The sequence below is a fragment of the Somniosus microcephalus genome, chromosome 23 (genome assembly GCF_052327205.1).
Source record: "Somniosus microcephalus isolate GS21.2 chromosome 23, FLI_Smic_1.0, whole genome shotgun sequence".
NCBI classification, from domain to species: Eukaryota; Metazoa; Chordata; class Chondrichthyes; order Squaliformes; family Somniosidae; genus Somniosus; species Somniosus microcephalus.
Window position 1 is genome coordinate 65,649,244 of NC_141009.1, and position 143,813 is coordinate 65,793,056.

The window sequence follows — 143,813 nt, forward strand, 5'->3', positions numbered from 1 at the left end:
GTTAAATTTCATCTGCCACGTGTCCGCCCATTTCACCTGCCTGTCTATGTCTTCCTGACTTCTATCACTCTCCTCCTCACTGTTTGCTATACTTCCAAGTTTAGTCTCATCTGCATATTTTGAAATTGTGCTCTGTACACCCATGTCCAAGTCATTAATATGTATCAAGAAAAGCAGTGGTCCTAGAACTGACCCCTTAGGATCACCACTGTATACCTTCCTCCAGTCCAAAAAATAACCGTTCACCACTACTCTCTGTTTCCTGTCACTCAGCCAATTCTGTATCCATGTCCACTGTCCCTTTTATACCATGGGCTTCAACTTTGCTGGCAAGCCTATTATGTGGCACTTTGTCGAACGCCTTTTTGAAATCCATGTTCACTATGTCAACTGTATTACCCTCATCAATCCTCCCTGTTGCCTCATCAAAGAACTCGTGAAGTTAGTTAAACACGATTTGCCTTTAACAAATCCGTGCTGGCTTTCCTTAATTAAACCACACTTGTCCAAGTGACTGTTAATTTTGTCCCTGATTACTGTTTCTCAAAGCTTCCCCACAACCGAGGTCAAACTGAATGGCCTGCAGTTGCTGGGTTTATCTTTACACACTTTTTTGAACAAGAGAATAAAATTTGCAGTTCTCCAGTCCTCTGGCACCACCCCCGTATCGAAGGAGGATTGGAAGATTATGGCCAGTACCACCGCGATTTCCTCCCTAAATTCCCGCAGCATCCTAGAATGCATCCCATCCACTCCTGGTGATTTATCTACTTTAAATACAGCCAGCCTTTCTAATACCTCTTTTTTATGAATTTTTATCCTATCAACTATCTCCACTACCTCCTCCTTTACTATGCCTGATGTAAGAAAAGGAGACTTACCATCAAGTAACTTTAAATTAAGCTTTAAGTAACTTATAAACACACTATATACAGAGAGAGGTCTTTACCATGCCTCTGGTAGAAGCCTCTTACAATACTGAACAGACTAGTATTTATACCAGTCCAACAGGAAGTGACATGACAGGAAGTGAGGTATGTACACAGTTCATAGTTCACAGTTCACAGTTCACAGTTCACAGTAAGTGATGACATAACTTCCCGGAAGTTATTATTTTTATCACATTCTTCCCTCCTGCAGAATTCGGAGGCTGTGGTCTACCTTTTGGTCCGCAGCCGCCGAACAAGGAAGAGTCGCACCCGTTTGGATTCCCGTCGTAGAGGGTCGCTGGTCCGCTTACATGCGGTTGGCCATTGGTCAGAGTCTGGATTGCCCTGTGAAGGGTCGGGGAGATCATGGCTTCGAGTACGAGCCCCAATAGGTTCAAAGTCGAACTGCCTCTGTTCAGAGGGAGGTGCAGAGCTGGTCTGTGGTAGATCAGTACTTTCATGCGCGGTACTGGGAGGGTCGCAACCTTGAGCACGAGGTTCTACCGGCACCAAGCTAGTTGGTGTCCGATCAGGATCCTGGAGAGGGGTACCCGATAGGTCCCAAGAGTTTCCTGGTGAAATGCCATCACCCGATGTCCCACTAGGTCCTGGTGGGCAGGGAGCCAGATCCCGTAATGATACGGTAGATTCTCGGCCGTCGGAATATCGTATGTTTGCATAGGTGGTGTTGGCATCGGTTAGTTCGACCTCGTCTACAAGGGTGTCATTTTTAGACGTCCGAACGTATCTTCGGAGTAATACAGGTCCAGGAGTAGGTAGCCATGACGGGAGTGATGTCCCATGAGATGAGCGATGCTGGAATCCAAAGAACCGCTCATGAGGTGTAGTATTTGTGGCTGTAGAAAGCAGGGACCGTATAGAGTGCAATGCATCCGGAAGCACTGTTTCCCATTGCTGGTCTGGTAGGCCCCGAGATCTTAAAGCGAGACGTACGGAATTCCAGATGATACCGTTATACCTCTCTACCTGCCCGTTTCCGATGGGATGGTATGGTGTTGTTTTGCTTGTAGCAATTCCCCGTTCTGAGAGGTAGTCCTTGAGTTCTCTTGACATAAAGGATGGACCCCGATCTGAGTGAATATAAGCCGGCATGCCACAGAGAGAAAATACCTGCTCAAGGCAGCAGATTACTGTGGACGCCAGCATATTGGAGCAGGGGAAGGCAAACGGAAAACGTGAATATTCGTCGATCATGGTGAGCAAATATGTGTTCCGAGTTGAAGAGGGCACTGGGCCCTTAAAATCGATGCCAAGTCGTTGCATCGGTTGGGTTGCATGTATGAGTATACCATCTGAGGGGCGGAAGAACTGAGGTTTTAATTCCGCACAAAGCCGGCATTCTGAGCATATTTTCTTTACATCTCCAGTGGAAAAAGGGAGATTCCGTGATCGTACGAAATGTAGCATGCGCGTAACGCCAGGATGACACAATCCATTGTGGACATCCATGAGAGTAGAGGATGACATAGTGGAGCAGAATGCCCGTGTGAGGGTGTCCGGGGCCACATTCTCCTTGCCAGGCCGATAGAGAATGGTATAACCAAAAGAGGCCAGTTCCATCCTCCAAAGTTGTATTTTATTATTCTTAATTTTGGTTCGTTTTCGATTATCGAGCTCATGATCGTTGGTCCGTGATCAATGTAAAGTGCTGGTGAGCTAGAAAATGGTTCCACTTCCGTACTGCCTCTATGATGGCTGTGGCTTCTTTCTCAACCGGAGGATAATGTAGCTCTGCACCTTGTAAGGTCCTGGACATAAATGCTACAGGACGACCTTCCTGATTCAGAGTAGCCGAGATCGCCACCTCCGAGGCATCACATTCAACCGTGAAAGGGAGATTCTCATCAATGGAGTGAAGAGCCGCTTTCTCCAACTGTTTTTTGAGAAGGTTAAAGGCTGCAACAGCCGCTTTTCCCAGTGGAAATGATCTAGCATGCAGCAAGGGTCGGATTTTGTCCGAAAAATGAGGAATCCATTTAGCGTAATATGCAAACAGACCGAGAGCCCGACGTAAAGAAGTCGGATTCTTAGGTGACGGGAGCTCTTGGAGCGGGCGAAGTCTTTCTGGGTCTGGTTTAATGATACCATTGCCTACGCAGTAGCCAAGGATGTTGATGGTCGGTTGCGACTCAACAGATTTGGATTCATTCAGGGTCAAATTACGGCGATGGAGGGCATCCCGAAATTTTTGGAGGTTGGCGTCGTGTTCCTGTTGATCGTGACCTGCAATGGTAATGTTATCAAGATAGGGAAAGGTGTCCCTTAGGTTTTCCTGCTTAACCAGGCCTTCCATTGCCCGTTGGAAGACAGCCACTCCATTAGTAACCCCGAATGGGAGGCGACGAAATTGGTACAGCCGTCCATTAGCCTCAAAGGCCGTGTACTGCTTATCTGAGACCTTCAAGGGTAACTGATGATAGGCACTTTTTAAATCGTAAGTTGAGAACACTTTGTATTCGGCCAGTTTATTAACCATATCATCAATGCGTGGCAATGGGTAGGCGTCCAAGTCGGTTTATTGATTGATGGTTTGCGAATAATCGATGCATAGTCGCCGTTTGTGAGGTTTTAGAGGGTTCTTGACAATGACGACTTGAGCCCGCCAGGGCGACGAACATGGTTCGATGATATCCTCTGCTAGAAGTCGAGAGATTTCAGCCGCAATAAAAGATTGGTCTTCCTGATTAAAGCGCCGCGATTTCGTTATTATTGGTTTGCATTGAGGTGGAATACTGGCAAATAATGAGGGTTCATCAAGTGAAGCTGCTGATAATGCACAAAATGGTAATTTAGACGGTATATTAGAAATAGTAAGTCCGGGTTTGGATCCACCAAACTCAATGGTGAGTTTCTTATGCTGTTTTTGGAAGTCCAGCCCTAAGAGGAGATCACTACATAAGTCCTTGAGCACCGAAAGTCGGGTGGAGGGATACATACGACCATGAAGTGTCATATCAACAACACAAAAGCCGGAGATTCTGGTATTAAGTGATGACTGGGCCATCGCAATTGCCTGGTCCGATGGGAAGACATGTAGTTTCAATTTCGCAACAATCTGTTCCTTAATGAAACTATCAGTACTTCCTGAGTCAATTAAGGCATCTAAGGTATGCCCTTTAATTGAAATCTTTGTGGCTGCATGAGACAGGTTCTGTGGGCAAGCAGCTGTAATTGGTGTCGTTGCACAGAGAGAGGCTAAAACTCTCGGTGTGCTTCTTCGGGAGAGAGCTCGAGAGGAAGCTTGATAGGTCCTAGCTGGAGCATCTTGATAGGCCCTAATTGGGGCAGTTCGGTAGGCCTTAGCTGGATTGGCCCTCGTAGAGGCCCTTGATAGGCAAACTTTAGCAAAGTGTCCTTTTTTCCCGCAATAACTGCAGATTGCATTGCGAGCAGGGCAGGTTTTCCTAGGGTGAAAAGCATCTCCACAAAAGAAGCATTCCTTCCTAGATTGCCAAGAGGCTGCTAAAGTGGGATCATCCTCGTCTTCTTCATCGGAATTATCAGAATTAGATTCCCCCATGATAGGGTTCACCTGAGACCGCTTGAATTGTCTGGTTGCAGCTACAGCAGCAGATCGAGATCTGGGCAGCTGATAGAGGTCTGCATTTCTCTTTGCCAAATCCAGAGAACAAGCTAGGTCAAAAGCTTTTTGTAGCTCAAGTGTTTTACTTTCTAGTAGACGCTGGCGTATAAATGGAGAGGCAATCCCACAGATGAAAGCATCACGAATCATTTCTTGGCGGTACAGCTCAGCTGAGGCTGCCTGAAAGTTACAATCTACGCTGAGCCTGCGAAGTTCTTGCAGGAATTCGTCAATTGATTCCCCTGGCCCTTGTCGGGTTGTGGCCAGTAGATGTCTAGCGTAGACCTCATTTGGGGACTTCGCATACAGTTTCTTAAGTGCCCGAATCACCTCTTCGTAATTATCCCATTCATCAACATATTCGAATACTTTTGGGGTCACATAATTGAAAAGTATCTTCAATTTAGCAGGAGCATCTGCTTTACATTCATCCAGAAAATTCTCAAAAGTACGATACCAATGCTTCCATACCCTGCCAGCTGCTGGTGTATTCGGGTCCAAGTCCAGACGAATAGGTCTAAGGATTTTCTCCATGATGGGTGGTTCCCTGGATCCTTAACTTCCGAGTTTGTCTGAAGGTCGAGTATTTGTCAGTGTAAATACTAAGTTACTTAAATTGATGTAAGAAAAGGAGACTTACCATCAAGTAACTTTAAATTAAGCTTTAAGTAACTTATAAACACACTATATACAGAGAGAGGTCTTTACCATGCCTCTGGTAGAAGCCTCTTACAATACTGAACAGACTAGTATTTATACCAGTCCAACAGGAAGTGACATGACAGGAAGTGAGGTATGTACACAGTTCATAGTTCACAGTTCACAGTTCACAGGAAGTGATGACATAACTTCCCGGAAGTTATTATTTTTATCACAATGCCTATGGCAGCATCATCTTCCTTGGTGAAGACAGATGCAAAGTATTCATTTAGTACCTCAGCCATAACCTCTGCCTCCATGAATAGGTCTCCTTTTTGGTCCTTAATCAGCCCCATCCCTCCTCTTACTACCTTTTACTATTTATATGGCCATAGAAGACTTTTGGATTACCTTTCATGTTGGCTGCAATTCTATTCTCATACCCTCTCTTTGCCCCTCATTTGATTTTTCACTTCTCCTCTGAACTTTCTATATATAGCCTGATTTTCAGATGCATTTGCAACTTGACATCTGTCATACTCGCTCTTTTTCTGCTTCATCATATTCTCTATCTCTTTCATCATCCAGCGAGCCCTGACTTTAGTTGTCCTGCCTTCCCCCCTCGTTGGAAAGTACCTCAACTGCACCTGAACTATTTCCTCTTTAAAGGCAGCCTATTGTTCATTACAGTTTTTCCTGCCAATCTTTGATTCCAGTTTACCCGGGCCAGATCCGTTCTCATCCCACTGAAGTTGCATTTCCCCCTGTTAAACATTTTTACTCTAGATTGCTCTCTGTCCTTTTTCATAGCTAACCAAAACATTATGATACTATGATCACTGTTCCCTAAATGTTCACCTATTGAAACTTGCTCCACCTGACCAACCTCATTCCCCAGTCTGGAGTGCAGTTACGTTGAAAGACTGAAGAAGCTGGTGTTGTTCTCCTTGGAGCAGAGAGAATTGAGAGGAGATTTGATAGAGGTGTTCAAATCCATGAGGGGTGTGGACAGAGTAGATAGAGAGAAACTGTTCCCATTGGCAGAAGGGTGGAGAACCGGAGGGCACAGATTTAAGGTGATTGGCAAAAGAACCAAAGGCCACGTAAGAAAGACTTTTTTACGCAGCGAGTGGTTAGGATTTGGAATGTTCTCCCTGAAAGGGCGGTGGAGGCAGATTCAATCACAGCTTTCAAAAGGGAGTTGGATAAGTATCTGAAGGGAAGAAATGTGCAGTGTACGGGGAAAGGGCGGGGGAGTGGGACTGGCTGAAGTGCTCTTGCAGAGAGCCGGCACGGGCTCGACGGGCCGAATGGCCTCCTTCCCCGCTGTAAACATTCTATGATTCGATGGTTCTATGACCATGTGCTGTAAATTTAAAAAAGGTTAAAAGGAAATTGAACAAATTAAATTAAAGTACTGTTCCTTATGGTGATGCAGCACTCCAGTCCCTGCGGTGCCCACCGGTCGCAGAATGCCTCGAGCGTGCTGGCAGACACCGCGTGCTCCATCTCCAGGGCCAGCCAGGGGTGAATGTGGCCGCGGAAGAGAAGCAGGCAGTCGGGCGGAACAACCCCCTGGACCGCCCGCTGCCTGGACCAGTAAATGGCCACTTTGGCCAGGCCCAGGAGCAGTCCCACGAGGAGGTCCCCCGACCTGCCCGCTCCCTTCCGCACCGGGTGACCGAATATCAGGAGCGTGGGACTGAAGTGCAGCCAAAAATCGAGGAGCAGCCCCTTCAAATTCGCTCCCCAGGATGAAGGTCGGCATCCTATTGGGTGAGCGTGAGGCCTGTCTGGACGGATGAACGAACGCACGCATGCACGCAGGGAGACAAATGACATGCACGCACGCAGACATTCACAATGGAATTTACACTTGAGCGAACGAACAGAGGAATGAATGACTGAATGATTGAGCGATGTCAGTAGGACTGGCGAATACGGGTTCTTTCTTTTCTTGGTTTATTAAACAGTGGCAGCTTGTACTGTAAACATTATTGATTTACCTGTAAAAATGAATTATTGTATTTATATTGTTGACCATTAAGCTGTTTTTGAGGCTTTATCCTTTTTATTGTGGTCAATGAATGTAATGGATTTACTATGTAATTGATGAGTTGTATAAGTAATGTTGTACATGAATATTAAAATTTAAAAAAAGGACAGCAGGTAATACCAAGCAAAAATGAAGAGTTACTAGATTGCCAATAGGACTGGTGTAAAATTGTTTTTCACTATGGGTACCTGTACTGTTAATATTGTTGATTTGTCTGTAAAATTTACCACTGCATTTGGACTGTTAGTCCTAAAGCTGTTTTTAAGGCTTTGTTTTATTGTGGTTAATGAATGTAATGGGTTTATTATGTAATTGATGAGTTGTGACAAGTACTGCCATATTTAAATAAATATGTTCCTCACAAAAAAAGAAAAAAATAAGTTTAAACAAGGCCCCAATCTCTCCGTGTGCCCCGTGGGAATGCGGGTTCACATTGGGAGCCCGTGGGCCAATCAGACCATTCATTTACTGCGGGTTAAACAAGGGGATAAAAAGGGGGAGTCGGCTCTACAGCCTCACTTACCTGGGAGCCTCGCTTGTTAGAATGGAGGGGCTGCGGGTTCTGGGCTTGTTCTTTCTTACAATCTGTTCATCTCAGCCGCCCTCTCTCCTTCTCCCCGCCGATCAATGTTGGCTGGATCCCGAATTCCGCCAAGACTGCGGCTTTGGGGGAATTGAAGGCAGTGAGTGTGTGCGGAAAGGCTGCTGCTTTGATGCCGGGAGCCGGGATGTGCTGCCGTGTTTCTATTCACTCCACAATCTGCCAGGTGGGTGTATTCTCGGCTCGCCTATATTCTGGGCCAGGGCTTCCCAGGACCAGCCGCAATCCAACTGCACTGGGGATTCCCTGGACAGTATCCTCTCTCCTCCTGTCCTGAAACATCAGCTGTGTTTAGTTCTACAGTTTGAAAGTCTGATCATTGAGATCCTGACCCAAGATCTCTCCTTCCTTCTCTATGCGACTTGGGACTTCTGATGGTTGAATTGCGCCCCAGGATAGGAGGGCAGAGTAAAGATCAGTCCCTGGCTGGCACTGACCGGACAGGGTGTGGATTTGATGCAGGTCTTGTGTAACCAGTCCAGTAACTTGCAGCACTCCATTCTCTTAGATCCAACCCTGACATTGTCATTAAACCCGCTGACAAGGGTGGTGCTGTTGTTTGGCGTACTGACCTCTACCTAGCGGAAGCTGAACGCCAACTCTCCGACACCTCCTCCTACCTCCACCTGGACCATGACCCCACTACCGAACATCAAACCACCATTTCCAAGACTGTCACTGACCTCATCTCCTCTGGAGATCTTCCCCCCGCTGCCACCAACCTCATAGTTCCCCAACCCCGCACAGCCCGCTTCTACCTCCTTCCCAAGATCCACAAACAGGACTGCCCTGGTAGATCCATCGTTTCAGCCTGTTCTTGCCCCACGGAACTTATCTCTTCCTATCTTGACTCTATCTTTTCTCCCCTTGTCCAGTCTCTTCCCACCTACATCCGCGACTCTTCGGACGCCCTCCGCCACTTTAACAGTTTCCAGTTTCCTGGCCCCAACCGCTTCCTTTTCACCATGGACGTACAATCCCTCTACACCTCCATCCCCCACCCGGATGGCCTGAGGGCGCTCCGCTTCTTCCTTGAACAGAGGCCCGACCAGTCCCCATCCACCACGACCCTCCTCCGCCTGGCTGAACTTGTTCTCACATTGAATAACTTCTCCTTTAACTCCACTCATTTCCTCCAAATCAAAGGTGTTGCCATGGGTACCCGCATGGGTCCTAGCTATGCCTGCCTTTTCGTGGGCTATGTGGAACAATCTTTGTTCCAGTCCTACTCTGGTCCCCTCCCTCACCTCTTTTGACTGTATCGGTGCCGTTTCCTGCTCTCGCCCCGAACTTGACAATTTCATTCACTTTGCCTCCAATTTCCACCCTTCCCTCACCTTCACATGGTCCATCTCGGACTCTTCCCTTCCCTTCCTCGACTTCTCCGTCTCCATCTCCGGGGATAGGTTATCGACCAATATCTACTACAAGCCCACTGACTCCCACAGCTACCTGGACTACACTTCCTCCCACCCCGCTTCCTGTAAGGACTCTATTCCATTCTCCCAGTTTCTCCGCCTCCGCCGTATCTGCTCCGACGATGCCACCTTCCACACCAGTGCTTCAGACATGTCTTCCTTTTTCCACAACCGAGGATTCCCCTCCACTGTGGTTGACACTGCCCTCGACCGTGTCAGTTCCATCTCCCGCACTTCTGCCCTCACCCCTGCCCCTCCCTCCCGGAACCACGATAGGGTTCCCCTTGTCCTCACCTTTCACCCCACCAGCCTCCACATTCAACGGATCATCCTCCGGCATTTCTGCTACCTCCAAAGTGATCCCACCACCAAACGTATCTTCCCCTCCCCTCCCCTTTCAGCATTCCGCAGGGACCGCTCCCTCCGAGACACCCTAGTCCACTCCTCTATCACCCCTAACAGCCCTTCCCCTTCGCCTGGCACCTTCCCGTGCAAGCGGAGGAGATGTTACACCTGCCCCTATACCTCCCCCCTTCCCACTGTCCAGGGCCCCAAACACCCCTTCCAGGTTAAACAGCGATTTACTTGTACTTCTCGCAATCTAGTATACTGTATTCGCTGCTCACGATGCGGTCTCCTCTACATTGGGGAGACCAAACGCAGATTGGGTGACCGCTTTGCGGAACACCTCCGTTCAGTCCGTAAGGGTGACCCCGAGCTTCCGGTCGCCTGTCATTTTAATTCACCGCTCCATTCCCTATCGGACCTCACCGTCCTTGGCCTCTTGTATTGTTCCACGGAAACTCAACGTAAACTCGAGGAACAGCACCTCACCTTCCGATTAGGCAGTCTGCAGCCTTCCGGACTCAATATCGAGTTCAACAATTTCAGATCATAAGCTCGGCCCCCATTTCATTTTCTCTTGCATTTGTTCCACTCTTTTCCTCCCCCCCCCCCGCTTTCCTTTTGTTTCTCTCCCACACCTGGTAGCTATCTCTTGCCCTGCCAGTACACTTTACACCTAATCCTAGCCCATTACCATCTCGTCCAGCTTCTAATCTCTTTTACTTCTTTTGTTTCTTTTATTCTTTTGTCTGATCGCAGCCCTGCCTTCGATCTAGATTCTTTTCTTTCCAGTTTTGAAAAAGGGTTCAACTCGAAACGTCAACTCAAATTTCTCTCCACGGATGTTGCCTGACTTGCTGAGTTTTTCCAGCATTTTCTGTTGTTATTTCGGATTTCCAACATCTGCAGTATTTTGCTATCGTCCCAGTAGGGATGGAGTTGGTGAACCGTCTCCAGTAGATGGAGAATTGGGGAGTGGACGGGGAGAGAAAGAAACTAGAAGCTGGTGCTGAGCTGGGCGGAGTTTCTCCCCCTCCCGGTAATGGTTCCCTTGCCATTCCCCGTGCAGCAACTAACCGCCTTTCATTGACTCTCTTGCAGTGTGCACCAAGGATGGGCGGGTCCTGATCGCCATCTCCAAGGATTTGACGCTGCCTCCTGTAGACCTGACAACGGTCCATCTGAAGGATGGACACGGAGCGGAGTGCAGTCCGACCGTGGCCTCTGCAGACACTGTGCTCTTTCAGTTCGCAGTCACTGAGTGTGGCACTACTCAGCGGGTAGGTATTGTGGGCTGGGAGCCCCATCAATGGCTGTCAGTCGGGTGGGAAAGAGGGGGTTTAAAGGGCAATGGGGGCCCTGAAAGACACTACATGTGATAAGGCAATGGCAGACTTGCTCAATTTCCCTGCAATCGGTCTACTCCTGGTCCTCTGTAATGATGGTCTTCTGTCTCTTGTAGCTGGACGGGGTGAACGCCGTCTATGAAACGGATGTGTTGGGTCAGTTTGAGATCTTGGATGGAGATTTGGGATCGGTGACCCGGGACAGCCCCTTCAGGTGAGACTGGGAGCACATGAAGCGGGTAGAGAAGGTGAGGAGCTGAATTCTCAAGCCGTGTCCGTTCTCTTGCAGGCTACATGTCCAGTGCAGTTACAAGGGGAGCCAGGAGTCTGAACTGCAGGTGAAGCCCCGAGTTTACAGCCTTTCTCTGCCACTGAGGCCGGGATCCTGGTTCTCGAGCTGAGAATAGCGAGAGGTAGCGAGTGCTGCTGATGGTTAGTGTCCAACTTCAGGCTCTCTCTCCAAATAGTGGCCGTCCTTCATCTTTCTCTTTGCAGATGGTGGCTACCGGAGCTGGTACGTGGCCAGTGACTACCCGATCCTGAGTGTGCTCCGGGACCCCGTGTTTGTGGAGGTTCGAGTCCTGAACCGGAACGATCCGTCCCTTGTGCTGGTGCTCAATGACTGCTGGGCGACCCCCACCCCCGAGCCGCATTCGGGGCTCCGATGGGACCTCCTGGTGGGCAGGTAAGGCAGCGAGTGAGGGACCTTGGGGCAGGCTGGTGATTGGGGAGGGGGGCGACATGGACTGGGTGAAAGAACGGCCAATAATCAAACCAATCTGAGCTCCAGGTTGACGATTGGTGACTTGAATGGACTGGTTTCTTTATCTAGTCTAATCTCGGGACTTTGCTTTGATGTGCCGCTGTAACTCTGCAGTTGAGAGTTCCAGGTGCCCTCTCCATATAACCCGCTCTTTCTCTGTTCCAGGTGCACCTTTACTGGAGACAATTACAAAACCCGCCTCCTCCCGGCAGACGCCGCTTCCCATTCGCCATTCCCAACTCACCAGAATCGGTTTGTAGTCAGCACTTTCGCTTTCTGGGACCGAGTTTCGGGCCGGGCTCTGAGCGGGGAGGTGAGTTTCCTTCAGTCTTTCTCTCTGGCTCTCTTGGTTGAACTTGTTCCCTGGGTCTTGCTCACAGTGAGGAGGCCCCTGTTGACCCTTTGACTGTAGAAGCATGAATCTCTTGACTGGGAGCTGTGGCACTGACCAGACCGCACTGTCTTTCCAGGTTCACTTCCACTGCAGTGCTGAGGTTTGCTTCCCTTCCACCCGAGAGAACTGCACGGCTCCCTGCAGCCCCAGTAAGTAGCTGGGATCTGACTAGAAACTGAACCTTGATGGGGAGGGGTGGGTGTGGGGCATCTGGAGACTGGGCTCACTCAGCAAGGGCCCAACACTGGGCACAGGAGCAGTGTCCTCAATCTGCCCGCTCAACTCTATCCCAGTTCGTCTACAGCAGAATAGCAATCTGGCACCGGGGCTCTGAGCACATCTTGCACTGGTTCTGAATGGAATCCACCTCTGGCCTTGAACATTGATCAGCATCCTGCTGTCACCAGGAGTTCCAGGGTGGAACTGAACCGATATCTGGGGGCGGGGAGACCTGGGCAATGTGTGTATGTCCAGTGTAACCGCTCGTCAAACTAGTGCTTAAAACGGGTCTCTTTCCCCAGGAGACCAGCCTGGCCATTGGACCCGTCAACGACTGCAAACTTTGCTGGGTTGATGCGGGTCCTTCTGAGAATCAGGAGTGAATCTTAGTCTGACAGTGAGGGAACAGTGTTTAACAGCAGTCCAATCTCTCCGGTACTCACTGCCCGAGGGTTTTTGCATTGGGCCATCGGATTGTACACCTGATTCAGGGCTTCAGACAGCTGCACATTGAATTGCCTACCTTGAACTCTTGTCTCTTGTCTCCCCCAGAGAGGCGAAGAAGTGCCGATGACCGGGCTGGGTCCTTGGTGACCTCTGATGGAGCCATCAATTTCCTGGAAGATGAGAGAGTGGGTGCTGGGATCCACCAGGAAGAGAAAGGTAAAGGAGGCCCCTGCTACTGTCTAGTGATGGAGTAACTGGTGCCTATCTAACCCTCCCTTCTCCCCACAGATGCTGCTGCTGATTCCCCCTCCCGTGTTCTTCCTGGAGCAGCGGTTGGGGTAGCTCTGCTCTCCGTGGCCCTGTTGGTCGGGACTGTTGCCATGTGGAAAATGGACCATCGCCGCAGGGTGGGCTCCGAGTGCAGCTCCATGGAAATGTAGCTGTGTCTGTTGGACAATAAACTCCTGTTATACATGAACCCTGGTCTTGTATTCAGAGAATCAGAGAATGGCCTCCTGTGCTGTCACCCTTGAGCCCGTGCCTGCTGTTTGCAAGAGCACTTCAGCTAGTCCCACTCCTCGGCCCTTTCCCTGTAGCCCTGCAATTTTTTTTATTTGTTGCTTATCCAGTTCCCTTTTGAAAGCCACGATTTAATCCGCCTCCACCAACCTTTCGGGCAGTGCATTCCAGTTATTAACCACTCCGAGTAAAAAAACAAAATGGTTTTTCTTCATGTCCCCTTTTGGTTCTTTTACAACTAACCTTCAATCTGTGTCCTCTGGTTCTGGCCCGTTCTGCCAATGACCGCAGTTCCCCTCTATCTACTGCCTAGACACCTCATGCTTTTGAAAACCTCTCAAATCTGCTCTCTGAAACTTCTCTGCACTAAGAACCCCAGCTTATCTAGTCATCCATGTAACTGACACCCCTCATCCCTGGAATCATTCTTCCATGCACCCTCTCCTAGGGCCGTCACATCATTCCTAAAGAGCGGTGCCCAGAATTGACACAATACTCCAGTTGAGGCCAACCGATGTTTTATAAAGGTTCATCATAACTTCCTTGATTTTGTACTCCATGCCACTGCTTGTAAAGCCCAGTATCCCATATGCTTTTTTAATTTGTGCACACGTACTCCCAGGTCTCTCTGTTCACTTTAGGATTGTACCCTTTAGTTTATATTGCCTGTCCTCGTTCTTCCCACTAAATGTTTCACTTTGCACGTTTGTTAAATTTCATCTGTCTGCCCATTGCACCAGCCTGGCTGTCTTGATCTATCACACACCTTTCCCTGCCCCTGTACTTGCTTAAACTTTGTTACATCACTAACTTTTACCCATTCCCATGAAGGGTCATCGACTTGAAACATTAACTCTGTTTCTCTCCACAGAGGCTGCCTGACCTGAGTATTTCCAGCATTTCCTGCTTTTATTAAACCACTAGTTGGGTTGTTTTGGGCCTCGCTAGACCAGTAGTGGCAAGCTCACTCCTGGTGTTCAACAGCTGCTGTGAACAACCTTCCAGCATCGGTTTGGAATCCAGTTCCAGTATCGATCAAAACTCCAGTCAATTCAATAAAGCAGTAGGGGGAGTATTAGCACATCAATTGAGGGTGGAGACGTCGTGGCCTATCTTATCCTTACTGATCTGGAACTGTAGGAAGCGCTAATCCAGTCACCCCACTCAATGTGGGGTGTGATGGCCACAGTGCGGAGTGGAACTCCTGCACAAGAGGCTTTCCTCAGAATCACTGGTGTCTGAAGGAACTTTTATTGTGGGGACAACCTCTACAGGAAGTCTGGGATTGAGGGAATAAATAGGATAAGGTAGGTCATTATCAATTGGCTAGTCTAGTTTCAGTTGCTGAGAAACTAGTTTAGACAATACAGGATACTTTGAGTTTGACTTTGGAGAATTCTTTGACTTTGGAGAATCCAGAGTTAACAATGATCAGTCAGCAGAGATTTCCCAAAGCCAGGTGGTGCTTGAGCTGCTGCACAGAACTCTGACAGGAGTATTGATGAAAGAAATGCTCTGCTTTTCATTGATCTAGTTTCAAGATGTGACCTGAATTATGGGAAAGATGATGGTTACGGAACCAAAGCCACTGTGGCCCATGGTTAGTGGTAATGGGGCAGGGCCCATGTTTCACCCACTGACAGGTGCTGGTAGATCCATAGTGGGGACTGTGGGGCTTCTGCAAGACCCACGGCAATGATGCAGATTGAAAAATTGCAATCCAAGCCCCCCAAACTGGGACTGTGGGTAGTGTGTTCTGGGCCATGGATTGTCCAGGATCATGGGTCAGTGGCACATTGGGTTCAATGTAGGGAAAGGTGACGCATTGCATCTTCAATACATGGAAGGAGTGGAGAGCAGCTCCATGGGTCAGTAAATATGGTCGAGCAAGAATCCTGTTAGTGTCAAATACAAAGTTAGAATGTAATTCAGCTGCCTTGGTCCTTGGTCCCTCTTCATTGAACTCAACATGCCCCTTAGAAAATAACAGGATTGTGCAGAGTCAACAGATTAGCGAAAGGGAAATCGTGTTTGACAAATCTGTTGGAGATTTGTGAGTTTGTAACTAGCAGCACAGTTAAGGGGGAATCTGTGGATGTGGTGCATTTGGTTTTTCAGCAGACATTTGATAAAGTGCCACACAAGGTTATTAAACATAATTAGGGTCCTTGGGATTGGGGGTAGTATACTAGCATGGATTGAGGATTGGTTAACACAAAACAGTAGGACTAAATGTGTCATTCTTGGGCTGGCAGGCTATAACTAGTGGGGTACCGCAGGGATCAGTGCTTGGGCCTCAGCCATTCACAATCTACATCAATGATTTGGATGAGGCGACCAAGTTTGCAATATATCCAAGTTTGCAGATCTAAAGCTCGGTGGGAATTGAAGTTGAGGGGATATAGACAGGTTAAGTGAGTGGGTGAGATCATGGCAAATGGAATATAATGTAGAGAAATGTGAAGTTAACCACTTTGGTTGGGGAAAAATAGAAAAGCAGAGCATTTTTTAAATGGTGAGAGATTGGGGAAATGTTGGTGTTCAGAGGGACCTGGGTGTCCTTTTAAACAAATCACTGAAAGTTAACATGCAGGAACAGCAAGCAATTAGGAAAGCAAATGGTATGTTGGCCTTTATTACAAAAGGATTTGAATAGAAGAGTAAAGATGGCTTACTGCAATTATATAGGGCCCTGGTGAGACCACAGCTAGAGTATTGTGGACAGTTTTGGTCTCCTTTCCTAAGGAAGGATATACTTGCTATAGAGGGAGTGCAACGAAGGTTCACCGGACTGGTTCCTGGGCTGGGGGTTGGTCATATGAGGAGATTGAGTAGACTGGGACTATATTCCCTAGAGTTTAGAAGAATGAGGTGATCTCATTGAAACATATGAAATTCTTAGATTGACAGGCTAGATGCAGGCAGGAGGTTTCCCCTGGCTGGGGAGTCTAGAACCAGTGGTCACAGTCTCAGAATAAGGGGTTGGCTATTTAGGACAGAGGAGGAGAAATGTCTTCACTCAGAGGGCGGTGAATCTTTGGCATTCTCCACCACAGTGGCCTGTTGAGGCTCAGTCGGTGAGTGTATTCAAAACGAGATAGCTGGATTTTTGACGAAGGGATATGGGGATAGTGCTGGAAAGTGGAGATGAGGTAGAAGATCAGCCATGATCTTATTGAATGGCAGAGCAGGCTCGATGGGCCAAATGGCCTGCTCCTGCTACTATTATGTTCTGTTTTAAGAAAGGAAAATCGTGTTTGACAAATGTATAAGAATTCTTTGAGTATGTAACGAGCAGGCTGGATCAAGGGGATCCAGTAGATGTAGTGTATTTGGATTTCCAAAAGTCATTCAATAAGGTGCCACATAAAAGGTTACTGCACAAGATAAGAGCTCAGTGTTGAGGGTAATACTTTAGTATGGATAGAGGATTGGCTAACAGAAAAGGGTCAGGATAAATGGGTCATTTGCCAATTGGCAAACTAACTAGTGGGGTGCCACACCATGAACGTGCTTTGCAAGGATAGTGGGCGGTGCAGGGCGCCATTGACTGCACGCATGTGGCACTGCGGGCACCGCAGAAGAATGCAGAGGTTTTCTGAAACCGCAATGGGTTCTACTGCTTAATGTCCAGTTGGTGTGTGTGACTACAGACAGCTGATACTTGCTGTCAATGACTGCTATCCTGGCAGCCACGATGCTTCTATCCTGCACCAGAGTGGTGTGCCAGAGCTTTTCCAGGCAGTGCAACAGCAAGGTGGTTGGCTCTGCGGAGACCAGGATTATCCACTCTGCACCTGCCTCATGACATCGCTCCATTACCCCAACACCCGTATTGAGCTGTGGTACAATGAGAGCCATCTCGCCACCAGGAACATCATTGAGCAGACGATCGGCGTCCTCAAGCAACGGTTCTGCTGTCTGGACAACTCGGGAGGAGCCCTGCAGTACTCGCCTGAGTGAGTCTCCCTCTTCATAGTTGTTTGCTGCATTCTTCATAACCTGGCAATCCTCAGGACCCAGCCAATGCCACCAGGGATTGGTGCACCACCGGAAGAGGAGGATGATCAGCAACAATGTTGAAACTGCAAGGGCCGTCCATCAACGGCTGATAACAAGACGCCGCTAGGCCCCTACTCAGGAAATGGTTTCTGGCATAGAGAACAACATGATCAAAAGCAACCCGCAATCCCTATAGCTGCCCAAGGCAGCAATGATTCCAAAGGCCAAACATGTACATTTTGAATACAACAACTTTTTGTTTTACAAACTGTGTCATTTATTCATGACAAACTAATAGAAACAAACACAACACATCATTAATTAACATAACTGGTTCTCACAACCTGGAGGTAATGGCCAAAACACTAAACAAAAGTAATTACATGAACCTCGGCCTTTAATAAAAACATTACTAACAATTTGTCAGGCCTCCTACTGTTTGCCCTTCGAGGGTGATCTCCTTCCCTTGGCCACTTGCCCCCTTCCCACCCTACTGCTCCTCCAGAATGGGGCCCCAGTGGCTGCAGCACGCTGGTGGAAGGCTGCTGCTTGTCAGACCCTGAGACTTCAGATGCCCTTGAAGGACGGCCTCGACCAGCTCTGGGCCTGGGGGGCTCGGCTGCAGACTGCACCAACTCTGCATAGGCAGCAGCAGTCTGGGCTACAGCTGGTGGCAAGTGCAATGGGGAAGTGCCAGTGGTGGGAGCAGGAATGCTGTCATCCTGAGCGAGGACAGCACCTCCCTGCTTGACCAACACACTGGCACTCCCATGGGGCAGCACTTCAGCATCCGGAGCAATCTGCTGGAGCACAGAATGCTGGCCTGCTGCGGTACCGTGAGAGCCCCGTGTCAATGTGTCCGAACCAGCGATGATGGCAGCAGTCAGTGCTTGCGTGGCCTCAATCTGAGACTGCAGGAGAGCAGTCCGAGATTGGATCACGGCAGCCAGTGACTGAATTACAGCACTAAGCAGAACTTGTGTCTGCCTGTGCTGTAGCAGAGTGCTCCACACTCCTCGCTAGTGCATCAATGCTTTGGGTCACCCTTCCCACTGCACCCATGAGCTGAGTGTGCCTGTCCACCGCCTGGGGGTTCATTTCAATGATGAGCCGCTCCTCCTCTGCGTCCAGTGCAGCAGGACTCGCTGGCCTACACTCCCTCTGGGGAGAAGGACACGGAGCTTCCCTACCCCCATTGCATTGTTGCAGCCTGCTGGGTCCCAGAGCTTCACCTTCATCAGACACTTCACCCCTGCTCCCCTCCAGGGAAGATGTGGTCCCAGTGTGGACATGGGCTTCCTTGGGAGAGGGTGGCGCTGAGGCTCCGGCTTCCTCTTCTTCCTCGCCTATGGCTTCACTCCCACTAGCAGCTTGAGGGCCCGTCTCCTCAGCTGGTGAATCACCATCTGAAAACAGAGAGGTACAAGAGTGGCTTTAGCGTCAGGTTAGGGGGGCAGTAAGGGAGGAAGGAGTGCAGCGATTTACTAAGTTGGATTGAAAGTGTCAAAGGCTGGTGTTGAGGGACAAGTGGAATGAGAGAGGAGAGAAAGCTGATGACCTTACCATTGCTGTCCCGAACGGGGTCAACCTCTCCATGGGTGATGGGACTGATCACCTGGATTGCCACAATCCCGTGGACGCACACCTCAAGATCGCTGAGTGGTTCCAGCTTAGTTGGCCCTCCACCTGTCTGATGCTGCTGTGGCCTGTTAGGACATAGCTTGGCCTGCAAGAAAAATTACGGTGTCTGAGTAAATGTGCAGCCATGGTCTTGCCTGTTGTGCTTCCCATAGTTGAATAGCCCTCAATGTGTGCAAGGTGTGGAATGTGCGTGTGTGTTTTATGAAATGGCCATAGGTCTTGGTTGAGTGTTGGACATTGGGGTTTTAAGACCCTCTGGCCATAGAGTGAGGTTGAGATGGAGGGATGGAGAGGTATTGAACAACAGCCACTCACCCTGAACACCCGAGTGAGGTTGTTGAACTTTTTTGATCTGTAGAGAGAGAAACAGAGTTAACATTCCAGGGACTGTGACCCATCGTCAGAACTGGAATAAGTTAGAGATGTAAGAGATGCTTAAGCAAGTGTCGGGGCAGGGAAAGGGATGAGGGAAGGAAAGAACAAAAGGGAAGGTCAGAGACAGAAACATAGAAGATAGGAGCAGGAGTAGGCCATTCGGCCCCTCGAGCCTGTTCCACCATTCAATGCGATCATGGCTGTTCATCCAAATTCAGTACCCTGTCCCTGCTTTCTCCCCATATCCCTTGATCCCTTTAGCCTTAAGAAATATATCTAACTCCTTCTTGATTATATTTAATGAATTGGCCTCAACTGCCTTGTGTGGTAGAGAATTCCACAGGTTCACCACTCTCTGGGTGAAGAAATTCCTCCTCATCTCAGTCTTAAATGGCTCACCCCTTATCTTAGACTGTGACACCTGGTTCTGGACTCCCGGGCCATCGAGAACATCCTTCCTGCAGCTCGTCTGCCTAGACCTGTTAGAATTTTATAAGTTTCAATGAGATCCCCTCTCATTCTTCTAAACTCCAGCGAGTATAAGCCCAATCGCTCTTCATACGTCATTCCTGCCATCCCAGGTATCAGTCTGGTGAATCTTCATGTTGGATAAGTGTTGGGCATTGGGTTTTTCAGACCCTGTGGCCATAGAGTGAGGTTGAGATGGAGGGATGGAGAGGTATTGAACAACAGCCACTCACCCTGACCACCCGAGTGAGGTCGTTGAACTTTTTGCGACATTGGATGTGGGTCCTGGGCACCATGCTCCTGGAGTAGACGTGATGAGGCTCCTCCCTCCAGACTCTTCTGTAGTCACGGTGCCAGTGCGTCTGTGTTCCATTGCTAGCTGACATCACCTGCGCTTCACCCGCGCTCTGAGTTAGCGCCTCGCTCCTCGGCCTTTGCACCTTAAGACAGGTGTGTAGCGCCTGATTTAGCGCTCCAATCACCTCCAGGGGTGATAAACACCAAGTTTCCAGTCGGAGGCGATAATTAGCGCCAGGCGCTAAACATTGGGCCCGGCCGATAATTGAGCCCCAAACGGGGCGACATCGAATTTCTCCCCCTAAATCTACCAGGTGACAATGTGTACCCTTATCTCACCCCAACTGTTGATCCAAACCATTCCGCTAGTTCCCTGTCCACTCCAGCGCACACAGGGACTTCTGGGAGATGTTCTCTCGCAGTCTGACAAGTTTCTCAGGAACACCGAACATCCACAAGGCATGCCAGAGACCTTCTCGCCACACACGGTCAAAGGCCTGCTGTGTGATAACTTTGGGAAGGGCCTTGGGACGTGTTGCTGCGTTAAGGCGCTATATAAATGCAAGTTGTTGTTGTAAAGTGGATGTTGTGTTCTGTAAGTTTCTCCGAACCATGTCTCTTGTACAGTGGACATCACTCACAATCTACGGACACAAATGACTGTAAACCGTATAATAGGTGATTGGGAGGTGGCAGTAAACCCAGGGGCCCCGCCGTGCTCTGTTACATTTTCCGAGGTCTACAAGTTTCAGTCCTACATTTCAGAATGAACATTGCATCAACCAGATTCTGGCCACGGCTGGAATTCCATTCAGCCACGGGCCAGGGCTTGCACCATGGCAGGTGTTGCTGACATTGTCATTTCCATTTGGACTAGTGATGCACCCTCTGATTCTCAGAGCCTTTAACAGGAGGAGTTTGGACAGGGATCTGTCCACTACAGGGATCACACCGAGACCATTCCAGGAGATGGGATCTCTGGGGGAGTTTGAAAAGATATCCTTCCACTACACTGGGGTTATAAGGAGACAGCAGGATTAAAGGGGCAGTGGCAGCTTGGAAACTAAATTGGCTATGAGACAGAAAGCAGAGATGAGAGGGGAGGAAGGGAGGCGGAAGAGGGAGCGACAGACAGAGAGTGTGCAAGACAAAGGGCTGCTGAATTCTTTTGGGTTTTTTGTCATTTAAGTGTAGAAAAAGCTACACTTCAAGTTCTAAAAGTTAAATTTAACGTTAGTCAAACTTAGCTCAGTTTAGTTGAGTTTAAATTTAAGTTTAGTTTAGTTTAGTTTAAGTTTAGTTTAAATACCAAAGCATCTAAGGAAAAGACCACCAAAAAGAGCGCCAAAGAAAAGACAGCGAGATAGAGTAAAATAAACCGGGGGAAAAAATGGAACATCGAGGCACCAAAGCAGAGCCCGAGCAGCAAGCCACAGCACGGAGCCTGACCGAGACCGAGGCCCAGAGACCGCGGCTCCCAGACCAATACCGGGAGGAGCGGCCCGAACCAGGACAACAAGTAAGAGGCCTGGGGAGGGCGAACCCGAGACGCGGGGCCCAGAGACCGCGGGATCGGAGACCGGGAGGAGCGGCTAGAACCAGGACAGCAAGCAAGAGGCCTGGGGAGGGTGAACCCGAGACCGCAAGGCCCAGAGACCGCGAGGTCAGAGAACGGGAGGAGCGACCCGAACCAGGAAAACGAGTAAGAGGCCTGGGGAGGGCGAACCCGAGACTGCGAGGTCGGAGAACGGGAGGAGCGGCCCGAACCAGGACAGAACTGAGTCCCAGAGACCGCGAGCAGGGAACTCAGTCCCAGAGACCACGAGCAGGGAACTGAGTCCCAGAGACCGCGAGCAGGGAATTGAGTCCCAGAGACCGCGAGCAGGGAACCACGGGAACCGAGGCCCAGAGACCGCGAGCAGTGAACTGAGTCCCAGAGACTGCGAGCAGGGAACTGAGTCCCAGAGACCGCGAGCAGGGAACCACGGGAACCGAGGCCCAGAGACCGCGAGCAGGGAACTGAGTCCCAGAGACCGCGAGCAGGGAATTGAGTCCCAGAGACCGCGAGCAGGGAACCACGGGAACCGAGGCCCAGAGACCGCGAGCAGGGAACTGAGTCCCAGAGACTGCGAGCAGGGAACTGAGTCCCAGAGACCGCGAGCAGGGAACCACGGGAACCGAGGCCCAGAGACCGCGAGCAGGGAACTGAGTCCCAGAGACCGCGAGCAGGGAACTGAGTCCCAGAGACCGCGAGCAGGGAACTGATTCCCAGAGACCGCGAGCAGGGAACTGATTCCCAGAGACCGCGAGAAGGGAACTGAGTCCCAGAGACCGCGAGCAGGGAATTGAGTCCCAGAGACTGCGAGCAGGGAATTGAGTCCCAGAGACCGCGAGCAGGGAACCACGGGAACCGAGGCCCAGAGACCGCGAGCAGGGAACTGAGTCCCAGAGACCGCGAGCAGGGAACTGAGTCCCAGAGACCGCGAGCAGGGAACTGAGTCCCAGAGACCGCGAGCAGGGAACTGAGTCCCAGAGACCGTGAGCAGGGAATTGAGTCCCAGAGACCGCGAGCAGGGAACTGAGTCCCAGAGACCGAGAGATCAAAAACACCCGGGGGCCTGAGACCGACGTGAGGAGCGTGAAGAGAGAATCAAGCCCAGGACAAGGAGAGAGAGTGAGCCCGAGACACTGAGAGCGAGTGAGAGAGTTAGAGAAAAAGGAATAGAAACCCGAGAGAAAAGACAAACTACACGAACCAAGAGCCTGCGAGAGAAAGAGAAACAGAAACTTCTAAGAGCAACTATATCAAAGATGAACCCCTGAAAAACTTTCAATTTTGGACCTAAAAGTGGGATAAAGTGGAACACGGAAAAAAGAGAAAAAAAAAAAAAGGGTATATATCTAAGAAAAAAACAAACGACTAAAATGAGCTGGGAAATGACATATCCTGAGCAATGCAAAAAAAAGAGTACAAAGGAAAAACACAAGGACAAAACACTCAAAAATAACCCAGAGACCCTCTACGTTGACTACACCTCACACAAAGGGATTAGGATGAAGAACAACCTCCTATTCTACACCGATTCCATTACCTCATGGAAGGAGACCTTACAAAAACACTACACATACGTCGCCAGTGAAGGTAATGGCAACGGAGGCAGACTGAAAATAGGTAAAGATAAAAACCTAGATAAAGATGACCCCCTGTTAACCATAAGCTACTACACCACAGGAAAGATCATGATACAGGGGAATGTAGAAAATCTGAACTCCTTCGAAAATGATTACCCCCAGTTGAAAACTAAGGCAGCCACAAAGAAGACAAATGAACAGGAGACAATAGAGATTCGACCAGAGGATGAGGAGAGACAAGCGGAAGAAGAAGAAGAGAGACAAGCAGAGGCAATCACCTCCCTGCCCATCTCCCCCCCCCCCCCACACCTCTCAACGCAAACACAATGCTGAAGGAGAATCTGTCCGCACTAGAACTCGAGTTCACCGAATACAGAGAAACACATGCCAAGAATTGGAAGGAGGAACTCAAGCAGATGAAAACGGAAAACGAGTCCACCATCCACAAGATGAGAAATGAGATCACAGAACTCCGTACTCGGCTGAACCAAACGATGGAGGCCTTGGAAAGGCTCAGTAAGCAACTCAAAACTCTTAAGGTCCAAAAACTTGATGACACAAAAGCAACACACACAAGGACACAGAACCCGACGGAGACCACCCCACACAAGAACACATCGAAAGCCACAAACCCCGCCCCTGCCACACAGCATACCTCAGAAACCCAACCAACAACCAGCCGCCAGTCGAGTCATGCCCAGACTACGGCTACCCAGTCCTCACGCACAGGAACACCAAAACCGACAGATACACCCCCAAAAGAGGACACATCAAAAGCCCCAAACCCCGCTCCTACCACACAGCATACCCCAGAAACCCAACCAACAACCAGCCCTCAGCCGAGTCATGCCAAGACTATGGCTACCCAGTCCTCACGCACAGGAACACTAAAAACATCAGACACACCCCTAAACGGGGACACACCGAAAGCCCCAAACCCTACTCCTGCCACACTACATACCCCAGAATCCCAGCCAACAACCAGACATCAGCCGAGTCCTACCCAGACTACTGTTACTGTTACCCAGTCTGAAAAACCAGCCTATCAGGCAGTTGTGCTGACCGACTCCAACGGAAAGTTCCTAGACCCCCAGAGACTGTCCCCAGGCCATCAAGTCCTGAAAAAATGGTGCACCAACACAGACCAAGCAATAAAGATCCTGAACAAAGAATCCCTTGGAAGCCCCAAATGGATTGTGATCCACACAGGCACGAACGACCTATACACCCTACGGCAAGATACTGCTATGGCAATGAGCAAGATGGCAGGAGAGGCCAGCAAGGAATTCCCCGTGACACGGATCGTGATCTCCACACTACTGCCCAGAAAGGACACCGCAGCCCATATAATCCACAACACCAACAGGGAGATAGACGAGAGATGTTCTGTATTCCCCAACGTCTACCTGGCCCATCATCCAAACATCAACACAAGGGACCTCTATGACAAAATACATCTACTCAAACAGCGGATGTGGGTCTTCGCAAAAAACCTCATAAACACTGCCAAAAACCGCAACCATCCCACCCCCCCTACCATTGGGAGCCGTAACCCAAACAGGACCACCAATGCCCACCCCCCCATACAAAACCAACAACAGAACCGTAGTTTTGTTACGGACCCCAGACCCCCCTCTAGACCACAGACTTTTGACCAAGAACTGGAAAATATCATGAAGATGATGAACATCCTGATAGAAAGCCGAAGAGGAATGCACTAAATTATCAATACTGCTAAGTTATCATTATCATTATTGTTATTTTATCATTACCAATAATAGTATTAGATAGATATATGTGCATGCCTCATACTAAACCGTAATTAAGCATTATAGAAAATAGTGTTTCCACACTCATCCCACAAAATAGGTCCATTTTATTTTATTTTATTTTATTCTATTTTGTTTTTAAACTATATAAATGCGCTCTTTCCACATAAGCTGCTGGAATATCCAGGGTCTCCGCTCCTCAACTTTTGGGATGAAGAGTACAGACCCTGAATTCCTAAAAGCCATAAAAGACATTGATATAATTGTGTTAACAGAAACATGGTACCAAAAGGACGTGCCGACCCACTGCCCACCAATGTACCACAAAATCACTGTGCCCTCAGTAAAGAACACTAAGACACGCAAAGGCAGAACCTCCGGGGGAATATTGGTGTGGTATAAAGGAGAACTGGACAAACATATCTCACCGGTAAAACAGGGAAAATCACACGTATGGCTAAAACTAGATAAAAATATAGGAATAGCAAAAAAAGATGTTTACTTATGTGCGATATACATACCCCCAATAGAATCTCCATATTTCGAAGAGGAGCTATTTGATACTCTCCACACCGAAATCAGCCATTTCCAGGCCCAAGGAAAGGTGATAATATGTGGGGACCTAAATGCAAGGACCGGCTGTGAACCTGACTCCATAGACCCACAGGGAAACAACCATGTGTTTGGCCAGACCCCCTTAGATATCACACCAGCCATCGCAAATCGGAACAACCTTGATCGGGAAATAAATAAAAGCAGTAGGGAGGTATTGCAACTCTGCCGAGCCTTGGGCCTGTACATAGTTAACGGTAGATTCAGAGGGGACTCCTTAGGGAGACTCACATATTCCTCAACTCTTGGGTCCAGTGTGGTGGACTATACAATCACTGACCTGGACCCCTGCGATATCAACTCATTCACTGTCAGGCAGCAATCCCCCCTCTCAGGCCATAACCAAATAAATGTGTATCTTAAACTTTCTGCCCAAACCACAGACACAAAAAAGGAACCCAGTAAGCTCCATAAAATAAACCAGACATACAGATGGGCCCCAGACAGTGGAGAAAAATTCATCACAGCACTAAATTCACCTGATCTCACAAGTAAAATAGCAATATTTAAAGAAAATCTATATGAGATCACCAGAGATGGTGTAAACATGGCCATAGAGGATATAAATATGATCTTCCATGAGGCAGCTGTAAAAGCCGACCTTGTGAAACAGAAGAGGAAACGTTACAAAAGACAAAATAAAAATAAGAAATGGTTTGACCAAGAATGCAAAAATGTCAGAAAAGACCTGAGAAAAATATCAAACCAAAAGCATCGCCAACCAAACAATCCGGACCTACGTATTAGATACAATGAAACCCTCAAAAGATATAAACACACCATTAGGAACAAAACACAAAACTATACCCACAAAATACTCGAAGAAATTGAAAACTCCACTAACCCAAAACAATTCTGGGGAATATGGAATGACCTAAGTACAACACAAACGCAAGCACTACCAATCCAAGATGGCGACATCTGGAGAACACATTTTGAAAACCTCTACAAAGACATCCCAATAAACGAAACAAACCCAAGTCAACATCATGTCACAGAAAAACTCCACACATTAGAAGCAACAATTAAAGACAACCAAAACCCTCTAGACTCCCCAATCACGTGGAAAGAACTGGCCACCAAAACAAAATCTCTCCACCTAAAGAAAGCATGTGGCCCAGACAACATCAAAAATGAAATGCTCAAGTTCAGCAATATAGAGATGCAGGGTGCGATACTCAAGCTATTCAACACTATATTGCGTTCAGGCTGTTTTCCCGATATCTGGTGCCAAGGACTAATCTCTCCCATATACAAAAGTGGAATCAAATCAGACCCAAATAAGTACCGCGGCATCTGTGTCAACAGCTGTCTAGGGAAGTTATTCTGCAGTATACTAAATAGTAGATTACTTGAATTTCTTAACGAACATAATATCCTCAGAAAAAACCAGATAGGCTTTCTTCCAAAACACCGCACCACCGACCATATCTATACCCTTCACACCCTCATTGGAAAACATATACACCAAACGAAAAATGGGAAAATATTCGCCTGTTTCATCGACTTCAAGAAAGCCTTTGACTCTATATGGCACGAAGGGCTCTATTATAAACTTCTTCAATGTGGAATAGGGGGAAAGGTCTACGACCTTATTAAATCAATGTATCTTAAAAATAAATGCGGGGTCAAAATTGGAGACAAACGCACCGACTTCTTCACCCAGAGAAGAGGCGTCCGGCAGGGCTGCAATTTGAGCCCGACCCTGTTCAACATATACATAAATGAATTAGCAGACATGCTGGATCAAAGCGAGTCACCAGGTCTCCGTCTCCTGGATGGAGAAGTGAAATCCCTGTTCTATGCGGACGACCTGGTTCTGCTGTCTCCCACTGAACAGGGATTACAGCAACAACTAGACCTACTCGACAAATACTGCCAAAATTGGGCTCTAACAGTAAATCTAAAGAAAACAAACATCATGATTTTTCAAAAAAGACCCAGATGTCAGGAAAACAAATACCAATTCACTCTCAGTGATACCACTATAGAACACACTATGAGCTACACCTACCTGGGTCTAACTATTACAGCGTCAGGGAGCTTCAACATAGCAGTGAATGCACTAAAAGAAAAAGCCCGAAGAGCCCTATATGCAATAAAAAGAAAATTCTACAACATCCAAATCCCAATCAAAATCTGGCTCAAAATATTTGACAGCATAATCCTGCCCATTGCACTGTACGGTAGCGAAGTATGGGGTCCACTAAATCACCAAAGCTACACTAAATGGGAAAAACACACAATAGAAGCCCTACATGCAGAATTCTGCCGAAGCATCCTTCGCATCCAAAGGAAAACGCCAACAAATGCATGCAGAGCCGAACTAGGCAGATACCCACTGATAATAAACATCCAAAAACAAGCACTAAACTTCATAAATCACCTCAAATCTAGCTCCCCAGACACCCTTCATTTCAAAGCCTTTCAGACCCAAGAGCTAAACCCAGAAAAGAGTCACCTGAGTCAGCTACTACTGAAACTAAGTACTCAGCCGGACCCTGACCAGCCTCAGACCAACACAGCCGTCCAAACACCAATCCGAGTAAACCAAATCATTAAAAAATGCAAAGAAACCTACCTGGAACATTGGAACAAAGTAACCGAAAGCCAAAGCAGATTAGAATGTTACCGGGCCCTAAAAAGAGAATATAAACTGGCAGACTACCTCTCGACCATCAGAGACACAAAACAGAGACAGACCCTCACCAGGTACAGACTAAGCGACCACCAACTAGAAATTGAAAAAGGCAGATACAAAAAAACCTGGCAGCCTAGAGAGAATAGAATTTGCGATCAATGTCTGTCAGGCGAGGTTGAAACAGAAATGCATTTCCTCCTAAAATGCGAAAAATTCACCACACCAAGAAACATATTACTCAACACGTTAAGCCAAACAACCCCAGAATTCAAGGAATTGGATGACGTGTCAAAACTAAGATTAGTCCTGGGAGAAGGAGACAGACCATACCTGGGGGCGAAATATGTAACAACATGTCACAACCTGAGAACTGTTTAAAGTTAAGAATGTTTAAAACTAATATTGAAAGTACCAAATGTAATACAAAGACTGTATAAAATTAATATTGTTTATAAGTAATATTGTATGTAACCAACAAATGTCAAAAGAATATTTAGAAAACTGTAACTTTTTACGATGTTAGCTTTGGCAATATGGTTCTCTGTAAACTTTCATGCCAATAAAGCATTTAAATTGGAAAAATTGGAAAAAATTGGAGTAGTGGTGAAGGGATATTTCTCAGACTGGAGGGAGGTTTACAGTGGTGTCCCCCAGGGGGCGGTATTGGGACCACTGCTCTTCTAGAGATCTATTACTGACCTGGACTTGGGTAAAGGAGGCATCATTTCAGAGTTTGCAGATGACACCAAACTCAGAAATGTAGTAAACAGTGAGGAGGATAGTAACAGATTTCAGGAGGACAGAGAGAGATTGGTGAAATGGGCACACACATGGCCGATGACATTTAATGCAGAGAAGTGTGAAGTGTTTCATTTTAGGAGGAAAAATGAGCAGAGGCAATATGGACTAAATGGTACCGTTTTAAACGAATGCAGGAACAGAGAGATCTGGGGGTGTACGTATCACGAATCTTTGAAGTTCATATGGCTCTTAAAAATCCTTTGCTTTATAAATAAAGGGACAAAGTAAAGGAAGTAATGGTAAAGCTTCAAAAATCACTGGTTAGGCCTTAGCTGTAGTATTGCATCCAGTAATGGGCACCGCACTTTAGGGAGGATGTCCAAGCCTTCGAGAGGGTGCAGAGGAGATTTACTGGAATGGTTCCAGGGATGAAAGTCTTCCGTTATGTGGAGAGACTGCAGAAACTGAGGGTTTTTCTCCTTAGAGCAGAGAAGGTTAATGGAAGATTTAATAGAGATGTTCAAAATTATGAGGGGTTTTCATAGAGATTATATGAAGAGACTGTTCCCACTGGCAGTAGGGTCAGCAACAAGAGGACGCTGATTTCAAACAATTGCCAAAGACCAGGGGGGAGATGAGGAGAATTTGTTTACACAGCGAGTTGTTGTGGTCTGGAATGCGCTGCCTGAAAGGATGACGGAAGCAGATTCAGAAATACCACTCCCAAGGTAATTGGATATGTGCTTGAACAGGAGCAATTAGCAGGGCCATGGGGAAAGAGCAGGGACTGGGATTTATTGGATAGCTCTTTCAAAGGCCGACACAAACACGATGGGCCGAACAGCATCCTTTGGTGCTGTATCACTCTGATTCCAGGAGATGGGGTCTCTGAGAGGGGTTAGGTGTGGTGCTGAATCAATGTTCCCCAATGTCCACGGGATGGAAGCTGCCTCGCTGCACCGCAAGGTACCGAGTCTCTCATTGACACAAACAACACGATTATCATTTAGAATTATAGGTTTCTCGAGTTAATGAGACTCGGTGTCTAAATTCTATTAGTGCTGCCTCCTTAAGAGGGACACTTGTGGAGCTGACTCTTCTCATTACCGGCAATTGCCAATTTAAAGTCAACTACAATTTCCACACTTTTGTACTCTATACCTCTATTTATGAAGCCCAGAATCCCGTAAGCCTTTTTAACTGCTTTCTCAACCTGTCCTTCCACCTTCAACGATTTGTGCACACATACCCCCAGGTCTCTCTGTTCCTGCACCCCCTTCAGGATTGTACTGATATGCCTATCAATTAGTCCAATAAAAGGCGACGAGTTAAGAACGTAACTGAAGGTTTTTATTGACTAAATAACAGAGCCCACCCTCGTGGGTGATCCGATCCAACAGGGAGGAATACTAGCCAGTCAGCTACCTTTATACCTGGGCAGGTAGGTGGAGCCATGGGCGGAGTCGGAGGTGGTCAGCCCAGGTATAACAGTGCGACAAGAGGCGACCTCGTGTGGTGATGTAACAGTGCGAACAGTGAGAACAATATACAGTGATAACTATAAAAGTGGTCTACCACATTCACCCCTTGTTTAGATTAGAGTCCGGCGGGGTGAAGTGTATTACCAGCTCTGGTATGTCAGTCTGTCCGGAGGCCTCGTTAGCCTCTCCGATCGTCGCAGCGGCGGTGTTGCATTATCCGGTGTTAAAGCTGGTGTCTGTGTCGTCGGCGAAGGCTCGTGGGGTTCCGGCATGCCGTCTACCTGGGCTGGACTCGGGGGGTTGGGAGGGGGGGTGAGGGTGCGAGGTCTCGTAAGGAGACAGTGTCCTCCCGCCCGTCTGGGTAAGCCACATAGGCGTACTATGGGTTGGCGTGCAGGAGGTTCACCTTCTCGACCAGGGGGTCCGTTTTATGGGCCCTCACGTGCTTTCGCAGCAAGACGGGCCCCGGAGAGGTCAGCCAGGTTGGTAGGGTGGTTCCCGTAGTCGACTTCCTGGGGAAGACAAACATTCGATCATGGGGGGTGGTGTTAATGGCAGTGCAAAGTAGTGACCGGATGGAGTGCAGCGCAATCGGGAGGACTTCTTGCCAGCGGGAGGTTGGGAGGCCCTTAGACTTTAAGGCTAAGAGGGTGGCCTTCCATACCGTCGCGTTCTCTCTTTCCACCTGGCCGTTCCCTCGGGGGTTATAGCTGGTGGTCCTGCTTGCTGCAATACCCCTCTCCAGTAGGAACTGACGGAGTTCCTCGCTCATGATGGAGGCGCCCCGGTCACTATGTATATAGTTCGGGAACCCGAACAAGGCGAAGAGTTTGTTCAGGCATTTAATGACCGTGTTACTGGTCATGTCTGGGCAGGGGAAGGCAAAGGGGAAACGGGAGTACTCATCAACGATGTTGAGGAAGTACACATTACGGTCAGATGACGGTAGGGGGCCCTTGAAGTCGATGCTCAGGCGCTCGAAGGGGCGGGTGGCCTTGATCAGGCTTGCTCTGTCCGGCCTATAGAAGTGCGGTTTGCACTCAGCGCAGATCTGGCAGTTCCTGGTCATGGTCCTGACCTCCTCGATGGAGTATGGCAGGTTGCGGGCCTTAATGAAGTGGTAAAGTCTGGTGACCCCGGGGTGGCAGAGGTCATTGTGGAGGGTCTGAAGTCTATCACTTTGCGCGCTGGCGCATGTAATTCGTGAAAGAGCATCAGGGGGGTCGTTCAGTTTACCGGGCCGGTACAAGATCTCATAATCGTAGGTGGAAAGCTCGATTCTCCACCTCAAGATTTTGTCGTTCTTGATCTTGCCCCTCAGCTTGTTATTAAACATGAAGGCAACCGAGCGTTGGTCGGTGAGGAGGGTAAATCGTTTGCCTGCCAAGTAGTGCCTCCAGCGCCGTACTGCCTCCACAATTGCCTGGGCTTCCTTCTCGACTGACGAGTGTCGGGTCTCGGGGCCCTGTAGGGTCCTTGAGAAGAAGGCTACCGGCCTACCCTCCTGGTTAAGGGTAGCGGCTAGGGCGAAGTCGGATGCATCGCTCTCCACTTGGAAGGGGATTGACTCATCCACTGCGTGCATTGTGGCCTTGGCTATGTCTCCCTTAATGAGGGAGAAGGCCGCGCACGCCTCTTCCGTGAGGGGGAAGGATGTGGCTTTCAGGAGTGGTCTGGCTTTGTCCGCATAATTGGGTACCCATTGGGCATAGTAGGCGAAAAGCCCCAGGGTTCTCCTAAGTGCTTTTGGACAGTGGGGGAGGGGTAGCTCCATGAGGGGGCGCATTCTTTCGGGGTCGGGGCCGATGACTCCGTTCTCTACTACACAGCCAAGGATGGCAAGGCGCGCGGTGTTAAACACGCATTTCTCCTTATTGTAGGTGAGGTTCAGCCGTTGGGCCGTACGGAGGAATTTCTCCAGATTCACGTCATGGTCCTGCCGGTCGCGGCCGCAGATGGTGACGTTATCTAGATAGGAGAAGGTGGCCTGTAGTCCGTTCTGGTCAACCATCCGGTCCATCTCCCGTTGGAAAACCGAGACCCCGTTGGTGACACCAAAGGGGACCCTAAGGAATTGGTAGAGGCAGCCATTCGCCTCGAAGGCGGTGTACTGGCGGTCCTCCGGGCTGATGGGGAGTTGGTGGTAGGCCGACTTAAGGTCGATGGTCGAGAATACGCGGTATTGTGCAATCTCATTGACCATGTCAGATATGCGGGGGAGGGGGTATGCGTCCAGCTGGGTGTATCTGTTTATGGTCTGGCTGTAGTCGATAACCATGCGATTTTTGTCGCCGGTCTTGACTACCACCACCTGGGCACGCCAGGGGCTGCTGCTCCCCTCAATAATGCCCTCTTTCAGGAGTCGCTGCACCTCAGAGCTAATGAAGGCTCTGCCCCAGCGCTGTACCGCCTGCTCTTAGTAGCGACAGGTTTGCAGTCGGGGGTGAGGTTAGCGAACAGGGGAGGTGGCGGTACCTTGAGGGTGGATAGGCTGCAGGTGTTACGCGGTGGGCGGTTTTGCATCCGCTGGTTGTCGACTGTGAGTGGGGGGAGGGGTCCACCGTATGCTAGGGTGACACTTTGGAGGTGGGATTGGAAGTCCAGCCCTAGTAGGACGGCGGCGCAGAGCTGGGGGAGGACGAGGAATTTAAAGTTTTTATACTCCGTACCCTTAACCGACAGGGTCACAACACAGTAGCCGCTGATGTCCGTGGCGTGGGACCTCGATGCCATCGAGATTCGGTTGCACGTTGGCAGGACAGGGAGGGAGCAGTGGCTCACCGTGTCTGGGTGGATGAAGCTTTCCGTGCTTCCGCTGTCGAACAGGCAGGTCGTGGCGTGGCCGTTCACTTTGATGTCCATCATCGACTTAGACAGGTGATGCGGGCAGGCTTGATCCAGGGTGACGGAGGCTAGTGTGTAGTTGAGCGAGTCGTCTGCGGGTGAGGCGGTCGTCGGGTCCGGAGGCACGGTGGCAGTCGAGCGTGGTGGGTAAAATGGCGTCTCCCACGAGGTTGGACAAAATGGCGGAGGAGATGGCTGCCCCCATAACTCACATGAGGCACTGTTGGGGTCGGTTGCCTTGATCAAAGATGGCCGCCCCCATGACTCACGTGATTGGATGCAGGCCTCTGTTGCCTTGAAGGAAGATGGCCGCCCCCACAGCTCGCATGAGGCACTGCTGGCTTCTGAGGATCCACTTCTGCAGGCCTTAGCAAGGTGGCCTTTCTTCCTGCAGGTTGAGCAGGTGGAGTTCCTGGCGGGGCAGCGCGACCTCGGGTGTTTCTCTTGGCCGCAGAAGAAGCAGCCGGCGGCCCGATCGCGGGGGTCAGAGGTCGCAGCCGGTACCGGGGGTGGCGGTCCCGATTGGGCCCGGGACGCCGACGCTGAGGTAGGTCCCGGGGGCGGCGCAGTGAAGGGTATTGCGGTAGTGGTCGGGCCCGAGTCCCAGGGTCGCGGGCAGTACCTGGAAAACGCTTCCTGGTCCCGATGGGCCACCTCCAGGGAGAGAGCGAGGGCTGCAGCTTTTTCCAGGTCGAGGTCCTTTGCTTCCAGTAATCGCTGCCGTGAGTAGTCGGACCGCAGGCCTTTCACGAAGGCATCGCGGACGTTGTCTTCCGTATTTTCTGCCGCCGTTACTGCTTTAAAGTTACAGTCTCTGCCGAGTGCTTGTAGCACCCGTAAAAATTCCTCCACCGGCTCCCCTGGCAGTTGCGGGCGGGACCTTAGGAGGTGCCTAGTATACATTGAATTTACCGGGGTTTGGTACTGTCTTTTCAGCCGGTTGATGGCGTCCTCGTATGTTTTAAGGTCCCGGATGAGCGCGAATACTTTAGGGCTCAGTTGGGCGTTCAGAGCTCTCAGCTTGGATCTCTGAGGCACGCCGGACTCTTCCAGGTAGGCTTCGAAGCAGCCCAGCCAGTGTTCGAAGTCGAGGGCTGAGTTTGCTGCCTGAGGGTTTAGATCCAGGTACGGTGGTCTGAGGGCTCGCAGCCAAGCCGGCTGATGTGGCTGTTGTAGCTCGGCGTCTAAAGGCTGCTGGGCGTCTGGCGGATTAGACATCTTAAAATTTAGTCAATAAAATTGATATGCCTATCAATTAGTCCAATAAAAGGCGGCGAGTTAAGAACGTAACTGAAGGTTTTTATTGACTAAATAACAGAGCCCACCCTCGTGGGTGATCCGATCCAACAGGGAGTAATACTAGCCAGTCAGCTACCTTTATACCTGGGCAGGTAATGGGCGGAGTCGGAGGTGGTCAGCCCAGGTATAACAGTGCGACAAGAGGCGACCTCGTGTAGTGATGTAACAGTGAGAACAGTGAGAACAATATACAGTGATAACTATAACAGTGGTTTACCACACAGTGTACACCACGGAAGCTGAGCAGCTACCCCACAGGGGATACACGGCAAATGTGATCATGAGTGGGGCACCACTCTGCATGGAGGTGGATTCAGGCTCAGCGTGTTCGTTGATAAGTGAAGAGACTTACAATAGGCTGTGGCCAAGTGAACCCCCGGCGATGGCTCAGGTCAGTGGCGTGCTACGGCAGTGGTCCCAAGCTCAACTCCAAGTGCTGGGTATGATTCATGTGGAAGTTAAGTATCAGCACAAGCCTGCTGGGCAGAGATTGGTTTGAGCCCCTCGGTATTGAAGTGACAGGAGTACACACAGTACAGCGACAGCCCATAATGCCTATGTTGGAGAACTATGAAGAGGTTTTTGGTGAGTTCGGGGCCTGTCAGGGACCGCCAGTCTCAATCGAAGTTGACCCAGGGGTAGCGCCTAAGTTCTTCAAGGCGCGACCAGTTCCTTTTGCATTGTGCAAGAAGGTGGATGAGGCACTGGATAAGCTGGTGAACCAAGGGGTTCTCTTGCCAGTGAAGAACTCCCGTTGGGCCACCCCTATCGTGCCCATTGCAAAGAAGGATGGGGGCCTGCGAATCTGTGGAGATTACAGATGTACGGTTAATACTGCTGTGTTACCAGATGTGTATTCCTTACCAACAGTTACAGAGCTGTTTTCAACACTGGCTGGAGGCACTCTGTTCACCAAGCTGGATCTCAAGCAAGCATACCAGCAATTGGTCCTGGATGAAGAGTCAGCCGAGCTGTTGACAATCAACACCCACAGAGGACTTTCCGAGCCACAAGGCTGCAGTTTGGGGTGTCTACGGCTGTGGCAATCTTTCAGAGGTTCATGGATACCCTGTTGGCTGGTGTTCCTGGAGTTCAGTCTTACTTGGATGACATACTGATTACAGGCAAGACACAGGAAGCCCATGATGAGCGGCTGCAGGAAGTACTACGCTGGCTGGCTGAGGTAGGACTACGCCTTCAGAAGGAGAAATGTGTGTTCGCTGCCAATGGGGTGGAGTTCTTGGGATTCCGAGTGGACAAAGACGGTGTGCATCCGACTACGGAGAAGGTGGAGGCTATCAGAAGCGCTCCCACCCCCAAGAACAAGACCGAACTGCAGGCATTCCTCGGACTGTTAAACTTCTACAGTTGTTTTCTCAAGGGCAAAGCCACAATCTTAGAGCCACTGCACAGGCTGTTAGACCAAGCAACATAGATACATAGATACATAGAAGATAGGAGCAGGAGTAGGCCATTCGGCCCTTCGTGCCTGCTCCGCCATTTAATGAGATCATGGCTGATCCTTTAATTCAGTATCCCGTCCCCGCCTTCTCTCCGTAACCCTTAACCCCTTTTGCCCGTAGAAATATATCTAATTCCCTCTTAAATATATTTAATGAGCTGGCATACACTGCCCTCTGTGGCAATGAGTTCCACAGGTTCACCACTCTCTGAGTGAAGAAATTCCCCCTCATCTCTGTCCTAAATGGTTTAGCCCTTATCCTTAAATTATGTCCTCTAGTTCTGTTCTCACCCGCCAAGGGAAACATTCCTTCTGCATCCAGTCTGTCTAGAACCTGTCAGAATTTTATACACTTCTATGAGGTCCCCTCTCAATCTTCTAAACTCCAGTGTGTACATCCCTAAACTACATAGTCTCTCCTCATAGGTCATTCCCGCCATTCCTGGTATCAGCCTGGTGAATCGCCGCTGCACCCCCTCCATGGCAAGAACATCCTTCCTCAGATGAGGCGACCAAAACTGTACACAGTACTCGAGGTGTGGTCTCACCAGTGCCCTGTACAGCTGCAGCAAGGTATCCCTGTTCCTGTATTCTAACCCTTTTGCTATGAAGGCCAGCATACCGTTTGCCTTCTTGACCGCCTGTTGCACCTGCATGCTCGCCTTCAGTGACTGGTGTACAAGAACACCCAGGTCTCTCTGTACTTCCCCCTCTCCCAATCTATTGCCATTTAAATAATAATTTGCCCTCCCGTTCCTGCACCCAAGGTGGATAACTTCGCACTTGTCCACATTATAGTGCATCTGCCATTTATCCGCCCAATCGCCCAGTCTGTCCAAATCGCTCTGGAGCTTCCTGGTCTCTTCCTCTGAGCCCACCCCCCCTCCTAGTTTAGTGTCGTCTGCAAATTTGGAAATGCTGCATCCGACTCCCTGATCCAGGTCATTAATGTAAATTGTGAACAGCTGGGGGCCCAGGACAGATCCCTGTGGTACCCCACTTGTTACTGCCTGCCATTCAGAAAATGAGCCGTTTATTCCAACTCTCTGTTTTCTATCTGACAGCCAGTTCCCTATCCACGCCAAAACTTTCCCCTTTATCCCATGAGCCTCAATTTTCCATGCTAATCTTTTATGTGGGACCTTATCGAAGGCCTTTTGGAAGTCCAGGTACACCACATCTACTGGCTCTCCCCCATCTATTCTACCAGTTACTCCCTCAAAAAATTCCAATAGATTAGTCAAGCACGATTTACCCTTTGTAAATCCATGTTGACTCTGTCCTATCCTGTCCCCATTTGCTAAGTGCTCCGCTATTTCATCCTTAATGATGGACTCCAGCATTTTGCCCACAACTGATGTAAGGCTTACAGGTCTGTAATTACCTGCTTTTTCCCTACCCCCCTTTTTGAATAGTGGGGTAACGTTAGCTACCCTCCAATCCATCGGCACTGTTCCCGAGTCTAATGAATTCTGAAAAATCATCCTTAGTGCATCCGCTATCAGTGGAACTGGACCTCAGCTCACGAAACAGCCTACAGACAGGCAAAGGAACTGCTACAAGCAGATAAGGTTCTGGCATACTATGATGAAAACAAGCCATTGGTGTTGGTGTGTGATGCCTCACCATACGGGCTGGGAGCTCTGTTGGGTCTATGTGACTCTGTTGGGTCACATAGAGCCAGATTGCCGGGACGCGCCTATCAGTTTTGCCTCAAGAATACTCTCAACAACAGAACGTAATTACGCCCAGATTGACAAGGAGGCCCTAGCCATCATATTTGGGGTAAAGAAGTTCAGCCAGTACCTGTTAGGGAGACAGTTCATCATCTACACAGACCACAAGCCACTCTTGGGGCTCCTGCATCACTCCAAGCCCATGCCCCAGATCATCACATCCAAGGGGCTGTGGTGGAAAGGGTGGGCAGCTTTAAGTTCCTCGGAGTCCACATCACGGAAGACCTCTCCTGGTCCCTCAATACCTCCTCTTTGGTGAAGAAGGCCCAGCAGCGCCTATATTTCCTAAGGAGGCTGAAGGGGTGCAACCTTTCACCCCGGATCCTCTCTAACTTTTACCGCTGCACAATAGAGAGCATCCTGATGAACTGTATCACAGTGTGGTATAGCATCTTTCCCTCCTATGACCGGAAAGCCCTGCAGTGGGTAGTCAAAACTGCCCAACGCATTACTGGCACCCGGCTACCGACCATAGAGAACATCTACCAGAAACGCTGTCTACGGAGGTCATTGACCATCATCAAAGACCCTACCCACTCCAGCCACAGTTTGTTCGCCCCCCTGCCATCTGGGAGACGCTACAGATGCATTCGCACCCGCACGACCAGATTTAGGAACAGCTTCTTTCCCAGGGCTGTCATCCTACTGAACTCCACAAATAAACTCTAAAGCCTGCACATCTGTCAATGCACTTTATTATGTTTATGTTTATGTTACAAGCCAAATGTATGTTAAATGTCTTAACCAAAATGTACACTCTTGGGAGCCGCAAGCTTACATTTCATTGTACTGCACTTGTGCAGTAACAATGACAATAAAGTTGATTATTATTATTATTATTATTATATCACCGCGTATGCTTCGGTGGAGTCTGATGTTGGGGGCCTACAGTTATGAACTTTGCTACAGGCCTCAGAAGATGCTGGCTAATGCTGATGCTCTGAGTCGCTTGCCTTTGAACCGGCCGATGGCTGAGACGCCACCACCCCTGGAGGTGCTGCTACTGGAGGAGGTTCCGGACGCCCCACTCCATGCCCAGCGGATTGGCAGCCTCACACAGAAAGATCCAGTCTTATCACGGGTGCTACGCTGGCTGCTGCATGGCTGGCCCTCCAAGGTCCAGGAGGAGCATTTCAAGCCCTTCGTTCAGAGGCACCATGAACTGTCTGCACACAAGAACTGCGTGCTCTGGGGAAGCCGTGTGGTGGTTCCTGCCACCGCAAGAGAGGAGGTGCTGAAAATGCTGCATGACTCACACCCTGGGATTGTGCACATGAAGGCGTTGGCGAGAATCTATGTCTGGTGGCCGGGGTTGGACCGAGACATGGAGGAGGTGGTAAAGAGCTGTGAGACATGTCAGCTGACTCGCCAAGCCCATCCAAGGCTCCCCTTCACCCCTGGGAGTGGACCACTCGTAAATGGTCAAGACTCCACATTGACTTTGCAGGGCCATTTCAGGGGAAGGTCTTTTTGATAGTGGTGGATTCTCATTCGAAATGGCTGGAGGTGGCTATCATGAGCTCCATGACATCCAGTGCAGTGATCAACGCGTTGCGTTTGCTGTTTGCCACACCTGGGGTCCCCGACGTGCTGGTTTCGGACAATGGAGCAGCCTTCACGTCAGCGGAGTTCAAGGCTTTAGCTGGCAGAAACTGGATCCGCCATGTAACCACAGCGCCCTATCATCCCTCCTCTAACGGGCAGGCAGAGAGGATGGTGCAAACCACAAAAGAGGCACTGGTGAGGATATCGGTGGGGGACTGGCAAACCAGATTAGCCAGGTTCCTGTTATCACAGCATGAACCAGAGGGGAACCAATATCCTTGCGGGGAGGTTTGCTAGCACTGTTGGGGAGGGTTTAAACTAACTTGGCAGTGGGTTGGGGTACAGAGTGGAGCTATAGCAGGGGGTGATTTATGGCCAAATACAGAGGGAAAAACAAGTCAGCTGGGAAGGCAGGGCAAATATGTGAAGGCAAAAGAGAATATGGCACGGCTGGAAGGCATTTATTTTAATGCAAGGAGTATTGCAAATAAGGTGGATGAACTGAAGTTGTTGTTGAACACATGGGAGTACGATATTGTTGCGATCACGGAGACATGGTTGAGGGAGGGTCAGGACTGGCAGCTCAATATTCCGGGGTATAGAATCTTCAGGCGAGACAGAGGGGGGTGTAAAAGGGGAGGGGGTGTTGCAATATTAATTAAGGAGTCAATTACTGCTGTAAGGAGGGATGATATATTAGCGGGATCCTCTAATGAGGCCATATGGGTAGAACTTAAAAACAAAAAGGGGGCAAGCACTTTGCTGGGAGTGTACTATAGGCCCCCAAACAGTCAGGGGGAGATAGAGGAACAGATATGTAGGCAAATCTCAGAGAAGTGCGAAAATAATAGGGTAATAATAGTGGGGGATTTCAACTTCCCCAATATAAATTGGGACAGTCAGAGTGTGAAAGGCTTAGAGGGTGCAGAATTCTTAAAGTGCATCCAGGAGAGCTTTTTGAGCCAACATGTAGAAAGTCCTACAAGAGAGGGGGCGGTACTGGACCTAATTCTGGGGAATGTAGCCGGGCAAGTGGTGGAAGTATCAGTAGGAGAGCATTTTGGCGACAGTGACCATAATTCGGTGAGATTTAAGGTGGTCATGGAAAAAGACAAAGACGGCCCGGAAATAAGGGTTCTAAATTGGGGGAAGGCCGATTTTAATATGATAAGGCAGGATCTGGCCAAAGTGGACTGGGAGCAGCTGCTTATAGGAAAATCCACATCAAAACAGTGGGAGACTTTCAGAAGGGAAATAGAGAGAGTACAATGCCAACATGTTCCTGTAAAGGTCAAGGGTGGGACCAACAAGCAAAGGGAACCTTGGTTGACAAGGGATATACAAAAGTGCATTAGAAATAAAAGGGAGGCTTTTGGCAGTTACAAAAGACTAAAGACAGAAGAAGCCCTAGAGGAGTATAAAAAGTGCAGGGGCATACTTAAAAAAGAAATTAGGAGGGCGAGGAGGGGCCATGAAATAACACTGGCGAGCAAAATAAAGGAAAATCCTAAGATGTTTTATAAGTATATTAAGGGCAAGAGGATAACCAGGGAAAGTGTAGGGCCCATTAGGGACCAAAGTGGCAATCTGTGTGTAGAGCCAGAGGATGTAGGTGGGGTTTTAAATGAATTTTTTGCATCTGTGTTCACTATGGAGAAAGACGATGCAGACATAGAAATCGGGCAAGGGGACTGTGACATACTTGAACATATTAGCATCGAGAGGGAGGAGGTGCTAGCGGTTTTAGCAGGCCAAAAAGTGGATAAATCCCCAGGCCCGGACGAGATGTATCCCAGGTTGCTGTGGGAGGCAAGGGAGGAGATTGCAGGGGCTCTGACACTAATTTTCAGAACCTCTCTGGCCACAGGGGATGTACCAGAGGACTGGAGAACAGCTAACGTAGTACCATTATTCAAGAAGGGTAGCAGGGATAAACCAGGGAATTACAGGCCAGTGAGTCTAACATCTGTGGTGGGGAAATTATTGGAAAATATTCTGAGGGACAAAATTAATATCCACTTGGAGAGGCAAGGATTAATCGGGGATAGTCAGCATGGCTTTGTCAAGGGTAAATCATGTCTGACAATTTTCGAAGGGCTGACTAGTGGGGTGGATGAGGGAAATGCTGTGGATGTGGTTTACTTGGACTTCAGTAAAGCTTTCGATAGGTCCCGCATAGGAGACTGGTCAAGAAGGTAAGAGCCCATGGGATCCAGGGTGCCTTGGCGCGTTGGATCCTAAACTGGCTGAGTAGCAGGAGGCAGAGGGTGATGGTCGAAGGTTGCTTTTGTGACTGGAAGCCTGTGTCCAGTGGGGTACCTCAGGGATTGGTACTGGGTCCCTTATTGTTTGTGATCTACATAAATGATTTGGATGAGAATGTAAAAGGTATGATCAGTAAGTTCGCAGATGACACGAAAATTGGTGGGGTGGTAAATTGCGAGGAGGAAAGCCTCCGGCTACAGGACGATATAAACGGGTTGGTCAGATGGGCGGAAAAGTGGCAAATGGAATTTAACCCTGAAAAGTGCGAGGTGATGCATTTTGGACGGACAAATAAGGCAAGGGAATACACAATGAGTGGTAGGACCCTAGGAAGTACAGAGGGTCAGAGGGACCTTGGTGTACATGTACATAGATCCCTGAAGGCAGCGGAGCAGGTAGATAAGGTGGTTAAAAAGGCATATGGGACACTTGCCTTCATTAGCCGGGGCATAGAATATAAGAGCAGGGAGGTTATGATGGAGCTGTACAAAACGCTGGTGAGGCCACAGCTGGAGTACTGTGTGCAGTTCTGGTCGCCTCACTATAGGAAGGATGTGATTGCTTTGGAGAGGGTGCAGAGAAGATTCACCAGGATGTTACCTGGGATGGAGCGCCTCAGCTATGAAGAGAGGCTGGACAGGCTGGAGTTGTTTTCCTTGGAGCAGAGAAGGCTGAGGGGGGACCTGATTGAGGTGTACAAAATAATGAGGGGCATAGATAGGGTGGATAAAGAGGAACTTTTCCCCTTAGTAGGGGGGTCAATAACAAGGGGGCATAGTTTCAGGGTAAGGGGCAGGAGATTTAGAGGGGATTTGAGGAGGAACTTTTTCACCCAGAGGGTGGTTGGAATGTGGAACTCAATGCCTGATAGGGTGGTGGAGGCAGGAACCCTCACAACATTCAAGAAGCATTTGGATGAGCACTTGAAATGCCATCGCATACAAGGCTATGGACCAAATGCTGGAAAATGGGATTAGACTGGACAGGGATGGATGGGCGGCGCAGACACGATGGGCCGAAGGGCCTCTTTCTGTGCTGTAAAACTCTATGACTCTATGACTCTATGCTGATGGGTCGCCGGCTGGCGACTGCACTGGACCGGCTACACCCAGACTACAGGGTTGAGATGCACACAAAGCAAGAGGAGCTGGCTAAGAAGCACCAGGGCACTGCCAGGCAGTTCGAGCCGTCAGAGACTGTGTTTGCCCGTTGCTATGCAGGAGGAGACAAATGGATGCCTGCCGTGGTGGAGCAGGCCACGGGTCCCCTGTCGTACAGCGTCCGTACACCTGATGGCCAGCTACACAGACGCCACGTAGACCAGCTACGGAGTCATACTCCGGTGAGAGTAATAGAGACGTCACAGGCTAAGCCATTGTCTCCGCCACCTCTGCCAGGCAGTGACGGCCTGCTTCCTGCAACAACGACGGAAGCCACATCGACAGAAGGTGTCACGGAGTCATCAGCCACGGAGGAAGGTTTTCCTGCGGCTAGCAGTGCCACCCCGACTATGCCTGTCCAGCGGCGCTCAAGTAGGGTTAGATTCCGTCCCAGACGCCTGGAGGACTAAGGGGTTTTATCTGGGGGAAAGGAGTGTTGTGTTTTGAGTTTTGCTTCAATGAAGTTTGTCCCAGTTCCCGGGTGTTACCTGAAGGGGGTGCTGGGGAATAGTAAAAGGTTCATTCCGTCTCCTCTATTCATTACTGTTCGGTCAAGATGCAATAAGGGTTACACCCAGCATTAACTAGTCTGTCTCTTAAAGATGCCAATCAACCTGCTCTGCACTCTCACCATTTCCTGCTTTTATTTGAGAAGGTTGTATACTTGTGTCGCAGTCAGGGTCGTCACTCTATTTATCTGTGACCTCGGGAGTGTTAACTTGAGTCTGTGCCGTGATGCCTCACCCTGTGACAAGCAAGAATGCTTTTATTGTTAACGCCTTGCAGTGCTTTGAGTACAAGTTCAATTCAGTTTGCTAATGATTTAAAACAATTCCCTTTTGACACTGTACCATGACATACCGTCAGGGCTACGCTGATATATAAATTAGCTGAGGGTGTTTCCCTCTGGGATGATGCCTCCTGGATTCAGACATGCCAGTTTTACTGGTTTCTCACTTTCCTTCTTGGGCATTTGACATATTTAGCAAAGAAGCAAATTGAAACCAAAGAAATTAAAGGTATAACATTCAGATTATTTATGCATCCTCAAAGACCTTGTCCACTGATATTTTATTTTATTTTGGATTGTTTTTCTAGCCACAGTACCGAAAGTACTTTGGCCTAGAAATTCAGTTGGCGCCGTGCCAGGGCTTTAGCGCCGGAAATTTAGCGCCGGCGCTAAGTCCCCCTGCGCGCGCCAAAAATTCAGCAGCGCCGCGCCCAAACGGCTGCCGGCGCTACTAGAGGGTGTCAGCGCCTCGAAATGGGCGCTGACTGCCGCATTGCGGCGCAATTCCGGGGCTGCGGCACCCGATGCGGTGCGGCAGGCTGGGGAAGTGCAGGCCTCCTCCTTCAGTTAAGGAGGAGCTGCCTGCACCCGCCCGCTGGCCGTTCAAATGTTGTAAAAAATGAGCCCGGCACCTCGGACAAGTGCCGGGCTTGCAGGCCAGACGCATCTGTTCCGCAGGGGGGGGTGGAGGAGTCCGGGGAGGGAGGTGCGGGCAGGCGGCCGGCGGGAAAGCGGCCGGCCGCCGCGCGACCTTAATGCGCCGGCGCTAACTCCTGCAAGACTCGGTTGCCAAAGTCTTAGTTGCGGCTGCCACGGGCGAGGCGGCCGCAACATCAATTTCGGCGCTGGGGCCCGTCACCACGGCAACCGGGACGCTGCGCACACCGATGACGTCATCGGTGCCGGCGCAGCGCAACCGGTGTAACGCCGACGGAAGGGCCCCACTGAATTTGCCAGCTGGCCATAACTCCGGCGCTAGGCCCTCCAGCGCCCCAAATGGGGCGCTAAGCCTACTGAATTTCTAGGCCAAATTTAAATCTATCTGTAATATTAAAATGCCGGTCTGTAAATCTGACTTTGTACCTCATTGTGAGACCTTCTGGTTTGTGTAGTTTTTATTTCTTTAGCCAGCCTTTCCTCGATGAAACATCATCTCAGTCTGTTAGTAGACTTTGCCTTGTGAGCTCACCCGGTCGGGAGCTGGCAGGGAGTGGCTAGAGATTATGGTGGTGGTAACTCCCAACACGGCATTAATACCATCCCAGCTTCTGCCATTGTGTCATTTTCATTCCAAAGTTCTACTGATGTGGGAACCAGAATACCAAGCGTGGTCTACACGTCACGGAATTGTATTAGTTCTGCAGAGTGCAGACATGGTCTGAACAACTAATAAAACAATACTTTAGCATTTATTAATGGATATTAGTAAAGTGATATATGTTGGCAATAGAAACATAGAAACTTGGAAGATAGGAGCAGCAGTAGGCCATTCGGCCCCTCGAGCCTGCTCCGCCATTCAATGAGATCATGGCTGATCATCTAAATTCAGTACCCTGCCCCTGCTTTCTCCCCATATCCCTTGATCCCTTTAGCCTTAAGAAATATATCCAACTCCTTCTTGAATATATATAATAAATTGGCCTCTGCTGCCTTCTGTGCTAGAGAATTCCACAGGTTCACCACTCTCTGGGTGAAGAAATTCCTCCTCATAATAATCATAATCAACTTTATTGTCATTGTTAGTGCACAAGTGCAGTACAACGAAATGTAGGCTTGCGGCTCCCGAGAGCGTACATTTAGATTAAGACATTTAAACATTCAACATTCATTTGGCTTGTAATACATTAACATAAACATAACCATAATAAAGTGCATTGGCAGATGTGCAGGCTTTAGAGTTTATTTGTGGAGTTCAGTAGGATGACAGCCCTGGGAAAGAAGCTGTTCCTAAATCTGGTCGTTCGGGTGCGAATGCATCTGTAGCGTCTCCCAGATGGCAGGAGGGCGAACAGACTGTGGCTGGGGTGGGTAGGGTCTTTGATGATGGTCCGTGACCTCCGTAAACAGCGTTTCTGGTATATGTGCTCTATGGTCGGTAGCCGGGTGCCGGTAATGCGTTGGGCAGTTTTGACTACCCGCTGCAGGGCTTTCCGGTCATAGTAGCTACAGCTGCCATACCATACTGTGATACAGTTCATCAGGATGCTCTCTATTGTGCAGCGGTAAAAGTTAGAGAGGATCAGGGGTGACAGGTTACATCCCTTCAGCCTCCTTAGGAAATATAGGCGCTGCTGGGCCTTCTTCACCAGAGAGGAGGTATTGAGGGACCAGGAGAGGTCTTCCGTGATGTGGACTCCGAGGAACTTAAAGCTGTCCACCCTTTCCACCACAGCCCCATCGATGTGGATGGGGGTGTGACTTCCGCCTTTAGACTTCCTGAAGTCCACAATGATTTCTTTAGTTTTCTTGATGTTAAGGGCCAGGTTGTTATCGGCGCACCACTTCACGAGATGCTGGACCTCCTCCCTGTATGCTGACTCATCATTGTTGGTGATATGGCCTACTACCGTGGTATCATCCGCAAACTTGATGATGGTGTTGGAACCATGAACAGCCACACAGTCGTGGGTGAAGAGGGAGTAGAGGAGGGGGCTCAGCTCACATCCTTGTGGGGCCCCCGTGTTCAGGGTCAGTGGGGGGAGGTGTGGTTACCTAATTTGACAGACTGGGGTCTGTTTGTTAGGAAGTCCAGGGTCCAGTTGCAGAGGGAAGTATTCAGGCCAAGAGTGTGGAGTTTGGTGGCCAGCTTGTTGGGGACGATAGTGTTGAATGCTGAGCTGTAGTCTATGAACAGCATTCTGATGTAGGTCTCTTTACCATCTAAGTGATTCAGTGCAGAGTGTAGAGCAGTTGTGATTGCATCCTCCGTTGATCTGTTTGCACGATAGGCAAACTGGTGTTGGTCAAGAGAGGCAGGAACACTGGCTTTGATGTGAGCCAGGACCAGTCTCTCGAAACACTTCATTATGATGGGTGTGAGTGCGACAGGTCGATAGTCGTTCAGGCACATCACAGCCGTTTGCTTTGGCACAGGAATAATGGTAGCGGTCTTGAAGCATGTAGGGACTACTGCCTGGGCCAATGACAGATTGAAGATGGCGGTGAAGACATCAGCCAGCTGATCAGCACATTCCTTGAGTACCCGTCCAGGAATGCTATCCGGTCCAGCAGCCTTTCATGTGTTCACTCCGCGTAGAACACCCCTTACGTCGGAGGTCGACAGAGTGAGCACCTGGTCTTCCGGGGGTGGCAAGGCTTTGGTAGCCGGCTCCCTGTTGTCCCTGTCGAAGCGAGCGTAGAAGTTGTTAAGCTCCTCTGGAAGGGAGGCATCGCTAACCGGGGGGCTGGTGTTTTTGCTCTTGTAGTCAGTGATGGACTGGATGCCTTGCCACATGCGCCGGGGGTCCGAGTTGTTGTGGAAATGATCCTCTATCCGCAGTGTCTGTTTCCTTTTGGCAGTCCTGATACCCTTTTTTAGGTTGGTCCTAGCTGCACTGTAAGCCACCGCGTCGCCAGATTTAAATGCTGCGTCGCGTGCTTTCAACAGTGAGCGGACCTCTCCGTTCATCCAGGGTTTCTGGTTGGGTATGTCCTGATATTTTTATGGGTCGTGACGACCTCGACGCAACTGTTAATGTAGAATAGCACTGTGGATGTTTATTCCTCGATGTCCTAAATGGTTTACCCCATATCCTTAGACTGTGACCCTTGGTTCTGGACTCCCCTACCATCGGGAACATCCTTTCTGCATCTAGTCTGTCTAGTCCTGTTAGAATTTTATAAGTTTCAATGAGATCCCCTCTCATTCTTCTAAACTCCAGCGAGTACAAGCCCAATCAACCCAAACTCTCCTCATACGTCATTCCTGCCATCCCAGGTATCAGCCTGGTGAATCTTCACTGCACTCCTTCCATGGCAAGAACATCCTTCCTCAGATAAGGCGACCAAAACTGCACACATTACTCAAGATGTGGTCTCACCAAGGCCCTGTACAACTGCAGCAAGACATCCTTGTTCCTCTACTCAAACCCTCTCGCTACGAAGACCAACATACCATTTGCCTTCTTAACCGCCTGCTGCACCTGCATGCTTACCTTCAGCAACTGGTGCACAAGGACGCCCAGGTCTCGTTGCACTTCCCCTTCTCCCAATCTATTGCCATTCAGATAATAATCTGCCTTCTTGTTTTTGACACCAAAGTGGATAACCTCGCATTTATCCACGTTATAGTGCATCTGCCATGCTTCTGCCCAATCACCCAATCTGTCCAAATCATACTGGAGTTTCTCGGCATCCTCCTCACAGCACACACGCCCACCCAGCTTTGTGTCGTCTGCAAACTTGGAGATATTACATCTAGTTCCCTCGTCCAGATCATGAACATATATTGTGAATAGCTGGGGTCCAAGGACCGATCCCTGCAGTACCCCACTAGTCACTGCCTGCCACTCGGAAAAAGAGCCGTTTATTCCAACTCTTTGCTTTCTGTCTGCCAACCAGTTCTCTATCCAAGTCAATACCTTGCCCCCAATCCCATGTGCCTTAACTTTACACACTAACCTCTTATGCGGGACCTTATCAAAAGCCTTTTGAAAGTCCAAATACACCACATCCACTGGTTGTCCCTTATCTATTTTACCAGTTACGTCCTCAAAAAATTCCAGTAGATTAGTCAAGCACGATTTACCTTTTGTAAATCCATGTTGACTTTGTCCGATCCGGTCACTGTTTTTCAAGTGCTCTGCTATTACATCTTTTATAATGGACTCTAGCATTTTCCCCACTACCGATGTCAGGCTTACCGGTCTGTAATTCCCCGTTTTGTCTCTACCACCTTTTTTGAACAGTGGGGTAACATTAGCTACCCGCCAATCCATGGGTACTGTTCCAGAGTCTATCGAATTTTGGAATATGACCAGCAATGCATCTGTAATACCCACTGGAAATGTTATGTACGCTAAGTATGGTTATCAATCTTTAACTTAGACACTGTATTATCATTGTTATAAATCCCTGGGTTAAAGTTGCCCATGTGAAGGTACGGCAAGAACTTTTAAGGACACAATGTGACTAAGGGCAGACTTTCCATAATTCTGCACCAGTATCAACTGTTGCAGACAGTGAGGCTGCGCAGTCTCCAGGCAGAAACCCCAGGAGGAAGGGGTGGAGTCGGGGTTTTCGAGTGGGAAAAAGGAGCGACTGGAAGAAAGGAGGGCAGGAGCTCTGAAAAGAGGGCCCAGGAGGCAAATGGCTGCCGCATCCCGTCCCGGGCTTCCAAACTCGGCCGCCGCCCTTCGTATTAGTAGCTCTGCATCCAGAACTCAAAGTGGGATTCAGTGATCGTGAAGAGAATTCAACGAAGGGGTTCGGAGTCGTAAGTCTTGCAGACATTATACATACCATGAGCTCCAACTTAAGCGCGCCAACGAAAGAGTGCACTCGAATTTGGACACAGGGACAGATTCTCCTTTGAATCCATATAAATGGAGAATGTATGTTTATTGTGTCTAGATTCATTCTAATGTATGCAAATGTCTAATTTAGGTCATTGACCCGTAATCTTCTTATACTGTCTGACGTTAAAACTATAAAGTAAGATAATTAGAATTAAGCCATTGTAGTAGTGATCTCCTTACTGGACTATAGAATACTGTCTACAACAGAGACCGCATCTCACATATATCTAGAGAACCGTGAAGGGGTTACATTTTGGGGGCTCGTCCGGGATTGTGGTCTATTTATGTCAGTATACTAACAGTATTGAATGCTCGTTGCTAAGAGAGTGGTTTGTGGTTTCTACTGGGCTGTTTGAGCATAAAAGATGGATGTTATTGAGGTTGAAGCTTGGTGCAAATGGAAGCAGATAGCTACTACCCATGCCATTGTGCTGAATGGTGTTGCTAACGATGACCCTGATGATGTCTTGCTAAGGGCTCTGAATTGTGTCAAAGCCTTTGGAAAGGTTAGGATAGTTGAGCGCTGCTTGGATACAGCTACCAAGAAGCAGTTTGTGTTGATCCAGACATCAGAGAACCTGAGAGGTCATGGTTTACCTGAGGCAGTTGGGCTTTCTGAAGAGGCTAGTCCCTGGCCAGTTCAGTTTGTCCCTATTACTACTAAGGAAGAAGAAGGGTTTCAGACCAAGTTGTTGTCATTCTTGAGACAAGAAGGAAAGACTGTTGCTGATGTCAAAGGTCTGATAGGTCCTTCGGCCCCGGATATGAACACTCAGTTGGTCAATGCCATTAGTTCTCTGGTGGATAAATGCACCAATCTGCCCTTCGAGGCTCAGGGATACCGTAAGCTCCGTATGTTCTCAGGAGTGAGACCAACTCCCAGTGGGGAAGAGGAGTATGACGCTTGGGCTGAGCAGACCCTGCCTCTGCTAGAGGAATGGCAGTGCAGTGACAATGTGAAGAGGCAGAGAATAGTAGAAAGCCTTAAGGGTCCTGCTGCTGACATTGTAAGATTCTTAAAGGCGCAGAACACCTCTGCTACTTCCTTTGACTACATGCAGGCTCTAGAAATTGCCTTTGGAACTACTGAAACCATTTCAGATTTGATGGTCAGATTCAGAAGCACATTCCAGTGTGAGGGAGAGAAGCTGTCCAGTTATCTGCTGAGAATAGACAAACTGCTGCATTGTATGTTACGGAAAAGAAGGATTGAGTTGCCTGAAATTAATCGATTCCGCATTGAACAGGTTGTGCGAGGTGCATTGCTCGAAGACGTGACTGCTCTTTGCATACGCATGACCCATAAGTTGCGCGATCCACCTACCTTCACTGAGCTGCTAAGGGAAGTCAGAGAGGAGGAGGATATGCTTCAGGCCCGGAATGTAGCAAAGAGTGCTGTGATGTCCAAGCTTGTGACTCCTGTTACAGTTCCTACTCCTAAGGGTGATGTCAACCCTGAGATGGAACAGCTGAAGAAGGAAATAAATGTCATGAGAGCCGAGATGGCATATTTTCGGTCTAAGCCCAACACAGAAAGGGATGACGCACGGGTGAAAAAGGTTGAACACCCTGCGAAGTCTAACAGCAAAATGAATGATTCCTCTAAAGGATATCCCCATGAAGGAGATAGACCTGGAGTCTTTTGTTATAACTGTGGAAAGGATGGACATTTCAAGCGAGAATGTAGAGGTGAGGAAAATCTAAAAAAAGTAAATGACCGTCTCATAAAACTTACCAAGAAGTCGGGAAACTACAAACGGGCACAGTAACGGAACGGCCTGCTGTCCCTGTAGTTAAGACACGAGTGCAATAATAGACGAGGGGATATGAAAGACATCATACCTGAAGGTTTAGTAGGGCCGAGTTCTGCTGTATCAATACAGATTGAAGGCATTTATACTAAAGCTATCCTCGACACGGGTTCTCAGGTTACCATACTGTACAGATCTTTCTATGACCGATACCTGACGCATTTGCCGTTAACACCAATCAGTCTTCTGCAGATCTGGGGCCTTAGTCCTGCTGATTACCCATATGATGGCTATTTTTCGCTGAGGTTGGAGTTCTTGGAAGCTGATGTAGGGACCACTGAGACCATTGATGCACTTGTGTTGGTTTGCCCTGACCCCATGGTGAAAGGTGAGGTTTCCATGCTGGTTGGCAGTAATACACCCGTAGTGAGACGACTCCTGACAAGCTGCAAAGAGCAGGGAGGTGAAAACTTCTTGAGCACCAGACACATTCACCCTGTTTTCAAAAAGGCTTTAGAGAAACTGCCTGAACTTTCTTCCGACGTAGATGATAGCAAAAGAGGAATTTTGTGGTAAGTTCGAGCCAAACCTATCACCCTGCGTCCTGGAGGAGTGGCTAGAATCCCTGGGATACCAAAATTCCCTGGAACGCCAGGTACTGAAGCCATTCTGATAGAGTCACCTGATGATCCTGCAGAAGAGTCACGGTTTCCAAATGAGCTTCTGGTGAGACCAGAGTTGCAGACCTCGACAGCTGTGATGTCAAGGAGAGTTACAGTGACCGTGAGGAATATGTCAGGCAAAGGAATCACATTGAGGAAAGGAATGCCGATTGCGCATCTGTTTCCTGTAAATGTACTGTCGTCGCATGTGAAGGAAGAGTCCAAAGTTAACTCAACCGGAGATCTGACACCCTCCTCCTTCAACTTTGGAGATTCATTCGTTCCTAAAGAATGGAAGGACCGATTAGTCAGGAAGATGATGGAGCAGAGAGGAGTTTTCTCTACTCATGAGTTTGATGTTGGTTGTAGTAAGAGTACTCGCCATTCTACCAGAATTACCGAGGAGAAACCCTTTCGGGAGAGGTCGCGACGGCTGGCACCAGCTGACATCGAAGCAGTGAGACAGCACCTGTCGCAGTTAAAAGAAGCTGAGATCATTACCGAGTCCAGGAGTCCTTATGCATCTCCTATAGTGGTGGTGAGGAAAAAGAACGGAAAGGTTCGGATGTGTGTGGACTTTAGGACGCTTAGCAGACGTACTATTCCTGACCAATACACCGTTCCAAGAATTGAGGATGCACTGGCTTGTCTTAATGGAAGCAAGTGGTTCAGTGTGTTGGATCTCAGAAGTGGATACTACCAAATACCGATGAGTGAATCGGACAAAGAAAAGACAGCCTTTATATGTCCAGTTGGGTTCTACCAATTTGAAAGGATGCCACAGGGAGTTTCAGGCGCTCCAGCAACTTTTCAAAGAATAATGGAACAAACAGTTGGGGACATGAACTTGCTCGAAGTATTGGTGTACTTGGACGATATCATTGTGTTTGGGGCAACCCTTGAAGAACACGAAGCTCGGTTGCTGAACGTGCTTGGTCGCCTGGAGGATGAAGGTCTCAAGCTATCATTGGACAAGTGTCAGTTTTGCCAAACATCCGTGTCCTATGTGGGGCATATTGTATCACAGGATGGAGTAGCCACAGATCCATCCAAGATCGAAGCTGTTACCACATGGCCCAAACCGAACACAGTGACTGCCTTGCGGTAATTTCTTGGGTTCTGCGGATATTACAGGCGCTTTGTGCAGGATTACTCCAAAGTGGCCCATCCTCTGAATCAGCTGCTGGCTGGTTACCTCCCACCAGCCGAGAGGAAGAAAAAGGCTAAAGGTAAAGAGAACAAGGACTATTTCAAACCCTCTGAGCCTTTTGGTGTTAGATGGGATGAGAAATGCGAAGAGGCCTTCCACACCTTAAAGCAAAGTCTTACTCAAGCCCCCGTGTTGGCTTTTGCAAACCCACAGCTGCCATATGTGCTACACGTGGATGCCAGTCAAGAAGGGTTGGGTGGTGTGTTGTATCAGGACCAAGGAGCAGGGCTGAGACCCGTAGCGTTCATCAGTCGCAGTCTTACGCCATCAGAGCGTAACTTCCCAGCTCATAAGCTAGAATTCTTGGCGTTGAAGTGGGGGGTGGTGGATAAGCTGCAGGATTATCTGTATGGAGCGAAGTTTGAAGTGAGGACAGACAATAATCCATTAACCTATGTGTTGACTTCGGCAAAACTTGATGCCACCGGCCACCGCTGGCTTGCTGCATTATCTGCTTATGACTTTAGTCTCAGGTACAGACCTGGGAACCAGAACATTGACGCAGATGCTCTGTCTCATCGCCCACACTACCAGAAACCAGAGTGGAAAGATGTTGCTTCAGCAGATGTGAAAGTAATGTGTCAGATGTCCATGGTATCTGGACCAAAGAATTCATTTCATGCCCGAGAGATTGACCACTTGGGAGCGTCAATGCATGCTGTTCCCCAGGCATTTTGCAACATTTCCAGTTTGGATGTACAAAACTTACCCATGTTGTGTTCATCTAAAATATCCAAAGCACAACAGGAGGATCCCTGTATTCATGAGGTGTTTTCAGCTCTCCGTCTGGGTGATATTACACAGATCGACAAATCAAAACATCCTGACTGTCGTCTGCTCCTAAGAGAATGGGACCACTTGGAAATTAAAGAGGGAGTGTTGTGTAGAATCACTCACCCACCCACTAAACCATGTCATTCACAGTTGGTCCTGCCTGAAAAGTACAGGGAAATAGTGATGAAGTCTTTGCATGATGACGCAGGTCATCTGGGAGTAGATAAGACCTATGGGTTGGTCAAGGACAGATTCTATTGGCCGCGTATGAATTCTGCGGTTGAGGAGTTCTGCAAGTCCTGTGCACGTTGTGTCCAGAGAAAGACTTTACCTAAAAGAGTTGCTCCTCTGTTTCACATGCAAAGTGATGGACCTCTAGACCTTGTCTGTATGGATTTTCTGTCCATCGAACCCGATTCCAGCAATACCGCAAATGTCTTGGTCATTACAGATCATTATGTGAGGTTACGTGAGGTTACGGGGATAGGGTGGGATATGTGTTGGTGTAGGGGTTGTGGGGATCGGGTGGGATATGTGTCGGTGCAGGCTCGATGGGCCGAAATGGCCTCTATCTGCACTGTGGGGTTTCTGTGATTTTTTCTGTGATTATACTCGCTATGCCCAAGCTTTTCCCATAAAGGATCAGAAAGCATCCATCGTTGCCAAAGTGTTGTGGGAGAAATACCTCATCCACTATGGACTGCCAAAGCGAATACACAGTGATCAAGGTAGAGACTTTGAAAGTAGACTTATACATGAGTTGTTGTCCATGCTCGGGATTGAGAAGTCAAGAACAACTCCATACCATCCTCAGGGAGATCCTCAACCTGAGCGGTTTAACTGTACTTTGTTAGACATGCTTGGAACGCTGGATTCAAAGCGAAAGAACAAGTGGAGTCAGCACATTGGACATCTTGTTCATTCTTATAATTGTATCCGAAATGACGCTACTGGTTTTTCACCATACTACCTCATGTTTGGACGTGAAGCGAGGATGCCGGTGGATTTGTGTTTCGGTGTATCCAGTGATGGCACATCACAGAGAACTTACCTCAAGTATGTATCTGACATGAGAAAGGAATTGCAAGCTGCTTATGAACTTGCTGAGTCTGTTTCTGCCAAACAGAATAAAGGAAATAAGCAGAGGTATGACCAGAAGATCCGTTTTTCCCAACTCATGCCTGGTGACCGAGTTCTCATACGGAACCTAGGACTTCAAGGGGAACATAAGTTAGCAGACCGCTGGGCTTCTACACCTTACATTGTTGAAAGTCAAATGTCACAACTACCTGTGTTTCGGCTAAAACCTGCAGGTGGGAATGGACCCATAAAAATACTGCACCGGAATCATATCCTGCCATTGGGACAGCAAGTGCGTCTGGATCCACCAGCGGATAATGAGCCAACACCTAGTAGGAGAACCCTGCAGAGAAGAAGAAGAAAAAAAACGAGAAACCAGGAAAACTTTGTTCCAGAAGACAGAAAACCCATGACACAGTGTGTGGATCATGAGGAACCGGATGAGTCGGAAGATGAAGAATGGGATCTATGGTACGACCTCCCAGAAAGACACATAAGACAGAATCTGGATGAATTGTCTGAACCATTTAGCTCAGGCTTGGACATGGTCTGGGAAGAACCAGATGCTTCTGAGAAGGAGATAAAAGAGACTGAAAGGCATGATAACAAAGGAACCAACGCCTCCAACGTAGTTGAAGGAACTGAAACCTATGCTGCGGGTGATGTCCACTTTGGTGAGTGCAGCTGCAGATCTCTATTTATAGATCTGTGGCTCCCACCCACTGCTGTGGACCCACCTTCAGCCGCTCCCTACGACACTCGAGAGGCACTCCCAGGGAGGGTGCGTGCGCTCCAGAAACCAAACTGGGAACCACAGCTTCCGTGCGTTGAGGTTTTTGCATGTATTCAAAACAAGGGTGACTTCAAGTCTGAAACTGTGAGTTCCGGAAGTCCCATCACTTGTGTGGGTTGAGTCTTTACCTGGGTTATTGCAAAGGCCTCAGGCATCGACCTTTGTTGTATTCCCCCTCCCAATTTCCAAGGCGGTTTGGGCGGACTTGATAGGCACGCCCCAGTTATGGCCAAGGTAGACAGCCCCGCCACTCTGCCTCACAACTTAAGGTTCGCTGGTACAGCTGGTGAACTTCAGTCGTGAAAGCCTCAGAAGGAAGGGAACTGCCCAGGAAACTAGTCCTGTTCCACCCACCAGAATCCAAATGGTGGGACATGTGGGTCTGGCGCACCTTCCTGCAGGGTTTGGCGCATATCCCGAATTCCCTGCCATCAAATCCACTGGGGCTGGCTTCACTGACCAGCAGGTGAGTTGAGGGAGCAATCCCTGCCAGAGAGGACCACCTTCAGAGAGCATCTGCTGCAGCAGCAGACTGTGTGGGTGCTCTCAATGTAGGAGCAGGATCTATCGTCCAGTGGATCTTGCATCGCCACTTAGTTTGTCCTCACACCTTGGGGATCCTTCAGGTTCTGCAGATGCCCATTGGTGCCGAGGGCTTCTTTGGCGAGCAAGTGGAGGATCTGCTGTAGCAGAACCTTCAGGCATTCCCGAATTGACACACAAGGTTGGGAGGGGGCACTGCTCACTTTGTAGCTTAGCCCACCCCATCTATAGGCCCCTTCCACTCACCACCACCAATCCATTCACCTCCACCAGCCTATTCAAGGCTTTATCCGGAGCACGATGTCCTTTGTATCTTGCTAGTCCGTCATTCCAGATTAGGACCTGGAATGCAGGGCGAGTGAGAGCGAGTGATCGTCATCCAGAAGGCTCAACTGTTGGGGATATTTCTCCAGTTGAGCTTTCTGGATGGCCATCGCTCTGCCAGTAATGTATCCACAGGATGAATGGTCTTCTTGGCCAGTGATTTCACTTGGCATTTCAACAGGCTCGGGGTGTGAACGGTATAATAGGACATCTCCACTTTCAGACCCGGTGCAGGGTAAGTCAGTGTGTCTGCAGACAGACAATATGACAACAAACAGGGTGGGGACTCTCCTTCCTGGGTCCCTCTGTCAAGATGACGCATTGCTTCCCATTGGAGCTTGAACGACGGGGTGACACTCTTGCTGCCACATTTGGCCCGGGGAGGACAACACAACAGTCGGCACACTCAGCTGCTCTGTAGTCCACCCTAACTAGTGGATGATCCACACTGAGGTAGTCCAGAACATCTTCAGGACTTGGGGGGTTTACCAGGTCGATCGACTTGCTCGCATCACCGGATAATCACCTATCTGCTAGAGGACCTCAGGCTGTCGGGGCGGAGGCCCGGCAGTCTTTCGTGCTTTTGTTTCTGGATTCTGTTGCTCAGGGTTGCCTGATCTCCAGGATGCTCCAGGAAATTGCAGCAGGTGGTGGTTCTGGTTAACCCTTTAGTTACCTCACAAACCGTGCTTCAGGGACACCCGGGTGTTGAATACACACTTTGATTTCAGGAACCCACGGGAGAAATCCAAGTCATTTTTAGAGTATAGAGGACCCTACCCTTTTTAGGGAATTTTTCATTCTGACATCCTCCACACACTGCTGGACACTGTCCAACTGGTACTCAGGGTGAGACGGGCGGACTGTACCTGCAAGTGAACAGATTCTCCGGCTCCCAGGACAAATAGATCAAAGTGGGTGTTATTCACGGGTGCTGGCGCCAGATCCAAACAGTAAGCTGAACTGTCAGGATCTGGATTTGGATCCTGCCAGCTTCTGATTGATGGCCTGGCAGTTGAGATGGAATGCCCGTCAGATTAGGGTATACCAGCAGTGCGGCACTCATGGGTAATGCTCACTTTATTGTGTCTGTCCTGGTCATTTATGCCTCTGTTCCCATACAAGTACCTCCACCTTCCTCGTCCTCAGTACTACTTGGTTAGTCACCAGCAGTGTGTGCAGAATGCCTGAATGAAGATCACAGCTCCCTTGTCAGCTGTTCCCGTGTCAGCTGCTCCCTTGTAAGCTCCTCTTCATTCTTCAAGTGACGCGGCATTTGCCACCCACCTGGTTGTCTCTTGGGTCTAGTGGGGAGTGTTGGTATGTCTTTTCCTCGTTCTGGGTTGTCTTTGGGTGTCAACAAACTGGGTTCTAGGGTGTGCTAGGGAGTCGGGGAGGGAGGGGAAAAACAAGTGGGTTTGTCCTTCAAAGTTAGGACGTCTTAACAAAATGTCTTAACAGGGAAGGTCACGCCTTAAGAGATTTTCCCCAGGCAGATTGTGCCGATGCATCCCGGTAATTAGATCCACATTCCACCCCCAATTCGGCCTGTCAATGTTTAGGAACGGATGTTCCCAGCAAATTAAACGGTGTCACAGTTAACACTTTAAAGAAAAGATTGGGGACAGTTTTCGTTTCACCTGGAACGACAGAAGTGGCAACTCTGGACAACCTGCCAACCAGTTTCTCGTCATCGCTGAATATTGGGTTTGTGACTGCTGCGACAGAACTAGACTGGAGATTGCTGAAGACCAGGCTCCTGGGGACTGTGTTCAATTGATGTTAGCAGAGTTGAAGTGAGAAAGTAATTGTCTTAGAATATTTGGGCCATAATGATCTCCTGGACTAGTTTCGATTGCCTAAGGGGATCGGAGAGGAATTTCCCAGATTTTTTTCCCAAATTGGCCTGGGTTTTTATGTCTGGTTTTTCGCCTCTCCCAGGAGATCACATGGTGGGGGGTCTATATATTGCGATGGACAAGGCTGGATGGACCAGAGAGTCATTTCCTGTGCGTGATATTTCGTATATTACAAGTCATGTTTCAATAACTGAAATGTGAGAAGTTTAACATCTGAAAATAAACGTGGATTGAAAATGAACAAACTTACTGTTGTGTGTCTCCTGATTTGTGCATGGATCATTGAAGGGAACAGAAAGGGGAAGAGATGAGTTCTGATTGTCCCTGGGCTCAGTTACTGACTGGGTGAACTCTTTGAGCCACACACTAGGCTGGACCCAGATTGATTCCCCAGTCTGCACATACAAAAAGACATACAAAAGTAGATGAAGACTATCAGGCCCATTAAGCTCACCCCTTCCAGTAGACAGTATGACCTCACATGCTGCCGTCCCACCTACCAGTTATGCTATCTCTGGAAACAGACAATGAAACATGGCCAATTCAGGAAAAATCTCTGCCAATTGCTCTCCAACCCCTAACAGATGACAATATAAACTAACCACTAACTCTCGCTGTAACTACTAATGTCCTCTCAGGGACTGGTCAAGATCATACAGCACAGAAGGAGGCCATTCAGCCCATCGTGCCTCTGCCAGCTCTTTGAATGCACTATCCAATTAGCCCCACTCTCCCGCTCTTTCCCCGTAGCCCAGCAAATTTTTCCTTTTCAAGCATTTACCCAATTCCCTTCTGAAAGTTAGTGGATGGAATTATAAGTTGGTGGAATTCTGTCATGTGATCCCCAAAGTTCCAGTAACTAAATTGCCAAATCCCCCAGTCAGTAAAACCTGGATTGGGCTTATTCAGTCACTAAAACAGCAGTGGCACTTTCAAAGTCTCAGGCCACATCAAGGAACTCCTCCAAACACAATTAACAACAAAGTAGTGAATTGGTACAAAAACAAATACTAGTGGGGAGGGGCTGTGGGTGAAGAATTGAGTGGGGGAAACAAGACAACACTTGGCATGTACTGAGAGGCAGAGTCGTGTGTTGGGTTTCCAACTCTGCAGGATGTCCCGGAGTCTCCAGGAATTTAATCTCCTGGATTTTTTTTATTCATTCATGGGATGTGGGCTTCGCTGGCAAGGCCAGCATTTATTGCCCATCCCTAATTGCCCTTGCGAAGGTGGTGGTGAGCCGCCGCCTTGAACCGCTGCAGTCCGTGAGGTGAAGGTGCTCCCACAGGACAACTGAGCGACTTGCTCGGCCATTTCAGAGGGCAGTTAAAGAGTCAACCCCATTGCTGTGGGTCTGGAGTCACATATAGGCCAGACCGGGTAAGGACAGCAGATTTCCTTCCCTAAAGGACATTAGTGAACAAGGTGGGATTTTAGTGCAATCCAATAGTTTCATGTCATCATTACTGATGGTAGCTTTTTATTCCAGATTTATTTAAGTGACTGAATTTAAATTCCCCAGCTGCCATGTGGTGGGATTTGAACTCATGTCTCACAGATTGTTTAATCTAAGTCTGTCCCTGGATTGCTAGCACTGGTAATATAACCACTGTGCTACCATTCCCAATTGCAGCTGTGAGCAAACCTGGGATAAAAGTCAACAGGGCATTAAAGCAAATGATTTTTTTCCCATTTTCTTTGACGACTTTCATTCATTTATAAAAATATTGGAAACGGGGGAAAAAGGCGGTTGGATCCAGCAGGTCACATGATGAAAGCACCAGGAATATGTCCAATCAGAGATGGCGACCCGTGTTGTGTGACTCATGCGATTTCTACACCATGATGACAAAATAAAATAATAGCACGTGTTGATAATTGTGGGTGGCACCAAGACACACACGTGCAGAATGTGAAACCTGTTGAATAATCACTGACCACTGAGGCACAAGTGGGTCTAAATAACACTTTAACAAACAGAATGGCCGCACATTAATGGCACAGTAATTAACTTGTGATATAATAGGCTTTACTTTGGAAGTACTTAACTCCCAAACTCATTACCACACGGCTTGCGAAGAAACAACTGGATCTTCTTTCAATCACAGGTGTTAGAACTCACAACCAATCAGCACAGTGTTAACCCTTCGCTCCCCGGAAGTTTAAAGAACTTTCATTTTCAATTGACATTGAGAATGACTATTTTGGGAACTGCCTCCCCGGTTTAGCGCCAGGATTCTCCCCAGATAACCTGGGTTTATAACACACTGTTCACATGGTTAGTGCCCCGAGGCACTTTAGAGAGTAGAATGAGATGCCAAATAGTCATAGAGTCATAGAGTCATAGAGTTTTACAGCACAGAAAGAGGCCCTTCGACCCATCGTGTCTGCGCAGCCCATCCATCCCTGTCCAGTCTAATCCCATTTTCCAGCATTTGGTCCATAGCCTTGTATGCGATGGCATTTCAAGTGCTCATCCAAATGCTTCTTGAATGTTATGAGGGTTCCTGCCTCCACCAGCCTTTCAGGCATTGAGTTCCACATTCCAACCACCCTCTGGGTGAAAAAGTTCCTCCTCAAATCCCCTCTAAATCTCCTGCCCCTTACCCTGAATCTATGCCCCCTTGTTATTGACCCCCCAACTAAGGGGAAAAGTTCCTCTTTATCCACCCTATCTATGCCCCTCATTATTTTGTACACCTCTATCAGGTCCCCCCTCAGCCTTCTGTGCTCCAAGGAAAACAACTCCAGCCTGTCCAGCCTCTCTTCATAGCTGAGGCGCTCCATCCCAGGTAACATCCTGGTGAATCTTCTCTGCACCCTCTCCAAAGCAATCACATCCTTCCTATAGTGAGGCGACCAGAACTGCACACAGTACTCCAGCTGTGGCCTCACCAGCGTTTTGTACAGCTCCATCATAACGTCCCTGCTCTTATATTCTATGCCCCGGCTAATGAAGGCAAGTATCCCATATGCCTTTTTAACCACCTTATCTACCTGCTCCGCTGCCTTCAGGGATCTATGTACATGTACACCAAGGTCCCTCTGACCCTCTGTACTTCCTAGGGTCCTACCACTCATTGTGTATTCCCTTGCCTTATTTGTCCGTCCAAAATGCATCACCTCGCACTTTTCAGGGTTAAATTCCATTTGCCACTTTTCCGCCCACCTGACCAACCCGTTTATATCGTCCTGTAGCCGGAGGCTTTCCTCCTCGCAATTTACCACCCCACCAATTTTCGTGTCATTTGCGAACTTACTGATCATACCTTTAACATTCTCATCCAAATCATTTATGTAGATCACAAACAATAAGGGACCCAGTACCGATCCCTGAGGTACCCTACTGGACACAGGCTTCCAGTCACAAAAGCAACCTTCGACCATCACCCTCTGCCTCCTGCCACTCAACCAATTTAGGATCCAACGCGCCAAGGCACCCTGGATCCCATGGGCTCTTACCTTCTTGACCAGTCTCCTATGCGGGACCTTGTCAAAAGCTTTACTGAAGTCCAAGTAAACCACATCCACAGCATTTCCCTCATCCACCCCACTAGTCACCCCTTCGAAAAATTCGATCAGATTTGTCAGACATGATTTACCCTTGACAAAGCCATGCTGACTATCCCCGATTAATCCTTGCCTCTCCAAGTGGATATTAATTTTGTCCCTCAGAATTTTTTCCAATAATTTCCCCACCACAGATGTTAGACTCACTGGCCTGTAATTCCCTGGTTTATCCCTGCTACCCTTCTTGAATAATGGTACTACGTTAGCTGTTCTCCAGTCCTCTGGTACATCCCCTGTGGCCAGAGAGGTTCTGAAAATTAGTGTCAGAGCCCCTGCAATCTCCTCCCTTGCCTCCCACAGCAACCTGGGATACATCTCGTCCGGGCCTGGGGATTTATCCACTTTTTGGCCTGCTAAAACCGCTAGCACCTCCTCCCTCTCGATGCTAATATGTTCAAGTATGTCACAGTCCCCTTGCCCGATTTCTATGTCTGCATCGTCTTTCTCCATAGTGAACACAGATGCAAAAAATTCATTTAAAACCCCGCCTACATCCTCTGGCTCTACACACAGATTGCCACTTTGGTCCCTAATGGGCCCTACCCTTTCCCTGGTTATCCTCTTGCCCTTAATATACTTATAAAACATCTTAGGATTTTCCTTTATTTTGCTCGCCAGTGTTATTTCATGGCCCCTCCTCGCCCTCCTAATTTCTTTTTAAATATGCCCCTGCACTTTTTATACTCCTCTAGGGCTTCTTCTGTCTTTAGTCTTTTGTAACTGCCAAAAGCCTCCCTTTTATTTCTAATGCACTTTTGTATATCCCTTGTCAACCAAGGTTCCCTTTGCTTGTTGGTCCCACCCGTGACCTTTACAGGAACATGTTGGCGTTGTACTCTCTCTATTTCCCTTCTGAAAGTCTCCCACTGTTTTGATGTGGATTTTCCTATAAGCAGCTGCTCCCAGTCCACTTTGGCCAGATCCTGCCTTATCATATTAAAATCGGCCTTCCCCCAATTTAGAACCCTTATTTCCGGGCCGTCTTTGTCTTTTTCCATGACCACCTTAAATCTCACCGAATTATGGTCACTGTCGCCAAAATGCTCTCCTACTGATACTTCCACCACTTGCCCGGCTACATTCCCCAGAATTAGGTCCAGTACCGCCCCCTCTCTTGTAGGACTTTCTACATGTTGGCTCAAAAAGCTCTCCTGGATGCACTTTAAGAATTCTGCACCCTCTAAGCCTTTCACACTCTGACTGTCCCAATTTATATTGGGGAAGTTGAAATCCCCCACTATTATTACACTATTATTTTCGCACTTCTCTGAGATTTGCCTACATATCTGTTCCTCTATCTCCCCCTGACTGTTTGGGGGCCTATAGTACACTCCCAGCAAAGTGCTTGCCCCCTTTTTGTTTTTAAGTTCTACCCATATGGCCACATTAGAGGATCCCGCTGATATATCATCCCTCCTTACAGCAGTAATTGACTCCTTAATTAATATTGCAACACCCCCTCCCCTTTTACACCCCCCTCTGTCTCGCCTGAAGATTCTATACCCCGGAATATTGAGCTGCCAGTCCTGACCCTCCCTCAACCATGTCTCCGTGATAGCAACAATATCGTACTCCCATGTGTTCAACAACAACTTCAGTTCATCCACCTTATTTGCAAGACTCCTTGCATTAAAATAAATGCCTTCCAGCCCTGGCGTATTCTCTTTTGCCTTCACATATTTGCCCTGCCTTCCCAGCTGACTTGTTTTTCCCTCTGTATTTGGCCATAAATCACCCCCTGCTATAGCTCCACTCTGTACCCCAACCCCCTGCCAAGTTAGTTTAAACCCTCCCCAACAGTGCTAGCAAACCTCCCCGCAAGGATATTGGTTCCCCTCTGGTTCAGGTGTAAACCGTCCGACTTGTACAAGTCCCACCTTTCCCAGAAGCAGACCCAGTGATCCAGGAAACTAAAGCCCTCCCCCCTGCACCATCCCTTTAGCCACGCATTCATCTGTTCTATCTTCCTATTCCTATAATTACTAGCACGTGGCACCGGGAGTAATCCAGAGATTACAACCTTTGAGGTCCTGCTCCTTAATCCTTCACCTAGCTCCCTAAATTCTTGCTGCAGGACCTCATCCCTCTTTTTACCTATGTCGTTGGTACCAATGTGGACCACGACCACTGGCTGTTCACCCTCCCCCTCCAGAATGCCCTGCAGCCGCTCTGTGACATCCTTGACCCTGGCACCAGGGAGGCAACAAACCATCCTGGATTCACGTCTACGGCCACAGAAACGCCTATCTGTTCCCCTTACTATAGAATCCACTACCACTACTGCTCTCCCACTCTTTTCCCCCCCTTCCTGGGCAGCAGGAGCACCCCCAGTGCCAGGAAGTTGGCTGCTGCTGCCTTCCCCTGGTAAGTCATCCCCCTCAACAGTATCCAAAGCGGTATACTTGTTTGAAAGGGGGATGTCCGCAGGGGTTCCATGCACTGCCTGCCTGCCTTTGTTGCTCCGCCTGATGGTCACCCCCTGTGCTACCCTACTCTGAGGCGTGCACAACTCGCTAAACGTGTTATCCACGAGCCTTTCAGCATCGCGCATGCTCCAAAATTCATCCACCCGCAGCTCGAGCACCACAATGTACCACTACAAGTAGCTGCAGCTGGATGCATTTCCCGCACACATGGTCTTCAGGGACACTGGCAGCGTCCCTGATTTCCCACATAGAGCAGGAGGAGCAGAGCACGGGTCTGAACTCTCCTGCCATGACTTACCCCTTTAATTACTTTTAAAAAATTTATTCAATACCCCAGTTACAGGTATACTCTAGGGCGCTTTATTTACCAACTGTCCTCACTACAACAGAAGCCCCTAGAAATTTAACACCACAGAATTCAAGCTTGTAATGAAAAGGGAGAAATACTCACCAACCAATCACTTACCTGCTCCCTGGTGACGTCACACCCCAATTACTTTTTACCTCTCTGCAACTTCCGAGTTCGCAGACTGGAGTTTGGTCCCGCCTCTCGCTGCCTGCCGCCGCTGCTCTGAGGCCTCTCCTGGCCCCGCTGCCGCTTTTATTACCTCGCCGCCGCCGAGCTCCCACAGGTCGCGCCTCTCGCTGCCTGCCGCCGCTGCTCTGAGGCCTCTCCTGGCCCCGCTGCCGCTTTTATTACCTCGCCGCCGCCGAGCTCCCACAGGTCGCGCCTCTCGCTGCCTGCCGCCGCTGCTCTGAGGCCTCTCCTGGCCCCGCTGCCGCTTTTATTACCTCGCCGCCGCCGAGCTCCCACAGGTCCCGCCTCTCGCTGCCTGCCGCCGCTGCTCTGAGGCCTCTCCTGGCCCCGCTGCCGCTTTTATTACCTCGCCGCCGCCGAGCTCCCACAGGTCCCGCCTCTCGCTGCCTGCCGCTGCTGCTCTGAGGCCTCTCCTGGCCCCGCTGCCGCTTTTATTACCTCGCCGCCGCCGAGCTCCCACAGGTCCCGCCTCTCGCTGCCTGCCGCCGCTGCTCTGAGGCCTCTCCTGGCCCCGCTGCCGCTTTTATTACCTCGCCGCCGCCGAGCTCCCACAGGTCCCGCCTCTCGCTGCCTGCCGCCGCTGCTCTGAGGCCTCTCCTGGCCCCGCTGCCGCTTTTATTACCTCGCCGCCGCCGAGCTCCCACAGGTCCCGCCTCTCGCTGCCTGCCGCCGCTGCTCTGAGGCCTCTCCTGGCCCCGCTGCCGCTTTTATTACCTCGCCGCCGCCGAGCTCCCACAGGTCCCGCCTCTCGCTGCCTGCCGCCGTAATATTAAGAAAGAAGCAATGGACACAAGTAACACTGCTCCTTCACTGGACAGCTGCTGAAGATAACCTTCAATCCGCTCTCACAACAGATGTCAAGCCAGCTCCTTCTTCAAGGTGAGAAATGACCCTGGATGATAATCCTGATATTTATTCTCTTTGTTTCTTATCCGGCTCCCGACATTAAATTACTTGGTTTTATTACCCCATTGTCTTCTATTTGCAAATTTAAGCTATTGGAGCTTGATAGACAAACATGCTCACCACACGTGTCATCTAGAAACACAAACAAATTGATTTTTTTTTAAACAGTGAGGATATTGCACCGTGAGATCCAATCCATGTGCTGCCATCAAAAATGGGTGAATAGTTTAGGGTCTGGTCATTACAAGGACAATGTTGAAGGATAAAGGACCGACTGAAAGGTTGCTGCTGAATTTAGCAAATACCAACTTTCCAATGTTGATACCAGGTAAACAATAGCACAAGGCAATTCTGATTTACACGCTCCAATTTCTCAGTAGTGCATCAAGAACTTGCATTGATAGACCTTTCACAACATCAGGACATCCCAAATCACTTTTCAGCCAATGAAGCACTTCCTTAAAGTGTAATCGCTGCTGCAATGTAGGAAACGCAGCAGCCAATTTGCGCACAGCAAGCTCCCACAAATAGCGATGAAATAATGACCAGATAATCTGTTTTTTTTAGTGATGTTGGTTGAGGGATAAATGTTGGCCCAGGAGAACTCCCCTACCCTTCTTCAAAATACTGGCCATGGGATCTTTTAAGTCCACCTGAGAGGATAGATGGAGCCTCGTTTTATCGTCTCATCCGAAAGACGGCACCTCCGAGAGTGCCGCACTCCCTCAGTATGGCACTGAAGTGTCAGCTTAGAGTACGTGCTACCACTGGGCCATGCAGGCACCTAAATCAAACAGCTAGATGATTTTAAAAGCACGGGATAATGGAACAAGAAACCTGAATGGGTTTCAAGAAGGAACTAGACAGGTTCTTATCAACAAATGGGATTCAGGGTTATTAGAAACGCACCAAGGGAATACAGTGGATAGGTGGTCTCATCAGAACATAGGAACATAAGATGTAGGAGCTGGAGTAGGTCATTTGGCCCCTCGAGCCTGCTCCGCTGTTCAATAAGATCATAACTGATCTGATCTTGGCCTCAACTCCACTTCCCTGCCGACTCCCCATAACGCTCGACTCCCTTATCGTTCAAAAATCTGTCGATCTCCACCTTAAATATATTCAATGACCCAGCCTCCACAGCTCTCTGGGGAAGAGAATTCCAAAGATTCACGGCCCTCTGAGAAGAAATTCCTCCTCATTTCCGGTTTAAAAGGGTGCCCCCTTATTCTGAAATTATGCCCTCGAGTTCTAGATTCCCCCACGAGGGGAAACATCCTCTCTGCATCTACTCTGTCAAGCCCCTTCAGAATCCTATGTTTCAATAAGATCCCCTCTCAATCTTCTAAACTCCAATGAGTATAGGCCCAACCTGCTCAACCTTTCTTCATAAGACACCCCCTCCTTCATAGAAACATAGAAACATAGAAGATAGGAGTAAGTGGAGGCCATTCGGCCCCTCGAGCCTGCTCCACCATTCAATGAGATCATGGCTGATCATCCAAATTCAGTACCCTGTCCCTGCCTTCTCCCCGTATCCCTTGATCCCTTTAGCCTTAAGAAATATATCTAACTCCTTCTTGAATATATTTAATGAATTGGCCTCAACTGCCTTCTGTGGTAGAGAATTCCACAGGTTCACCACTCTCTGGGTGAAGAAATTCCTCCTCATCTCAGTCCTAAATGGCTTACCTCTTATCCTTAGACTGTGACCCCTGGTTCTGGACTCCCCGGCCATCGGGAACATCCTTCCTGCCTCTAGTCTGTCTCGTCCTGTTAGAATTTTATAAGTTTCAATGAGATCCCCTCTCATTCTTCTAAACTCCAGCGAGTATAAGCCTAATCGACCCAATCTCTCCTCATACGTCATTCCTGCCATCCCAGGTATCAGTCTGGGAAATCTTCGCTGCACTCCCTCCATGGCCAGAACATCCTTCCTCAGAGAAGGCGACCAAAACTGCACACAATACTCAAGGTGTGGTCTCACCAAGGCCCTATACAACTGCAGCAAGACATCCTTGTTCCTGTACTCGAACCCTCTCGCTACGAAGGCCAACATACCATTTGCCTTCTTAACCGCCTGCTGCACCTGCATGCTTACCTTCAGCGACTGGTGCACAAGGACACCCAGGTCTCGTTGCACTTCCCCTTCTCCCAATCTATTGCCGTTCAGATAATAATCTGCCTTCCTGTTTTTGCCACCAATAACCTCGCCTTTATCCACATTATACTGCATCTGCCCAATCACCCAACCTGTCCAAATCAGACTGGAGTTTCTCGGCATCCTCCTCACAGCACACAAGCCCACCCAGCTTTGTGTCGCCTGCAAACTTGGAGATATTACATCTAGTTCCCTCGTCCAGATCATTAATATATATTGTGAATAGCTGGGGTCCAAGGACCGATCCCTACGGTATCCAACTAGTCACTGCCTGCTACTTGGAAAAAGACCCGTTTATTCCAACTCTTTGCTTCCTGTCTGCCAACCAGTTCTCTATCCAAGTCAGTACCTTGCCCCAATCCCATGTGCCTTAATTTTGCACGCTAATCTCTTATGTGAGACCTTATCGAAAGCCTTCTGAAAGTCCAAATACACCACATCCACTGCTTCTCCCTTATCTATTTTGCCAGTTACATCCTCAAAATTCCAGTCGATTAGTCAAGCATGATTTACATTTTGTAAATCCATGTTGACTTTGTCTGATCCTGTCACTGCTTACCAAGTGCTCTGCTATTACATCTTTTATAATAGATTCTAGCATTTTCCGCAGTACTTATGTCAGGCTTACCGGTCTGTAATTCCCCGCTTTTTCTCTACCACCTTTTTTGAATCGTGGGCTTTCCCCCCCTCGGCCCGGTCCCGGGGCTCGGCTCCGTTTGTGACCGCGCGCCGGGGACTCGGGCTTTCCCCCCCCTCGGCCCGGTCCCGGGGCTCGGCTCCATTTGCGGCCACGCGCTGGGGACTTGGGCTATCCCCCCCTCGGCTAGGCCGCAGGCAAGCCGTTGCGACGGTCCGGAGCGGGAGCCGCCGCGCACAGCCTTCACCGCGGCGTAAACCGCGCGTCCCGATAGCCCGACCGAAAGCGAGCAGGGCTTCCGGTAACCAAGGCCCCACACCCACCTTTCCCCCCCACCCCCTCTTTTCCCCCAATCCCCCATTCGCCCCCAACCCCCCGTTCCCCTCTCCTTTCCCCCCCACCCCCCCACATCCCCCCACACTCCCCCTTTCCCCCACCCCCCCCTTCCCCCCCACATCCCTCCTTTCCCCCACACTCCCCCTTACCCCCACACCCCCCCTTCCCCCCCACACACCACCTTTCCCCCCAACACCCCTTCCCCCACCCCTTTCCTCTCTCTCTCCTTCCCTCTTTCTCTCTCTCTTTCCCTCTCTCTCTCTCTCCCCCCGTCTCTCTCTTCTCCCCCCAGACTCTCTCTCTCTCTCTCTTCCCCTGTCACTCTCTTCTCCCCCCAATCTCTCTCTCTCTCTCTTCCCCCAGTCTCCCTCTCTCTCGCTCCCCCGTCTCTCTCTCTCTCTTCCCCCAGTCTCTCTCTCTCTCCCCCGTCTCTCTCTCTCTTCCCCCCAGTCTCTCTCTCTCTCTCTCCCCCGCCCCAGTCTCTCTCTCTCTCGCTCCCCAGTCTCTCTCTCTCTCTCTCCCCCGCCCCAGTCTCTCTCTCTCTCGCTCCCCCGTCTCTCTCTCTCTCTTCCCCCCAGTCTCCCACACAGACAGACAGACAAACTCATTTATATATAGATAAAAATTATTTGTACTTTTTTCATAACAACATACCCTCAAAAAACCCTCGGCACCACCGGGCACTCCAGCTAGTATATATATATATGGCCCAGCATGATAGTAAACATGGTGCAGAGCCCAGGCATTTTAAACAGAAATCCCTACTAATCTCTATGGTATGGGGCCAGAAGATTTGCTTTCCTACAAATACTGTCTGGTTACTGACTGTAATTAAAACAGTTCCTTTCCTTGTTTTATTTTGTGAACAATATAATTTGTCAGCCCCCAAATGAACACCCCTACTGAGCTGTGGTACAATGAGAGCCATTTCGCCACCAGGAACATCATTGAGCAGATGATCGGCATCCTCAAGCAATGATTCCGCTGTCTGGACCACTCAGGAGGAGCCCTGCAGTACTCGCCTGAGCGAGTCTCCCTCTTCATAGTTGTTTGCTGCATTCTTCATAACCTGGCAATCCTCAGGACCCAGCCAATGCCACCAGGCCTTGGTGCACCAGCGGAGGAGGAGGAGGAGGAAGAGGAGGAAGAAGAGGCAGCAATGATTCCAATGGCCAAACATGTACATTTTGAATATAACAACTTTAATATTTTAGAAACTCTGTGTGTTTCATTTAGTCAGTACAAACTAATAGAAACAAACACATCAAATCATTAATTAACATAACTGGTTCTCACAACCTGGAGATAATGGCCAAAACACTAAACAAAAGTCATTACACAAACCTCAGCCTTTAATAAAAACATTCCCAACATTTTGTCAGACCTCCTACCTTTTGCCCTTCGAGGGTGGTCTCCTTCCCTTGGCCACTTGCCCCCTTCCCACCCGACTGCTCCTCCATCATGGGGCCGCAGCGGCTGCAGCAAGGTTGGTGGAAGGCTGCTGAACGTCACATCCTGACACTACAGATGCCCTTGAAGGACGCCCTTGACCAGGTCTTTGTAGTGTCCGGGTATCAATAATACTCGGACTGCAGGAGAACAATAAAACAGGTATTTACTGAACAGAGGGGACCTCAAGACTGAAATACAGAAGCCTGCTATGGCTTTATATACAGGGGTGGTCACTGCCGGTACTGCAGTATAGAATCAGTTCTTCTCTTAAAGGTACATACACAACAATTCCTCCCCTTTTAGATAAACAGTACATAACATTCATTTAACAACTAAATAATAACTAATTACAATTAAAATTTTCTCTGTACTATATACATCAACTGAAATAATCATTTATAAGTTCAGTCTTTGAGGAGGCTTCCTGATCCTGACTGGATAGCGCCTTCCTCGAGTATCCTGTTCTTGTGGCGGAGTTGATTCTGGCTCATTGTCATTGGTTGGTTCGTCAGCTTCCAATACCACTGCTTCTGAGGTAGATGCAATCTGTACTTCGGGTTGATTACCAGATGCACCTGCTCGTGGTATGGGTTTGGCTTGTTCCTGTGGCTCTAGAATCTGGTCAGCATGGCGCCTCACGATGCTCTCTCCAACGTCCACTGTGTACATTAGTGGTCCCTGCTGTGTGCACATCGTTCCTGGCTGCCATTTTTCTGTTCGGTAGTCGCGGGCCAAGACTGGTTGCCCTATCTTGAAGCTCTTGGTTGGCTTCTCATTTATGTGCTGGAATTGCTTATCCTCAACATCTTGTCTTATGTTTGGTTTGAGCAAATCCAGGCGACATCTTAGCCTTCGGTTGAAGAACATTATGGCTGGAGCTTGGTTGGTGACTGCATGTGTCGCATTCCGGTAAGCTAACAAGAAATTATCCACCTTGTGTTGTAGTGGTATGTCGTCATTATGCATTGCCTTTATGGCCTTTTTAAAGGTCTGAACAAACCTCTCAGCCAATCCATTTGTGGCTGGATGATATGGGGCAGATGTGTAATGCTTCACCCCATTATTCCTCAGAAACCTCCGGAAATCTTCTGACACAAACTGTGGCCCATTGTCGGAGCAAATCTGTTCTGGTAAGCCATTCCTGGCGAAGATGGTCCGTAGGACTGCAATAGTTTTCTACGTGGTGGTGGAGGACATTTTGATGACCTCTGGCCATTTCGAATGGGCGTCCACAGCGATTAGGAACATTGAGTCCATAAATGGACCAGCAAAATCAATGTGTACCCATTGCCATGGAGATGAGGGCCACTTCCATGGATGTAGCAGGGCCTGTGGTGGAGCGTTTTGGACCTTCTGGCATCCTGTGCATCTCTTGGTCATATCCTCGATTTCTTTATCGATTCCCGGCCACCACACAAACGCCCTGGCTAGGCTCTTCATTTTTACCCCTCCCATATGACCCTCATGAAGCTCATTGAGTAATCTATCTCTCAACCTGGGTGGAATTACCACTCGGGATCCACACATCAAGGTCCCCCGGCACACTGACAGCTGTTCTCTCCTTGGCGAGAATGCTGGCAACAGTGAGTCGGCATGTGCTGGCCATCCCTTCACCGTCAAATCATAGACCCGAGAGAGTGTCGGGTCATTTCGGGTTTCCTTCTCTATACTTGAGTTTGTAACAGGTAGACATTCGACTATGGTCGCATGGAATATCTCAACAATGTCCACTGCAGGTGCTTCCTCTACCGTAGGCAACGGTAGGCGCGACAGCCCATCAGCGTTTCCATGCTGTTTTGTACCCTTGTACTCTATGTCGTACTGATGTGCCCCTAGAAAAAGTGACCTCTTTGCAGCCGTTGCGCCGTCATCACCGGAACGCCCTTCTTTGGGTTAAAAATGGAAACCAGGGGCTGATGATCAGTCAGTAGGGTGAATTTCTGCCCGTGCAGATAGTGATTGAACTTCTTCACCCCACACACCAGGCTGAGGGCCTCCCTGTCAATCTGGGCGTAGTTACGCTCAGCTGAGGTTAACGAGCACGACGCAAAGGCTATTGGCCTCTCTGAACCGTCAGGAAATTTGTGTGACAGCACCACTCTGATGCCGTAAGGAGACGCATCACATGCTAACTGAATCGGTAGTGTTGGATTGTAGTGGGCCAATACTTCTTTTGAAGTGATTAGGCATTTACATTTCTGAAAGGCATGCTTACACTCATCATTCCATTTCCATGTTACTCCAGTTTGCAGTAGGGCATTCAGTGGGTGCAGAATTGTAGATAAATTCGGCAAGAACTTATGGTAGTAGTTCACCAACCCGAGGAACGACCTCAGTTGCGACACATTTTCCGGTGCTGGAGCCTTGACTACAGCCTCAATCTTGTCCGGCGACTTATGCAACACTTCCTCATCAATCATGTGGCCACAATATGAGGTTTGTCTCCTGTAGAACTCGCATTTGGGGCGTTTGGCTCGTAGCCCATATTCCTGTAATCTCGTGAGCACCTGCTTCAGGTTGGCAAGGTGTTCACTGTCATTTTCGCCTGTAACCAGGATGTCGTCCAAATAACACTGGATCCCCGGGATCCCTTGCAGGACTTGTTCCATCGCCCTCTGCCAAATAGCCGGGGCTGATGCTACCCCGAATACCAGTCGATTGTACTGGTGAAATAAAGAATAGATTTGCCTTCCAAAGTTAGGCTTTATTAACTTTAAAATCACAACATATCTTCCTACATCCAGTCCCAACCAAGACTAGAAAAGGACTGAATTTAAGGTAGCCACAACACATCATGTGATCATCAACTACCAATGAGATTACAACACATATCCCATGGCAGTTAACAACCAACGAATCATAATACTTTTACTAATCAAGGAATAATCACCACAACTGGTAAAGGCCTTTGTGAGTGTTTATCGTGAGGTATTTCCTAGACGCTTCTTCCACCTCCATTTGTAGATACGCTTGGGCCAGATCAATATTTGTAAAGCATTTCCCTCCAGATAGTGAGGTGAAAATATCTTCTATCCGTGGAAGTGGATATTGTACTGTGTGCAGGACTGGGTTCACAGTTACCTTGAAGTCCCCACAGATGCGAACCTTCTTCGGTTCCCCAGGCATGCTGCTCAATGATTTCTTCATTACAGGAACGATGGGTGTGGCCCACTCGCTCCAGTCCATCTTGGACAGCACACCCGAATGCTCCAGACTCTCCAGCTCTGCTTCAATGGCTGGGCGGATCGCGTAAGGTACCGGTCTGGCCTTAAAAAATTTGGGGTTTGCGTTATCTTCGATTTTTATCATTGCCGTTATTCCTTTTAGAGTCCCAAGTCCTTGTTGGAACACCTCTTTCGCGTCAGTTAGAATTTTTGACAGTCGACCAGGTGTGACGTCATCATCCTTTTTATCAGTCACAGTTAGCGCCTGAATGGAATGCCAATCCAATTGTATTTTTCGGATCCATTCACGTCCCAATAATGGTGGTCCTCCATCTGGTAGTATATATAGATACAGTTTCTGTGTTTCCTTGCCATTGTATTCAACTGGCACCCTTATTTTTCCTCTGGGGTAGAATTTTTGCCCCGTGTATGTCTTCAATACAATGGACGTGTCCTTCAAGGGTATGTGTGTGTGGTAAACCACTTTTATCGTTCACTATCGTTATACTATGGTTATCACTGTTTCACTGTTTACACTGTTGTATCACTACACGAGGTCGACTCTTGTCACGCTGTTATACCTGGGCTGACCACTGCTGACTCCGCCCATGGCTCCGCCTACTTGCCCAGGTATAAAGGTGGTCGACTGGCTGGTATTCCTCCTTGTTGGATCCGATCACCCACGAGGGTGGGCTCTGTTATTTAGCCAATAAAAACCTATAGTTACTATCTTAACTCGTCGCTTTTCATTGGATGAATTAATAGGTATATCAATTTTATTGGCTAAATTTTGAAATGTCCTTAACGGAGCAGCCAAACGACCAGTCAGATGTCCAGCTACAACAGCCACAGCAGCCGGCCTGGCTGCGAGCCCTCCGACCGCCGTACCTGGATCTAAACCCACAGGCAGCAAACTCAGCCCTCGACTTCAAACACTGGCTGAGCTGTTTCGAATCCTACCTGGGAGAATCCGGCGTGCCTCCGGGATCCAAACTAAGAGTTCTGACCGCCCAAGTGAGCCCTAAAGTATTTGCAATCATCCAGGACCTCACTACATACGATGCCGCCATCAACCTGCTGAAAGAGCAGTACCGGAGCCCGGTAAATTCTATGTATGCCAGACATCTCCTCAGATCCCGCTCGCAACAGCCAGGAGAGTCTGTAGATGAATTTTTACGGGCGCTACAAACACTCGGCAGGGACTGTGACTTTAAAGCTGTAACGGCTGCAGAAAATACTGAAGGGAATATCCGCAATGCCTTCGTGAAAGGCCTTCGGTCCGACTACTCACGGCAAAGACTGCTAGAATCAAAGGACCTCGACCTGAACACAGCTGCAGCCCTCGCTCGCTCTCTGGAAGTGGCCCATCGGGACCTCGAGGCGTACTCCAGGTACTGTGCTGCGCGACCCTGGGACTCGGGCCCGACCCCGATCACAATACCCCTCACACCGCCGCCTCTGGGACCTACCTCAGCGTCAGCGTCCCGGACCCGATCGGGACCGCCAACCCCGGTACCAGCTGCGACATCGGAGCCCCGCGATCAGGCCGCCGGCTGCTTTTTCTGTGGCCAGGCGAAACACCCGAGGGCGCGCTGCCCTGCAAGAAACGCGACCTGCTCCGACTGCCACAAGAAAGGTCACTTCGCGAAGGCCTGCAGGGGGAAAGCCACAGACGCCAGCAGTGCCTCATGCGAGTTGTGGGGGCGGCCATCTTTCATCAAGGCCACAGATGCCAGTATCCCCTCGTGTGAGTCGTGGGGGCGGCCATCTTTGATCAAGGCCACCGACACCGGCAGTGCCTCATGTGAGTTGTGGGGGCGGCCATCTTCTCCGCCATTTTATTCAACGTCGTGGGCACCGCCATTTTGTTCACCACACTCGACCGCCACCTTGTCTCCAGACCCGACCACCGCCTCACCCGCAGACTACAGCAGCTCGCTCAGCCATACAGTCGCCTCCGTCACACTTGACCAAGCTCGCCCGCATCACCTGTCCAAGTCCATGATGGACATCAAAGTAAACGGCCACGCCACGACCTGCCTGTTCGACAGCGGAAGCACGGAGAGTTTCATCCATCCAGACACGGTGAGCCACTACTCCCTCACTGTCTGGCCAACGCGCAACCGGATCTCGATGGCATCGAGGTCCCACTCTACAGACATCAGCGGCTACTGCGTTGTGACCCTGTCGGTTAGGGGCACGGAGTATAAAAATGTTAAACTTCTCGTCCTGCCCCAACTCTGCGCTGCCGTCCTTCTAGGGCTGGACTTCCAATCCCACCTTCAAAGTGTCACTTTGGCATACGGTGTACCCCTCCCCCCACTCACAGTCGACAACCAGCAGCCTTTAAACCGCCCACCGCGTACCACCTGCGGCCTATCCACCCTCAGGGTTCCGCCCCCTCCCTGTTCGCCAACCTCACCCGCGACTGTAAACCCGTCACTACCAAGAGCAGGCGGTACAGCGCCGGGAACAGAGCTTTTATTAGCTCTGAGGTGCAGCGTCTCCTGAAGGAGGGCATCATCGAGAGGAGCAACAGCCCCTGGCGTGCCCAGGTCGTAGTCGTTAAGACCGGCGATAAAAACCGCCTCATCATCGACTACAGCCAAACCATAAACCGGTACACCCAGCTGGACGCATACCCCCTTCCCCGCATATGTGATATTGTCAATCAGATGGCACAGTACCGAGTATTCTCTACCATCGACCTTAAGTCGGCCTACCACCAACTCCCTATCCGCCCTGAGGACCGCCAGTATACCGCCTTCGAGGCGAATGGCCGCCTCTACCACTTCCTTAGGGTTCCCTTCGGCGTCACCAACGGGGTTTCGGTCTTCCAAAGGGAGATGGACCGGATGGTTGACCAGAACGGGCTGCACGCCACGTTCCCCTATCTAGATAACGTCACCATCTGCGGCCGCGACCGGCAGGACCATGACGTTAATCTGGAGAGATTCCTCCGTACGGCCCAACGGCTGAACCTCACCTACAATAAGGAGAAATGTGTGTTTAACACCTCGCGCCTTGCCATCCTCGGCTGCGTAGTAGAGAACGGAGTCATCGGCCCCGACCCCGAAAGAATGCACCCCGTCATGGAGCTTCCCCTCCCCCACTGTCCAAAGGCGCTGAAGAGAACCCTGGGGCTCTTCGCCTGCTATGCCCAATGGGTGCCCAAATATGCGGACAAAGCCAGACCCCTCATGAAGTCCACCTCCTTCCCCCTGACGACAGAAGCGTGTGCAGCCTTCTCCCTCATTAAGGGAGACATTGCTAAGGCCACAATGCCTGCGGTGGATGAGTCTATCCCTTTCCAAGTGGAGAGCGATGCATCCGACTTCGCCCTAGCCGCAACCCTTAACCAGGAGGGGAGACCGGTGGCCTTACATAAGAACATAAGAACATAAGAAATAGGAGCAGGAGTAGGCCAATTGGCCCCTCGAGCCTGCTCCGCCATTCAATAAGATCATGGCTGATCTGATCCTAACCGCCAATCCACTATGACAGGACTATCTCCTGAATCTAACAGAATTAGACACACGAGACAGGAGCAGGATCAGGCTACACGGCCCCTGGGCCCGCTCCGCTACCCACAGGGCCATGACCGATCCGAACCTAGACTCATGTCCAAATTCCTGCCCGCTCCCCGTAACCCTTAATTCCCTTTTCTTCTAGGAAACTGTCTATTTCTGTTTTAAATTTATGTAATGATGTAGCTTCGACAGCTTTTTGGGGCAGCATATTCCATGGACCTACCACCCTGTGAGTGAAGTAGTTCCTCCTCATCTCAGTTTTGAAAGAGCAGTCCCTTATTCTAAGACTATGCCCCCTAGTTCTTGTTTCACCCATCATCTGGAACATCCTCCCCGCATCCACCCGATCCAACCCCTTCACAATCTTATATGTTTCAATAAGATCGCCTCTCATTCTTCTGAACTCCAATGAGTAGAGTCCCAATCTACTCAACCTCTCCTCATATGTCCATCCCCTCATCCCCGGGATTAACCGAGTGAACCTTCTTTGTACTGACTCGAGAGCAAGTATGTCTTTTCTTAAGTATGGACACCAAAACTGTATGCAGTATTCCAGGTGCGGTCTCACCAATACCTTGTACAACTGAAGCAATACCTCCCTATTTTTATATTCTATCCCCCTAGCAATGAAAGCCAACATTCCATTGGCCTTCTTAATCACTTGCTGCACCTGCATACTAACCTTTTGAGTTTCTTGCACCAGCACCCCCAGATCCCTTTGTACTTCAGTACTTTCCAGTTTTTTGCCATTAAGATAATAACTTGCTCTACGATTTTTCCTGCCAAAGTGCATAACCTCACACTTTCCAGTATTGTGTTCCATCTGCCAAATCTCTGCCCACTTACCTAGCCTGTCTATGTCCCCTTGAAGGTTTTTTATGTCCTCCTCACTCACTGCTTTCCCCCCCATCTTAGTATCATCTGCAAACTTTGATATGTTACACTCGGTCCCCTCCTCCAAATCGTTAATATAGATTGTAAAGAGTTGGGGACCCAGCACTGACCCCTGCGGAACACCACTGGTTACTGATTGCCAGTCTGAGAATGAACCATTTATCCCAACTCTCTGCCTTCTGTTAGATAGCCAATCCTCTATCCATGCCAGAATATTACCCCCAATCCCGTGATTTTTTATCTTAAGCAATAATCTTTTGTGTGGCACCTTGTCAAATGCCTTTTGGAAGTCTAAATACACTACGTCCACTGGTTCACCTTTATCCACCCTGTATGTTACTTCCTCAAAGAACTCCAGCAAATTTGTCAAACATGACTTCCCCTTCATAAAACCATGCTGACTTTGTCTTATTAAACTATGATTATCCAAATGTCCTGTTACTGTCTCCTTAATAATGGACTCCAAAATTTTACCTACCACAGATGTTAGGCTAACCGGTCTATAGTTTCCAGCCTTCTGTCTACTGCCCTTTTTAAATAAGGGTGTTACATTAGCAGTTTTCCAGTCTGCTGGGACCTTTGCTGAGTCCAGGGAGTTTTGGAAGATTATTACCAATGCATCCACAATCCCTACCGCCACTTCCCTCAAGACCCTTGGATGTAAGCCATCAGGTCCAGGCGATTTATCCACCTTGAGTCCCATTATTTTACCGAGTACCACTTCCTTAGTGATTTTGATCGTGTTTATCTCCTCCCCCTCTATAGCCCCCTGCTTGTCCAGTGTTGGGATATTCTTGGTGTCCTCTACTGTAAAGACTGATACAAAATATTCATTCAGTGTTTTTGCCATCTCCATATTTCCCACCATTAATTTCCCGGTCTCATCCTCTAAGGGACCAACATTTACTTTAGCCACCCTTTTTCTTTTTATATAGCTATAAAAACTCTTACTATCTGTTTTTATATTTTTTGCTAATTTACTTTCATAATCTATCTTCCCTTTCCTAACCAATCTTTTTGTTATTTTTTGCTGTCTTTTAAAGTTTTCCCAATCCTCTATCCTCCCACTAGATTTGGCTACCTTATATGCCCTTGTTTTTAGTCGAATACTATCCTTAATTTCTTTACTTAGCCACGGATGGCTGTCTTTTCTTTTACACCCTTTTCTTCTCAGTGGAATATACTTTTTTTGGAAGTTGTAAAATAACTCCTTAAATGTACACCACTGATCATGTATCGTCTTACCCTTTAATCTATTTTCCCAATCCACTTGGCTCAATTCTGCTCTCATACCTTCATAGTCTCCTTTATTCAAGCTTAGCACGCTTGTTTGAGATACAACCTCCTCACCCTCTAATTGAACATGGAATTCAACCATGTTATGGTCACTCATTCCAAGGGGATCCTTTACTAGGACATTTTTAATTAATCCTGTCTCGTTACACAGGACCAGATCTAAGGTTGCTAGCCCCCTGGTCGGTTCAGTTACATACTGCTCAAGAAACCCATCCCTAATACACTCAATGAACTCATCCTCAAGGCCGCCCTGCCCAATTTGATTTGTCCAGTTAATATGATAGTTAAAATCCCCCATAATTATAGATGTTCCCTTATTACAAGCCTCAACTATTTCCTGATTGATACTCCGTCCAACCAAGTTGCAACTGTTCGGAGGCCTATAGACTACGCCCACTAGTGTTTTTTTCCCCTTATTATTCCTTATCTCCACCCAAACTGTTTCATTATCCGGATCTTTTGACCCAATATCATTTCTCTGTATTACCGTGATTCCTTCCTTTATTAACATAGCCACCCCACCTCCCCTTCCTTCCTGCCTGTCCTTCCTGATCGTTAAATAACCTGGTATGTTTAATTCCCAGGCATTGTCACCCTGCAGCCATGTTTCTGTAATGGCCACAAGATCATACCCATATGTAGCTATTTGTGCCATTAACTCATCTATTTTGTTACGAATGCTACGTGCATTCAGATAGAGCACTTTCAAATGTGTTTTTTGACACTTAGTTCCTGCTTTTGCCCTTTTTATTACTTTACCTTTTACTCCATACCTTCTGCCCCTTCCTGACACGCTCTGGTTTTTCATTTCCCCACTGCTACCTAAGTCTATGACCTTCTCTGTTGTCATTTTTATTATTTGCTCTCTAGGAACCTCCCCCCCACTAGTTAGTTTAAAGCCCTCTCTACAGCCCTAGTTATATGATCCGCCAGGACCCTAGTCCCAGCACTGGCCAAGTGAAGCCCGTCCCAACGGAACAGCTCCCTCCTGCCCCAGTACTGGTGCCAGTGTCCCAGGAAGCAAAACCCATTTCTCCCACACCAGTCTTTGAGCCACACATTTAACTCTCTGATTTTATTTGTCCTAGCCAAATTCGCTCGTGGCTCAGGTAATAATCCAGAGATTATTACCCTTGAGGTTCTGTTTTTTAATTTGACCCCTAGCTGCTCATACTCCTTTAACAGAACCTCCTTCCTAGTCCTATCTATGTCGTTTGTACCAACATGGACCACGACGACTGGATCCACCCCCTCCCACTGCAAGTTTCTTTCCAGCCCAGAGGAGATGTCCTTAACCCTGGCACCAGTTAGGCAACACAGCCTACGGGACTCTCGCTCTTGGCTGCAGAGAACTCTATCTATCCCCCTAATAATACTATCCCCTACCACTACAACATTTCTATTTACTCCCCCCTCTTGAATGGCCCCCCGTTCCACGGTGCTGTGGCCAGGTTGCTCATCCTCCCTGCAACCCCTGCTCCCGTCCCCTCAGGGAGTAAGAACCTCGAACCTGTTGGTCAAGAGCAAGGGCTGCGGCTCCTCCAACACTACCTCCTGGTTCCCCGTACCTGCCTCACTCGTAGTCACACCGTCCTGACCCTGGCCATGGGCTACATCTGAATTAATTAACTTAATAGGTGTGACCACCTCCTGATACACAGAGTCCAGGTACTTCTCCCCGTCCCTGATGTGTCACAGTATCTGAAGCTCAGACTCCAGCTCATCAACACGGAGCTGGAGATCCTGTAGCAGCAGACACTTGTCACAGATGTACTCACCGTTAGCCTCAATGGGGTCTACCGGCTCCCACATCTCGCAACAGTAACACATCACCTGCTCCATTCTATGTAATTATTTTTAAAAATTTTATTGTTAGTTATGGACACCCTCTTCCCGATTATAGATGCTAGTATCCCCTTTAATTTATTGGATTTAAATTAAATCAGTCCCTCTAATTACACCAGTTAAATGGTTTACCAACTGTCTCCACTACAGCAGAGACCCTAGAAAAAAACTGCAGAATTTAAGATTGTAATAAAAAGAAGAAATACTCACCAACCAATCACTTACCTGCTTCCTGGTGACGTCACTCTTGGATTATTTTTTACCTCTCTCCCCTGCTGTTGATTTGGTATGCCTCGCCTCGCCCCTGCTTTTAAAGTTGCCGCGCTGCCTCTACCTCACGCAGGTCCGCTCTGGTCGGGCGTCGCTGCTCACTGCACTCCCAGGTCAGCCGCTGTGGTCGGGCCTCGCCTCGCCCCTGCTTTTAAAGTTGCCGCGCTGCCTCTACCTCACGCAGGTCCGCTCTGGTCGGGCGTCGCTGCTCACTGCACTCCCAGGTCAGCCGCTGTGGTCGGGCCTCGCCCCTGCTTTTAAAGTTGCCGCGCTGCCTCTACCTCACGCAGGTCCGCTCTGGTCGGGCGTCGCTGCTCACTGCACTCCCAGGTCAGCCGCTGTGGTCGGGCCTCGCCTCGCCCCTGCTTTTAAAGTTGCCGCGCTGCCTCTACCTCACGCAGGTCCGCTCTGGTCGGGCGTCGCTGCTCACTGCACTCCCAGGTCAGCCGCTGTGGTCGGGCCTCGCCTCGCCCCTGCTTTTAAAGTTGCCGCGCTGCCTCTACCTCACGCAGGTCCGCTCTGGTCGGGCGTCGCTGCTCACTGCACTCCCAGGTCAGCCGCTGTGGTCGGGCCTCGCCCCTGCTTTTAAAGTTGCCGCGCTGCCTCTACCTCACGCAGGTCCGCTCTGGTCGGGCGTCGCTGCTCACTGCACTCCCAGGTCAGCCGCTGTGGTCGGGCCTCGCCTCGCCCCTGCTTTTAAAGTTGCCGCGCTGCCTCTACCTCACGCAGGTCCGCTCTGGTCGGGCGTCGCTGCTCACTGCACTCCCAGGTCAGCCGCTGTGGTCGGGCCTCGCCTCGCCCCTGCTTTTAAAGTTGCCGCGCTGCCTCTACCTCACGCAGGTCTGCTCTGGTCGGGCGTCGCTGCTCACTGCACTCCCAGGTCAGCCGCTGTGGTCGGGCCTCGCCTCGCCCCTGCTTTTAAAGTTGCCGCGCTGCCTCTACCGCACGCAGGTCCGCTCTGGTCGGGCGTCGCTGCTCACTGCACTCCCAGGTCAGCCGCTTCTTCTCAAGGACCCTCCAGGGCCCTGAGATCCGACACTCTTCGGTCGAGAAGGAGGCCCAGGCGATCGTGGAGGCTGTACGACGCTGGAGGCATTACCTGGCAGGCAAACTATTTACCCTCCTCACCGACCAGCGTTCGGTCGCTTTTATGTTTAATAACAAGCTGAGGGGCAAAATCAAGAACGACAAGATCTTGAGGTGGAGAATCGAGCTCTCCACCTATGATTATAATATCTTGTACCGGCCTGGTAAACTGAACGAACCCCCAGATGCTCTATCACGAAGTACATGCGCCAACGTGCAAATTGATAGACTGCAGACCCTCCACAACGACCTCTGCCACCCCGGGGTCACCAGACTTTACCACTTCATTAAGGCCCGCAACCTGCCCTACTCCATTGAGGAGGTCAGGGCCATGACCAGGAACTGCCAAACCTGTGCCGAATGCAAACCGCATTTCTTTAGGCCGGACAGAGCAAGCCTGATCAAGGCCACCCGCCCCTTCGAGCGCTTGAGCATCGATTTTAAGGGGCCCCTCCCGTCCTCTGACCGTAATGTGTACTTCCTCAACATTATTGATGAGTACTCCCGTTTCCCCTTTGCCTTCCCCTGCCCAGACATGACCAGTACCACGGTCATCAGATGCCTGAACGACCTCTTTGCCTTGTTCGGGTTCCCAAACTATATACACAGCGACCGGGGCTCCTCCTTCATGAGCGAGGAACTTCGCCAGTTCCTACTAGCGAGAGGTATTGCTGCAAGCAGGACCACCAGCTACAACCCCCGAGGGAACGGCCTGGTGGAAAGAGAGAATGCGACTGTCTGGAAGGCCGTCCTCTTAGCCTTAAAGTCTAAGGCCTAGAAATTGAGCTTGCGCTGCGCCAGGGCTTTAGCGCCGGAAATTAGCCCTTTGCGCGCGCCAAAAATTCAGTAGCGCCGCGCCCAAACGGCTGCTGGCGCTACTGAAGGGTTTTCGCGCCTAAAACTGGCGCAACGCGCCGCATTGCGGTGCTATTCCGGCGCTGCGGCGCCCGCTGCGGTGTGGCAGGCTCGGGAAGTGCAGGCCTCCTCCTTCATTTAAGGAGGAGCTGCCTGCACCCGCCCGCTGGCCGGCCAAATGTTTGAAAAAATTAGCCCGGCACCTCGGACAAGTGCCGGGCTCTCAGCCGAGATGCATCTGTTGCGGGGGGGGGGCGGGAGGAGTGCGGGGAGGGAGGTGCGGGCAGGCGGCCGGCGGGAAAGCGGCCGGCCGCCCCGCGACCTTAATTGCGCCGGCGCAAGGACCCTGAAGACTCCTTTTACAGAGTCTTATTTGCTGCTGCCACTGGCGAGGCGGCCGCAACTGAATTTCGGCATGGGGCCGGGTTACCACGGCAACCGGGACGCTGCGCACACCGATGATGTCCGCAGCGCTACCGGTCTACCGCCGCGGAACGGCCCCAGTCAATTTCAGAAACGGCGCAAATTGCAGCGCTAGGCCCTTTATCGCCGCAAAATCGGTGCTAAGGGCACTGAATTTCTAGGCCTAAGCGCCTCCCAACCTCTCGCTGGCAGGAAGTCCTCCCGGCAGCGCTGCATTCCATCCGGTCACTGCTTTGCACTGCCATTAACGCCACCCCCCATGAACGAATGTTTGTTTTCCCCAGGAAGTCGACTACGGGAACCACGCTACCAACTTGGCTGACTTCCCCGGGGCCCGTCTTGCTGCGAAAGCACGTGAGGGCCCATAAAATGGACCCCCTGGTCGAGAGGGTGGACCTCCTGCACGCCAACCCCCAGTACGCCTATGTGGCATACCCAGACGGGCGGGAGGACACAGTCTCCTTACGAGACCTCGCACCCTCGGGCATTCCCCACCATCCCCCCAAATCCAGCCCAGGTAGATGGCATGCCGGAACCCCACGAGCCTCCGCCGACCACGCAGACACCAGCATTAACATCGGATACTGCATCACCGCCGCCGCTGCTGCGACGATCGGAAAGGCTTACGAGGCCTCCGGACAGACTGACATACCCGAACTGGTAGTACACTTCACCCTGCCGGACTCAAATCTAAACAAGGGGTGAATGTGGTAAACCACTTTTATCGTTCACTATCATTACACTATGGTTATCACTGTTTCACTGTTTACACTGTTGTATCACTACACGAGGTCGCCTCTTGTCACGCTGTTATACCTGGGCTGACCACTGCTGATTCCGCCCATGGCTCTGCCTACTTGCCCAGGTATAAAGGTGGTCGACTGGCTGGTATTCCTCCTTGTTGGATCCGATCACCCACGAGGGTGGGCTCTGTTATTTAGCCAATAAAAACCTATAGTTACTATCTTAACTCGTCGCTTTTCATTGGATGAATTGATAGGTATATCAGTGTGAGAATAGCCGCTCATAGTCTCGTCAATTCATGACAGTTAGGGCTGATCATGTGTCCAATTCCATCTTTACTGGGGACCCTGCTATCATGAGGGTGACCCAAATGGTTCGGTGATCCTCCTTTGCGATCACGTTGTGTAACTTTAGACAACTTAGTCTCCTGCTCCCGGAGTCCTTATCACTCTCCTGATCTTCCGAACTACTGTCTGTCAATTTCTTTACTTTCTTGTACTTTTCCTTAGTAGTTCTTGTAATGTTGGTTTGCTTTCCCGACCTGCAGACTCTTGCTATGTGTCCCATTTTCCCACATTGCCTGCATACTTTGTCCTTAAACCAGCAGTCCTTCTGGTCATGGGTTGTTCTGCCGCAGCGATAGCACTTTTCTGCTCCATACGCCATTTCATTAGCGCTGTATTCTTGTGGTTTCTGTTGTATTTCCGCAGCTCCCCGTGCTGCTGCTTCGTAAGGTACTGCCACGCTGAAAGCCTGTTCTAGCGTCAGGTCCTTTTCCGAAAGTAGTCATTTCTGGGTTCCTTCACTCTGGAGCCCGCAGACAAACTTATCCTGTAAGGTGTCTGCCAGTCCTGCTCCGAGCTGGCAGTGCTTCGATAACTTGCGTAGTTCCGTAAGATAGTCAGCATTGCTCTCATCTTTGTGCTGGTTTCTTTTATGGAACTTGAATCTTTCTGCTATCAGCAGCGGTGTAGGGTTTAGGTGTTCCTGTAAGATATTAACAATCTTTTCAAAACTTTTCTCCATTGGTTTAGCTGGGGTAATTAAATTCCGCAATAGGCCGTACGTTCTCGCGCCCATCAAATTTAATAATACCGACGCCTTCTTTCCATCGGCCACCTCATTTGCCTCGCAGTACACTTCAATTCTTTCCACATACGTTTTCCAGTCTTCTACCTCGTTGTCAAAAGCAGTGATACTGCCACTCTTCGGCATCTTGAGTGATTTAAAATGGCACCTCCCGCGCTTTTTCTTCTTCCCCAATGGAATAAAATGGCGCCTCCCGCGCTTTCCCTTCTTCCTCAATGGAATAAAATGGCGCCTCCCGTGCTTTTCCTTCTTCCCCTTGCTGCCACGCTGCTCCTAGCATTTTACAGGGTAATGGCGGCAACCCGCGGCTTCGGCGCGTATCACTTTCCTTCCCCTCGTTCTATCCTCTCCATGCTGCCCGGTTCTTGAGCACCGACCGCGCCCTGTGCGCTCCACCCTCTCTCTCTCTCTTCCTCCCGACGACGCTGCACGGCACCTTTGCAGAGCCGCTCGATGGAGCCCAAGCCCGCCGCAGTCCGGAAGGGTAAGCACACTACCTGCTACCAGCACGACTTGCTGGAACAACTCGACTGGGGAGCCAGGCCCAGCTCTCCACAGCTTCCCCTGCAACTCTCCGATGGGAGTGCTTTGTGCATTGAGTGCTGTTGGAGTTTTGCTAAGTGGGAGAAAAATCATTTAAGTGTATTTTGTGAATTTTAGTTTGTTAAGAAGTCAATTATTTGAAGTAAGTTTAATTTTTTAAGGGTTTTTTAAACTCTTGGGCAGTTTAAACAGGAAGTAGAATCCGGGTATAAAAGGGGAGGGGCTGGTGCAGTGCACGGAGTGCTTTGTGCATTGAGTGCTGTTGGAGTTTTGCGAAGTGGGAGAAAAATCATTTAAGTGTATTTTGTGAATTTTAGTGTGTTAAGAAGTCAATTATTTGAAGTAAGTTTAATTTTTTAAGGGTTTTTTAAACTCTTGGGCAGTTTAAACAGGAAGTAGAATCCGGGTATAAAAGGGGAGGGGCTGGTGCAGTGCAAGGAGTGCTTTGTGCATTGAGTGCTGTTGGAGTTTTGCTAAGTTGGAGAGTTCGGATAAGTGGGAGGTGAGGGTGTGTTTTTTGCTCTGTTTTGTTCCCCACTCCCAGGCTTAGACAGCACTGCGGAGGCGGAGCAGCGAGACGAGTCAACCAACAAGCCCCACAGACAGTATTCAAGGAGGAGGTTGGTGATCAGCTGGTTGGTTGGTTTTCTTCCTTCTCTTCTCTTTTATACCTTTAAGTTGGTAAGTCCTATTGAATAGTGGTGTGATATTATCATATATATCCGGGCAGAGTCTTCATAACTAATAATAAGAAATTTAATTAATTATATAGAATGGAGCAGGTGATGTGTTACTGTTGCGAGATGTGGGAGCCGGTGACCCCCATTGAGGCTCACGGTGATTACATCTGCGACAAGTGTTTGCTGCGAGAGGAACTCAAGTTCCATGTTATGGAGCTTGAGACCGAGCTTCAGACACTGCGACACATCAGGGAGGGGGAGAAGTTCCTGGACTCTATGTTTCAGGAGATGGTCACACCTATGAAGTTAATTACTGCAGATGTAGTCCGTGGTCAGGGACAGGACGGTGTGACTACGAGTGAGGAAGGTACAGGGATCCAGGATGTAGTGTTGAAGGAGACGCAGCCCTTGTTCTTGTCCAGCAGGATCGAGGTTCTTACTCCCTGTGAGGGCGGGAGTGGGGACTGCAGGGAGGATGAGCAACCTGGCCACAGCACCGTGGTACAGGGGGCCATTCAAGTGGAGGGAGTAAAACGAAATGTTGTAGTGGTAGGGTATAGTATCATTAGGGGGATAGATAGGGTTCTCTGCAGTCAAGAGCGGGAGTCCCGAAGGCTGTGTTGCCTGCCTGGTGCCAGGGTTAAGGACATCTCTTCTGGGTTGGAAAGAAACTTGGAGTGGGAGGGGGAGGATCCAGTTGTCGTGGTCCATGTTGGTACAAACGACGTAGATAGGACAAGGAAGACGGTTCTGTTAAAGGAGTATGAGCAGCTAGGGGTCAAATTAAAAAACAGAACCTCAAGGGTAATAATCTCTGGGTTATTACCTGAGCCACGAGCGAATTTGGCTAGGATAAATAAAATTAAAGAGTTAAATGCGTGGCTCAAAGACTGGTGTGGGAGAAATGGGTTTTGCTTCTTAGGACACTGGCACCAGTACTGGGACAGGAGGGAGCTGTTCTGTTGGGACGGACACCACTTGGCCAGTGCTGGGACTAGAGTCCTGGCGAATCATATAACTAGGGCTGTAGAGAGGGCTTTAAACTAATTAGTTGGGGGGAGGTTTCTAGAGAGCAAATAATAGAAATGACAACAGACAAGGTCATAGACTTAGGTAGCAGTGGGGGAATTAAAAAACAGAATGTGTCAGGAAGGGACAGAAGGTATGGAGTAAAAAGTAAAGTACTAAAAGGGGAAAAAACAGGAACTAAGTGTTACAAAACATATTTGAAAGTTCTTTATCTGAATGCACGTAGCATTCGTAACAAAATGAATGAGTTAACGGCACAAATAATGACATATGGGTATGATCTTGTGGCCATTACAGAAACATGGCTGCAGGGTGACCATGACTGGGAATTAAACATACCAGGTTATTTAACAATCAGGAAGGACAGGCAGGAAGGGAGAGGAGGTGGGGTGGCTATGTTAATAAAGGAAGGAATCACTATAATACAGAGAAATGATATTGGGTCAAAGGAGCAGGATAGTGAAACAGTTTGGGTGGAGATAAGGAATAATAAGGGGAAAAAAACACTAGTGGGTGTAGTCTATAGGCCTCCGAACAGTTGCAACTCTGTTGGACGGAGTATTAATCAGGAAATAGTTGAGGCTTGTAATAAGGGAACAGCTATAATTATGGGGGATTTTAATTATCATATTAACTGGACAAATCATATTGGGCAGAACAGCCTTGAGGATGAGTTCATTGAGTGTATTAGGGATGGGTTTCTTGAGCAGTATGTAACTGAACCGACCAGGGGGCAAGCAACCTTAGATTTGGTCCTGTGTAATGAGACAGGATTAATTAAAAATGTCCTAGTAAAGGATCCCCTTGGAATGAGTGACCATAACATGGTTGAGTTCCATATTCAATTAGAGGGTGAGAAGGTTGGATCTCAAACAAGCGTGCTGAGCTTGAATAAAGGAGAATATGAAGGTATGAGAGCAGAATTAATTAGAGTGGACTGGGAAAATAGATTAAAGGGTAAGACGGTACATGACCAGTGGTGTACATTTAAGGAGTTATTTTACAACTTCCAAAAAAAATATATTCCACTGAGGAAAAAAGGGTGTAAAAGGAAAGATAGCCATCCGTGGCAAAGTAAAGTAATTAAGGATAGTATCCGACTAAAAACAAGGGCATATAAGGTAGCCAAATCTAGTGGGAGGATGGAAGATTGGGAAGTCTTTAAAAGACAGCAAAAAATAACGAAAAGATTGATTAAGAAAGGGAAGATAGATTATGAAAGTAAATTAGCAAAAAATATAAAAACAGACAGTAAAAGTTTCTATAGTTATATAAAAAGAAAAATGGTGGCTAAAGTAAATGTTGGTCCCTTAGAGGATGAGACTGGGAAATTAATGGTGGGAAACATGGAGATGGCAAAAACACTGAACAATTATTTTGTATCAGTCTTTACAGTAGAGGACACTAAGAATATCCCAACACTGGACAAACAGGGGTTCTAGGGGGGGAGGAACTAAATACGATTAAAATCACTAAGGAAGTGGTACTTGGTAAAATAATGGGACTTAAGCCGGATAAATCCCCTGGACCTGATGGCTTGCATCCTAGGGTCTTGAGGGAAGTAGCAGTAGGGATTGTGGATGCATTGGTAATAATTTTCCAAAACGCACTGGACTCAGCAAAGGTTCCGGCAGATTGGAAAACTGCTAATGTAACACCCTTATTTAAAAAGGGTAGTAGGCAGAAGGCTGGAAACTATAGACCTGTTAGCCTAACATCTGTGGTTGGTAAAATGTTAGAGTCCATTATTAAGGAGACAGTAACGGGAAGTCATATTTGACAAATTTGCTTGAGTTTTTTGAGGAAGTAACATACAGGGTGGATAAAGGGGAACCAGTGGACGTAGTGTATTTAGACTTCCAGAAGGCATTTGACAAGGTGCCACACAAAAGATTATTGCTCAAGATAAAAAATCACGGGATTGGGGGTAATATTCTGGCGTGGGTGGAGGATTGGCTCTCTAACAGAAAGCAGAGAGTTGGGATAAATGGTTCATTCTCAGATTGGCAACCAGTAACTAGTGGTGTTCCGCAGGGGTCAGTGCTGGGTCCCCAACTCTTTACAATCTATATTAACGATTTGGAGGAGGGGACCGAGTGTAACATATCAAAGTTTGCAGATGATACAAAGATGGGACGGAAAGTAGTGAGTGAGGAGGACATAAAAAACCTGCAAAGGGATATAGACAGGCTAAGTAAGTGGGCAGAGATTTGGCAGATGGAATACAATACTGGAAAGTGTGAGGTTATGCACTTTGGCAGGAAAAATCATAGAGCAAGTTATTATCTTAATGGCAAGAAACTGGAAAGTACTGTAGTACAAAGGGATCTGGGGGTCCTGGTGCACGAAACTCAAAAAGTTAGTATGCAGGTGCAGCAAGTGATTAAGAAGGCCAATGGAATGTTGGCTTTTATTGCTAGGGGGATAGAATATAAAAACAGGGAGGTATTGCTGCAGTTGTACAAGGTATTGGTGAGACCGCACCTGGAATACTGCATACAGTTTTGGTGTCCATACTTAAGAAAAGACATACTTGCTCTCGAGTCAGTACAAAGAAGGTTCACTCGGTTAATCCCGGGGATGAGGGGATGGACATATGAGGAGAGGTTGAGTAGATTGGGACTCTACTCATTGGAGTTCAGAAGAATGAGAGGCGATCTTATTGAAACATATAAGATTGTGAAGGGGCTTGATCGGGTGGATGCGGTGAGGATGTTCCCAATGATGGGTGAAACTAGAACTAGGGGGCATAATCTTAAAATAAGGGGCTGCTCATTCAAAACTGAGATGAGGAGAAACTTCTTCACTCAGAGGGTGGTAGGTTTGTGGAATTTGCTGCCCCAGAAAGCTGTGGAAGCTACATCATTAAATAAATTTAAAACAGAAATAGATAGTTTCCTAGAAGTAAAGGGAATTAAGGGTTACGGGGAGCGGGCAGGAAATTGGACATGAGTCTGGGTTCGGAATGGTCATGGCCCTGTGGGTAGCGGAGTGGGCCCAGGGGCCGTGAAGCCTTGTTCTGCTCCTACTGTGTTCTAATTCTGTGTTAGATTTCAGGAGATGGTTTTATTCCTGTTCCTGGCTGGGGTGGAGATCGCCTTTACAGAAGGTAAGTACTGTAGAAAATATAGGGACAGAGTGATCTCCTGGAAGAATTTCGATCGCCTAGATGGGTCGGAGAGGAATTTCCCAGATTTTTTTCTCCCAAATTGGCAATTGGGTCTTTATCTGGTTTTTCGCCTCTCCCGGGAGATCACATGAGTTCGGGTGGATGCATAGTGATAGAAGATTTGAGGTTAGGATCAGATCAGCCATGATCTTATTGAATGGTGGAGCAGGCTCGAGGGGCCGATTGGCCTACTCCTGCTCCTATTTCTTATGTTCTTATGTTCTTATGGATCCCTGGGCGGTTGCCCGCGGTCGACGCCCGCCGTTCTGACTTCGACCTCCAAGAAGCTTCTCTTCAGGGAAAAGATCCCCGTGAGGTGATGCAGTACTGCAGGTGAGTTCGAACCTGCCCGTCGCCAATGTAGTGTCCGGGTATCAATAATACTCGGACTGCAGGAGAACAATAACACAGGTATTTACTGAACAGAGGGGAACTCAAGACTGAAATACAGAAGCCTGCTATGGCTTTATATACAGGGGTGGTCATTGCCAGTACTGCAGTATAGAATCAGTTCTTCTCTTAAAGGTACATATACAACAGTCTAGGCCTGGAGGGCCTGGCTGCAGACTGCACCAACTCTGCATGGGCAGCAGCAGTCTGGGCTACAAGTGGTGGCAAGTGCAATGGGGAAGTGCCAGTGGTGGGAGCAGGAATGCTGTCATCCTGAGAGAGGACAGCACCTCCCTGCTCGACCGACACACTGGCACTCCCACGGGGCAGCACCTCAGCATCCGGAGCAATCTGCTGGAGCACAGATTGCTGGTCTACTGTGGTACCGTGAGAGCCCCGGGGCAATGTGGCCGAACCAGCAACGATGGCAGCAGTCAGTGCTTGCGTGGCCTCAATCTGAGACTGCACAAGAGCAGCCCAAGATTGGATCATGGCAGCCAGTGACTGAATTGCAGCACTAAGCAGAACTTGTGTCTGCCTGTGCTGTAGCGGAGTGCTCCACACTCGTTGCCAGTGCATCAATGCTTTCAGACACCCTTCCCACTGCACCCATGAGCTGAGTGTGCCTGTCCACTGCCTGGGTGTTCATTTCAGCGATGAGCCGCTCCTCCTCTGCGTCCAGTGCAGCAGGACTCACTGGCCTACTCTCCCTCTGGGGAGAAGGCCCCCGAGTTTCCCTACCCCCATCGCTTTGCTGCAGCCCGCTGGGTCCCGGAGCTTCACCTTCATCAGACCCTTCCCCCCTGCTCACCTCCAGGGAAGATGTGGTCCCAGTGTGGACATGGGCTTCCTCGGGAGAGAGTGGCGCTGAGGCTCCGGCTTCCTCTTCCTCCTTGCCTGTGGCTTCACTCCCACTGGCAGCTTGAGGGCCCGTCTCCTCAGCTGGTGAATCACCATCTGAAAACAGGGAGGTACAAGAGTGGCTTTAGCATGAGGACAGGGGGGCAGTAAGGGAGGAAGGATTGCAGCGATTTAGTAAGTTGGATTGAAAGTGTAAAAGGCTGGTGTTGTGAGGGACAAGTGGAATGAGAGAGGAGAGAAAGCTGATGACCTTACCATTGCTGTCCCGAACGGGGTCAACCTCTCCATGGGCGATGGGACTGATCACCTGGATTGCCACAATCCTGTGGACGCACGCCTCAACATCGCTGAGGGGTTGCAGCTGAGGCGGCCTTCCACCCGTCTGTTGCTGCAGTCTCCTGTTATGAGATAGCTTGGCCTGCAAGAAAAAGGACGTTGTCTGAGTAAATGTGCAGCCATGGTCTTGCCTGTTGTGCCTCCCATAGTTGAATAATCCTTAATATATGCAGCCATGGTCTTGCCTGATGTGCCTCCTGTTGTGTATGTAACCGTTTACCTTTAAGGGAACTATAGAATGTAACCGCTCGCCTTTAAGAGCAGTACTTTAGGTGTGGCACTATTTGTTGGCTCATGTATACTGTAATACTGATAGTGACCACACCAGTATATAAGGGTTGTGATATGTTAACTAGGGCAGAATGGCCCGAACCTCTGAATAGTAAAGACCTGTTTTATTTTGTTAATCTGGGAGTCTGTGTATTATTTGCAATACAACCCACAGACTTAACACTGGCGACGAGTCAGATTCGAACCCTGCGGCAGTTATTCCACGGCGGCTTCGTCCACAGACAGGACGTTGAAGAGAGGTTCCAAACCTCACCACCCCACTGGAAGCGACAGGCATTAGGACCCTGAAGCCTCCATCAGCGACTGAAAAACTGGAGTGCAGAAGACGTGGGTAAGCCGAGCAGCGTTGGCTGCAAAGACAGGGCTGGGGAAGTTGGAGGAACAAGGGCGATCGCGATCGGGAGATAAGGGCCATCGATAAGGGTCGCACTCGGGCTGAGAGGCGCAGCGTCGGCAGACACTGAAGGCGCGAGAGCCGCGGTGAAACGCACGGGCTGGGGACCTGTAAGCCAGCGGCCGTCGCCCGCGGGGAAAGTGTACCCCTCCCGCCAGGGAAGGAAGCGGGAAACCGCCATTGCCGTGGGCGGGGAGAGCGAGAAGTGCGGGGAAAACCGCCATTGAAGTGGGCGGGGAGAGCGAGAAGCGCGGGAAAGCCGCCATTTTTCGCGGGAAAACCGCTGGGGAAGAAGACAGAAGCGGGAAACCGCCATCTTAGAAAATTAATAAGAATTTTCAGAAATGTTGGTGTGTTCTCAAGAAGAGAGGAAAAATAAGAATAAGTAAAGCAATACTTGTGTTGTTCTCAAGAAGAGAAGAAAATTAATAATAAGTAAAGAAATACTTGTGCTGTGCTCGGAAAGAGAAGAAGATGTCTAAGCGAGGAAATATGAATGATTTTAATGCTGAAATAGAAGACTGGGCCACGTATGTGGAACGCATAGAAATATATTGCGTAGCCAACGAAATTGAGGATGACGACAAGGCAATAACTTTGTTAAATTCGATGGGAGCAAAAACATACGGGCTCTTGAAACATTTAATAGCACCAGTTAAACCAGTGGACCAGACCTTCGAAGAGATCGTAGCAGTGCTGAAGGATCACTTGAACCCCACACCGTTGATGCTGGCTGAACGATTTAAATTCTACGCAAGAACCTGGAGGAAAGATGAAAGCAATGCGGAATACTTAGTCGAACTGCGTAAGCTAGCGAAATACTGCCAGTTTGGAGGGAATTTGACAGAGGCGCTGCGGGACAAGTTCGTATGCGGCTTGGCCAAAGAAGGAACGCAGAAGCGACTTCTGGAAGAAAACGACCTCACACTGGACAGGGCTGTCCTCATAGCTTCATCGCACGAAGCCGCAGCGAAAGGAACAGCAGAAATGCAGCTAAAGGCGGCGGCACTCGGGGTGCATCAAATTACTGCAAGCACTTCCAAATGCTACCGTTGTGGAAAGACAACGCATGACCAGAATCAGTGCTGGTTTAAGAACCAAGAATATAGGAAATGTGGCAGGATCGGGCACATAGCAAAAGTATGCCGGTCAAGAATGACGGACAACAAGAGGGAGTCCGCAAAAAAAGGGTACAAGAAGAGTCCAAGGGAACAAAAGTCCAACTCACACTCCAAATACAAGGGACTGGACAGTCTAAAAATTCACAACGAGAACAACGAAGCTGACAGACAAACCATTTGGATGACGCTGCGGATTGAAAAGGCCAAAGTCAAAATGGAAGTAGACACGGGATCGGCATTGACAGTCATGAATAAGCATGACTATAAAAAGTTTTTCAAGCATATTCCACTACGGAATACAGAATTAATACTACAGACATACACGGGACACAAAGTATTCCCTATTGGGAAGGCAGGAGTTAATGTGCGATACAAAGACAAAAATTACCGCCGTCTGGATCTGTATGTACTGCCTGAGGGAGGTCCACCACTTCTAGGACGGGAGTGGATCCGAAAAATAAAGATGGATTGGCATGAGCTAAACGCCATGTCGGTGGAGCCCCAGAAAGAGGACGTCAAACCTGAATGGTTGTCCCGAATATTAGATGAAGCGAAAGAAGTATTCCAACAAGGGCTGGGTAAGCTGCGAGGTATTAAAGCAAGGGTTAAGATTGCAGAACAGGCAAGCCCAAAGTTTTGTAAGGCCAGGTCGGTACCGTATGCAATACGACCAGCAGTGGAGGCAGAACTAGAAGAACTTGAACGATCAGGGGTTCTGTCAAAAGTAGACTACAGTGAGTGGGCCACGCCCATTGTACCCGTCATGAAATCCTCACCAAGTAGTAAGCCAGGGGGACCGGGGAAGGTCCGTATCTGCGGGGATTTCAAGATCACAGTGAACCCGGTGCTTCATTCGGTACAATACCCGCTGCCAAGGATTGAAGATATTTTCGCTTCGTTGGCTGGAGGAAAACACTTCACGAAGATAGACCTAGCTCAGGCATATTACAGATGGAGGTTGAGGAAGGGTCACGCCAATACCTAACTATCAATACCCACAGAGGTTTGTACCGTTATAACAGACTGGTCTTTGGAGTGGCTTCGGCACCAGCAATTTGGCAGAGGGCCATGGAACAGGTGTTACAAGGAATTCCAAGCACGCAGTGCTATTTGGGTGATATCCTAATCACGGGAATGGATGAAGAGGAACACCTCACGAATTTGAAACTGGTACTCACCAGGTTAAAGGAGTATGGCCTTAGGGTTAACCGCAATAAGTGTGAGTTTTTCCAAAAATGAATCTCATACTGCGGTCATATCATTGACCGCGAGGGACTACATAAATCACCGGAGAAGATAGAAGCGGTCGTGAAGGCTCCCGCTCCAGGGAACGTGTCACAGTTAAGATCATTCTTGGGGTTGATCAATTACTATCACAAGTTCCTACCAAATTTGTCCACGGTGCTGCATCTACTGAATGAGCTGTTGTGAAAGGAGACACCATGGAAGTGGAGTGAGGAGTGCAAAAAGGCTTTTCGCAGAAGCAAGGAGTTGATTACCTCTGAAGAAGTGTTGGCTCATTTCAACCCAGCATTACCCCTTTGGCTGGCGTGTGATGCTTCACCGTATGGAATTGGAGCAGTACTTTCGCACAGGCTACCAAATGGCTCGGAAAGGCCAGTGGCCTTTGCGTCCCGATCTTTGACACCCGCGGAGCGAAATTACGCCCAGATAGACAGGGAGGCCCTCAGTCTTGTGTGGGGCGTGAAGAAATTCAACCATTACTTGCAATGTAAGAGGTTCACATTGCTGACAGACCACCAGCCGTTGGTGTCCATATTTAACCCGAACAAGGCCATGTCCAACATGACAGCACAAAGGCTACAAAGATGGTCAGTCTTACTTGGGGCACACCAGTATGACATTGAGTACAAAAGGTCAACAAAACACGGAAATGCCGATGGGTTATCACGCTTGCCATTGCCGACAGTAGAAGAAGCGAGTACAGGGGACCCAGTGGAGTTGTTCAAATCAAATCAAATCAAATCAACTTTTATTGTCATTGTTAGTGCACAAGTGCAGTACAACGAAATGTAGGCTTGCGGCTCCCGAGAGTGTACAATTTGGATTAGGACACTTAAACATTTCAACATACATTTGTACATATATATTAGCATAAATATGACCATGATAAAGTGCATCGGCAGATGTGCAGGCTTTAGTGTTTATTTGTGGAGTTCAGTAGGATGACAGCCCTGGGAAAGAAGCTGTTCCTAAATCTGGCCGTACGGGTGCGAATGCATCTGTAGCGTCTTCCGGATGGTAGGAGGGCGAACAGACTGTGGCTGGGGTGGGTCGGGTCTTTGATGATGGACCGTGCCCTCCGTAGGCAGCGTTTCTGATATATATGTTCTATGGTCGGTAGCCGGGTGCTGGTAATGCGTTGGGCAGTTTTGACTACCTGCTGCAGGGCTTTCCGGTCATGGGAGCTACAGCTGCCGTACCATACTGTGATACAGTTTGTCAGGATGCTCTCTATGGTGCAGCGGTAGAAGTTAGAGAGGATCGGGGGTGACAGATTACATCCCTTCAGCCTCCTCAAGAAATATAGGCGCTGCTGGGCCTTCTTCACTAGAGAGGAGGTGTTGAGGGACCAGGAGAGGTCTTCCGTGATGTGGACTCCTAGGAACTTAAAGCTGGCCACCCTTTCCACCTCCGCCCCATTGATGTGGATGGGGGTGTGACTTCCGCCTTTGGACTTCCTGAAGTCCACGATTATTTCCTTTGTTTTCTTGGTGTTAAGGGCCAGGTTGTTGTCGGCGCACCACTTCACGAGATGCTGGACCTCCTCCCTGTAGGCTGACTCGTCCATTGTGGAATGTCTGCCGATAACAAACTCAATGATTGAGAATGAGACAAGGAATGACCCGACTCTTTCACGAGTCTATGACTTAACGGTGAAGGGATGGCCAGCACAGAGCGAACCAACACTCCAGGCATTCTCACAGAGGAAAGAACAACTGTCGGTGTGCCGAGGAACCCTAATGTGTGGGTCTAGAGTGGTGATTCCGCCCAAACTCCAAAAGAAAGTACTCAAGGAGCTGCACGAAGGACATCTGGGTGGAGTAAAGATGAAGAATTTAGCGAGAGCATTTGTGTGGTGGCCAGGCATCGACGGGAACATAGAGGAGATCACCAAGAATTGCCTAGGATGTCAGAGGGTTCAGAACGCACCACCACAGGCTCCTCTGCACCCATGGGAGTGGCCCTCATCTCCTTGGCAAAGAGTACACATCGACTTTGCTGGTCCATTTATGGACTCGATGTTCCTGATAGCGGTAGATGCCCACTCCAAGTGGCCGGAAGTAATTAAAATGACCACCACCACGACGGAAAAAACCATCACGGTGTTAAGAACCATGTTTGCTCGGAATGGCCTGCCGGAACAGATCTGTTCCGATAACGGACCACAATTTGTGTCCGAGGAATTCAAGAAATTCCTAAAGAGCAATGGGTTTAAACATTACACATCAGCCCCATACGATCCCGCCTCATTGGAGTTGGCTGAAAGGTTTGTCCAGACCTTCAAGAAGGCCGTAAAGGCCATGAGTAATGAAGACATAAGTCTGCAACATAAGGTAGACAGTTTTTTGTTGGCATACCGAAATGCAACACATGCGGTCACAAATCAAACTCCCGCAATGATGTTTTTTAACAGACGCTTAAGATGCCGGCTGGATTTACTTAAACCCAATGTCAGAAGGGACGTGGAGAACCGGCAATTCCAGAACATCAATGACAGGGCAACTAGGTCTTTCAAGATGGGGCAACAAGTTTTGGCCCGGGACTATCGTACAGAAAAATGGCAGCCTGGAACTATTAAAAAAAGGCTAGGCCCGTTGATGTACACGGTGAACATTGGGGACAATGTAATAAGGCGCCATGTTGACCAGCTCATAGAGTCCGCCACAAATGAGCATTCGACTTCACCACCTGACCCGAGTAATGTTGAAACTGAAATACCCAGAACACCTACTGCTGATCTAGTAACATTGGAATCAGATGAACCTGACACTGTTGTTCCAGCTGAATCGATTTTGCCAGGCACCCCTACTGGGCCGCTAGGAATGACGACACCACTTCGGCGTTATCCAGAGAGGATCCGGAAACCTCCACAAAGACTGAACCTGTAAACTGTTTCCACTGAGAGTATGTTTGTAAACTGTTATATGACGTTGACTCCATCGAGAGTATTCTGTAAATTGTTCTATGACATTGACTCCATCGAGAGTATCTCTGTAAACTGTTTATATGAAGTTGAAGATTGTATGTTTAATGGGGATTCTGTAAGTAATAAGCTAAAGGGGTAGGAGTGTTGTGTATGTAACCGTTTACCTTTAAGGGAACTATAGAATGTAACCGCTCGCCTTTAAGAGCACTACTTTAGGTGTGGCACTATTTGTTGGCTCATGTATACTGTAATACTGATAGTGACCACACCAGTATATAAGGGTTGTGATATGTTAACTAGGGCAGAATCGCCCGAACCTCTGAATAGTAAAGACCTGTTTTATTTTGTTAATCTGGGAGTCTGTGTATTATTTGCAATACAACCCACAGACTTAACACCTCCCATAGTTGAATAGCCATTAATGTATGCAGCCATGGTCTTGCCTGATGTGCCTCCCATAGTTGAATTGACCTTAATGTATGCAGCCATGGTCTTGCCTGATGTGCCTCCTGTAATGAATCTTATCATGACTCATGAAGTAACACTGGGCAGCCAGCTGGTGCCGCTGTCTAAGGAGTATAAATACTCGGGCGTGGGCCCAGCTTGCTCAGGATGTTTCTGTAAGCAGGAACTAGTGATGTAACTAGAATCTCATGGTTGTGAAACAGTTGATTAAAGCCTTGTTTTATACTCAAACCAAGCTCTCAGTAGTCTGTTTACATCACCTCCCAAAGCTGAATAGCCCTTAATGTGTGCAAGGTGTGGAATGTGCGTGTGTGTTTTATGAAATGGCCATAGGTCTTGGATGAGTGTTGGGCATTGGGGTTTTAAGACCCTCTGGCCATAGAGTGAGGTTGAGATGGAGGGATGGAGAGGTATTGAACAACTGCCACACACCCTGACCACCCGAGTGAGGTCGTTGAACTTTTTGCGACATTGGATGTGGGTCCTGGTCAACATGCTCCTGGAGGAGACGTGATGAGGCTCCTCCCTCCAGACTCTTCTGTAGTCACGCGGCAATAGCCTCCTCCCACTCTCAGGCTGCAGTATAGCTCTTCTGCACTCCACCGCACCAACCAGAGCCTCCAAGGCCCGGTCACTGAAGCGCTGAGCTCGTTCTCTCACCCTCTCCATAGTCCTTGGCTGGAAAATTTAGGCACAGGTCTGTCCAGGCCGAGATTCAAGCCTGCAATGAGCAGGGTGTGGCTGGAGAGCAAGATCCATCCTCCCCTTTAAGAACTGGCCGGTGCCAGTGTGTCTGTGTTCCATTGCTACCTGACATCACCTGTGCTTCACCCGTGCTCTGAGTTAGCGCCTCGCTCCTCGGCCTTTGCGCCTTAAGACAGGTGTGTAGTGCCTGATTTAGCGCTCCAATCACCTCCAGGGGTGATAAACACCAAGTTTCCAGTCGGAGGCGATAATTAGCGCCAGGCGCTAAACATTGGGTCCGGACGATAATTGAGCCCCAAACGGGGCGACACCGAATTTCTCCCCCTAAATCTACCAGGTGACAATGTGCACCCTTATCTCACCCCAACTGTTGATCCAAACCATTCCGCTAGTTCCCTGTCCACTCCAGCGCACACAGGGACTTCTGGGAGATGTTCTCTCGCAGTCTGACAAGTTTCTCAGGAACACCGAACATCCACAAGGCATGCCAGAGACCTTCTCGCCACACACGGTCAAAGGCCTGCTGTGTGATAACTTTGGGAAGGGCCTTGGGACGGGTTGCTGCGTTAAGGCGCTATATAAATGCAAGTTGTTGTTGTAAAGTGGATGTTGTGTTCTGTAAGTTTCTCCGAACCATGTCTCTTGTACAGTGGACATCACTCACAATCTACGGACACAAATGACTGTAAACCGTATAATAGGTTATTGGGAGGTGGCAGTAAACCCAGGGGCCCCGCCGTGCTCTGTTACATTTTCCGGGGTCTACAAGTTTCAGTCCTACATTTCAGAATGAACATTGCATCAACCAGATTCTGGCCACGGCTGGAATTCCATTCAGCCACGGGCCAGGGCTTGTACCATGGCAGGTGTTGCTGACATTGTCATTTCCATTTGGACTAGTGATGCACCCTCTGATTCTCAGAGCCTTTAACAGGAGGAGTTTGGACAGGGATCTGTCCACTACAGGGATCACACCGAGACCATTCCAGGAGATGGGATCTCTGGGGGAGATTGAAAAGATATCCTTCCACTACACTGGGGTTATAAGGAGACAGCGGGATTAAAGGGGCAGTGGCAGCTTGGAAACTAAATTGGCTATGAGACAGAAAGCAGAGAGTAATGGTGAAGGGATATTTATCAGACTGGAGGGAGGTTTACAGTGGTGTCCCCTAGGGGGCGGTATTGGGACCACTGCTCTTCTTGAGATCTATTACTGACCTGGACTTGGGTAAAGGAGGCATCATTTCAGAGTTTGCAGATGACACCAAACTCAGAAATGTAGTAAACAGTGAGGAGGATAGTAACAGATTTCAGGAGGACAGAGAGAGATTGGTGAAATGGGCAGACACATGGCTGATGACATTTAATGCAGAGAAGTGTGAAGTGTTTCATTTTAGGAGGAAAAATGAGCAGAGGCAATATGGACTAAATGGTATCGTTTTAAAGGAATGCAGGAACAGAGAGATCTGGGGGTGTACGTACACGAATCTTTGAAGTTCATATGGCTCTTAAAAATCCTTTGCTTTATAAATAAAGGGACAAAGTAAAGGAAGTAATGGTAAAGCTTCAAAAATCACTGGTTAGGCCTTAGCTGTAGTATTGCATCCAGTAATGGGCACCACACTTTAGGAAGAATGTCCAGGTCTTCGAGAGGGTGCAGAGGAGATTTACTGGAATGGTTCCAGGGATGAAAGTCTTCCGTTATGTGGAGAGACTGCAGAAACTGAGGGTTTTCAGAGATTATATGAAGAGACTGTTCCCACTGGCAGTAGGGTCAGCAACAAGAGGACGCTGATTTCAAACAATTGCCAAAAACCAGGGGGGAGATGAGGAGAATTTGTTTACACAGCGAGTTGTTGTGATCTGGAATGCGCTGCCTGAAAGGATGACGGAAGCAGATTCAGAAATACCACTCCCAAGGTAATTGGATATGTGCTTGAAGAGGAGCAATTAGCAGGGCCATGGGGAAAGAGCAGGGACTGGGATTTATTGGATAGCTCTTTCAAAGGCCGACACAAACACGATGGGCCGAGCAGCCTCCTTCGGTGCTGTATCACTCTGATTCCAGGAGATGGGGTCTCTGAGAGGGGTTAGGTGTGGTGCTGAATCAATGTTCCCCAATGTCCACGGGATGGAAGCTGCCTCTCTGCACCGCAAGGTACCGAGTCTCTCATTGACACAAACAACACGATTATCATTTAGAATTATAGGTTTCTCTAGTTAATGAGACTCGGTGTCTAAATTCTATTAGTGCTGCCTCCTTAAGAGGGACACTTGTGGAGCTGACTCTTCTTATTACTGGCAATTGCCAATTTAAAGTCAACTGTAATTTCCACACTTTTGTACTCTATACCTCTATTTATGAAGCCCAGAATCCCGTAAGCCGTTTTAACTGCTTTCTCAAACTGTCCTTCCACCATCAACGATTTGTGCACACATACCCCCAGGTCTCTCTGTTCGTGCACCCCCACTGAGGGCGCAGCATCACCAGAATTCTGCGCACCCAGCACCAGCGCAGACACTCACACCTCGGTCGGACCTTCGGGACATAGAGTAGTGTTGTCACCTAGTTTATCACAGCTCACAAGAGAGCATCAGCAGATTGTGGAGACAGGGACAGCAGTGGAGAGTCCTAGTCGGAGGGCGCAGGACTCAGCCAGCTCGGCTCAACAGCATGTCAACCCTCTGCCTCTGGGTCCATCCATGAGATCAGTGATGATGGAACTCCAGGCACAGATGCAGGAGACTCTGGCAGGTTTTGTCTCTAGGGTCGCTGCAAGTGTGGAGCGAATGGAGGAATCCATGGCAAACATGAGCAGAGCCTTTGTGGAGTCATTGGCGCATGAACGCATCACTACGGAAAGGATGGCTACCTCCGTGGAAAGGATTGCTACCACCGTGGTAAGGCTGGCTACCATAGAGGAGAGAATGGCTATGGTAGAGGAGAGGATGGCTACTGCCATGGAGGAGCTTAGTCGCCAGGGTATGGAAAACATGGTCATTGTTCAGAATAGAATGACATCTCTTGAGGAGCGATGGCCATCTATTGTACAGAGAAACCAGACCTTCAAGGAAGTCCTTCTGAGTAGGACTGCCATTGCAGATACGGGTCCCCATGGCCCCCCTGATGTGCAGCAAGCTGCTCTCCAGCCACTTGCAGGCGCTGAGGGGGACCTGACCCATGAGAGGGAGGTTGGTGGCAGACCTCAAGGAAGTGGGGGCTCCTCTCCAAGTGCTCACACTTCCATGCCTCTGCAGAGCCCTCGGTCAGAGCCCCACCAGAGTCCACACCCAAGTGAGATAGGCGTCTCAACCCCTGCACAGCCGCAGGAGCAGGAGACTGTTGACGAGCTCTCACAGGCTCACAACCCCAGAGGACGCCTGCCAAAGGTGTTGAGACAGGAGCAGCAGGAAAGTGAGCAAGGGGCCTCTACATCTGCTGAAGCTACAGGGGAGGCATCACATAGGAACATGCGTAAGAGGAAAATTCTGCACCAATATTCACAAGGTTAGTCATTTGGGTGCAATTTTGTGTTTACTGTAAAAATGCCATCACTTCGTAATTGTACATAAAAATTCTGATGGCAAATGTTGCAGTTGTGGCGTCTGTCATTTCGCTATTGGGACTTCCACATTGAGGCCTTAGCAATACTTGCAACTGTCAGTATGGTGGTCAGCATGCTAGGAATCCTCTGGTTCTTGGCCATTGTCAATGCTCTGGTAAGAAGCTGCGAGGCAAAAGTGTTTGATTGACTAGGCTCAGCAGGCCAGGCTGAGTGCGTTCCTTGCATCCCGGGCAGCAATGTTCTCGCGTAATGCTGCCGCTGGTTGATGGGCCTCTGCAGGATGTTTGTTTTTGCACTCCTCCTCCTCCTCCTCCCCCTCCTCCTCCTCTGAGGAGGATATGTGAGGAGCCACTTGGTCCTTAGGAATCTGCAAGCCACGACGCTGTGCCATGCTGTGACGTGCACAGCAAACCACAATGATTCTGGAGACACTGGCTGCAGAGTACTGCATGGCTCCACCTGATCTATCCAGGCAGCTAAAGCGCATCTTCAGTAAACTGATGGTTTGCTCGATTATGGCTCTGGTAGACATGTGGCTGGAGTTGTAGCTCTCCTCAGCTTCATTTGATGGGCTCCTCAACAATGTCTTAAGCCACGTCTTCAGGGGATAGCCCTTGTCTCCAAGTAGCCGTCCGTTAAGTTGGTCTGGTGGACTGAATAGCGGAGGCCCACTAGACTGGTGCAGTATGAAGGAGTCATGGAACTGCCAGGGTACTTAGCACAAACATGCAAAATGTCCTTCTTGTGGTCACACACCAGCTGAACGTTAAGGGAGTGGAAGCCCTTGCGGTTGACAAAAATACATGGATTGCGATGGGGTGCCTTAAGGACCACATGTGTGCAGTCAACAATGCCCTGCACCCTTGGAACGCCTGCCAGATTAGCTAATCCAACCGTTCGTGCCGTGACACTTGCTCGATCCTTGGTGAAATGGATGTGATTGTGCGCGAGGACATCGGTTACCTGCATTATGCAAGTGTGTGCGGCTACCTGGGAGATGCCACTGATGTCTGCTGCTGATCCCTGGAATGAGCCTGAGGCAAAAAAGGTTGAGTGCCGTGGTGACTTTGATGGCCACTGGTAATGCTTGTCCACCTGGTCCTCTGGGCAGCAGGTCTGGCTGTAGCATTGCGCAGATGTCAGTCACTACCTCTCGCAAAAGTCGGAGCCGACTTTGACACTGCTGCTCAGACATGTTGAGGTAGCTGACCCTGTGCCTGTAGACCCTGTTTTGGGGGTATCTCCTGTGCCGACGGGCTTCCAGGCGCTGGCCCCTTCTGTGCAGCTTCAGGTGGGTGACCAGCAGCCTGGTGCTCCTGCTGCTGCTGCTGTTGCTGGTTCTGCTGTTGTTCCTGGTTCTGCTGGTGCCGCGGCTGGTGCTCGAGCTCCTCTAATGCCCAGAAGGGAAGGAAATAAATGGCTCCCATGCTTCTGGTAGAAGCCTCAGTTGAGGAAGTGCTCAGTGAAGGTGGCGAGAGGAGTTACCCAGGAGGTCACACTGGAAATGGGTGTCAGGCTCCAACCTTCCACGGGAGTGGTTAAGCCTTTTAAAAGTTGCCCCAGACCTGAGACCACTAAGTCCTGCCACCTGCAAATGATGGCTGATAAAATCTCCTCTTTAATGGTTGACCTGCAGGTGATAGTCAGCAATCCAATACTGCTCCCGCCAGGTTTCACCATCGTGTTTCCCACCAGGTGTGTTTCACATGGGAAAAGGGTTAAATTCACAAGGTCCTTTCCAAATAGGATTATAGAGGCCATTTAGTACTTGTTCAGGGCCTTAATGACCAGTCCCGCCTGTTGGAAGTGGGACGGAGTCGGGACCATCAGACACGGCTGAGTTAAAATTGCTCGGAGTTGGGAACCAGGCAGCGGGGGGGGGGGTATCCCGCACGCCAGTTTTTGCGATTTTAACCCCCCACACGCCTCCAATCCCACCTCCATGGACCATTGAAAATCGAGCCCTCTACCTCTATTTATGAAGCCCAGAATCCCGTAAGACTTTTTAACTGCTTTCTCAATCTGTCCTTCCACCTTCAACGATTTGTGCACACATACCCGCAGGTCTCTCTGTTCCTGCACCCCCTTCAGGATTGGACCAGTTAGTTTATATATCCTCTCCTCATTCTTTCTACCAAAATGTATCACTTCACACTTTTCTGCGTTAAATTTCATCTGCCACGTGTCTGCCCATTTCACCTGCCTGTCTATGTCTTCCTGACTTCTATCACTCTCCTCCTCACTGTTCACTATACTTCCAAGTTTTGTCTCATCTGCAAATTTTGAAATTGTGCCCTGTACACCCATGTCCAGGTCATTAATATATATCAAGAAAAGCAGTGGTCCTAGAACCGACCCCTGGGGAACACCACTGTATACCTTCCTCCAGTCCAAAAAACAACCGTTCACCACTACTCAATTCAATTCAATTCAATTCAATTCAAATGCTTTATTGGCATGAAAGTTTACAGGGAACCATATTGCCAAAGCTTACATAACAAAAAGTACAGTTTTCCAACATTCTGTAGGTGTCAAACAATTTTGACCTTCGTTGGTTACATACAATATTACTTTAAACAATATTAATTTAAGCAGTCTTTGTACATCATTGGGTACATTCAGTATTAATTTTTAAACAGTCCTCAGGTTGTGACATGTTGTTACATATTTGGCACCAAGGTATGGTCTGTCTCCTTCTCCCAGGACTAATCTTAATTTTGACAGGTCATCCAATTCCTTGAAATCTGGGGTAGATTGGCTGAGCTTGTCAAATAATATGTTTCTTGATGTGTTGAATTTTTCGCATTTTAGGAGGAAATGCATCTCTGTCTCAACCTCGCCGGCCAGACATTGATCACATATTCTATTCTCTCTAGGCTGCCAGGATTTCTTGTATCTTCCTTTTTCAATTGCCAGTTGGTGGTCGCTTAGTCTGTACCTGGTGAGGGTCTGTCTCTGTTTTGTGTCTCTGATGGTCGAGAGATAGTCTGCCAGTTTATATTCTCTTTTTAGGGCCCGGTAACATTCTAATCTGCTTTGGCTTTTGGTTATTTTGTTCCAATGTTCCAGGTAGGTTTCTTTGCTTTGTTTAATGATTTGGTTCACTCGGATTGGTGTTTGGACGGCAGTGTTGGTCTGGGACTGGTCAGGGTCCGGCTGAGTAGGAGTACTTCGTTTCAGTAGCAGCTGACTCAGGGGACTCTTTTCTGGGTTTAGCTCTTGGGTCTGGAAGGCTTTAAAATGAAGGGTGTCTGGGGAGCTAGTTTTGAGGTGATTTAGGAAGTTTAGTGCTCGTTTTTGGATGTTTATTATCAGTGGGTATCTGCCTAGTTCGGCTCTGCATGCATTTGTTGGTGTTTTTCTTTGGGTGCGAAGGATGCTTCGGCAAAATTCTGCATGTAGGGCTTCTATTGTGTGTTTTTCCCATTTAGTGTAGCTATGGTGATTGAGCGGGCCCCATACTTCACTACCGTACAGCGCAATCGGCAGGATTACGCTGTCAAATATTTTTATCCAGATTTTGATTGGGATTTGGATGTTGTAGAATCTTCTTTTTATTGCATATAGGGCTCTTCGGGCTTTTTCTTTTAGTGCATTCACTGCTATGCTGAAGCTCCCTGATACTGTAATGGTTAGACCAAGGTAAGTGTAGCTCATAGTGTGTCCTATGATGGTATCACTGAGAGTAAACTGGTATTTGTTTTCCTGACACCTGGGCCTTTTTTGAAAAATCATGATGTTGGTTTTCTTTAGGTTTACTGTTAGGGCCCAATTTTGGCAGTATTTTTCGAGTAGGTCTAGTTGTTGCTGTAATCCCTGTTCTGTGGGAGACAGTAGAACCAGGTCGTCCGCATAGAACAGGGATTTCACTTCTCCATCCAGGAGACATAGACCCGGTGACTCGCTTTGCTCCAGCATGTCTGCTAGTTCATTTATGTATATGTTGAACAGGGTCGGGCTCAAATTGCAGCCCTGCCGGACGCCTCTTCTCTGGGTGAAGAAACCGGTGCGTTTGTCTCCAATTTTGACACCGCATTTATTTTTCAGATACATCGATTTAATAAGGTCATAGACTTTGCCCCCTATTCCACACTGAAGAGGTTTGTAATAGAGCCCTTTGTGCCAGATAGAGTCAAAGGCTTTCTTGAAGTCAATGAAACAAGTGAATATTTTCCCATTTTTTGTTTGGTGTACATGCTTTTCAATGAGAGTGTGAAGGGTATAGATATGGTCGGTGGTGCGGTGCTTTGGAAGAAAGCCCATTTGATTTTTTCTAAGGATCTTATGTTTGTTAAGAAAATCCAGTAATCTACTATTTAGAATACTGCAGAATAACTTCCCTAGACAACTGTTGACACAGATGCCGCGGTAGTTATTTGGGTCTGATTTGTTTCCACTTTTATCTCTGTTTCCTGTCACTCAGCCAATTCTGTATCCATGTCCACTGTCCCTTTTATTCCATGGGCTTCAACTTTGCTGGCAAGCCTATTATGTGGCACTTTGTCGAACGCCTTTTTGAAATCCATGTTCACCACGTCAACTGCATTACCCTCATCAATCCTCCCTGTTACCTCGTCAAAGAACTCGATCAAGTTAGTTAAACACGATTTGCCTTTAACAAATCCATGCTGGCTTTCCTTAATTAAACCACACTTGTCCAAGCGACTGTTAATTTTGTCCCTGATTACTGTTTCTAAAAGCTTCCCCACTACCGAGGTCAGACTGAATGGCCTGTAGTTGCTGGGTTTATCTTTACACACTCTTTTGAACGAGGGAATAAAATTTGCAGTTCTCCAGTCCTCTGGCACCACCCCCGTACCTAAGGAGGATTGGAAGATTATGGCCAGTACCACCGCGATTTCCTCCCTAAATTCCCGCAGCATCCTAGGATGCATCCCATCCGCTCCTGGTGATTTATGTATTTTAAATACAGCCAGCCTTCCTAATACCTCTTTTTTTAAATCAATTTTTATCCTATCAATATCTCCACTACCTCCTCCTTTAGTATGTCTATGGCAGCATCCTCTTCCTTGGTGAAGACTGATGCAAAGTACTCATTTAGTACCTCAGCCATACCCTCTGCCTCCATGAATAGGTCTCCTTTTTGGTCCCTAATCAGCCCATCCCTCCTCTTGTTACCCTTTTACTATTTATAAGCCATTAGAAGACTTTTGGATTACCTTTTATGTTGGCTGCAATTCTATTCTCATACCCTCTCTTTGCCCGTCTTATTTGATTTTTCACTTCTCCTCTGACCTTTCTATATGTAGCCTGATTCTCAGATGCATTTGCAACTTGACATCTGTCATACACACTCTTTTTCTCCTTCATCATATTCTCTATCTCTTTCATCATCCAGCGAGCCCTGACTTTAGTTGCCCTGCCTTCCCCCCTCGTTGGAAAGTACCTCAACTGCACCTGAACTATTTCCTCTTTAAAGGCAGCCTATTGTTCATTACAGTTTTTCCTGCCAATCTTTGATTCCAGTTTACCCGGGCCAGATCCGTTCTCATCCCACTGAAATTGCATTTCCCCTGTTAAATATTTTTACTCTAGATTGCTCCCTGTCCTTTTTCATAGCTAACCAAACCCTTATGATATTATAATCACTGTTCCCTAAATGTTCACCTATTGAAACTTGCTCCACCTGACCAACCTCATTCCCCAGTCTGGAGTACAGTTACGTTGAAAGACTGAAGAAGCTGGCGTTGTTCTCCTTGGAGCAGAGAGAATTGAGAGGAGATTTGATAGAGGTGTTCAAATCCATGAGGGGTGTGGACAGAGTAGATAGAGAGAAACTGTTCCCATTGGCAGAAGGGTGGAGAACCGGAGGGCACAGATTTAAGGTGATTGGAAAAAGAACCAAAGGCCACGTAAGAAAGACTTTTTTACGCAGCGAGTGGTTAAGATTTGGAATGTTCTCCTTGAAAGGGCGGTGGAGGCAGATTCAATCACAGCTTTCAAAAGGGAGTTGGATAAGTATCTGAAGGGAAGAAATGTGCAGGGCTACGGGGAAAGGGCGGGGGAGTGGGACTGGCTGAAGTGCTCTTGCAGAGAGCTGGCACGGGCTCGACGGGCCGAATGGCCTCCTTCCCCGCTGTAACCATTCTACGATTCGATGGTTCTATGACCATGTGCTGTAACTTTAAAAAAGGTTAAAAGGAAATTGAACAAATTAAATTAAAATTTGGTTTGCCGGGGAGATGATGCACTCCAGTCCCCGCGGCGCCCACCGGTCTCGAAAGGCCTCGAGCATGCCGGCAGACACCGCATGCTCCATCTCCAGGGCCACCCAGGGGTGAACGTGGCCACGGAAGAGGGGCAGGCAGTCGGGCCATCCGACACCCCTGGACCGCCCGCTGCCTGGACCAGTTAATGGCCGCTTTGGCCAGGCCCAAGAGCAGTCCCACGAGGAGGTCCCCTGACCTGCCCGCTCCCTTCCGCACCGGGTGACCGAAATCAGGAGCGTGGGACTGAAGTGCAGCCAAAAATCGAGGAGCAGCCCCTTCAAATAATGGAAGAGGGGCAGCAACCTCTCACACTCGGTATAGACATGGAACACGGACTCCTCCAGGCCCATCTCTGTATTCTCTCTCTGAGAAGCACCTTAATTATTTTATTGATTGATCATTGATGAGAGGGTAGAAGGCCCCGTTCCCATCAAACAACAAAGGGAGAGGTTGGAGAATGCGCGGACCTTGGCAGCAGCTGCTGACACATCAGGTGAGAGAGCTCAGGGAGCGGGTTAATGAACCCCGGGGGAGGCTGCGAGATTCTCAGCAGCTCAGCTCTGCTCGGTGCTGTGTGAACGGGCTGCTCCACACCCCGGCTGCTCATGGGGAATGCCAGTGCGGACGGCCCAGTGCAGAAGGCCCAGGGTGGAAGACCAGAGGAGAGTGTCCTCGGCGGGAGGCCCAGCACGGAGGACCCTAGGCGGGAGGCCCAGCACGGAGGACCCCAGGTGGGGGGCCCAGCACGGAGGACCCCAGGTGGGGGGCCCAGCACGCAGGACCCCAGGTGGGGGGCCCAGCACGCAGGACCCCAGGTGGGGGGCCCAGGGTGGAGCGGCTGGTCAGCAGAAGCGGAGTCGGGAGATGCTGTGGGTGAGCATGCTGCACGGTTTCTAATGTTGAAGAACGGTCTCCGGCCCGAATGAGTTCTAGCCACACCGCCTGTGTTCCGTTTGGTGGCAGCTGTGAGGCTTTTTCTCGGTGACGGGTGCCGGTTTGTGCGCTGCCATTCTGGTGGAGGAAAGACAGACTGTTTCCATCTATAGTATGGTGCTTGAGCGGCCATAAGATGGGAAAAGAGAACGGAGTAAAAGTGAAAAAGGAAAAAATGAAAATAAAAGGAAGATTAAAGGCAAAACAAAGTAATATCAGCAAGGAATAATGAATGTCTTGATGGCTGGGTCCTGTGAGAGATAACAGCAAGAAGAAGGACATTTGAGTCGTTGTTTTCTTCTTTTACGGGATTTGAGAAAGTGGTCGGCTTCTTTTCTGTGGAAAGGTTGAAGACTGTGGACAAGGATCATGACATTATGGCCCTGCAATTAGGACCGGGGGCTTGCCGCGCGTGGAAGCCCCCGATCCGCACTCACCCTGCGCGCTGACATCTGAAGCCCGGGCCTGCTTGCATTTCCTGTCACAGGCCCGGTTCAGATGTTAGCGCGCAGTGCTTACCTGATCCAGCGGCGTAGTTAGTGCGATGTGCCGGCTGGGATCAGGTGAGCACTGTACAACCAATCAGGGGAGGGGAAGGTTCATTCATGAGTTTGAGAGTAATAGCTGTCAAACTCATGAAAACTACGGGGGCCCAAAACACTATCTAAATTTTAAATAAAAATTTAAAAAACATCCCAATCGTTAAATTAAGTATAAATAAGTTAAAAAAAACAATTTAAACAATAATTTTTTTTTGAAAAAAATAAATTTTCAATAAAAAGGGTCTAAAACTAAACTTACCTTATTGTAGATTCTTTGAAATAATAAACCTGTGGAAAAAAAATTCTAAATTGCACTAAAACACCACTTACCTGTAAAAATAAATACTTACGTGTGCTTTTTACAAGCGTAAAGACCGGAGTCCTTTACACATGCGCAAATCCCCCAAAACAGAGGAAATCCAAGACGCACGCGCTGCCCCCTACAGCGCACGCGCTAGCCTCTTCACCTCTTGGGTTAGAGAGGAAATGCCAGTTTTCAGCGCATGCGCTGTGCATGCTGAAAACCGGCATTTCCTCCGGCCAGACGCGTGAGTACCCCTTCCGTACTCACACATTTGGGGAGGAATTACTGCCCCTATATGGTTAGATAACATCAAGTGAAAATCAGGAGTTATTAGAGTGTCAATAGGACTGGCGCAGAACCAGTATTTACTTGTTTTGTTGAAGAAGTTTCGGGTTTCTGGTGAAGAGTAGTTTACTTGAAGTTTTAATTGATTTCTGATATGGTTATGGGACTTTGTATATTGTGGTGCTTTTTAGTGTTAAAGCCTTCCTCAATGTACGGATGAATGAACGCTCAAGTGAACGCACGCATGCGGACAAAATAATATGCACTCACACATGCATACACAATGGAACTTACGTTCGACTGAATGAAGGGCCCTCGCTCCCCAGGATGAAGGTCGGAATCCTATTGGGTGAGCTGGAGGCCTGTCTGGATGGATGAACGAACGCACGCATGCACACAGATAGACAAATGACATGCACGCAGACATTCACAATGGAATTTACGCTTGAGCGAACGAACGAACGCACGGAGGAATGAATGACTGAATGATTGAGCGATGCCAGTACGACTGGCGAATACGGGTTCTTTCTTTTCTTGGTTTATTAAATAATGGCAGTTTGTACTGTAAACATTATTGATTTACCTGTAAAAAATTATTATTATATTTATATTGTTGACCATAAAGCTGTTTTTGAGGCTTTATCCTTTTTATTGTGGTCAATGAATGTAATGGATTTACTATGTAACTGATGAGTTGTATAAGTAATGTTGTACTTGAATATTAAAATTTAAAAAAAGGACAACAGGTAATACCAAACAAAAACGAAGAGTTACTAGATTGCCAATAGGGCTGGTGTAAAATTGTTTTTCACTATGGGTACCTGTACTGTTAATATTGTTGAATTGTCTGTAAAATTTACCACTGCATTTGTACTGTTAGTCCTAAAGCTGTTTTTAAGGCTTTGTTTTATTGCGGTCAATGAATGTAATGGATTTATTATGTAATTGATGAGTTGTGACAAGTACTACCAGATTTAAATAAATATGTTCGACACAAAAAAAGAAAAAAATAAGTTTAAACAAGGCCCCAATATCTCCGTGTGCCCCGTGGGAATGCGGGTTCACATGGGGAGCCCGTGGGCCAATCAGACCATTCATTTACTGCGGGTTAAACAGGGGATAAAAAGGGGGAGTCGGCTCTACAGCCTCACTTACCTGGGAGCCTCGCTTGTTAGAATGGAGGGGCTGCGGGTTCTGGGCTTGTTCTTTGTTACAATCTGTTCATCTCAGCCGCCCTCTCTCCTTCTCCCCGCCGATCAATGTTGGCTGTCTCCCAAATTCCGCCAAGACTGCGGCTTTGGGGGAATTGAAGGCAGTGAGTGTGTGCGGAGAGGCTGCTGCTTTGATGCCGGGAGCCGGGATGTGCCGCCGTGTTTCTATTCACTCCACAATCTGCCAGGTGGGTGTATTCTCAGCTCGCCTATATTCTGGGCCAGGGCTTCCCAGGACCAGCCGCAATCTAACTGCACTGGGGATTCCCTGGACAGTATCCTCTCTCCTCCTGTCCTGAAATATCAGCTGGAGTCTCCAACCTCTCCAGTCCGAGAGCTGGCGGGTTTAGGAACTGTGTTCAGTTCTACAGTTTGAAAGTCTGATCATTGAGATCCTGACCCAGGATCTCTCCTTCCTTCTCTATGCGACTTGGGACTTCTGATGGTTGAATTGTGCCCCAGGATAGGAGGGCAGAGTGAAGATCAGTCCCTGGCTGGCACTGACCGGACAGGGTGTGGAATTGATGCAGGTCTTGTGTAACCAGTCCAGTAGGGATGGAGTTGGTGAACCGTCTGCATTAGATGGAGAATTGGGGAGTGGACGGGGAGAGAAGGAAACTAAAAGCTGGTGCTGAGCTGGGCGGAGTTTCTCCCCTCCCGGTAACGGTTTCCTTGCCATTCCCCGTGCAGCAACTAACCGCCTTTCATTGACTCTCTTGCAGTGTGCACCAAGGATGGGCGGGTCCTGATCGCCATCTCCAAGGATTTGACGCTGCCTCCTGTAGACCTGACAACGGTCCATCTGAAGGATGGACACGGAGCGGAGTGCAGTCCGACCGTGGCCTCTGCAGACACTGTGCTCTTTCAGTTCGCAGTCAGAGTGTGGAACTACTCAGCGGGTAGGTATTGTGGGCTGGGAGCCCCATCAATGGCTGTCAGTCGGGTGGGAAAGAGGGGGTCTAAAGGGCAATGGGGGCCCTTAAAGACACTACATGTGATAAGGCAATGGCAGACTTGCTCAATTTCTCTGCAATCGGTCTACTCCTGGTCCTCTGTAATGATGGTCTTCTGTCTCTTGTAGCTGGACGGGGTGAACGCCGTCTATGAAACGGATGTGTTGGGTCAGTTTGAGATCTTGGATGGAGCTTTGGGATCGGTGACCCGGGACAGCCCCTTCAGGTGAGACTGGGAGCACATGGAGCGGGTAGAGAAGGTGAGGAGCTGAATTCTCCAGCCGTGTCCGTTCTCTTGCAGGCTCCATGTCCAGTGCAGTTACAAGGGGAGCCAGGAGTCTGAACTGCAGGTGAAGCCCCGAGTTTACAGCCTTTCTCCGCCACTGCCTGCCACTGAGGCCGGGATCCTGGTTCTGGAGCTGAGAATAGCGAGAGGTGGCGAGTGCTGCTGATGGTTAGTGTCCAACTTCAGGCGCTCTCTCTCTCTCCAAATAGTGGCCGTCCTTCATCTTTCTCTTTGCAGAAGGTGGCTACCGGAGCTGGTACGTGGCCAGTGACTACCCGATCCTGAGTGTGCTCCGGGACCCCGTGTTTGTGGAGGTTCGAGTCCTGAACCGGAACGATCCGTCCCTTGTGCTGGTGCTCAATGACTGCTGGGCGACCCCCACCCCCGAGCCGCATTCGGGGCTCCGATGGGACCTCCTGGTGGGCAGGTAAGGCAGCGAGTGAGGGACCTTGGGGCAGGCTGGTGATTGGGGAGGGGGGCGACATGGACTGGGTGAAGGAACGGCCAATAATCAAACCAATCTGAGCTCCAGGTTGACTGGTTTCTTTATCTAGTCTAATCTCGGGACTTTGCTTTGATGTGCCGCTGTAACTCTGTAGTTGGGAGTTCCAGGTGCCCTCTTCATATAACCCGCTCTTTCTCTGTTCCAGGTGCCCCTTTACTGGAGACAATTACAAAACCCGCCTCCTCCCGGTAGACGCCGCTTCCCATTCGCCTTTCCCAACTCACCAGAATCGGTTTGTAGTCAGCACTTTCGCTTTCTGGGACCGAGTTTCGGGCCGGGCTCTGAGCGGGGAGGTGAGTTTCTTTCAGTCCTTCTCTCTGGCTCTCTTGGTTGAACTTGTTCCCTGGGTCTTGCTCAGTGAGGAGGCCCCTGTTGACCCTCTGACTGTAGAAGCATGAATCTCCTGACTGGGAGCTGTGGCACTGACCAGACCGCACTGTCTCTTTCCAGGTTCACTTCCACTGCAGTGCTGAGGTTTGCTTCCCTTCCACCCGAGAGAACTGCACGGCTCCCTGCAGCCCCAGTAAGTAGCTGGGATCTGACTAGAAACTGAACCCTGATGGGGAGGGGTGGGTGTGGGGCATCTGGACACTGGGCTCACTCAGCAAGGGCCCAACACTGGGCACAGGAGCAGTGTCCTCAATCTGCCCGCTCAACTCTATCCCAGTTAGTCTACAGCAGAATAGCAATCTAGCTCAGCGGCTCTGGGCATATCTTGCACTGGTTCTGAATGGAATCCACCTCTGGCCTTGAACATTGATCCAGCATCCTGCTGTCACCGGGAGTTCCCGGGTGGAACCGAACTGATATCTGGGGGCGGGGAGACCTAGGCAATGTGTGTATGTCCAGTGTAACCGCTGGTCTAACTAGTGCTTAAAACTGGTCTCTTCCACCCAGGAGACCAGACTGGCCATTGGACCTGTCGACTACTGCAAATTTTGCTGGGTTGAAGTGGGTCCTTCTGAGAATCGGGAGTGAATCTTAGTCTGACAGTGAGGGAACTGTGTTTAACTACAGTCCAATCTCTCTCCGGTACTCACTGCCCGAGGGTTTTTGCATTGGGCCATCGGATTGACCATCTGATTTTGGGGCTTCAGACAGCTGCACATTGAATCGCCCACATTGAACTCTTGTCTCTGTCTCTTGTCTCCCCCAGAGAGGCGAAGAAGTGCCGATGACCGGGCTGGGTCCTTGGTGACCTCTGATGGAGCCATCGTTTTCCTGGAAGATGAGGAGAGATTGGCTGCTGGGATCCACCAGGAAGAGAAAGGTAAAGGAGGCCCCTGCTACTGTCTAGTGATGGAGTAACTGGTGCCCATCTAACCCTCCCTTCTCCCCACAGATCCTGCTGCTGATTCCCCCTCCCGTGTTCTTCCTGGAGTAGTGGTTGGGGTAGCTCTGCTCTCCGTGGCCCTGTTGGTCGGGACTGTTGCCATGTGGAAAATGGACCATCGACGCAGGGTGGGCTCCGAGTGCAGCTCCATGGAACTGTAGATGTGTCTGTTGGACAATAAACCCCTGTTATACATGAACCCTGGTCTCGTTATGTTCCAAATTCTGGGTGGATTTCACTGTCCTTTCCTGTGTTAATTGGGTATCTGTTTTGAGAATCTATTGGGCCGCTTCTCACAGCTGCCTCAACAATTGTGCCTCGGAAAGAAAATCAGCCAAATTTCTGAGTTCCAGAGCAGTTTTGTATTCGTTCCTGGGATGTGGGTGTCACTGGCAAGGACAGTGTTTATTCTCCATCCCTGATTGCCCTTGAAGGAGGTGGTGAGCTGTTGCCTTGAACCGCTGCAGTCAGTGTAGTGAAGATAGTCCTACAACACTGTTAAGGAGCGAGTTCCAGGACCTTGACCCAGTGACTATGAAGGATTGATAATATATTTCCAAGTCCAGGTAGTGTAACTTGGAGAGGGGGTGGTGGTCCCATGTGCCTGCTGCCCTTGTTCTTCTAGGTGGAAGAGGTTGTGGGTTTGGGAGGTGCTGTCAAAGAAGCCTTGGCGAGTTGCTGCAGTGCATCTTGTAGATGGTACACACTGCAGTCACGGTACGCCGGTTTCAGCCTAATAACCCCTCTACACTGTCCCATTAGTCTCTTCCAGGTTGAGTATGGCACAGGGCTTTGTACCTTGGACTTGCTGCCCATTGTGTCCAGTGGATGGGGAATCTGCTTTAAAGCTCCCTGTTCAGCATCATCTACCCTCCTTTCCATTTCCCACACCAGCGTTCCTAGTGGTCTCCCTTGGGAGGATTATAGTGCCACCAGGTTTTTGCTGCACCCAGTGGGACAGGCTCAAAATCCCTGATATTTCTCATGGGACCAGTGTAAGTAGTGGAGAGAAACTACATGCCCCTACACGTGGGCAAGGGGGGAGCTCTTGCGAGAAGTTCAGAGAGAATGCTGTTAATGCACAGATTGTCTGTGAAATTTAAAAGTGCAAGCTAAGAATTTTGAACTCAGTGTTTGTCCGTGTGAAGGGGCTTCAGCCTCGCTGCTCTATAATTCAGGAACCAACTCCCTCAGAGCTCTGGTGCTGAGTGTCCGGGGCCCCATAAGAGAATGCTAGGTGTGCTAACTCATTGACCCTGCCCTGCCCGCTGCTCCCTAACCTCCAGTCTGCTGACCATCCAAGTTACTGCTGGAGACCACAGACTGGGGCTACCTGAGGCTGCAGGGTGAAGGACTGATGCTGGTCTCACTCTGACTGGTGAACAATAAGGGTCCTTGCAGGAAAGGGGCAGACTTACATTTCTGTAGCACCTTTCACAATGTCCCAAGTGATTTACAGCCAAGAGAAGTACTTTTATTTTTCAAGTCTTGTCACTGTTGAAGTGTAGGTAACACAGCTGCCAATTTGTGCACAGCAAGCTGCCACACACAGCAATGAGAGAATCTGCTTTCACAATGTAGGTCGAGGGGGTAAATGTGTGGCCAGCACACCTGGGTGAACTCCCCTGCTTTTGGTTGACAGTGCCCTGGGATCTTGTATGCCCACCTGAGAGGGCACCATTAGAGAGATGGCCCCTCCCACAGTGCAGCACCCCCTCAGTACTGCCCTGAAGTGTTAGTCTGGATTATAGGCTTCAGTCTCTGGAGTGGGGCTTGAACCCACAACACTCTGACTCAGGGGTGAGAGAGCTACTCACTGAACCAAGGCTGACAATAGGGGTATTTGGGACTCGATGGGATTATACCAGGGAATAGCGTTCCTTTTGTTTGGATACTTGAACCTTATAGATTAATGATAAACTGATTAGGACACGATTGGTCTGGTACAGCACATTCAAGAAGTTTATTTTGGATTAGTTTAGAGTTAGTCAGTGTTACACTAAATTATTTAAATGCAGCTGCTGTTAATGGTCTTTCCAACACAAGCCAATCAGCTGCCTGTGAGAAATCACACCCCGAGATCTGAAATGAACAAAGTGTTAGAATTGGCTTCTTCCATTTCAGCAGAAAGAACAGACGTGCATTGATGCAGGATTTCACCAGCATGGCCCAACATCGCAACCACTGGATCACTTTTGAAGTATTTACACTGGTGCAGTTAAACCTGGCAGTCATTTGGTGCACAGCAAGATCCCACAGACAACAATGGGATGTAAAACTAGTTGGTCTGTATTTATTTGGTGGCAGTGGAGAGCAGAATATTCCCTATCCTTCCAATAGTGTCCTTACCTGAACCATAAATGGAACCTTCGGCTACGGTCTCGTCAAAGAGATAGCACCTCCGACAATGCAGCGCTCCCTCAGTGCTGCCCCTTCTGAAAGTGCAGCGCTCCCTCAGTACTGATTTGCCGACAGTGCAGCGCTCCCTCAGTACTGACCCTCTGACAGTGCGGTGCTCCCTCAATACTGTACTGCTGTGTTAGCTTGTATGATGGGCTCTCGACTCTCGAGTGGGACTTGAACCCACGACCTTCTGACTCAGGTGCTGAAGACTGAGGCAAGCTGACACTTTACCTCTTTGACCAAGCTTTCAGTCCCCCTCCTAATATGATCATCTTTAGCTCAGTGAACATTGGTTTGATTCTGTAATGAGCCATGGGATGATTCTCTACATTAAAGGCACTATATAAAGGCAAGTTGTTGAATTGGACACAGAGGATAAATGTAATACGATGAACAATAAAAATGGGACATACCAGAAACGATTCACTAACAATGTCCGCTCACTGGGACATTCGACCCATAGACCTCAACCTCACAAAGGGTCAGAATTTTTCTATTTCCTGGGATGACGATAAACACATATTGACCCTCCATTCCATTGCAGGAAAAAGAGAATGTTTTTATATGTAAACTTGAGCCGATCGTTCCACATCTGAAAGAGATGAAGTTAAGCACTATCAGCAGTCAAATGCACCTGGCGTTCCAGATTTTTAAGAAAATCCATTCTCGGGCTATGGGCGTCGCTGGCAAGGCCGGCGTTTATTGGCCATCCCTTGTTGTCCTGAGAAGGTGGCGGTGGGCCTTCTTCTTGAACCATTGCTGTGCAGTTTGATCCAAATTGAGGGCTCGCTGGGCTACTTCAGAGGGCAGTTAAGAGTCAACCAGACAAAAAGAAAATACTGCAGATGCTGGAAATCTGAAATAAAAACAGACAATGCTGGAGATACTCAGCAGGTCAGGCAGCATCTGTGAAGAGAGAAACAGAGTTAACGTTTCAGGTCGATGACCTTTCGTCAGAACTGGAAAAAAGCAGGAAATGGAACAGATTTTTAAGCAAGTGTAGGGGCTGGGAAATGGGGGAGGGGAGGAAAGAACAAAAGGGAAGGTCTGTGATAGGATAGAAGGCCAGAGAGGTTAAGAGACATTGAGAGATATTCAAGGCGGGAGGAGATGGTAATGGGGCAGGTTAAGAAACAAAGGATGGCTCGAGATGAAGTATAAATTGCGCTGGTAGAATGAAAGACAGCGGCCATGTGGGAGAGAAGAACAGGAGGCACAAACAAAAAGTGTGGATAATAAATATATATATGATCGGGGCCGGGGTTATGATCTGAAATTGTTGAACTCTATGTTGAGTCCGGAAGGCTGTAAAGTGCCTAATCAAAAGCTGAGGTGCTGTTCCTCGAGCTTACGCTGAGCTTCTGTGGAACAATGTAAGAGGCCGAGGACAGTGAGGTCTGAGTGGGAATGGAGCGGTGAATTAAAGTGACAGGCGACCGGAAGCTTGGGGTCCTCCTTACGGACTGAACGGAGGTGTTCCCCAATGCGGTCACCCAATCTGCGTTTGGTCTCCCCAATGTAGAGGAGACCACATTGTGAGCAGCGAATACAGTATACTAAATGGCAAGAAGTACAAGTAAATCGCTGTTTCACCTGGAAGGGGTGTTTGGGGCCCTGGACAGTGGGAAGGGCGGTGGTATAAGGGCATGTGTTGCATCTCCTGCGTTTGCATGGGAAGGTGCCAGGCGAAGGGGAAGGGGGGTGATAGAGGAGTGGACTAGGGTGTCATGGAGGGAACGGTCCCTACAGAATTCTGAAAGGGGAGGTGAGGGGAAGATGCATTTGGCGGTGGGATCCTGCTGGAGGTGGCGGAAATGGTGGAGGATGATCCGTTGAATGTGGAGGCTGGTGGGGTGAAAGGTGAGGACAAGTGGAACTCTATCGTGGTTCTGGGAGGGAGGGAGGGGCAGGGGTGAGTGCAGAAGTGCGGGAGACAGAACGGACACGGTCAAGGGCCGTGTCAACCACTGTAGAGGGGAATCCTCAGTAGAGGAAAAAGGAAGACATGTTGGAAGCACTGGTATGGAAGGTGGCACCGTCAGAGCAGATGCGGCGGAGATGGAGAAACTGGGAGAATGGAATAGAGTCCTTACAGGAAGCGGGGTGGGAGGAAGTGTAGTCAAGGTAGCTGTGGGAGTCAGTGGGCTTATAGTGAATGTTGGTCAATAACCTATCCCCAGAGATGGAGACGGAGAAGTCGAGGAACGGAAGGGAGGAGTCGGAGATGGACCATGTGAAGGTGAGGGAAGGGTGGAAATTGGAAGCAAAGTGAATGAAATTGTCTAGTTCAGGGCGAGAGCAGGAAATGGCACCGATACAGTCATCAATGTACCGGAAAAAGAGGTGAGGGAGGGGACCCGAGTAGGACTGGAACAAAGAGTGTTCCACATATCCCCCAAAAAGGCAGGCATAGCTAGTAGCCATACGGGTTCTCATAGCAACACCTTTGATTTGGAGGCAGGATTATTATCGAGTATTAGTCCTGGCCTGCGGCTGCAAAGGATTCCTGGGAACAAACCCTCTGGTCCTAATACAGGGATCTCGGGGCAAAGTCAATAAACATAGTGGGGACCACATTTTAGGAATGATGTCCAGGTCTTGGAGAAGGTGTGGAGGAGATTTACTAGAACGGTACCAGGAATGAGGAACGTCAGTTATGTGGAGAAGCTGGGATTGTTCTCACTAGTGCAGAGAAGGTTAAAGGGAAATTTAATAGAGGTGTTCCAAACCTTGAAGGGTTTTGATAGAGTAAATAGGGAGAAACTGTTTCCACTGGCAGAAGGGTGGGGACGGTATGACCAGAGGATAGAGCAGGAATTTGATAGAAATCAGTTAAGACAGATTTCCTACCCTCTATCGTCCTGCTAGTGCCCCAAATGTTGGAAGATGGAAATCTAACTATCGATCTAATCTATGAACAAAGACAGGTGGCCACAGCATTCTATTGGCATTGCGCCTGTAGGTGTTACTCTAAGGGTAACGTTATGTGACTCATTAATGTGCCCTCCACCTCCGCCCAACCTTACGTGACCGTCAATCAACTGATGTTAATGTTTTTACACTTTCTACCCAGCCCTGCTGTCCACACGCCCACCCTGACCCCCAAAATATTACTGCTCCACTGCTCTTCACCCTGACCTGTCTCCCAGCAGCATTGAGAAAATTCCTTCCCTCCATTGAGAGATTATGTGGATGGAATCTCTCTCACTTCATCTCCTCCCCTCCCTCTCTCCTCTTCTCGTGCTCTCCAACTCGTCCTCTTCCCTCTCTCCCCCTCGCTCGGCCTATTCCCTCTCTCCCGCTCGCTCGTCCTCTTCCCTCTCTCCCCCTCGCTCGTCCTCTTCCCTCTCTCCCCCTCGCTCGTCCTCTTCCCTCTCTCCCCCTCGCTCGTCCTCTTCCCTCTCTCCCCCTCGCTCATCCTCTTCCCTCTCTACCCTTTCCAGCAAGGTCTTGATTTTAAAATTCTCATCCTTGTGTTCAAACCCCTCCATGGCCTCGCCCCTCCCTATCTCTGTAACCTCCTCCAGCCCTACAACCCTCCGAGATCTCTGCGCTCCTCCAATTCTGGGGATGGGGTACAGAGTGGAGCTATAGTAGGGGGTGATTTACAGCCAAATACAGAGGAAAAAACAAGTCAGCTGGGAAGGCAGAGCAAATATGTGAAGGCAAAAGGGAATATGGTAGGGCTGGTAGGCATTTATTTTAATGCAAGGAGTCTTGCAAATAAGGTGGATGAACTGAAGTTGTTGAACACATGGGAGTACGACATTGTTGCAATCACGGAGACATGGTTGAGGGAGGGTCAGGACTGGCAGCTCAATATTCCGGGGTACAGAATCTTCAGGCGAGACAGAGGGGGGTGTAAAAGGGGAGGGGTTGTTGCAATATTAATTAAGGAGTCAATTACTGCTGTAAGGAGGGATGATATATTAGCGGGTTCCTCTAATGAGGCCATATGGGTAGAACTTAAAAACAAAAAGGGGGCAAGCACTTTGCTGGGAGTGTACTATAGGCCCCCAAACAGTCAGGGGGAGATAGAGGAACAGATATGTAGGCAAATCTCAGAGAAGTGTGAAAATAATAGGGTAATAATAGTGGGGGATTTCAACTTCCCCAATATAAATTGGGATAGTCAGAGTGTGAAAGGCTTAGAGGGTGCAGAATTCTTAAAGTGCATCCAGGAGAGATTTTTGAGCCAACATGTAGAAAGTCCTACAAGAGAGGGGGCGGTACTGGACCTAATTCTGGGGAATGTAGCCGGGCAAGTGGTGGAAGTATCAGTAGGAGAGCATTTTGGCGACAGTGACCATAATTCGGTGAGATTTAAGGTGGTCATGGAAAAAGACAAAGACGGCCCGGAAATAAGGGTTCTAAATTGGGGGAAGGCCGATTTTAATATGATAAGGCAGGATCTGGCCAAAGTGGACTGGGAGCAGCTACTTGTAGGAAAATCCACATCAGAACAGTGGGAGACTTTCAGAAGGGAAATAGAGAGAGTACAACGCCAACATGTTCCTGTAAAGGTCAAGGGTGGGGCCAACAAGCAACGGGAACCTTGGATGACAAGGGATATACAAAAATGCATTAGAAATAAAAGGGGGGGCTTTTGGCAGTTACAAAAGACTAAAGACGGAAGAAGCTCTAGAGGAGTATAAAAAGTGCAGGGGCATACTTAAAAAAGGAATTAGGAGGGCGAGGAGGGGCCATGAAATTACACTGGCGAGCAAAATAAAGGAAAATCCTAAGATGTTTTATAAGTATATTAAGGGCAAGAGGATAACCAGGGAAAGGGTAGGGCCCATTAGGGACCAAAGTGGCAATCTGTGTGTAGAGCCAGATGAGGTAGGCGGGGTTTTAAATGAATTTTTTGCATCTGTGTTCACTATGGAGAAAGACGATGCAGACATAGAAATCGGGCAAGGGGACTGTGACATACTTGAACATATTAGCATCGAGAGGGAGGAGGTGCTAGCGGTTTTAGCAGGCCACAAAGTGGATAAATCCCCAGGCCCGGACGAGATGTATCCCAGGCTGCTGTGGGAGGCAAAGGAAGAGATTGCAGGGGCTCTGACACAAATTTTCAGAACCTCTCTGGCCACAGGGGATGTACCAGAGGACTGGAGAACAGGTAATGTAGTACCATTATACAAGAAGGGTAGCAGGGATAAACCAGGGAATTACAGGCCAGTGAGCCTAACACCTGTGGTAGGGAAATTATTGGAAAAAATTCTGAGGGACAAAATTAGTCTCCACTTGGAGAGGCAAGGATTAATCGGGGATAGTCAGCATGGCTTTGTCAAGGGTAAATCATGCCTGACAAATCTGATTGAATTTTTCGAGGGGGAGACTAGGTGTGTGGATGAGGGAAATGCTGTGGATGTGGTTTACATGGACTTCAGTAAAGCTTTTGACAAAGTCCCGCATAGGAGACTGGTCAAGAAGGTAAGAGCCCATGGGATCCAGGGAGCCTTGGCGCGTTGGATCCTAAACTGGCTGAGTGGCAGGAGGCAGAGGGTGATGGTCGAAGGTTGCTTTTGTGACTGGAAGCCTGTGTCCAGTGGGGTACCTCAGGGATCGGTGCTGGGTCCCTTGTTGTTTGTGATCTACATAAATGATTTGGATGAGAATGTAAAAGGTATGATCAGTAAGTTCGCAGATGACACGAAAATTGGTGGGGTGGTAAATTGCGAGGAGGAAAGCCTCAGGCTACAGGACGATATAAATGGGTTGGTCAGATGGGCGGAAAAGTGGCAAATGGAATTTAACCCTGAAAAGTGCGAGGTGATGCATTTTGGACGGACAAATAAGGCAAGGGAATACACAATGAGTGGTAGGACCCTAGGAAGTACAGAGGGTCAGAGGGACCTTGGTGTACATGTACATAGATCCCTGAAGGCAGCGGAACAGGTAGATAAGGTGGTTAAAAAGGCATATGGGTTACTTGCCTTCATTAGCCGAGGCATAGAATATAAGAGCAGGGAGGTTATGATGGAGCTGTACAAAACGCTGGTGAGGCCACAGCTGGAGTACTGTGTGCAGTTCTGGTCACCTCACTATAGGAAGGATGTGATTGCTTTGGAGAGGGTGCAGAGAAGATTCACCAGGATGTTACCTGGGATGGAGCGCCTCAGCTATCAAGAAAGACTAAACAGGCTGGGGTTGTTTTCCTTGGAGCAAAGAAGGATGACGGGGGACCTGATTGAGGTGTACAAAATGATGAGGGGCATAGATAGGGTAGACAAAGAGGAACTTTTCCCCTTAGTAGGGGGGTCAATAACAAGGGGGCATAGATTCAGGGTAAGGGGCAGGAGATTTAGAGGGGATTTGAGGAGGAACTTTTTCACCCAGAGGGTGGTTGGAATGTGGAACTCAATGCCTAAAAGGGTGGTGGAGGCAGGAACCCTCACAACATTCAAGAAGCATTTGGATGAGCACTTGAAATGCCATTGCATACAAGGTTATGCACCAAATGCTGGAAAATGGGATTAGACTGGACAGGGATGGATGGGCGGCGCAGACACGATGGGCCGAAGGGCCTCTTTCTGTGCTGTAAAACTCTATGACTCTATGACTCTTGCGTCTCCCCGATTTTACTCCCTCCACCATTGGCGGCCGTGCCTTCAGCTGCCTGGGCCCTAAGCTCTAGAATCCCCTCCCTAAACCTTTCCGTCTCTCTACCACTCTCTCTTCCATTAAAATGCTCCTTACAACCTACCTACCTGTCCTATTATCTACTTATGTGGCGCGGTGTCAAACATTGTTTGATTATCGCTCCTGTGAGGCGCTTTGGGAGGTTTTGCGATGTTACAGGTACTATACAAATGCAAGCTGTTACTACAGTAGATTTAAAATGCATTTTGCCATAGACAGGGTCTGGGAGTTTATAATACAGATTCCAGCTGAATGTTGTGAGCCACTCTGAGTTTCAGAGATCGATCGATGTAATAACACAACGGGCTCCTAGAACGGGATATGGACTCTTCAATACATCAGTCACAATTAAACTTCCTGAACAAACATACAACACATTCCACTAATGCCCAGCATTAACAGTCCCGGCGCTCGCTGCTGGATAGTTACAGTGTGTTGGAATTTCATTTCTCCTCCAGCGAGTTGACGATGTGAATCTGGGCTCCTGAGAGACGTCCCGAGCAGCAGTCTGCTCTGTTAGTGATGATAACTGAAGACACCAGGTACTTCTGCTTTAAATCCAGTCTCCACCACGGGGTGACCATTGTTGGGGTGTGTGAGCAAGAACCCTTTCTCCAATACATGGCTACATTGCCGTCAATGGATCGAGATGCCTCTCCGAAGTGAGCTGTGCCAGATTGGGTCGCAGTCCCCCTCAGGGCCACATTTTCTTCTTTGGGAAAACATAAGAACATAAGAATTAGGAGCAGGTGTCGGCCCTTTGGCCCCTCGAGCCTGCTCCACTCTTCAATAAGATCATGGCTGATCTTCAACCTCAACTCCACTTTCCCGCCCGATCCCCATATCCCTGGATTCCCCATGAGTCCAAAAATCTATCATCTCAGCCTTGAATATACTCAAAGACTCAGCATCCACAGCCCTCTGGGGCAGAGAATTCCGAAGATTCACAACCTTCTGAGTGAAGAAATTCCTCCTCATCTCAGTCTAAAATGGCCGACACCTTATCCTGAGACTATGCCCCCTAGTTCTAGACTCTCCAACCAGGGGAAACAACCTCTCAGCATCTACCCTGTCAATCCCCCTCAGAATCTTGTATGTTTCAATGAGATCACCTCTCATTCTTCTAAACTCCAGAGAGTATCGGCCCATTCTACACAATCTCTCATCATAGGACAGCCCTCTCATCCCAGGAATCAATCTAGTGAACATTCATTGCACCGCCTCCAAGGCAAGTATATCCTTCATAGAAACATAGAAACATAGAAGATAGGAGCAGGAGTAGGCCATTCGGCCCCTCGAGCCTGCTCCGCAATTCAATGCGATCATGGCTGATCATCCAAATTCAGTACCCTGTCCCTGCTTTCTCCCCATATCCCTTGATCCCTTTAGCCTTAAGAAATATATCCAACTCCTTCTTGAATATATTTAATGAATTGGCCTCTACTGCCTTCTGTGGTAGAGAATTCCACAGGTTCACCAGTCTCTGGGTGAAGAAATTCCTCCTCATCTCGGTCCTAAATGGCTTACCCCTTATCCTTAGACTGTGAACCCTGGTTCTGGGCTCCCCAACCATCGGGAACATCCTTCCTGCATCTAGTCTGTCCAGTCCTGTTAGAATTTTGTAAGTTTCAATGAGATCCCCTCTCATTCTTCTAAACTCCAGCGAGTACAAGCCCAATCGACCCAATCTCTCCTCATACGTCATTCCTGCGATTCCAGCTATCAGCCTGGTGATTCTTCGCTGCACTCCTTCCATGGCAAGAACATCCTTCCTCAGATAAGGTGACCAAAACTGCACACAATACTTAAGGTGTGGTCTCACCAAGGCCCTGTACAACTGCAGCAAGACATCCTTGTTCCTGTACTCAAACCTTCTCGCTACGAAGGCCAACATACCATTTGCCTTCTTAACCGCCTGCTGCAGCTGCATGCTTACCTTCAGTGAGTGGTGCTCAAGGATGCCCAGGTCTCATTGCACTTCCCCTTCTCCCAATCTATTACCATTCAGATAATAATCTGCCTTTGTTGAGATACCGCGGCAAACGTGGGAGTCGAGACCAGAGCTAGTAAAACACAACTGCTTTTATTCTACCTCAAGGCAAAGAGAAACTGGAAAAGCCCGCGCATCCACTTAAATACTCCCCAGACAGGAAGTGCTCCCGGCAGCCTGTCCCTGCAGGAAACAAGTTGCTGGAGGAAAGGGCCCCCAGCTGGGGGCGTCAGCTTAAACTGTCCGTGCCAGCGTGAGCGGATTATGTCCAGTGGTGGCGTGTCGCCACAGAGCTCCCCACAGAATCCGCTTAGGAGGAGTGGACGAGTCGTGACGGTGGTCTGATGGTTCTGCCGCAGCGGCTCTGAGTGGTCGCCGGTCTAGTTGGTGGGGCCGGGCGGTTCACCGCCGGCTGTGTTGGCTTGCTGGCGGGACGGCCTCTAGTTGGAGGCCGGGCCACGGGGACCTGTTTCCCTGGTTCTGTGTGTGCTGGTTTGAGCCGGTCGATGGAGACTGTGTCGACCCTGTCGCCGAGTCGCAGCTTGAAGACCTTGTCCCCGGTTTGTAGTACCTCGTACGGTCCATCGTATGGGGGTCGCAGGGGCCCGCGGTGCGCGTCGTGTCGCACGAAGACGAAGCGCGCCTGCTGTAAATTTGGCAGGACGTGAGGTGCGAGTTTGCCGTGTTGGTTGACCGGAAGTGGGGCGAACTGCTGAGCGGAAGAGAAAGAGTTGAGCCGCTGCTGTTCGGCTGACCAAGGCGTGGTAGCGTCCGGAAGGAATTCGCCTGGGATGCGCAGCGGTTGTCCGCAGACTAACTCCGCTGCCGAGGACTGGAGGTCTTCCTTGACCGCGGTGCATAGGCCTAGTAGCACCCACAGTAGGCGGTCAGTCCAGGTACTGTCCTGCAGGCCGGCGCGGAGTGAAGCCTTGAGTGACCTGTGGAAGCATTCACAAAGCCCGTTGGCCTGCGGGTGGTACGCCGTGGTTCAGTGGAGCGTCACCCCGAGGTAGCGTGCTGTGGCCGTCCAGAGTTTGGAGGTGAACTGAGCGCCTCTGTTGGAGGTTATGTCGGCCGGTACGCCGAACCTCACAACCCAGGTGTTAACGAATGCCCTGGCGATGTCGGCTGTGGTGGTGGAGGTCAGCGGCACTGCCTCAGGCCAGCGTGTGTAGCGGTCGACCATCGTGAGGAGATAAGTTTGGCCTTGCGATGGCGGCAGAGGACTGACGATGTCGACGTGTACGTGGTCGAAGTGGCGGCTGGGTACCTCGAAGTCTCCCAGGGGTGATTTTGTGTGCAGCTGTACCTTAGCCCGTTGGCAGGCGAGGCAGGAGGTGGCCCAAGTCCGAACATCTTTGCTGAGGCCGCGCCAGACGAAGCGCTGGGAGAGGAGTTTGACGGATGCATGGGAACCCGGGTGGGAGAGCCCGTGGAGCGCATCGATGATGCGGCGGCGCCAGGTTGCAGGGATGACCGGCCTGGGTTGGCCGAGTGAGACGTCGCAAGTGACTGCCGTGGCTGCGGTCCCATGCGCGACCTTGGCTAGGCATAGCCCTGGCAGGCTGGTAGCCGCCGAGAGGAGGTCTGGGTCCGTGAGCTGGGCCGCTGCTAGTTGCGCGTAGTCGACCGCGAGGTGATTCGCGCAGATGGCGGGACGGGAAAGGCAGTCGGCGACAACGTTGTCTCTACCGGAGACGTGCTGGATGTCCGTAGTAAACTCGGACACGGCCGCGAGCTGGCGTTGCTGCCTAGCGGACCTGGGTTCGGTGTGCTTGGCCATCGCGTATGTGAGCGGCTTGTGGTCCACGTACGCGGTGAAGGGGCGGCCTTCCAGGAGGAACCTGAAATGGCGGACCGACAGGTGGAGTGCGAGAAGCTCGCGGTCGAAAGTGGAGTATTTGACCTCCGGGGGGCACAGTTGGCAGCTGTAGAAGGCAAGTGGCTGCCACGCGCCATTGACCCACTGCTCAAACACGGCGCCGACCGCGTGGTCGGAGGCGTCGGTGGTGAGCGCGACCCAGGCATCGGCCCTCGGGTGCGCGAGCAGGATGGCGTCGGCGAGCGCGTTTTTGGTGGCGTCGAAGGCGGCTGATGTGTCAGTGGTCCAGGCTACGTCCATCTTGCCGGATTTACCTCGGAGGGAGTCGTATAGGGGCTTCATGAGGGCTGCGGCTCTGGGGATGAACCTGTTGTAGAAGTTCACCATCCCGAGGAACTTCTGGAGGCCCTTGATGGTTGTGTGGCGGGGGAATTGCTGGACGGCCTGCACCTTGTTAGGCAGGGGGACGGCCCCAGCAGGGGTGATGTGGTGACCAAGAAAATCAATCTCGGTTAGGCCGAATTGGCACTTCGCCGGGCTGAGGATGAGCCTGTGTTCGGCTAGGCGCCCGAACAGGATGCGAAGGTGTTCGAGGTGTTCCTGTTTGGAGGAGCTGGCCACGAGAACGTCGTCTAGATAGACGAATAGGAAGTTCAGGTCCCGGCGGACTGAGTCCATAAGGCGCTGGAAAGCCTGGGCTGCATTCTTGAGGCCGAAAGGCATCCTCAGGAACTCAAACAGGCCGAATGGGGTGATGACGGCCGTTTTGGGGATGTCCGCGGGGTGTATGGGGACTTGGTGGTGACCGCGCACCCGGTCGACCTTGGAAAAGACGGTTCATCCGGCCAGTCGGGCCGAGAAGTCCTGGATGTGTGGCACCGGGTATCGGTCGGGGGTGGTGGCGTCGTTGAGGCGGCGGTAGTCCCTGCAAGGGCCCCAGCCTCCGCCGGGCTTGGGGGCGATGTGGAGGGGCGAGGCCCAAGGGCTGCTGGAGCGGCGGATGATGCCGAGTTGTTCCATGGTGGTGAACTCGGCCCGCGCGATTTCCAGCTTGGCCGGGTTGAGTCTGCGGGCGTGGGCAGAAACTGGGGGGCCGGTGGTGGGAATATAGTGCTCCACACCGTGTTTGGCGGCTTTGCCCGAAATGGTCGGGTTAGTGAGGGCGGGAAACTCGGCTAGGAATGCCGAGTAGTCATCCGTGGCTCTGGCAAGGCAGTAGGTCGTCAGGCCGGCCGAACGGGCCGGGGTGAATGCGCCGGGGATGGGGGCCATAGTGTTGATGTCGACGAGGCGGTGCCTCGGAATGTCGACAAGGAGGCCGTGGGCGCGTAGGAAGTCGGCGCCGATGAGTGGGCAGAGGAACTTGGCTGTGGGGAACTCCCAGCGGTAGCGGCGGCCCGTTAGGTCGAGCGTGACCATACGGGTGCCATATGTGTGGATGTCAGAGCCATTGGCTGCGGCCAGCGTGATACCCCGTGTGCCGCGTTGGATTTCGAGGGCGGAGGCGGGGGTGATGCTGTGCTGGGCCCCTGTGTCGCACAGAAATCGGCGGTTGGTTCTGTCATCGGTGACCTACAGTAGAGGCCCCTTTTGCCCCGCGGCCATCGCGGGGGCCAGGGGGGTTTGAAAGTACACGGTGGCGTGCAGCGTTGGGCCCTAGTGCCAAAATGGGTGTGGTAGTAGCAGTGACCCGGAGTGGTAGGGCGGTCGGGCCTAGTGGGCCGGGAAGACCGCGTGGTCATTGCCGTGAGGTCAGGCGCGACGTCGCGAGCGGAATGTGCAGAGAGCAGCCGGTCGGCCTTTTCGGCTATGTCATTCAGGTCCGTGGAGCCAGACTCCACAATGAGCGGGCGGATGCTGGCGGGGAGCTGCCGAATGAAAAGCGTGCGAAAGAGGGTGCCGGTGTTTTTGTCGTCCGAGAGGGACAGCATGTGGGAAAGCAGATCCGAGGGTGAAGCGTCACCAAGGCCGGGGAGGTCAAGGAGTTGGCAGTTGCGCTGATAAGAGGACGTTTGAAATTTTTTAAGGAGCGCAGCCTTCAGATGTTCGTACTTGCCTTCCGGTGGTGGATCCTGCAGCGCTGCCCAAACCTTGGGGACTGTGGCGTAGGTGAGAGAGGAGACGAGGTAGTCGTACTTTGTGGCATCGACTGTAATGTGTTTCAGCCGGAATCTGGACTCAGCTTGAACAAACCAGGCTTCGGCCAGGTTCTCCCAAAAGTCCGGTAGTTTAACCGTGGCTGCGTTTGTATCCGCCATGCTAGCTTAGGATTCGTCCTGAGCGTCGGGGTCACCAGTGTTGAGATACCGCGGCAAACGTGGGAGTCGAGACCAGAGCTAGTAAAACACAACTGCTTTTATTCTACCTCATGGCAAAGAGAAACTGGAAAAGCCCGCGCATCCACTTAAATACTCCCCAGACAGGAAGTGCTCCCGGCAGCCTGTCCCTGCGGGAAACAAGTTGCTGGAGGAAAGGGCCCCCGGCTGGGGGCATCTGCTTAAACTGCCCGTGCCGCCGTGAGCGGATTATGTCCAGTGGTGGCGTGTCGCCACACCTTGTTTTTGACACCAAAATGGATAACCTCGCATTTATCCACATTATACTGCATCTGCCATGCTTCTGCCCAATCACCCAACCTGTCCAAATCATACTGGAGTTTCTCGGCATCCTCCTCACAGCACACCCACCCACCCAGCTTTGTGTCATCTGCAAACTTGGATATATTACATCTAGTTCCCTCGTCCAGATCATTAATATATATTGTGAATAGCTGGGGTCCTGGGACCGATCCCTGCGGTACCCCACTAGTCATTGCCTGCCACTCAGAAAAAGAGCCATTTATTCCAACTCTTTGCTTTCTGTCTGCCAACCAGTTCTCTATCCAAGTCAATATCTTGCCCCCAATTCCACGTGCCTTAACTTTACACGGTAATCTCTTATGCAGGACCTTAGATAAGGAGACCAAAACTGTGCACAGTACTCCAGGTGTGATCTCACCGAGGCCCTGTACAATTGAAGTAAGACTTCCTTACTCTTGTACTCCAACCCCCTTGCAATAAAGGCCAACGTGCCATTTGCTTTCTTATTGCTTGTTGTACCTGCATGCTAGGTTTCTGTGTTTCCTGTACGAGCATGCCTGTACAGGAACACTGAATTCCCCTCAATGGCAGGATTAAATCTCAGGTTAACCCTTCAAGCAACTGGGCCACACATCTTTTTTAGTAGATTAGATAGATGGATAGATTTCCATCTTGTAACTCCCTGATTTGGGGCACCAGCGGAGCGATAGAGGCTGGGAAATATGGCGGAGCTGATTTCGACCAAATTCCTGCTCTGTCCTCTGGTCAGGCCACCTGAAGCAAGGGGAACCTAATTACAGTGTCCACCGTCCAGACAGTGGAAACAGAATCCGCCCCCTCCACCAGATGGTCCACTCGAGAACCCTCCCCTGCTCCAGAACCCTCCCCCAGCGCCCAGACCCCACAACCACTCCCCCAGACCCCCTCCAACAAACCCCTCCCCAAGACCCCCCTCCCCAGACTCCACTCCCCCAGACCCCCTCCCCAGACCCCCTCCCCAGTCCCCCTCCCCAGACCCCAGTCAGACCCCCTCCCCCAGCCACTCTCCCCAGAACCCCTCCCCAGACTCCCCGCCCCAGCCCCCTCCCCTAGATGCCCTCCCCAGACTCCCACTTCAGACCCCACTCCCCAGAACCACTCCCCAGACCCCTTCCCCCAGACCCCCTCCCCAGACCCCCTCCCCAGACTCCCCGCCCCAGCCCCCTCCCCTAGATGCCCCTCCCCAGCCCCCCTCCCCTGGACACCTCCCCAGCCACCCTCCCCAGACCACCTCCCCAGCCCCCCTCCCCAGACCCCACTCCCCAGACCCCACTCCCCAGACCCCCTCCTCTTGACCCCCTCCCCAGAACCCCCTCCCCACCAGATCCCCCACCCCAGACCCCAGTCCACCAGGAACCACTCCCCAGCCCCCCCCACCCCCAGACACCCACTTCCCCCCAGACCCCCTCCCCACTGCACTGTCGGAGGGGCAGCACTGAGGGAGCGCTGCACTGTCGGAATGTCAGTACTGAGGGAGCATTGCACTGTCAGAGGGGCAGTACTGAGGGAGCACTGCACTGTCAGAGGGGCAGTACTGTGGGAGCGCCGCACTGTCGGAGGGGCAGTACTGAGGGAGCGCCGCACTGTCAGAGGGGCAGTACTGAGGGAGCGCTGCACTGTTGGAGGGGCCGTACTGAGGGAGCGCTGCTCTGTCGGAGGGACAATACTGAGGGAACGCCGCACTGTCGGAGTGTCAGTACTGAGGGAGCGCCGCACTGTCGGAGTGACAGTACTGAGGGAGCGCCGCATTGTCAGTGGGCCAGTACTGAGGGAGCGTTGCACTGTCGGAGGGGCAGTACTGAGGGAGCGCTGCTCTGTCGGAGGATCAGTACTGAGGGAGCGCTGCTCTGTCGGAGGATCAGTACTGAGGGAGCGCTGCACTGTCGGAGGATCAGTACTGAGGGAGCGCTGCACTGTCGGAGGGGCACTACTGAGGGAGCGCTGCACTGTCAAAGGGTCTTGTAGGTTGTGCTAACAGACGGCCCAACGGCACCGAATTTCACCCCCTTTATCAGCTTATTATCTCATTGCTGTTTTTGGGATCTTGCTGTGCACAATCGGCTGCCGTGTTTCTTACATTGCAACAGTGACTACACTTCAAATGTACTTTTTTGGCTGTAAAGCGCTTTGGGACGTCCTGAGACCGTGAAAAGTGCTGTAGAAACGCAAGACTTTCGTTTTCTTTTTGAAGTGTAAAATGTTTGCTGATCTGATCTTGTGCAACAAGGAAACTATCAACAAGGACCAAAGAGCCACCTGCAGCCCATCCAATGGACAATATCCCAGAGAGACAGGTGAATGGCAACAGGTGAAGCAGTGCCATCCTGTGGAGAGAACAAACAATGCAATCAGTGCCCCTCACCACAGTTGGTGGAAGGATTGGCCAGGTACTATTCCCAGCATCGTGCACTCTCACCAAACTCTTTCATCTTCTCGGAAGGGCAATGAATAAAGCAGGATAGCTTCCAGGATGGGAAAACCCTTGCATTGGTCTTCCCAACTCTTTGATGCATTTAAGGGGAAGCTGGATAAGTAGCCGAGGGAGGAAGGAGCAGAAGGATCTGTTGATAGGGTTAGAGGAAGGAAGGTGGGAGGAGGCTCGTGTGGAGTACAAACCCCGGCACAGACCAGTTGGGACCAATGGCCTGTTTCTGTGCTGCACGTTCTATGGGATTCTATGTAACTCCCAGAGAAAACAAGCAAAACATTCAAAGATCCCAAACTGGATCAACTCTGATTAAAGTAAGACCAGCTCTGAGCATTCCTGACACCATCGGACTGGAGAAGGTATCTGCAGCAGATACCGCACCATGACCCAGGGAATAAGAGAAGGCACCAGACACTGACCACCGGCTGGCCTTGCAGTCTGAGGACTTTGATTGAATTTAAAGAGGTCACTTTGTGGATCATTGGTCCAGTGAGTGTTGAGGGTAAAATCACAACCCGCCCAAACTCGGAGCCAGTACAATGCTTTGATCCGATTGTACTTCCCACACTGCCCCAGCCCAGGATTTCCCTTAACCCCAGTGCCGTGTTACCCCGAATATTGTCCTGTGTTGGAGGGGGAACCATGCAGGCTGCACACTCCAACATCTGTGCTGTGCTCCTTGTAAAGGTGACAATCTCAGGCAGGAGACCTTCGGTCTGTCTAGCCCTCCTATCCCACGCTTCTCTTGGTGCATTTCCAATAACCCTGAATCCCATTTGTTGCCAAGACCTTGCCTGCATCCTCCTGAAACACACTAAGGTTTCTTGCTCCACCCACCATGTCAGGAATCGCTTCCACTTATTTACCACACGTCTGTAAAAATATCTCCTCCTGCATTTCCCACTTCCTTTTGTTCAATTTAATTTGTGAATATGACCGCTTGTGTTTAAATCCGGTACACAACAGAAAATTCTTCCTCAGTGTGTCAGCCATGGCTCAGTGGGGTAGCGCTCTCACCTCGGAGTCTGAAGGTCATGGGTTCAAGTCTCACTCCAGAGACTGGAGCACGGGAAACGCTCCTTAAAACCGGCCCCTTCCACGAAGCTGTTGGTCACCGTCCCTAACTTCTCCTTATGTGGCTCGCTGTCACATTGTGACTTATAATACTCCCGCAAAGCACCTTGGGACGTTTACTACACGAAAGGCACTATATAAACACAAGTTGTTGTTGTTGATGGGGCAGTGTAGAGAGAGAGAGAGAGAGCTTCACTCTGTATCTAACCCGTGCTGTACCTGCCCTGGGAGTGTTTGATGGGACAGTGTAGAGGGAGCTTCACTCTGTATCTAACCCGTGCTGTACCTGCCCTGGGAGTGTTTGATGGGACAGTGTAGAGGGAGCTTTACTCTGTATCTAACCCGTGCTGTACCTGCCCTGGGAGTGTTTGATGGGACAGTGTAGAGAGAGCTTTACTCTGTATCTAACCCATGCTGTACCTGCCCTGGGAATGTTTGATGAGACAGTGTAGAGGGAGCTTTACTCTTTATCTAACCCGTGCTGTACCTGCCCTGGGACTTTTTGATGGGCCAGTGTAGACGGGGCTTTACTCTGTTTCTAACCCGTGCTGGACCTGCCCTGGGAGTGTTTGATGGGACAGTGTAGAGGGAGCTTTACTCTGTATCTAACCCGTGCTGTACCTGCCCTGGGAGTGTTTGATGGGACAGTGCAGAGAGAGCTTTACTCTGTATCTAACCCGTGCTGAACCTGCCCTGGGAGTGTTTGATGGGACAGTGTAGAGAGAGCTTCACTCTGTATCTAACCCGTGCTGTACCTGCCCTGGGAGTGTTTGATGGGACAGTGCAGAGAGAGCTTTACTCTGTATCTAACCCGTGCTGCACCTGCCCTGGGAGTGTTTGATGGGACAGTGTAGAGGGAGCTTTACTCTGTATCTAACCCGTGTTGTACCTGCCCTGGGAGTGTTTGATGGGACAGTGTAGAGAGAGCTTTACTCTGTATCTAACCCGTGCTGTACCTGCCCTGGGAGTGTTTGATGGGCCAGTGTAGAGGGGGCTTTACTCTGTATCTAACCCGTGCTGGACCTGCCCTGGGAGTGTTTGATGGGACAGTGCAGAGGGAGCTTTACTCTGTATCTAACCCGTGCTGTACCTGCCCTGGGAGTGTTTGATGGGACAGTGTAGAGGGAGCTTTACTCTGTATCTAACCAGTGCTGTACCTGCACTGGAGGTATTTGATGGCACAGTGTAGAGGGAGCCTTACTCTGTATCAAACCCGTGCTGCACCTGCCCTGGGAGTGTTTGATGGGACAGTGTAGTGGGAGCTTCACTCTGTATCTAACCCGTGCTGCACCTGCCCTGGGAGTGTTTGATGGGACAGCGTAGAGAGAGCTTCACTCTGTATCTAACCCGTGCTGTACCTGCCCTGGGAGTGTTTGATGGGACAGTGCAGAGAGAGCTTTACTCTGTATCTAACCCGTGCTGCACCTGCCCTGGGAGTGTTTGATGGGACAGTGTAGAGGGAGCTTTACTCTGTATCTAACCCGTGTTGTACCTGCCCTGGGAGTGTTTGATGGGACAGTGTAGAGAGAGCTTTACTCTGTATCTAACCCGTGTTGCACCTGCCCTGGGAGTGTTTGATGGGACAGTGTAGAGGGAGCTTTACTCTGTATCTAACCCGTGCTGTACCTGCCCTGGGAGTGTTTGATGGGACAGTGTAGAGGGAGCTTTACTCTGTGTCTAACCCGTGCTGTACCTGCCCCGGGAGTGTTTGATGGGACAGTGTAGAGGGAGCTTTACTCTGTATCTATCTCGTGCTGTACCTGCCCTGGGAGTGTTTGATGTGTCAGTGTCAAGGGAGCTTTACTCTGTATCTAACCCGTGCTGTACCTGCCCTGGGAATGTTTGATGGGACAGTGTCGAGGGAGTTTTACTCTGTATCTAACCCGTGCTGGACCTGCCCTGGGAGTGTTTGATGGGACAGTGCAGAGGGAGATTTACTCTGTATCTAACCCGTGCTGTACCTGCCCTGGGAGTGTTTGATGGGACAGTGTAGAGGGAGCTTTACTCTGTATCTAACCAGTGCTGTACCTGCACTGGAGGTTTTGATGGCACAGTGTAGAGGGAGCTTTACTCTGTATCTAACCCGTGCTGCACCTGCCCTGGGAGTGTTTGATGGGACAGTGTAGAGGGAGCTTTACTCTGTATCTAACCTGTGCTGTACCTGTCCTGGGAGTGTTTGATGGGTCAGTGTAGTGGGAGCTTTACTCTGTATCTAACCCGTGCTGTCCCTGCCCTGGGAGTGTTTGATGGGACAGTGTAGAGGGAGCTTTACTCTGTCTCTAACCCGTGCTGTACCTGCCCTGGGAGTGTTTGATGGGACAGTGTAGAGGGAGCTTTACTCTGTATCTAACCCGTGCTGTACCTGCCCTGGGAGTGTTTGATGGGACAGTGTAGAGGGAGCTTTACTCTGTATCTAACCAGTGCTGTACCTGCCCTGGGAGAGTTTGATGGGACAGTGTAGAGGGAGCTTTACTCTGTATCTAACCCGTGCTGTACCTGCCCTGGGAGTGTTTGATGGGACAGTGTAGAGGGAGCTTTACTCTGTATCTAATCCGTGCTGTACCTGCCCTGGGAGTGTTTGATGGGACAGTGTAGAGGGAGCTTTACTCTGTATCTAACCCGTGCTGTACCTGCCCTGGGAGAGTTTGATGGGACAGTGTAGAGGGAGCTTTACTCTGTATCTAACCCGTGCTGTGCCTGCCCTGGGAGTGTTTAAATGGGACAGTGTAGAGGGAGCTTTACTCTGTATCTAACCCGTGCTGTATCTGCCCTGGGAGTGTTTAATGGAACAGTGTAGAGGGAGCTTTACTCTGTATCTAACCGCGGGCTGTACCTGCCCTGGGAGTGTTTGATGGGAGAGTGTAGAGGGAGCTTCACTCGGTATCTAACCCATGCTGTATCTGCCCTGGGAGTGATTGATGGGACAGTGTAGAGGGAGCTTTACTCTGTATCTAACCCGCGCTGTACCTGCTCTGGGAATGTTAGATGGCACAGTGTAGAGGGAGCTTTACTCTGTATCGAAACCGTGCGGTACCTGCCCTGGGAGTGTTTGATGGGACAGTGTAGAGGGAGCTTTACTCTGTATCTGACCCGTGCTGTACCTGCCCTGGGAATGTTTGATGGGACAGTATAGAGGGAGCTTTACTCTGTATCTAACCCATGCTGTACCTGTCCTGGGAGTGTTTGATGGGACAGTGTAGAGAGAGCTTCACTCTGTATCTAACCCGTGCTGTACCTGCCCTGGAAGTGTTTGATGGGACAGTGTAGAGGGAGCTTTACTCTGTATCTAACCCATGCTGTATCTGCCCTGGGAGTGTTTGATGGGACAGTGTAGATGGAGCTTTACTCTGTATCTGACCCGTGCTGTACCTGCCCTGGGAATGTTTGATGGGGCAATGTGGAGGGAGCTTTATTCTGTATCTAACCCATGCTGTACCTGCACTGGGAGTGTTTGATGGGACAGTATAGAGGGAGATTTACTCTGTATCTAACCCGTGCTGTACCTGCCCTGGGAGTGTTTGATGGGACGGTATAGAGGGAGCTTTACATAAGAACATAAGAAATAGGAGCAGGAGTAGGCCAATCGGCCCCTCGAGCCTGCTCCGCCATTCAATAAGATCATGGCTGATCTGATCCTAACCGCCAATCCACTATCACAGAACGATCTCCTGAATCTAACAGAATTAGACACACGAAATAGGAGCAGGATCAAGCTACACGGCCCCTGGGCCCGCTCGGCTACCCACAGGGCCGTGACCGATCCGAACCTAGACTCTTGTCCAAATTCCTGCCTGCTCCCCGTAACCTTTAATTCCCTTTACTTCTAGGAAACTGTCTATTTCTGTTTTAAATGTATGTAATGATGCAGCTTCTACAGCTTTTTGGGGCAGCATATTCCATGGACCTACCACCCTCTGAGTGAAGTAGTTCCTCCTCATCTCAGTTTTGAAAGAGCAGCCCCTTATTCTAAGACTATGCCCCCTAGTTCTAGTTTCACCCATCATCGGGAACATCCTCCCCGCATCCACCCGATCCAACCCGTTCACAATCTTATATGTTTCAATAAGATCGCCTCTCATTCTTCTGAACTCCAATGAGTAGAGTCCCAATCTACTCAACCTTTCCTCATATGTCCATCCCCTCATCCCCGGGATTACCCGAGTGAACCTTCTTTGTACTGACTCGAGAGCAAGTATGTCCTTTCTTAAGTATGGACACCAAAACTGTACGCAGTATTCCAGGTGCGGTCTCACCAATACCTTGTACAACTGAAGCAATACCTCCCTATTTTTATATTCTATCCCCCTAGCAATGAAAGCCAACATTCCATTGGCGTTCTTAATCACTCTGTATCTAACCCGTGCTGTACCTGCCCTGGGTGTTTTTGATGAGACAGTGGTTATTGAAGTTGACAGTGTTCTTGTCCTCAGTATAGACATCTGCAAAATGAAATGAAATGCAGGAAACACCATTGAAATAATGTCTGCTGAGAAAAAGCCCCTTTAAATCCCCTCGTAACTTACCTTTAATGTCTGCTGTGAATGGGCAGAGTCTGGTCGGGTTTGCTGGTTGTTGTGTTCAAATACCCGGAGTCTGCAAGAGCTACGATGAAATGTAAATGACTTCTGGTTAGAAAGTGGACCGACACGCCTAACAGACTATTGAGTTCACGATTCGGAGTCCCCCTAAACGGACGTCTCTCTCTTGAGCAGCTCATTCTCCAGCACGATGAAAGCCGCTGATTCTTCCCCGTAACTGAATCACAGAATCGGCACAGAGGAAGCCATTCAACAACCTGCATTTATATAGCACCTTTAACAAAGTAAAACATCCCAAGGCGCTTCACAGGAGTGATTATCAAACAAACGGCACCGAGCCAGAGGAGGAAATATTAGGGCAGGTGACCAAAAGCTTGGTCAAAGAGGTAGGTTTAAGGAGCATCGTAAAGGAAGAGAGAGCGGTAGAGAGCCGGAGAGGTTTAGGGAGGGAATTCCGGAGCTTAGGGCCTTGGCAGCTGAAGGCACGGCCAACAATGGTGGGTCGAATGAAGTCGGGATGAGCAAGAAGCCAGAATTGGAGGAGTGCAGAGATCTCAGAGGGTTGTAGAGCTGGGGAAGGTTACAGAGATAAGGAGAGGCGAGGCCATGGAGGGGTTTGAACACAAGGATGTGAATTTTACAATTGAGGCGTAGCTGGACTGGGAGCCAATACAGGTCAGCGACCACAGGGGTGATGGATGACCGGGACTTGGTGCCAGCTGGGACACGGGCAGCCCAGTTTTGGATCAGCTGAATTTTATGGAGAGCGGACCATTCAATCAGCCCATTGCCCCTGTGCCGACTCTCTGAATGAACTCTCCGTGTAATTTGTCACAGAGTGTGAGCGTGGCTCAGTGGAAGCACTCTCCCCGCTGAGTCAGAAGGTCGTGGGGTCAAGTCCCACTCCAGAGACTGGAGCCCAAAAAACCTAGGCTGGCAGTACTGAGGGAGTGCTGCACTGTCAGAGGAGACGTTAAACAAAGGCCCCGTCTGTCCTCTCAGGTGGACACAAGAGATCCCACAACACTATTCAAAGAAGAGCAGGGGGAATCTCCCTGGTGTCCGGGCCAATATTTATCCCTCAATATACATCATTAAAACAGATAATCTGTTCATTATCACACTGGGGTTTGTGGGAGCTTGCTGTGCTGCTTTTCCCTACATTACAACAGTGACTACATTACAAAAGTACATCATTAGCTGTAAAGCACTTTGCAACACCCTGAGGTTGTGAAAGGTGCTATTGAAATGCACGTCTCTCTTGAATCCCAAGGCCCTGCCCTTTCCCCTTTCAGCCCATTGCCCCTTGCCCTCTCTCTGAATGAGCTCTCCCTTCACTCTCATTCACCAGCCTTGGGACCTTTCACTACATTAAAGGCGCTATATAAATGCAAGTTATTGTTACCCTCTCCTCATTTTTCAAATACCCTGTACTGCCTCTCCGACATGGCAGTACTCACTCAATACAGCCCCTCCGACAGTGCAGCCCTCACTCAGTACTGCCCCTCCGACATTGCAGCACTCCCTAAGTACTGCCCCTCCGACAGTGCAGCGCTCTCTCAGTACTGCCCCTCCGATGGTGCAGCGCTCCCTCAGAACTGCCCCTCCGACATTGCAGCACTCCCTCAGTACTGCCCCTCCGACAGTGCAGCGCTCTCTCAGTACTGCCCCTTCGACAGTGCAGCGCTCCCTCAGTACTGCCCCTCCAACAGTGCAGCACTCCCTCAGTACTGCCCCTCCGACAGTGCAACAGTCCCTCAGTACTCCCCCTCCGACAGTGCAGCACTTCCTCAGTACTGCCCCTCCAACAGTGCAGCACTCCCTCAGTACTGCCCCTCCGACAGTGCAACAGTCCCTCAGTACTCCCCCTCCGACAGTGCAGCACTCCCTCAGTACTGCCACTCCGACAGTGCAGCGCTCCCTCAATAATGCCCCGCCGACAGTGCAGCGGTCCCTCAACACTGCCCCTCCGACAGTGCAGCGCTCTCTCAGTGCTTCCCCTCCAACAGTGCAGCACTCCCTCAGTACTGCCCCTCCGACAGTGCAGCGCTGCCTCTGTACTGACCTACTGACTGTGCAGTGCTCCCTTGGTACTGCACCTCCGACAATGCAGCGGTCCATCAGTACTGCCCCTCCGACGGTGCGGTAATCCCTCGGTACTGACCCTCTGACTGTGCAGCACTCTCTCAGTACTGCCCCTCCGACAGTGCAGCGCTCCCTCAATACTGCCCTTCTGACATTGCAGCACTCCCTTAGTACTGACCCTCTGACTGTGCAGCGCTCCCTCAGTACTGTCCCTCCGACATTGCAGCAGTCGCTCAGTATTGACTCTACGACAGTGCAGCGCTCCCTCAGTACTGACCCTTCAACAGTGCAGCGCTCCCTCAGTACTTCCCTCTGACAGTGCAGCGGTGCCTCTGTACTTCCCCTCCGACAGTGCAGCGCTCCCTCAGTACTGCCCCTCCGACAGAGCAGCGCTCCCTCAGTTCTGCCCCTCCGACAGTGCAGCGCTCCCTCAGTAATGCCCCTCCGACAGTGCAGCGCTCCCTCAGTTCTGCCCCTCCGACAGTGCAGAACTCCCTCAGAACTACCCCTCTGACAGTGCAGCGCTCCCGTAATACTGCCCATCTGAGAGTGGAGCGCTCCCTCAGTACTGCCTCTCCGACAGTGCAGCGCTCCCGCAGTACTGACCCTACGACAGTGCAGCGCTCCCTCAGTACTGCCTCTCCGACAGTACAGCGCTCCCGCAGTACTGACCCTATGACAGTGCAGCGCTCCCTTAATTCGACCTGTTCTACAGTACAGTCCTCCCTCTGTACTGCATCTCCGACAGTGTAGCCTTCCCTTATTACTGCCCCTCCGACAGGGCAGCACTCCCTCAGTACCGATCCTAGGCCAGTGCAGAGCTCCCTATGTACTGGCCTTCCAAAAGTGCAGCACTCCCTCAGTACTGCCCCTCCGACAGTGCAACAGTCCCTCAGTACTCCCCCTCCGACAGTGCAGCACTTCCTCAGTACTGCCCCTCCAACAGTGCAGCACTCCCTCAGTACTGCCCCTCCGACAGTGCAACAGTCCCTCAGTACTCCCCCTCCGACAGTGCAGCACTCCCTCAGTACTGCCACTCCGACAGTGCAGCGCTCCCTCAATAATGCCCCGCCGACAGTGCAGCGGTCCCTCAACACTGCCCCTCCGACAGTGCAGCACTCCCTCAGTACTGCCCCTCCGACAGTGCAGCGCTGCCTCATTACTGACCCTCTGACAGTGCAGCGCTCCCTCAGAGCTGCCCCTCCATAAGTGCAGCGCTCCCTCAGTACTGCCCCTCCGACAGTGTAGCGCTCCCTTAATACTGCCACACCGACAGTGCAGCGCTCCCTCAGTACTGCCGCTCCGACAGTGCTGCGCTCACTTGGTACTGCCGCTCCGACAGTGTAGCGCTCCATCAGTACTGCTGCTCTGACAGTGCAGCGCTCCCTCAGTACTGCCCCTCCGACAGTGTGGCACTCCCTCAGAACTGCCACTCCGACAGTGCAGTGCACTGTCAGTACTGCCCCTCCGACAGTGCGGCACTCCCTCAGTACTGCCCCTCCGACATTGCAGCACTCCCTCAGTACTGACCCTCCGACAGTGCAGTGCTCCCTCAGTAATGCCCCTCCAACAGTGTAGCACTCCCTCAGTACTGACACTCCCACAGTGCGGCGCTCCCTCAGTACTGACCTGCTGACAGTGCAGCGCTCCCTCAGTACTGCCCCTCCAACAGTGCAGTGCCCCCACAATACTGATCATCCGACAGTGCAGCACTCCCTCAGTACTGACACTTCGACAGTGCAGCGCTCCCTCAGTACTGCCGCTCCGACAGTGCAGTGCTCCCTCAGTACTGCTGTTCCGACAGTGCAGGGCTCCATCAGTAATGCTGCTCTGACAGTGCAGCGCTCCCTCCGTACTGCCCCTCCGACAGTGCAGCACTCCCTCAGTACGGACCCTTCGACAGTGCGGCGCTCCCGCAGTATTGCCCCTCGGACAGTGCAGCGCTCCCTCAGTCCTGACCCTCCGACAGTGCAGCGCTCCCTCAGTACTGCTCCTCCGACAGTGCGGCATTCCCTCAGTACTGCTCCTCCGACAGTGCAGCACCCCCTCAGTACTGCCCCTCCGACAGTGCGGCACTCCCTCAGTACTGCCGCTCCGACAGTGCAGTGCTCCCTCAGTACTGCCGCTCCGACAGTGCAGGGCTCCATCAGTACTGCTGCTCTGACAGTGCAGCACTCCCACAGTACTGACCCTCCGACAGTGCAGCACTCCCTCAGTACGGCACCTCCGACATTGCAGCACTCCCTCAGTACTGACCCTGCGACAGTGCAGCACTCCCTCAGTAATGCCCCTCCGACAGTGCAGCACTCCCTCAGTACTGACACTACCACCATGCGGCGCTCCCTCAGTACTGCCGCTCCGACAGTGCAGGGCTCCATCAGTGCTGCTGCTCTGACAGTGCAGTGCTCCCTCAGCACTGCCCCTCCGACATTGCAACGCTGCCTTAGTACTGACCCTGCGACAGTGCAGCGCTCCCTCAGTAATGCCCCTCCAACATTGCAGCACTCCCTCAGTACTGACACTCCGACAGTGCAGCGCTCCCTCAGTACTGCCCCTCTGACAGTGCAGCGCTCCCTCAGCACTTCCCCTCCGACAGTGCAGTGCTCCCGCAATACTGATGATCCGAC

General features: G+C 49.8%; 2 protein-coding genes and 1 pseudogene across 4 annotated transcripts; 2 read left to right on the plus strand and 1 right to left on the minus strand.

The window, feature by feature from the left end:
* Nucleotides 1–7,772: 7,772 nt before the first annotated feature.
* LOC147101927 (uncharacterized) lies at nucleotides 7,773–13,201 on the plus strand. 2 transcript variants are annotated; one of them, XM_085965998.1, is made up of 5 exons: nucleotides 7,773–7,995; nucleotides 10,694–10,872; nucleotides 12,172–12,244; nucleotides 12,867–12,977; nucleotides 13,050–13,201. In XM_085965998.1, the coding sequence occupies exons 1-5, from the start codon at nucleotides 7,773–7,775 to the stop codon at nucleotides 13,199–13,201; spliced, it is 738 nt and encodes a 245-aa protein (XP_085822124.1). The 2 variants fall into 2 exon arrangements, 1 of the variants encoding a protein (XP_085822124.1); XR_015073411.1 differs by lacking the exons at nucleotides 7,773–7,995; nucleotides 12,172–12,244; nucleotides 12,867–12,977; nucleotides 13,050–13,201 and adding an exon at nucleotides 11,055–11,258 and having other exon boundaries at nucleotides 10,782–10,872.
* Nucleotides 13,202–23,521: 10,320 nt separating this feature from the next.
* LOC147101928 (zona pellucida sperm-binding protein 4-like) lies at nucleotides 23,522–115,738 on the plus strand (annotated as a pseudogene). The gene is made up of 8 exons (XR_015073318.1): nucleotides 23,522–23,711; nucleotides 113,223–113,399; nucleotides 113,582–113,679; nucleotides 113,755–113,888; nucleotides 113,977–114,166; nucleotides 114,390–114,537; nucleotides 114,695–114,767; nucleotides 115,629–115,738. The product of XR_015073318.1 is annotated as a zona pellucida sperm-binding protein 4-like (transcript).
* A 2,668-nt stretch (nucleotides 115,739–118,406) lies between these two features.
* On the minus strand, nucleotides 118,407–125,215 carry LOC147101929 (pentraxin fusion protein-like). The gene is made up of 2 exons (XM_085965155.1): nucleotides 125,091–125,215; nucleotides 118,407–118,572 (listed from the first exon to the last, which is right to left on the minus strand). Exons 1-2 carry the CDS (start codon nucleotides 125,213–125,215, stop codon nucleotides 118,407–118,409), a joined length of 291 nt encoding a protein of 96 aa, XP_085821281.1.
* Nucleotides 125,216–143,813: the final 18,598 nt, after the last annotated feature.

Excerpts from the sequence above, each read along its gene's own strand:
- LOC147101927 (XM_085965998.1), top strand. The coding sequence starts at position 7,773 with ATGGAGGGGCTGCGGGTTCTGGGCTTGTTCTTTCTTACAATCTGTTCA. Across the intron at positions 10,873-12,171 it reads AGTGTGGCACTACTCAGCGG|GTTCACTTCCACTGCAGTGC; the intron begins GTAGGTATTGTG and ends CTGTCTTTCCAG. Across the intron at positions 12,245-12,866 it reads CACGGCTCCCTGCAGCCCCA|AGAGGCGAAGAAGTGCCGAT; the intron begins GTAAGTAGCTGG and ends TGTCTCCCCCAG.
- LOC147101929 (XM_085965155.1), bottom strand. The coding sequence starts at position 125,215 with ATGGTCACCCCGTGGTGGAGACTGGATTTAAAGCAGAAGTACCTGGTG. Across the intron at positions 118,573-125,090 it reads CAGATTCACATCGTCAACTC|ATGTGGAACGATCGGCTCAA; the intron begins GCTGGAGGAGAA and ends CATCTCTTTCAG.